The following is a 110,443-nucleotide window of genomic DNA, read 5'->3' as shown; positions in this document are numbered from 1 at the left end:
AGAGCAATTAATCGTTAATCACACTCTTCGATGAGGCGCCAATGTTTACAAAATTGATTTTAATGTTTTTTCTTACATTTTTTATCGAACGTTTTAATTGCATTCGTAATTCATTTTTCGAGAAAGAAAATTTATAAACAAAAATAAAAAACATAGAGAGAAGAGAAAAATATAAAACTTTCAGTGTAATTTACTTTCCTGACGGGGAAAAAGGAGTGAGAGCCATTGTGCGATTAGCTCGTAATCACATAATAACTCGTACAATTCGAGAATTGCACTCATGATTTTTTTGTTTCAAATTTTCCTCGTCCTTTCGAACCGTAATAACTAAAACGTGAAACGTCAGAGAAACGGGTGGAAACGATATGGAAACGGGGGGAATCACCATGGAAACGGGAAGAATCGACAGGGAAACTGGTGGAAACAGGGAGAAACGGGGAGAAACGATTAGAAACGGGTAAACGACCAACAGTGAACAAAGCTTCTGTTGTATCATTAGTCGATGAACAGCGGGTTCGAACAGAAGTATTATTAAACCTTAATAAGCCAGTTTGATTGATTGAAATTTATTGAAACAGTGTTGATTTGAGTGGGTGTACGGATTTCCAAGGAGTTTTAAAGAAATGGGGGAGAGGTTAAACATTTGGTTTTATGGGTTAAGTTAAGTGAGTAGTTAAAAATCACAGGGGAGTAGTTCCGTGACTCCGTTAATGTCAGAAATTTCGTGGTAGGTCACAAAAACTTTTGTCACAAAAAAGGCACAGTGTCCCAATTCTCACTTTAAAACATTGGCCTTGGATACAGCAAATTATTTAATAGAAACTATTTGGTAAACGCCCTTCTTAAGATTCAAAACATAAGAATATATAAACGGCACTCCAAAGGCTAGACGACGCTTTCGTCCGTTTTAAATGCATGGATAGTTAATCGCGGGAAATATATATGCGCGAAGTTTACAGCCGTACTCTAAGGTCCCGAATAGTAGGGGGGTCTGAATAAAAGGGGGGGGTCCGAAGTTTTTGCAAAATATAATAAACGGGGTGTCTGAAAATATTTAGGTAAATAAAGGCTAAAATCAGGCTATTTAGAGCAAAATAAGGGTCCTTCTTTTTGACAGCTGAAAATATTCTTAAAAACTAATAAACGGGGGGGGGCGGGGGGGGGGGGGGTTCCGAAATATTTTCGAAAATTAATAAGCGGGGGGGACGTCTATTCGGGACCTTAGAGTAAGGCTCCAGTAAAGCGCTGTAAGCTTACAGCGTAAGCCCAGGCGGCTCTGTAGGCCTAAAAACCGGTTTTCTGGCAAAACTACTGTTCTCAGCCGGTTCTAAACCCTCTAAATCGCTTCAGCAGCATGAAAACATGCTAATTAGAGCCTTTGGAAGTAGCTCACTCGCTTATAAGGTCGCGTTTTTACGTTTTTTGCTTAAAAAAGCCTTAAAATCGCTTAAATAGAGCTTTTTAAGCGTTTTAAAGCTATTTTAGTGAAAATTCGTCAGTTCTGCCCCCTTCGCTGGACTTCAATGGGTCTAATCCATTGCAAAGGAGTGTCCCACGAGGTTTAGGACCATTGGGAACCAGCTCAGCCCTGTATGGAGCTCAGAATAAGCTTAACTAAGGCTCCAGTAAAGCGCTGTAAGCTTACAGCGTAAGCCCAGGCGGCTCTGTAGGCCTAAAAACCGGTTTTCTGGCAAAACTACTGTTCTCAGCCGGTTCTAAACCCTCTAAATCGCTTCAGCAGCATGAAAACATGCTAATTAGAGCCTTTGGAAGTAGCTCACTCGCTTATAAGGTCGCGTTTTTACGTTTTTTGCTTAAAAAAGCCTTAAAAATCGCTTAAATAGAGCTTTTTAAGCGTTTTAAAGCTATTTTAGTGAAAATTCGTCGGTTCTGCCCCCTTCGCTGGACTTCAATGGGTCTAATCCATTGCAAGGGAGTGTTCCACGAGGTTTAGGACCATTGGGAACCAGCTCAGCTCTGTATGGAGCTCAGAATAAGCTTAATTACTCTAAGGTCCCGAATCGTAGGGGGGTCTGAATAAAAGGGGGGGGGGTCCGAAATTTTTGCAAAATATAATAAACGGGGGGGGTCTGAATAAACGGGGGGGGGGGGTCTGAAAATATTTAGGTAAATAAAGGCTAAAATCAGGCTATTTAGAGCAAAATAAGGGTCTTCTCTTTGACACTGAAAATATTCTTAAAAACTAATAAACGGGGGGGTCCTAATAAGAACGGGGGGGTGGGTCCGAATATTTTCGAAAATTAATAAGCGGGGGGCGTCTATCGGACCTTAGAGTAATTGGTGGTATACACGGAAAAATAGAGGCGGTAGTTTGGGACAAACGCTTATCTGGTACTCGATGTAGAAATTTCTTCCGACACGCTAAAGCTCTGAAGGTCGGGAAAATTTTAACATCTGGAACCTTTGGGTACCATGGTACCATTTTTCATTTTTCTGTAAGGTTTCTCAGACAGCAGAGATTTTCATGCTAAATTCAGTCGGGTGCAACCGATAGTCAAGCAAAAAGTGTAAGGACTGCTAGGCACGACTGTGATGCGGTATATCAAACGATGACTACTATAGGTCTCCGATGGTGATATTGGCCCGCTCCTTCAGAGCTTTAGCGTGGGTGGCCGCCAATACACCATCGAAATATCAGATAAGACAAACGCACGACTGTTAACACCGCCGTCACTGTTTACTCCACCCCCAAAAGTTTTCCACCCCAGACCCTTTACAGAGTGACCTAAGTCTAGACGATCAGCTCGGGAAATTGCATAGATTCGCAATGTTGCGAAATTCCGCAGCGTTACCGATGCATAATTTCGCAGCCCTGGCCTATGAACCAAAACCGGCATCGCAGGGCATGGACCGGGTCACAGAATAATGTGCATTTTGAAGAACAACCCAAAAGAAAACTTTTCACCCTAGCATTTTGATTTCCTACCTAGCGATTTTTCACAATCATTCTTTGAAGAAACACTACTTTGTTCAAATATGCCAGATTTTATGTCATAGTTGGTGTTCATTATCACACACTTCCATTGGGAACGTTGCGAAAAAATCCAGCGCATGCTGAGGGGAAGTGTGTTTTTTGATGCAAAGTCTGATTACGTAGTGATTTGAACCCTGTGATCTTTTAACCATATTTTGTAAAAAAAATAGATTTTGACTCCAGTGATGTAATCTTTTTACCATATATGGTGGAAATCATTACGTATTCAAACTTACGCATAGGAAGAAGGTGCTTTTTTATCTAAAAATTCCTGTCGTTCGTTCGGTTGGCAGGTCTGCTGCCTATATCAATTTTTTTCTGGAAGAGCACATCATATCAAGTACTCTCGGGTACCTAATAATAAGCGTCCCCCGCTAATCAATTTTTCGAAAATTTTCCACCGAGGACATTCTCATTCCACCCCCCCCCGCTTATTTAATCAAAAAAAAAAGTTCCTTATTTGTTCCTTTTTCTTCTGTATTGCTGCTTTTCAAAAATTTTCCACCCAGAACATTTTTATTCCAACCAGTGAAAAACCAGTGAAACTTGGTTCAACTCTTACTGAGTAAGCTGAATTTTATAGAAAGAATTATCCATTGTGAGGTGGGGAGGACCTGGGTAGCAAGAAGAGATCCCAAAGGAAGGGAGATTCAGATAGAGAAGGGAATTTAGCCACAAATGTCTTAGGAACCAAAATTTNGTAAGGCACGACCCTCGACATGGCCCGAGAATTCTCGGGCCAAAACTTTTATTGGAATTCGCGTAAAGCCCGAGTATGGCCCGAGCTATCCCGAGAATTCGGGCTGTGTTCGGGCCACACGCGGGCCACGCACGGGCCACACTCGGGCCAATTTTTGAAAACATGATTTAAACAGGCGTGTAATTTCAGGACTGAATTTTTTTAACATTTTCTTTGAGAAAAACTTGGTTTCTCTTAATTATATTAAATATATGAATGTTGTAAATTCATATAAATATTAAATGTCTTATTTGGTATGAAAACATAGTTATAAATATACTTAGGGTGGAAATATTTGCTAGTAAACTGGTCCTGGTTTTAAACTGAAGCGTGTCCACGGGAAGCTCGTAAAGTTTTTTTGAGCGATAAAAACAAAACAGACAAATCTTATTTTGTACTATTTTGTTTGACTGGACATGCTGAATCAATTTAACATTTAACATGGCCCGAATGACTCGGGTCATGTTCGGGCCAAAAGAATTGATGGGGTCTCTCGGCCCGTACATGGCCTGAAGAGGCCCGAGAATTCTCGGGCCATGTCGAGGGTCGTGGTAAGGCGGTCATCGAAAAAATGCTCTGTTCGCGTCGCAACAGCTGTACTACAGTCTACAGGTGTTAAAAATGCATGATGCGGGCGGACGGGCGGTCAAAAACATTCCCAGGTTTTTTTTAATCACGTCAGTAACTCAGGTGCGGGTTGTAACGCGAGCAAAACAATTTTTCGATGGTCATCAGAGCAATTGAGAAAAAGCTATACTTTAAAAGAACAAATTGCTTTTCCCAGATTTTTTTCCGCATCTCCGCACCGGAAAATCAGCGAAAAATTTGATGCGGGCGGGTGACGCAAATAGAACAATTTTTTGATGACCGCCTAACTTGCATCAATCGTAAAAAGGGATAATACGCACAGGGCACAGGCCAGCAGGGCCAAATTGAAAAGTGGTCAACCAAAACACAAAATCAAAAATCTTACAAATTAAATAAGTAACTGTCAGTTACATCAATATGCCTTCTTACCTGTCTTTAAAAATATAAATAAAAGTAATCACGGAAAAGGACGCGAAAAAAAAAGACATAAGTGTGAGAACAGAGTAATCAAACTTGTTAGAAAAAGTACCATTAGAAGTCATAAAAAATCAACCTGAATAATGCAATCGAAATTCCAGAGAACTTCATAATTCCCCAAACAACATTGCATTACTATGTCAAACTCCCATCACACAAATTTTAAAATTACGTCAGAGTAGACTACGCTCGCCACCGAAGAGGTTTATTTGGAAAGGGTAATTATATTTTATTGTTTGCTTCTTTTTTAAAGATTCGCCGGGTTGGAAAAGTATGAATTTCTTTGTACATATTTTACCTGCCCCAAATATTTAGGAGGCTGAGTTTTAAACGAATGGTCAAGTTGAAACAAACGATAAATGTATCAAGGTCTGTTTTATTTACCCCCTGGTGACTTAACAAAAGAGACTAACTCGATGTTACAATCCAATTATTGAAAGTTTGTCTCGGCCTTTTTATAATGAGCGAGACATACGTGTTCTGATTACACAATTTTCATATTGACATTTTCGAGGCATTTTGATGTAACTGACTGTGATTTTTTTTAAAAATAACCCTTAAATTTTCCAATTTCAACTTTTAAATCAACCGAGTCGCACTTTTAGACTCTGTAATCAGGTGATTATATCGAAACACAACTAGTGAAGTTTGTCACGGAAGGACAAGTGTTAAAATATAATGGACCTTCTTTTGAAAAATAATGATTAATCAAAAATAAAATGTTGTTTTAAAACAAGTATATACCCTAGTTAGTTTAATAGGTTTATTCATTTTGAAATAAGTCAAACAACAAAAAAGTACTGCAAGCAGAAACTTTTTTCAAATATCGAATTCCTTCCGTGACAATTTCAAGACAAAAAGTTTTTTCACCAGTTTTGTGCAAGTACACTATTCTTGATATTATTGCAAGTTCTAACTATTGGTACCCCCTAACAAAAAATGAAATTACATTCCAAAGCAACCTCCTTCATATTCACTTACAAGGTCTGAAATTATTGTCCTTCCGTGACACTTTCACCGTGTCCTTCCGTGACGGATTCAAAATATCTTGTTATTTTTAGAAATCTTGGGCTTCAATGGGTCTAATCCATTGCAGGAGAGTGTCCTACGAGGTTTAGAACCATTGGGAACCAGCTCAACCCTGTATGGAGCTCAGAATAAGCTTAACTAAGGCTAAAGTACAGCGCTGTAAGCTTACAGCGTAAGCCCAGGCGGCTCTGGAGGCCTAAAAACCGGTTTTCTGGCAAAACTACTGTTCCCAGTCGGTTCTTAACCCTCTAAATCACTTCAGCACCATGGAAATATGCTAATTAGAGCATTTGGAAGTAGCTCACTCGCTTGCAAGATCGCGTTTTTACGTTTTTTGCTTAAAAAATATAATCTTTCCTGTAAAATTTCCTACCATTATGGTTGAACAATAAAAATACAGTTCCAAGGTTTTGAAATTAACTGAATAGTAAAAATGGCTATGATTCATGATATGATGTGTCACTCCACTAGTTTCAGTCAATATTTCTTACGCTATTGCTGATTTTGAAAAATAGGAATTTTTTCCTTCCGTGAAGGTGTCCTTCCGTGACACTGACCTTTCTCAGTTGCAAAGGCCTGTAGCCATTGAAATTAATTTTTTTGACTTAGTTCTTTTTTCAATGACAAGCAGGTAGACATAAGTTTCTTCTGGTGGTATTTTGGTTTTAAAATTCTCTTTGAATTCACAGGAATCTGAATCAGTATACTTTTGTCTTTTTTAATGTCTTTGCTGCGTTCCTTCCGTGACAGAACCTTCAAAGTTCAATTATTCAACGAGGGAAAACTTTTATGAAATTTATTTTGGTTTGGAAGTAGTAGTACTATAAAGGCTTTAATTCAGGACTAATACTATTTTCATTAAGTTTACCATTTTTCAAAAATAGACCAAAAAAGGCTCTGATTTCCTTCCGTGACAGAAACGGGACTTTTCAATTTGGCCCAGCAGTAGCAGCAGTAGCGAGTAGGTTGGCAAAATCATCCACCAGGATGCATCCTCTCTTATCTTCCCCCCCATTTCCTACTTTCCTATCTTCAATCCTGATTTTCTGACTTTCTCAAGTGTTTCTAACTGTTTTCTAAGTATTTTTCTGCAATTTGCCTGTACCGGTGAAATAAGTCTCCGACCCCGCACAAGTGTTACGCGTAAGCCAAATCGCGTATTATGAACAACCTCTAAATTGCCATGTACAGGAGAAAAAAAATCAAAATTCAAAATGGCGGCCAAGCCCACGCTGATAACTATCACCAGACGGTGTCAATCAAACAACTTCGAACAAAAATCGCAATCGAACCAATCAAACGTAATCGAACACGATCGAATAATTGCGATTCGATTGTCGAACGTAATTGAATCTCAATCGAACGGCCGATTCCTGGCACTGCTGTTCCCCTCAGGCAAAATCGTCGATTCTAGAGGTCACGAAATTGCTGAGTACAGACGTCAAAAAGAAAAAATTCAAAATGGCTGCCGAGCGAGCACTGACAAAAACAAAAAATTAGGAGTTTTCAATTGCCTACTACAGCAGAATAAGACAGAGAAATGCAGTAAAATAAAAAGTAAACAAACCTTGAACCTTTTGTTTGTCAAAATAAGGAAAATATTCTAGCTGCAGTAATGTTTACATTCAGAAATAAATCCATTTTCCACCAGACCTACAACAAGGTTTCAAACCACGCTGCGGCATTACTGGCAATGAATTCTGACTTAAAAAATGTTGGTCCAGTTCCCTAGAAAGGGTATGATTACACTTCCAAATGACTTTTTTTAACAATAACATTTGTCTTCTCACAAATCCAAAAATAAAGGTTATAAAACCAACACGGGGGTCAACATTCTTTACAACAAACCGTCAGATCAAACTTTATAAAGATCAACCACGTAAATGTCACTTGTTTTCCTGATATCTGAATAATATTAAAACCTTTCTGTATATATTTGGTTCTTCAAAACCATTTCCCTTTCCCGCAGCAGGCTTTAAAGTTCATGTTGACCCCCGGTTTTATTTGTGCGGTAATCTAGAAAGGCCTTTAGTGCGGTATAAACAAATGATTTCATTGGTTTAAAAAAGTCAAAACATCAAGCTATATCACGTGATCAGAATCATGATCGGACTAAACGGAAGCCGTGGTCATATGTCATATGATATTTTCGCGCTTTTTAATTCGGCAAAGTTTAGTAAACTCGACCACGTATCAATGTTTTGATTTTTCAAGCGGGGATTTCTGCAGAATGATAAAATATGGCTTGGCTGGAATTGACACCATAACAGCAGTGCTGGGTAATATTCGATTGTGTTCGATTGAGTTTGAGTAAGGTTAGATTGGTTCGATTGATAGTTGACTATGTTCGATTGACATTGGATTAATCTTTGATTTCGTTCGATTACGATTATGTTCGATGAGTTTGATTGCGATTAGATTAAATTGGATCACTCTGTTAGAGCTTTTTAGCGTGGACGGCCGAGCGCTTGATTACCATACCAAAGCGAATAAAATCTAATACCATTGAATCAATCGAACGTAATCGAATGCAATGGAACGTTATCGGAGCAATCGAACGTAATCGAAGCAATCGAACAGCAAATCCTGGGTAATATTCGATTGCGATTCGATTGCTTTCGACAATCGAATTGCAATTATTCGATTGCGTTCAATTGCGTTCGATTGATTCGGCGTTCGATTGACACCGTCTGGCTATCAAAAATCTTCGTTTTTCAATCAGCTATTGCAGCTCAATAAACCAATGAAATAATTTGAAATAAAAAGTAAACAAACCTTGAACCTTTCATGAATCCAAAAAAATAAAGGTATTCATCTAAAGTGAAGATAACACTTCAAAATAAAACGATTTCCAAACCAACCTAAAGTCAGTGTCTGCCAACTAAAAATTTCTCTGCGGGGTCACTGGCAAGGAGTTACGACTTCAGACTTTAGATTCCAATTCTTGTATAGGCTGCAACTACACTGCCAGATGATCTGTATTACAAAAACTTCCAAATGGGTCCATAAGTTAAGAAAATGAGATTACCATATAGCACGGGGGTTTTGTTTTTAAAACAAACTTCAAAATGAAATTGTTAATGAACTTCTTACTTAAAATATCACTTACTTACATAATTTATTTATGATATAACACCCCTTTCTTAAATAAATGGGCTCTTAAACTCTTTTATGTTTCCCGCAAGAAGGGAGAAACATTTAATTTGACCCCCGGTTTTTTCTCTCTTTTTCTAACTAATTTCCGCCTGTTAGTGTAGACACAACTTTAATCCGGGGAAATGAAGCGTTTTCATCGGTCTAAAATCACGGATGGTCACGTGACCAGAATTTTTATCCAGGGAAATGCCGTGGCCGCAATGTTTTGCTTTAGTGAGATTGACCATTTTGTTGTTTAGATTTGAGCGGGCGAAATTTCTGTACAAACCAAAATATGGCTTCGTTGGAATACTGGTTGAAACACTTGTGCCCAGGCTCGAACCACCAAACGCAAGCAACCTTGGTTTTCAAACCCAACGCCTAACCGTTTGCGCCAACGGGGTTTTTGCTTGAAACGTTGCATTTAAGCCAATTTTAGCACATATTTCAATTCCATAATGGTGGATATACCCATATCCTAAACCCAAAGGATTTTGATTTCCCTGGAGTTTTTCCAGAAGGCTATCACTGCAAAAATATTTTAGGTTCATGTTTATTGCCATTCTTAAGATTTTTTCAGTCAAAAATGGGATTTTTGCTTGAAATATTGCGTTTTAGCAGGGATTTCAATTCCAAAATGGGGGATATACCCAAATGCCAAACCCAGATGACTTTGATTTTCCTGCATTATTTCCAGAATACTATCACTGCAAGAAAATTCGGGCCCATGTCTATTGTCATTTTAGAGATTTTTTCCGTCCAAATTTGGGTTTTTGCCTGAAAAATGGCTCTTAGCAGGGATTTTATTTCCAAAATGGCGGACATAGACGCATCCCAGACCCAAATGATTTTGATTTTCCTGGTGTATCTCCAGAATACTATCAATGCAAAAAAAATGTCAGTCAGCATTTAAACTCAGTTTGTCGAAGCTTGCCTTAAAAAATGCTATTTTTTGATAAAAATAATTTGTTTTTGCTAAAAAACGATTTTTGAAAACGCCATTATGAATTTTTGAAAAAAGTTAAAAACTTGAAATTCATTTTGCTTAAAGATTATATTGAAGACTTCCATCTCTGAAAATTTCAGACATGTGAATTAATCAGTTTAAAGTTAATGTACTTGCAAAATTGGCCTTAAAAAGCATTTTGCTACCCAAAATTGGCTTAAAACGGCTCGTTTAGGGTTTCAATGGGCGCAATTTTCAACCCAATATGATTATTTTGTTGTTTCTTCATAAAATTTAGTACAACAAATGAAAAAAATAATATTTGAAATAGTTTTGACAAATTTACAGGCCTGAAAAGGCCAGAAAATGCCATTTTTTCCAATTTTTGCCGGTAGTGCGAATCAGTACCCCCAGGGGGGTTCGGCCAATTTTGGACTTCTGACCTTAAAAATTGCGCAGAATGCCTCACAATAGGTTAAATTTTCATAAAAAACACTACATCTTGAATTTTCTGACTTTGACATTTGACGCCCCACCCTAACACGGCAGAAAATTGTCATTCACAAATACTTATAGCGTGTAATTTACAGACCTTAATTAAGAAAGCTCCCAACCCTACCAGTGCCCCTACAAGGATCCCTACGGGATCCTAAGTTAAGTCTCAGGGTACGAATGCCTCTAAGAAGGCCTTTGGCCTTATATTGTGACTCTCGAGCTCCAACCCTAACCCTAACTGATAATAACCAAACCCCCGTCTAGGTCCACAGATTGAAAAATTTCACTTGCATCCTGGTGGATGATATCGTCTGCCAACCAGGCCAGTATGGATTCCACGAAATCTCGCGCCAAAGATATTTTTCTGTACAGCAAGCCTCACGCCAAGCAAAATTTATTTTGTACCAACATTCAATTTTTCAATAAGGGTGCAAGATGGGAAAAGAGGCGCATGCGCCAACATGATTAATAAAGCAAATTGAGCCAAATGAAAGCTAAAAATCAATGGATTATGGAGTCATTCACGCCGTGCTGGAATTATTACTTTACGGCAACCGAAAATCAAACAATCTTTGTAAGTACCCTTACGCCAATGCGACAAAAACGTTTCAGTTGTACGCCAAAGATCTTTGGCGTTAGTTACACGAAATCCATACTGGCGCACATAGACAGGCAGCTGACGACATCTAAAATCTGGACGGCTTTGGGACAAACGTCGAGTTGATTTTTCTTGTTCCCACATATCTACTGATCCTAAAAATTTTACTCACCGTCCGAAAATTTATTTAACGGACATGTCCGGTAGTAATTTGTCAAATGATGACGTCACCACCAAAAGTGAAAATTTGATTTCAGCATATAATAATGATATATATACCATTCGACGCATTTTTCTATCTAGATTCTAAATCACATCAGTCTCAATAGGTAAAAATTTAGATTTCAAAAGTTATGACTTAAATTTGACATGTGATTTTGGTCAATCGTGACCCTCTCACCCCCTAAAAATGTCAAATTTCAACGTCATCAAATCGAAAAACAATTTACACCATTCAAAAGCCCATCAAAAACTATGTAGAAGACAATTAAACGGGTATATTCGATTTCTCAGTCTAACTCGAGAAAATTGAGATTGTAATTCCTTATAAAATGAGGCATTTTTTCAAAAATGACGTCATAGAAGAGCTACGGACCTCAATAACTTTTCATATTTAAATTTTTACTTATTAAGATTGATGTGATTAGAAATCTACATCGAAAAACGCTTAGAATGGTATATAAAACTTTGAAATTTTGCAACATCAATTTTTCACTTTTGCTTGTGACGTCATCAATTAATAAATTATTCTCAGACACGTCCGGTAAAGATTTTTAAACACGCGGAGTAAATTTTTCTGACTCTCTAAACTATAAAGATTTCAAAATAAGTACTCAATATTTGTCCCTCGAATTTTCACTTATTCACTTTTTTTGATGTCATCAGCTGCCTGTCTAACAATGATAGCGACTACTCCAGAATAAAAGTCACGCAACTTTTGTTGACGTCAAACCAAACCAAATGTTTCATTTTTCCGTGAACTTTGAACCCATCTAACTTTTTTTCTAACAATTTCAGGTCTCTAGCTACATTAGAAAAAGAGATATGCTAAATTAAAGAAGCATGACTGGAAAAAAAATTATATTTCTTTTTTGACACATTTTTCCTGATTTTTCAAATTTTCCTAACCTTTTTTTTGGACATTTTTAGTCCACTAAAATTTGAATATCTTTACAACCATTTATCCTCTGGAGGCCTATGACCCCTCATTTTCTTTCTTTTTCAAAGCTCTACTACAACAATAGGATAGGTTTTGAAAAAACAATTAAAATCTTCTGGAGTTTCTAGCACAAAGAACGAGTCTCGTGTTATGTAGACGCCATAAGCCTAGCCACGAATTGCAGGACACTCCCGGCGCTCCGGAAACGTCCGGAGCAAAAAGTGCCGTTTTTTTGTGCTCCGGAACACTGGCAGTGTAGACCTAACTCTTCACACAAAAATTACGGAAAACGCATGTTTGGACTTTGTACCCTATCGGCCTAAGGCGGGACAAAAATCAGTTTTTTGAAGTTTGCAAAAAAACGCCACATAGAATAGAAGATCTTTCAAATTCAGTATGTGAATAGAGAAGTAAAAAATACAACTTTTCTATTTTTCCTTTTTTTTGCAAAAGGTTTAGGAATGAAAATAAAGGGATAATGATAATTGAATACTATCCATTGATGACCTGCGGCACTATCGTAAAGCTAGAATTGCTTCGCGTACTCTTCGCTTGAGAAAATGATTGGCAGATTGAAGTTTTTCACCCGCGCAGGAATTCACAGAGCATTCTCGGCTCAATCCTCGGACCACGCTAAAAATTGTAGACTGAGCTGTGATAGATCATTTTGATGGAAGTTGTTGGAATCTTCACAAGGCTCTTGACAGAAAATCGTTTGTTTTATTGTCAATGATGACAGTGCGGTTATTAATTTTGTTAGATCTTACAAATTGATGTTTGTAAGTGCACTTTATAGTTTTGATTCCCATCGAAGAATCATATTCTGGTTTTCATGTTATTAGATTCTGTTTTAGAGCTTTAGGTCTACACTGACTGGAAGATTCCGGAGCACTTCCAGTGTTCCGGAGCACGATTTTCGGTGATTGGTCTGCACGGGAACTCATGAACTTTCTGGAGCAAGATATCTGTACAGTGAGTATCACAGATCGAATAAATTTTTGAAACCTTGGCCTCTGATACTCAGGGTAAGATATCTGCGATGCAATTACGATAGCGCGGACTCATGGGACTCAGTGAAACCTCACGTCTTTTTTTATTATTTCAAAATTTCAACTATACTTTCGAATATAATGTGACAAATTCAATTTCATTAATGGGTGAACCATCATCCTTAAAGACTGTAAGTATATATGTTATTAAGAACATCTGCATATTTCTTTTAACCATGTTTAAACGGTTTTTTAGAACTTGTTAAAAATCACTTGCTCCGAAAGAGCTCCGGAACTTTCCGAAGAGAAAAATAGTGTTTTTTTAGCTGCTCCGAAAAACTGCGGAAGATTCAGGAGCACCGGGAGGGTCCTCCAATTGCGTTAGGATAGGTCAAGCAGGGTTTTCAGTCAAATTTAGGAAGGTAGGATACTGAAGGTCAGAGGTCGGCTACTATTTTAGTGATGCAGCTATGTGAGAGTCACCTGAGGGCCTACCGTGGTTGGGCCCCAAGGGCAAGAAAATTTTGAAAAATCAGGCAGTTTTAAGGGTACACGATGGTCAATTGACTATCTGAACAAAATTTGTTATAGATCGTTATGCCTTACTTTTTGGTTAAAACGATTTGTATAGTTCAAAAGTGCATAAAAATGGCTACTGAATGGTGTAAAAAATTTTTCAAAATGGCGGCTTACTCAACGGCTATGACGTAATTTTCAAAAAGTACAATAAAACTTCAATGAGTTAACATGCCAAATTGAATAACTTTCACGTAACAAAAAATAGAGCTCCTTAAAGCCCTCCCCCGTAGGTACAAAACCGTGCTTCATTTGGTTGATTTATCGTTTCGTTGAGTAATTATGCCTATTTACATTTTTTTTGTTTCTAAAAAAACTAATTTTTATCTTTAATTCAATATTTCTCTTCAACAAAGACCTAAAACAATAAACTGGAGCATGGTTTTGTTGTTCAAAATCTCCTTTTTCCAATGAAGTTATTTTCATTGAAATCAGCCTGATAGATTTGGCATGTTAGCAGTTTGAAGTATGCATGCTTACTATAAAATTTGAAAAAATCAGTTTTCAAGAAATCCAAGTTTAAAGTTCTCTACTATCTACTTTGATCTTTGCCGAAAAGTTAATCTGTTTATTGAATTGGAATTAAAGAAGAATGTTCTCTTCACTGAACATAAAAGGAAAATCTAATCAATGGGGGTTTTTAAACAGAAATCTTTTGTAAAAGCTTTCAATGAAAAAATAATAAAACTCTTTCAATGCAGTATGTTTTGCGATTTTTTACGACTATTCAAACAATTTTCCATTTAATAATATACTTCTTTGAAAAGAGCGTAACATTTTGAATCAGATACATTCAAAAAAAATTTTTCAGATTTTTTTTGCTTTAATTTTTGAAATTGACCATTGTGTACCCTTAAGTACTGAAAAAGCGTTTTTTAGCAATAAAACTATAGAAAGATCTAAGCAAAAAATAATACTTTTAGGTAAAAGTGTAATATTAAAATATACACCTAATATGTGATTAGATTATACCTAAATATACTGTACCTAAATAAATGTACCTAAACTGCAAAAAAATCATCAGATTATGAGGAAAGAAATGAAAAAGTTTCCTCCTGCTTAGAATTAAATGGCACTCTTTTTTCATAAGCACATTCTTGTTTGAGTTTTTATTAAACACGGCGATCTTTGATTGGATTAATCGGATTCAAATTTCCTTGTTTTAGCCAAATTTTAGGAAATTAACTGAGAAGAAATGCTTTCTTTCTTTTATCCTTTAGAGGACAAATATAAGTACATTATGTGAAAACTTCAAGTCTCCATTACTTTCCTATCCGGAAATATCTTGATTCCGATTTAGAGGGATTTCAACCGGGATGAGGACGGGATAGAGGGATCTCTCGAAAACAAAAGTGCCAAATAACTGGTGAACAGTTTGATGTATCAAAAAACTTTTTTTTCTACTTTTACATTGCTATAAGGAAACTTTATATACCAAATTTCATCTCCTTATGAGCACTACTTTAGGAGAGGCAAGGCATATTAGCCAAAATAATCCCAATTTTACAAAAGTTCCAATGAAAGATCACTGTGAAAAGTACATCATTGCAAAAAACTCCTTATTATCAAGTTAAGTGCTTATAAAATGAATATGCTAGCAGACGTTAGGCATGTTTAAAAGTGAACAAAGAGAGTGAATGAGAAAATATTACACTACTGTAAAAAATAGCAATATACTTCAAGTGATGTTTTAAGCTTCTGCACTTCAAAGTTTGTTATAATCATGATTCTTTTAAATATAAGAAGCCTGTGATTTTACTTGAAGAAACACTCAAGATATGATCACAAAAACTAAATTTTCAGAAACAAAAATCATACATCTAGGATATCTAGAAAAGACTTTATGGCCGGCAACTTTGAGCTCATATTGGGCTTTGAGGTCGGCAAAAATCGCCGGTCGCCGGCCTCAAATAAACCCCCTGGTCATGGCTATCTATCCGCTGCTCAAAAGAATGTTGTACTTTTTTTTCAAAAATCCCAAATCCCAAATCCCAAACGAATTCCGAAAATCTAAGTTTCCATAAATCTAAAAATTACAATTCAAAACGGATCAAAAATCAAAATACTGCAAATCTTTATGTTGGCGTCATTATTTTGGCCCTAAATTTAATCTCACCAAAGTTACAGTAATCAGATTAAAGTAAATCATCCCATCTTAACTTATTCCCCATAAAATTCTTGAATTAATGAGGGGTCAAGCAACACACAACAACCTCCAAGCTCTTCTTAAAACTTGAGATATTGCATTTTACAGTTTTTGCCAAACCCCTGACGTCAATGGGTCCCTTTACCACCCCTAATTATGTTATCAACGGTCAATTCGCGAATTTTGGAATTTTTGCGGTCAACAGGTACCTTATGCCCCAAGGGTCCCAAAAAACAAAAAACATAAATTTTTTCCAAGGGAAGGTGGGTTTTTAAATTTGCAAAAGATTGACACTGTCACGACTTCTTCTTAAAAACGCTAATTATCATTTTCAATGTTGAAATATTCCAGAGGCTAGACAAGGTGGAATAGCGGCTAAAAAAAAACAGAATTTAATTTTTAGGGCCCACATATTTTAAATTTCATGCGCGTGTGTTTGCCAAAAGAGTCGCACTCCGCTCGCTTTGCTTGCTCTGTGCTCTGTAATCAGTGGAGGGAAACTTGCATAGCCCTCAAATGAATGACCTGGCTGTTCATTAAAGCACAAAGTTAAATCAAAACAAACAGAGATAAAAAAGACTTCAAGTTAGAATACACCCACCTTGTTTTTCAAGCTTTTTCTACCATTAAATCAATTTTTATTAATGTTAAATTACTTATTGATTCTTGTACTTTCTAGTCTTTCTATACCTTTTTAATAAAGCATAAAATTAGTTTTTAGAACTTTGTTGAAAATGAATACCGTACAATAATGAGTTGTGAGTTTCTTTGGGCTTTCAATTCTCACATCTGGCAACCCACCAAAAGGCAAGTCCTTCTAGCACTCTCCTCCTTGTGTCAAGAGGAAGTTGACCGAATAAATCAATTTCGGTTCAAAGATGATTTTAAATTATGTCTTGCTGGACGATTAATGATTCGTAAATGCATACAACTAGCTACTAATATCAAATGGAATGAAATCAATTTGGCTCGCTCAACAAAAGGAAAGCCTATTCTTCAGAATGAACTATGTGGTAGAAAGAAATTTTTCTTCAATATATCTCATCAGGGCGATTATACTGTGTTAGCAGCAAGCACAAAAATAAACATCGGAATAGACGTTATGAAATTTGTGCAACCCAATAATACTGATATTCAATCATTTTTCAAACTTATGAAAAGACAATTTGTTGATTCAGAATGGTCTTACATTTTATCACATGAAAATGAATGGAAAAATATGGAAGCTTTTTATCGCATGTGGTGTTTAAAAGAGAGTTACGTAAAAGCTACAGGGACTGGTATCGGAACAAACACAGCTTCATATATGTCATTCGATGTCTCTGATGATGACTGGATAGAACAAAACAACATGAATGTTTGTAAATCATCAAAATTATTTATCGGTGATAAACCGCAGCCTTGGAAATTTCAAGAATATCAATTAGATAATAAACATATATTGGCAGTAGCCTTAGACACGTTAAATGATACAGAATTTGATATACCTTTTCATTTTGTAACAATTGAAGAACTTTTAACTGATGCTGTTGAATGCCACCCACAGCAAGATATGTGGTGGCAGAATTTCCAAGCCAAACATATTAAGAGATGAGATGATATTGTTCTATATTTTAGTAAGAAATAAGTTTTATATATACTTAAATGACTGAATATGTTTTGTATCATACTCTTTTCAATTTTGTTTTAGAAATATTGAATCAAAGATATTTAATTTTAAGCTTCAAATTCTTTGTTTATGCATTTTTTTTAGTTTCTTCTCTCTACTTTTGTTTTCTCTTCTTTTCTAGTATCCAACCATAATGAAATAAAAGTATAATTTAAAAAAATTGAAGAATGATCCAAAACATTGACAATGGATGATTACGATGAAGACCTCCAGTTAAACCCATTTTTCAAAGCTTTGACTACAAAAGGGAAACAAATTTATCAAAAAGCTACAGAAGAGCGCAGAACTGTAAGTTTTTTTAATGTTTTGAAAATCTTCAATTGATTGAATTTGAGTGTATCCTCAATTCAGAGTTTTCATTCTCAATTAAAGTGAGTATTTTTTCATCAATCAACCCCAATGTCATGGCAGATAGAGATGGAAGTGTGTTTATACTGTATTTTCTTGAATAAGCGGATCAGAAAGTTTTTTTGGTGCCTTTGCTTATTGGAGGGTGATGCTCTTTTTAAATAGTTAAGAAATACCTCTCTCAAAAGAACTCCTGGCTCAAGCAAAGAAGACAGATTTTACTACCATAGTTTCTTTTAAAATAATGTTTTTTAATACTTAAAAGTGCTACAAGCTCTGTTTCAATAGCTATACAGTAAACTTTGTAAAGAGTTTGTAAAGATAGGATGTCTACCTTAGTCGCAGTTAACTCTCACAATTTTAAACTTGAAGGGGAAGAAACTTGAAGTCTGATTTATTTGCATTTTAGAGAAATTTTAATTAAAGAAAATTTTAATGAGGGTTTTTCTCTTAATTGGAACTGAGAATTAGTTTGAATTAGCAAGAGTTTACATTACACCTAGTATGCAGTAAGATTATGAAATTCTAACACCGCTCCTTGGAGTACGTCACTCTTTGAAAGAGGGACACTTATTAGAGGGTGCCGCTAATTTTGGAGGGCTGAATTCTTTTCAAACTTTTGATTTTAGGTATTAGGCTCTGTGTAGATGGTAGCGTTAAATAGGGAAACTAGAGTAGCTCTATTTCTTTCACTAGAAATTAGATACTAGTCACATAGACTGTTTATAATGAAGTGGGCTTTTTCAGTTAGTATGGTTTTCCCCTTATTCATGCTTTGCTCAACCTCCTTTACACCTCTCTATGCACTTTCAATTTCACATAATACTTTTGTTCCCAATAATTGATTTAACTTTACTTCTTTCTAGATTTGTATTCCAAGAAAGGGGACAACTTCACGATCACATCATAATAAACAGAATTTTGAGACTTATGTACTGAGACAAGAGCAGGAAGACAGTGATGTGTATATAACAAATAATGGCAAGGTATGTGATGAAGTTTATCTTAACCCTGAGAAACCCAATGATAAGTAGCTATAAAATTATTCTAAATGCTACAATGGCTACAATGCAAGAATTTTGGAGTTTTTCATGTAATCAAAATGATATATTTCTCAGGAGATTTTTTCTTACAGCATGATGTTTCATTCTGGCTACCAATTTAGTGCAAAAGCATTCTTTTGGTCAATTTACAGCGTACACTCTCTATCACTAAACCAAATTACACATAGTTTTGCATTGTCGGGTTGCCGATAAATGTGTTATTATTATAAAAAGAACTGTTTGTCAAACTTTTAAGAAAAATTCTGTTCCTGTTTTTTATAGGAGGTGAAGATTAATGGAAAATTTATAGTCACAATTAAAGGTTTCAATGAAGTCAAATCGGTAAGGCTTAAAATTTTTTTTGATACTTTCGTGTATGGATTTTGTATTATTCAAATATTTTGTATGAATGTGTAAGGAAGCAGAACTAAGTTGATATTATGATTTGGTATTATGATTGTTATATGTTATAGGATAATATATATTATATGTTACATGGATAATATGTTTGTATAATATATATTATAACTGGGTCTACCATCTTGCCCTGACAGTAGAGATCATTGTTTGAACATGTGACTAGTCTAGATCTCTACTGGCCCCCAGTGCATTTCTCCTTTGAGTTCCTTGCTGGGAGATTGGGCCGAGTGAGCTCTCCTCCTTGTGCCATGTGGTTTTATTAGAGTCCATTCTCTCCAGCAAGGACAGTTGAAGCCTGACCATCGCCAAGACAACAATGAATCTTCATATTCATTTAGCTAGTATATTGGCATAATCCAGATCAGCTAAGACAAAGTTTGGGATTATTTGGACTATTTGGACAGCATGTCTTCATTGTCAAATAAATATCTAGTCTTTGTACAACATCATGTCTTCACCTATCATTCGATCTTATCCAACCCACACAACCGAAATCCGCCTTTCTCACAAATGCATAGCTTGTGCTCCCTAAAAAATTTATTTAAAAAGGGATTAGTTTTGTTTTGTGCTCATATGCAGTCTATGCATATGGTCATCAATGCAATGAAGAGTGATTTTGAATGAAATAAAGTTGATTTTACATTGAACACTTTATAAAAAACATATGGCTCAATAATAATTTCTTTTTCATAACAGATTCAAATCTTATTTGAAGAAACGTTTTACAACAAGGATGATAAAAGCTACCATGTTTTGTGTATCAATCAGCCACTTGTTGGAACAGGTAGGTTATAATTAGTATGGTTTTATAATCATGGTCGAAATATATTGACATTTTAGTGTATTTTAACGTTTTTCAAAATTTAAAGCTCGGTTGAGAATTGCAATTTTAGCACTTCAACTTTCTTTCATTTCATATTTCGCTTTTTGGAGGGGTTGCGTGGCTTCTAGGCTATATTCCTAGCCTTATTGGAGCAAATTCGATATTTTAAATCCTGAGATCCAAATTCTATTATTTTTCCATTTGCATTTCCAAACTTCTTGTTAAAAGTGGCAATTGATGTGATTTCTGAATTTCAGTACTTTTTTCAATATAATTTGTTAGTTAGACTTTTGATCATGGTACAAAAGGTTCTGAAACATCAAGAAAAAATTGAATGAAATTTTATTCCTAGAATGGGCTAGGTAAATTCTACTATCGAATCATTTAACCTATAAGTAGGTTGTCAAAATTAAATTTTTCTTCTGGGTATAATTATATGGCTGATTAAATTTAGCTTAAAATTGTAAGGGAGGAGTGGGGTGATTAATTTGTAATAACCCTGCTGTAACCACTCCTCAAAAAGAGAAAAAGTAAATTGTGGGAGAAAAGCCTTACGACTTCAAGAAAAACTAATCGATTTCACAATTGTGTGATTAGAATATTTTGATTGGTTAGTTGTCATTCGAACTTACTATTATAAAGTGACAAAAATAAAAAGGAAAATTGAAAAAAGTAAATGAACAAAGTAAATAAAAAGGAGGAGTGACTGAATTTTAATTCAACCATAATACTTAACGAGGAATAACATGGTTGTTCGGATGATTTTGGAAATAGTAGCCCCTTGTTTCTCACTACGTTTGGGCTATTTTGAAATATTTTCAATGAACCTCGGGACTACTATTCCCAAATCACCCTCCAAACCATGTTATTACTAGTACAAATAAACTTGTGTGAAATAGTTAGAGTTGTTAAGAGGTGCATTCTTGCTCTCTGAAAAGAAAGGTGAAAAAAAGCTGATATGCGGGGTGATAAAATCGAATTTTCAGCTTTTTTAGCCTCGTTTCCATTCAGACTTTCGTCGTCGTGTGCAACTGTCTTAAGTCCCAATATACAGAATTGTCGCCTGCATCCGACTGTCTGTTGGAAGCATTACGTAATGGATTTTTTTCAAATCTCTTTGTAAATCGAGCTCCGGCGCTATAAACGGTAGGGTCTTTTTTTACGAGGATGACGACGTCATTTCTTCGAGAAACGTAGCGGGAAAATATAAGTATCCCTCTCGATCGGGAAACGTCGCCTGGTTCGGAAGCATATTGTTGATCGGACCATACTGCTTTCTAACAGTCAAAACAAAGATGGCGGCGAAAATAAACAACTGGTTGCTAACTGCTCTTTCGCTATTCACAGCTTTGTTTTAAATAATAGAAAATCTCAAAAACTGTAGTAATGATAACTCCATTGCAAATTTACTATCAGCTTTTATTAAATATTTAATCTAAAATAAATAGAACAAAATTAAAAAAACTTAGTAAAAAAAGTGACGGGTTAAGTTACTTTAACACCTTGCCTAGTTTATTCGCTTACACAATTATAATTTGACACTGGTAAAAAGAACCAATGCCAAAATTTACTAACTTTTTTGCTTTGTTTTTACTTGTTTTAATAGCATCTACATCATCATTGCAGCCAGTCATAGCAAACTTGGAAACTCTCGATAATTGCATCAATTTCTTGTGGACCGGTCATGGTAAGGCTTTGATTTCGTTTTTATTTATCTTAGATATTGTGTAATTTCGTTTGAAAGCATAAGAACCTAATCAAAGGTCAGAAGGAAATTACTTTTGTAGTTTTCCTTTCTTTCTGATAGTGCTATGTATTGAAATTTGTTTATTTATAATTGATTTGCAATATTTGATTTTAGGTCGAAAAACAAGACAACAGATTAATGAGCTGATTCATTTGTTCAATTCCACTTATACTCGACTTGCCAACGAGTCTATCCGACACACCATGGTATAAAAACTTTCTTCTTTTTTTATGATAGAGCTTTTTTCATAGATATATTTTAGAAATTATTAGACTTTTTTGGCCAGTTTTATATGCTGTTGATATCAAGTGGTGTTTTAGTTTTTCAACGATTTTGGAATCAAAAAGCTTCAAAAAGTTCAATGTTTGTTTTTATAGGATGCTACGAATACTGTGTTTTCGAAGGCAATGCAATTATGTCTGAAGGAATCACATTTGGTAAGTTCAATCAATTATCATTATATCACAAAGCCTATTCATTTCATCAGGTCATTCATTTGAGGTTGTGTAGGTTACTTTCACATTTTCTCTAAATATTCTTATTTATTTTTTTTCATCCACAGGTGCATATTAAGCAGGCCCAATCTTTGTCAATTTTTTGATTCTTTGGTATTTTTGCACCCCTTCCCTTATAAAACATCCTATGTTTTCTCTAAACAGCCTTATTTTATTCTTTATCTACCATTTTTCCTATAGTTAAAATCTCTTTCCTCCAACAATTAGCCCCTGTGCTTATTGAAATACTTTACCCCATCCCCCGTTTATCTGACAACTAGAGTAGCTTTATATCATTGTTACTTTTGAATATAATTACATTGTATAATTTCTTTTTTTTAGAGAAAACCTGCAATGGCAAACAAAATGTTTATGGATAATTTGAAAGTAGCTGTGGAGGTAATTTTGTTTATCTTTCATACAGGGCAGACTTCACTTCAAACATTTTTAAGGCGTAATGATATAGGTTGGAACTCTACTTCAATTATCAAATAATATTATGGTTAAATCTTCCTGTAAACATAGTTTAGACAACTCAGCCAACTTTCTGGTTTGGTTATTGTGCTTGACTTCTGACCAGGAAGCCCGAGTTCGATACCCACCATGGCACTGTAATTCACTTGGCAAGTGAATGCACCTTCGCCCGGGTCAACCCATGCCATATGAGGGGAATTGGGTACCATAACTCTTGATACAAGAGTATGGGTAGATATTCCAGACATTGTGGTGTGCTATAGGAGGTTCTACACCTGCAAGGACATCCATTCTCCCATTTAGTTCGAGTGTCGTGGTTTACGCCATGGCTCGGCAGCTCGCATCTGCAGGGTTGCAAGGTCTGCTTGCGCTGTGATTCCTACTTCATTGTGGGTAGAACGCATTCCGATGCATCGGAGGGCATATCTAATATAATCAAAATGTTAATTTCATTAAAATGAATCATAGTTTTCTTCTTTTTGTTTTAGACCTATGTGATGGATGGTGTATACGAGAAAGTATTCAAAGGAATCAGTTCTTTTTTGGTTGAAGAGGTTTGAATTGATTTAATTATGTTATAACACAAGTACAACTCTAGTTTGCAATATCTATCAGTATTGCAGACACTCAGAAATTTAGCATTTCCTGTGAATACCTTATAACATGAATATAAGTATGGAATAAGTATATAACGGCCTTGAATTTAAGACGACTTCAAATTAACTCGAATGAACAGGTGTAAAATTGCATATAATTTCAACTTACCTTTTTTTTATAATGGCAGGATGCTTCTCTGAACAAAACGACCAGAAATCTTGCTGATCTTCAACTCAAAGACTTAGGTGTCAACGTCGCAATGAGGTATTCGATTTTAGTACAAAAATTATTCCTGGTCTGATAAAGATTCGAATTGGTCTTTTAAATTTCAAGAAATGAATATTAACGTTCATGATTTTTAAATTCTTTTTAGTAAAAACATACCCAAAGCCAAGAAAATCCTTGCAAAAATCAACGTGGTAATATAAATTATGGTTTATTTTACATTGTTATGGCTTAATATCTACTACTCTTAAAAATTATAATAACTATCATAACCCCCTCTTGTTTGGAACCTACCATTAAAAGGAAGAAGCTTTTAAAAGAGACTAAATTTTGAAATAACCCTATTAAAGCAATATCAGAAGTTCACTTAACCTAACTTTTACAGAAACAGTTTTATAAAAATTATTTTATTCCTGTACACAAGAGGTCGTTTTTGAATCTTTTTTTTCATTCCTGTCACAATTTTAGAGGTTGCTTGTTGCATTTTCGTGTACATTTTTAAAGAGTCTCTCACGTAGATGGATCTGGATTTTTCACGAATTTTCACTGACCTCACATTCTTTTGTGAAATAGTCTAGAGAATGTGCTTCATTATTCTTTATGAATTATTTTACTTTTTTTTAGTTTCATACGCCGTTGGAGAAGTTTTATATCTTGAAATTTACAATTACTGCTCTTTCTGAAGCTAATAAATATTCAAAAGGTAAAATCCGTTCACTGATTAACTTACACTAAAACTTTCACTCACACTGGTGGTCAAGGCTTAGTCAATTAAAGCTTAAATTAAAGAAAGCCAAACTTCGTTCTTCGTTGCCCTTTTACTCTTCTCAAAATCCTCATTCAAAGGACGGAATTTAGTTTTTTGAGATATGGTTTTACAATCTGCTAAATAACTTCCCTTCAAATTCTTCTTTAGATGAAGAGTCAATTCCGATTACTGCAGATGATTTACTACCAGCTCTTGTCTTTCTCATTGTCAAAACAGATATTCCAAATTGGTAGGTCGTCTTGCTTTTCAATCTCTTAACTTGAAAATTTCGATCATGATAAGTAATTTGAGAGCGCCACATTTGCTCCCTTTCCACTTATCCTTGATCCATCTTTTTGTGGTAATAGATCTATCTATTTCCTTGAAAATTTGATCATGATAAGTAAGTGGAGGACGCTCCATTGGCACCCTTTTCATTTATCTTCTTATAGATAGAAGGTAGGGGAGGGCCACCACTTCTTTCCCTGAAATTCTCCACTTATCCTTGATCCTTCTTTTTAAAAACTGACTAAGAAGAAAAGCATCAAGTACCTAATTGTGGTCCTTTGTACGTCACCAAATTTTAAGTTTACGCCAATAAGGGCCGCAAATAACGCCAAAGCCTGCAAATATCATTAATAGGTTTAAAGTAATATTCACTTGAATTGGCATTGAATTTGTTACTTATGTTGGTGAAATATTGATAACTTTTTGGAAAATCAATACTTTTCGTAGATTTTGAATGTAGAAATTTCTAAGTGAGGATTAGATTAAATCCTTTTAGATGGACTACAATCAGCTACAATAGAACAAAATGAAATGAGACAATGAAACAGAACAACAAAAGAAATTAATAACCTTTAGTACTTTTCAACAGTATTAAATTCGAAGAGCTCTGCGATCGATGATTTCACCAAACTCCGCAAAAAGCCACAACCCTCATAATAGTGGACGGACTGTACTTCCTAAAACTGATTTCATTCTAACGTCAATTATAACTTATAAATCATGAATTATGTGAAAAATATCTGCTTACTATAAACCTAAATCTATTTTCATCATTCCATCTAGGCTGGCCAATTTGGCGTACTTGACTAATTTTCATTTTTCAAGATCAAAGAGTGACGAATTTCAGTAAGATTTGATTTTACTTTTTTTTAATATAATGTTTAAAAAGTCACAAAAGTCGGAAACCATTTCCTTTTCAAGCAACACTACCTTTCTAGTTGGGAAATAATTCCGACCGTGAGGGAAGGTCTTGCTATTGATATTGTGTTTGCCACTAGCAGCTCCATAGAACAAGAACTAGCTATTATCCACATCTTTGATTTATCCTTTGCTAATAATTGCTTTCAACTGCTTTCAAGGTTTTATCTATCATCTACTGAAGCGGCGATAGAACACGTTCGCAATGGAAGATTGGACAGCCTGATATCAATGACGCATAATCAGGTATTTTGTCGTTGTTTTTACCCCGTTCACTGCCGGCTGGGAGTATATCTATATAGACCGGTTGAAGATCTGATATTTGACCTTTCGACGAAATTTTACCGGCTTAATTTTTTATTCCTGAAATCGGCAGTGTTAGCAAGTGCGAATTATTTATGAATTATCAAATTCTGAATAAAAAATGAGTGCCATTTTAAACTTTCAAAATGAAAATGAAAATGAAAATTTAAAAAGGCTTCATGTGATACGGGCTACTAGATTTTGATCTAGAAAGATTCTATTTCGGAAATGTTAACAAATTTAATTTCTGCATACTTTTAAGACAATCCCTAAGGTTTGTTTGATGTCTCTTGAAGATCTAGAACTTGGCGAGTTAGAAATCTTAATGTTGCTATTGTTTTTGTCTCATAGCGTTTGAAAATGGCGAGCAGTTTGTTCCAACGATTCGATTCATCAACGGAAAAACAAACAGGACCTTCTCCAGTCGAAATCTTCTTCGAGGTTTGTGTAATGTAATGATGTGATTTTTTAATATAAACAGACTTATGAAGACTTATGATGGCTCAATATCGGACTGTGCTTGATTGTAAGGTTTTCGGTGTTCCTCCCAGTGTAATAGCCATCCCCCTCTTGCTTCTTCAAAACAGCCCTACAAAAAATGAAGAATAACGAGATTTAAGCAATGTATGTTTTACATTATAAGAAGAAAAGAGTCTTGAATCTTTTAATTGTGAGGGTCTCACAAATATCATCAAAAATGTACTGTGTAAAGTAAAACCTGCAACGTAGAATGCCTTAATTATTTTCATCCGCATATTATAATGGGTTTGCGAGATTTTGGCCCCTTTGGGAACTTTGTTTTAGTTTTTAACGTAACTTTCTTCCTTTTTCAGAAAATCCGCTCAAACGAAACAGAAGAAGTGATGAAAATGTTACAGAAAAGTGCGCGCAAAATGAAAGATATCAGCGAATCTTTATGTCACCCGCTATGCTCTTGTGATAAATGTGAAAAACTCATGACGAGGTAAGACATAATCCTAGCTGTCTATCAGAAGTTTTTTTTTCTCCAACTACCCCTGATCAATCTCTGCATCTGCCGAGCATTAAACAGAAAGGCATATGGAGTACTGTCTTGTGAACCTTAAAGTATGACCCGGATAGGGTATGTACCACAACCATACGCAGTGTATCCGAATACTCTATCTTTATTCTACGATCGCTTGTTAAATATACAGTGAAGTCTCCATAACACGAAAGCCCATGGGGAACGCAAATTAGCTCGAGTTATGGAAATTTCGGGTTATAGAGACTGGTTTACAATTCATTGTTAACTAGAAGGGACCTAGCTAACTTGTTCGAGTTAAGGTGACATTCGAGTAATCGAGGTTTAAGTTAAAGAGACTCTACAGTATTTTACTCTCATATTTCCCAGTAAATGTTCAGATCCATCAGCAGTGACAGTGTTCTCCAGAGATGAACTTGGTTGCACTTGTCTACATCAAGCGGCGGAATTCGGTATGATGTTTTTTTTTTCTATAAATGAGGTGTATCTCTTCAAGAGAGGTGGGCCAAATTGAAAAGTGGTCAACCAAAACACAAAATCAAAAATCTTACAAACAAAATAAGTAGCTGTGATTTTTTTTTTAAATAACCCTTAAATTTTCCAATTTCAACTTTTAAATCAACTGAGTCGCACTTTTAGTCTCTGTAATCAGGTGATTATATCGAAACACAACTAGTGAGATTTGTCACGGAAGGACAAGTGTCAAAATATAATGGACCTTATTTTGAAAAATAAATGATTTATAATCAAAAATGAAATGTTGTTTTAAAACAAGTACATACCCTAGTTAGTTTAATAGGTTTGTTCATTTTGAAATAAGTCAAACAACAAAAAAGTACTGCAAGCAGAAACTTTTTTCAAATATCGAATTCCTTCCGTGATAATTTCAAGACAAAAAGTTTTGTTTTTCACCAGTTTTGTGCAAGTACACTATTCTTGATATTATTGCAAGTTCTAACTATTGGTACCCCCTAACAAAAAATGAAATTACATTCCAAAGCAACCTCCTTCATATTCACTTACAAGGTCTGAAATTATTGTCCTTCCGTGACACTTTCACCTTGTCCTTCCGTGACGGATTAAAAATATCTTGTTATTTTTAGAAATCTTGGACTTCAATGGGTCTAATTTATTGCAGGAGAGTGTCCTACGAGGTTTAGAACCATTGGGAACCAGCTCAACCCTGTATGGAGCTCAGAATAAGCTTAACTAAGGCTCCAGTACAGCGCTGTAAGCTTACAGCGTAAGCCCAGGCGGCTCTGGAGGCCTAAAAACCGGTTTTCTGGCAAAACTACTGTTCCCAGCAGGTTCTAAACGCTCAAAATTGCTTCAGCACTATGGAAATATGCTAATTAGAGCCTTTGGAAGTAGCTCACTTGCTTGCAAGGTTGCGTTTTTACGTTTTTTACTCAAAAAAGCCTTAAAAACGCTTAACGAGCACGAGTCTGCTAATGTCACCCATTTTCGGTTTTGTCAAATTGTCAACTTTAAGGCTCCAGTGAAAAATCTAGGTGCATGCAATAATGATACAAGCTGATGTATTTTATCAGTCTTGATACTGGCAAGCTTAAACAGTCATTTTTTTCACTTTAGAAAGTACACAATTTTTTCAGGACAGCTTTTTACATCAAAATGTGAACGGAAAATGAGGTTTTTAGCAAATTGTCTAAGTTCATTATTTGATAATCTAGGCCAATCATCTCTGATCATACTTAATTTTTGTTTTTATTACAGCCAATAAATATGAAAAACAGAATCTACAAAAAGATTTTTTGAAATTAAGTTTTTCCCAGAATAAATGCAAAAGTTGCGGACATAACTTTTTCCGTTCACAAAGTTATGTCCGCACACAATTGATTTGCTAGAGAAGTGAAAGTGTTAATATCTACAGTTATTTGATTTTTAACCCTTCCCATCCATTAGAGAACCAAACCAAGTAGCACTAAAATACCAGTTGTCCTTCATTGAAAAATATTCAATTTTGAAGTGAACAGGGTATGATTTCCGTTCACAATTTTGAGTTATGTCCGCATATTATTTTATCCTTTAAATTTTCAAAGGAGTTATCCTTACTCAGCTGAATCATTTTTCTACATCAAGGGTCATATTTGGGGTCATTTTATACAAATTTGAAGTCTCAAAGTCTACTTGTTGGGAGACGGTGAAACAAAACAGTTTCCCCAAAAATTAGTTATGTCCGCAACAAATCATGAAGTTTTCTCAGCCCCCAAACACCATTTTTAGGTTTCTTTGACAAATTATTACATTTGAGGTCATTTTAAGTTGGTTACAACCAGAAAAAAGTCTGATAATTTTCCATTGGCAAGATTTCAGTTTTTTCACCTCATATCATGTATTTCATGTTCAGACATAACTATTTCATCTAAAATGTTGCTGATAAAACGTATTTGCAAGCTGGCATGATGTTTTATTATATGGAAGTAATGCTTAGGCTATTAGAAATATAAAACAAATACTCTGATGCCAAGTTGAGGTCCAAAATGAGAATTTTAACAGAAAAATAACTTTTTTTATTTCTTTGAAAATGACGGTTCTGAGCCTGCGAGCTTGAATAAAGGATAAATTATGCATTAATTTGCATATTAAATTCATTGTGTAGTGTTCACACAACATAATCTACTACACATTCACTTACAGACTGGTTAGATTTGCTCCAATAGTTCAAAATAGAGTCATATTTTGTAGCAAATTGTATGTTGCGGACATAACTATTTAAGGTATTTATCAGATTTTTAACCCTTTTAAGCACTTATGCTAACACTTTGACAATACTAAATAGTTACATTTGTAAAAAACCTTGCATTTCTGCTTTTTTTTTTCAATTATGTGTCCCTAGGTCGTTCGTCTATTAGAAATATGAGAAAGTTTTAATATCATTGAGAAGTCTTCATTTGTTCTTTTCAAAGAAAAACTGTAATAGCTGAATTCAAACAAACCAAATCTTTTGGTTTTATATTGATTTAGTCTTTATAATATTCCTCAAATTTTGGCAACAGAAAAAGACACTCCAAAATTTTAAATAAATGATGTATAATGTTCTATGGTTCTACCCTGGAAGAAAAAAAGTTATGTCCGCAACACATCATTATTATACATTTAACCCTTTCTATTGAAAAAGTTGAGTGACTTTAACGGAAAAATGATATTTACTCATTATGAAGATGTACAGCAGTGTTGATGTCAAGCTCAAATCATAACTTTTAAAATTAGATTTTAACAAAAAATATATGTGGTTGGATTCTCTTTTACAAATAAATCTTCAATTTTCAGGAAATCATAGTTATAAAGACCTTTCAAGACAACAAATTTCAATGATTAAGTTTTGGTTCAAGTACAGCAAAGTTTTAAAAGCCAAAAAATAAATAAATTTAATGTCTATTGCTGATTTTGAATCAAATTTAACAAAAAGTTATGTCCGCAACCAACAAGGTTTCGTTTTCTAATTTTTTATTGACTAACTGAAATATAGCAAACTTTTGGTTTTTGGAGGCTTATGATGAGTCCTTCAAATCTAGAATGAAATTACCTGACCATAGCCAGTTTTCTTTTCATGAAGTCAAACTTTTTGGGAATATTTTTTAATATTTTAGATTTTCTTTCGGAAAAAGTGTCAGAATTTGAAAAATATGACATACTGGACGGTAAAAATTGCTTTTCAATGCAGCTTAACATATTAGCCATGATCTGAAATCTAAGACAAGTATTAGATTATGCATATTTTATCTCAAATGAAGTGTAAACTACAAAGATTTTTTTGCCAAATTTGTTTGATTATAATTACTCTAGGTCAAATTTCTTGACCAAGCCAGTTTGATTAAGCCCTGATACTTATGTTTTCTGAAAATTGAAGTCATTAATAAAAAAATTATCCAGGAATAAAAGTGAAAGTCAAAACTTTATTTTTTCCAAATTTTTTCATCTATTTGGGTGACATTACCAGATTCATGCTCTTACATAGAGCTTTTTAAGCGTTTTTAAGCTATTTTAGTGAAAATTTGTCGGTTCTGCCCCCTCCGCTGGACTTCAATGGGTCTAGTCCATTGCAGGGGAGTGTCCTTCAAGGTTTATGACCATTGGGAACCAGCTCAGCCCTGTATGGAGCTCAGAATAAGCTTAAAACTAAGGCTCCAGTACAGCGCTGTAAGCTTACAGCGTAAAGCCCAGGCGGCTCTGGAGGCCTAAAAACCGGTTTTCTGGCAAAACTACTGTTCCTAGCTGGTTCTAAATCCTCTAAATCGCTTCAGCACCATGGAAATATGCTAATTAGAGCCTTTAGAAGTAGCTCACTGGCTTGCAAGGTTGCGTTTTTACGTTTTTTTGCTTAAAAAATATAATCTTTCCTGTAAAATTTCCTAATTATTATCACCATTATAATTGAACAATAAAAATACAGTTCCAAGGTTTTGAAATGAGCTGAATAGTAAAATTGGCTATGATTCATGATATGATGTGTCACTTCACTAATTTCGGTCAACATTTCTTACGCTATTGCTGATTTTGAAAAATAGGAATTTTTTCCTTCCGTGACGGTGTCCTTCCGTGACACTGACCTTTCTCAGTTGCAAAGGCCTGTAGCCATTGAAATTAATTTTTTTTACTCAGTTCTTTTTTCAATGACAAGCAGATAGACATAAGTTTCTTCTGGTGGTATTTTGGTTTTAAAATTCTCTTTAAATTCACAGGAATCTGAATCAGCATACTTTTGTCTTTTTTAATGTCTTTGCTGCGTTCCTTCCGTGACAGAACCTTCAAAGTTCAATTATGCAACGAGGAAAAACTTTTATGAAATTTATTTTGGTTTGGAAGTAGTAGTACTATCAGGTACTATGAAGGCTTTAATTCAGGACTAATACTAATTTCATTAAGTTTACCATTTTTCAAAAATAGACCAAAAAAGGCTCTGATTTCCTTCCGTGACAGAAACGGGACTTTTCAATTTGGCCCAGGTGATCAAACGGCGTTTGTTGAAATGAACTGTGTTCCAGAGAAATATTTTACATCCTATGTTGAGGAGGTTATTTTTGAACCTCGACATCCCTCTGGATTTTGGACAATTTCTTGAGACACCCGCTTTTGAGGATTTTCTTCTAAAATATAGAGTCCTCCCCCTAAAATTCCCGAATTTTAAAGAACCCTACCCTAAATTGGGCTGTTCCATAAAATTTCCATACAGGGGGTAGACGAACCTTTTCAAGGCTAAGAAAGTTTTTTAGAAATGTGTGAGTACCCCCTGGAAAATGTCAAAATTTTCAAAAGAACCCTCGTAGACATTCTTTTCATATCTTAATGCCGTGGTTACACTACATTAATATCTTTAAAATCTTTGAAATTTTTTCATCAAAAATACATTAAAGAAATTAACTATTTTCTTTAAAGTCTTTTTGAAATTTTTGTATGTTACAATAGTTTTTTCTCAACTCATTTTCTCACTCGACAAACGACATGAGTGGAAGGAGGAAGGCACCCGGGGGGGGGGGGTACAAATTTAAAAGTTAGTCTCTGAAAGGCTCCCAAAATTACGAAAATAAAAAATTTCTCTCTCAAAGGGTCCCGATTTCCAAAAATTTTGACCAAATTTGGTGAAAATCAAACCAAAATTTTGGAAAAAATGGACCAAAATTTAGGAAAAGTCTCTCAAAGGGTCCCAAAATCAACAAAATTTTGTCTCTCAAAGGGTCGATTTTCTATTTTCCGCTCGGACATACCCGTCACCTCGCAAACCAAGTACCCCCCCCCCGGGGGAAGGCAGCAGCACGTAATGTGCTAATTCTTTTTAAACGGAAATTGGAGAGGAAATATTCGAAAAAGAAAAGTCGAGCTAAAAGGTCTTGCTGGGTACGCCTAGTGGTTAAAGTTGAGGAACGAAAAAAGTGCCTACAACAACATATTTGCTGAACTTCTCGTCTACGTGACCAAGAAGAAATTAGATTTTATTTAGAACTTATACTATCTTTCACCCCTATCTCATATTACGTTTTAAAAATTCCAAACGCTTGAAAATCCATTCATCGAAAAAAATGTACAGAACTATCATGTCGGTGGCTTTGATCTCGAGAGAAGCGAAGAAAAAAACTTTAAACTCTTTACCAAAAAAATGGTAAAGAATCGCAAGAAATAATTTCTTTTTCAAGAATTTATACTCTTTATTTTCTTTAAAAGAGGGCTGTTACACTTGTAAATTTTTTAATCATGAAGACTTGATTAAAAAATTTCAAAAATTTTGAAATAAATTAATGTAATGTAACCACGCCTTTTGAGGGTGAACGAACTAAAATCAGTGTTTTTTTCCCCCTGGAAATTTTGATATGGCCTTTTACCCCCTGGAAAAATAAAAAAATACTTTTCATACCCCCTGGAAATTCTTTTCTGATTACCAACTGGAATTGTTCGTCCACCCCGGATATAAAATGGAATGGCCCATTTGCCACTTCACAACTGGACGGAAAACATAACCATTGGGCCACTACTACTCTTTTCTGGAATACCTTACTCTTGTCTCCCGAATAGACGTCCCCCCGCTAATTGTTAAAAGAAAAAAAATCCATCCCCGCTCTTATTAAGACCCCCCCCCGCTAATTAAATTCGAATAATTTGATATTTTATTACAGTGTAGATAGCCCTTAAGCTTGTTAAAATGTTCCTTTTTGTTAGTGTTGGTTCTTGTTTTACGTGTTCATTTGTTAAAGTTTCTTTTTTGTTGTTGAAATTGATTTTAGTTAAAAAAAGTTCTGTCGTCAAATTACCCCCCCCCCATCTTATTCCATCCCCCCGCTTGTTAGAATTTAGAAAATTTTCCTACCCCCCTGCTCATTCGGACCCCCCTGCTCATTCGGACCCCCCTGCTCATTCGGACCCCCCTGTCTATTCGGGAGACAAGACTAAGGGGCAAAATTTTGGCAGAATTGGCCAAATCCCGGCAAATTAAGGTACCGCGAAATTTAAATTTTTGTATTCAATCCCCAAATGTATCCTATTTCAGGCCATAAAACAGGTTTTTTTCTTATTAGCAACCTTTTTGACGAAAAATATCCTTTTCTACCAAGTTAAATATCCACCAAATTTAATTTTTTCAGCCAAATTAAATTCTCTCTGAAAAAAGTTTTCGGCCATCCGCCAAATTAAATTCACGCCAAGATTTCTTCCCTTAAAGTAACCCAATAAAGATTTTAGAAAACAACACCTGCGAATTTAAAGTCTTCCTCAGCTTTGATTACAACAAAAAATGTTTTGGTTTCTCATTTATGTGATATTATGTGACTATCAGATAAATGACTTGGTTAATTTGACTGTTAATAATCTTTCATAATTTCCATCTTTTAGGAGCAGAGAATCTGATTTATGACTTGATAAAGAAAGGAGCGGTAGTGAACGCGACTAATTACTTGGGAAGTACCCCATTGCATTACGCATGCCAAAGAGGTCATCAAAAAGTGGCTGTGAGTATTTTGTGTTTTGAGATCAAATCAAATTAATTTGTTTAAATTTTAAGAATTAGTATCCACGAAATACCCTTGATTGTTCATTGGTGTTCGTAAAAGTATTTTTAAGTCATAACAAAGACTTGTAAAATGGTACTTGATCCCTCTTGCTTCATATTAAACAAATAATGAAAGAAAAGGGTCAACGGCTAGTTGAGAAGTCCAGGAAAAGGAGTTGTTCCCTTCTCTACATTTTGTGCAGATAGCTAAAGAAAAGGGAGCCTCCAGGTCGCCCTCGACTGCCGTTGCAAATTTACTGCTAATTCTATATACTTTGATGTCTTTTCAGGTTTTGTTGACACATTATGACGCTGATCCAAACATTGTAGACAACGCCGGTAACTCTCCTCTTCACTTGGCCATTGAAAATTGCCATGAAATTGTAAGTTTAGTCTCATGGTTAAAGGGAAACTTTGGTCCCCCGATTTTGTGGCGCGTCAACTTTAGATTGGAAAAGATTTAAAAAGGGATAGTGAAAACCTTTTAGTCTTATGGAAGGAAATATTTGTACAACCAAATATTGAAAAATTGACGTTACGGCAGATTCTTTTCATAATTGTAACAAGCTAAATTCACTAAGGCAATGCAAAATCAAGAAATCCTTAAGTAGACACCTAGAAAAGGATTCCCTTAAAGCCTTCTCTTCAAGCCTTTGACGGACTTTCTCTGGCTGGTCGGTTTTTGTATAAAAACAAACAGCTTTGTGGTAAGGTACTGCTACTACCTTTAGTTAAGTAGTAGTATGTTTTATTTTACGCGTCGCATTTTAAATTTTCTACCTTGAAGTTACAATTGTATTTCATATCATGGGCCCCCAGCGGTTTGCGTGAATGCGTGAATGGGCGTTTTCGGTTGCGTGAATGCATGAAAATTGGAAAAGAAATGCGTGAATGAGTGAATTGATAAAAATTGCGTTAACTAGAAAAGCCACTTTTTGATTGCGTGAATGCGTGAATCTGGGCTATTTTGTTCGTGAATACGTGAATTTTCCCTTATTTTCAACCGATTATGTGCAGTTTTCCAATGACTTTTTGAAAAATCGGGTTATTGACTGAAACTCGAGGAAAATTTGCGTGAATGCGTGAATTTCGAAAAAAAATTGCGTGATTGCGTGAATTGAGGGTGCGCTGGGGGGCCTCTATCATACTCCTACTCTCAGAAAAAAAAATTTAAGCCTGTGGATGAGTTATTAAGCGAAAACCTTTCAAAACATATATACACGCACAAAAAAATAAGAAAAATGCTAAGAATATCACCATCATGGAATTTTGCTGCTGAAGCTAAGAATGCCATTTTTAGAGCATTTTCAATTATAAATTGTCAATTACCCCCAATTAATAGGCTCACTCCTTTTACAAGAATGTCATTTTATGCTTGAGACGTATGTACTAAATATTAAATCTAGTCTGAACTTTTACAAGAATGTCATTTTATGCTTGAGACGTATGTACTAAATATTAAATCTAGTCTGAATTAGGATCCTAACCTAAGAATGCTGCAATAATATTTTAGGGTGATTTTCCCAAAAAAGTTAAGAATATCCATGATGAAATGAAATTGCACCATTCTTATAAAAAAGCGTGTATTTGAAAGAAGACGGGACGAGATAAAAAATGATCAAAATATTTTTTCAATGAATTATTAGTTCTTTCCTTTTATTTAAGGTGGCAGACTTTTTATGTTCAGAAGATTGTGAGAAAAGCTGTAAGAAAAAGTTGGAGATTGACGTCCAAAACGAGCATGGCGACTCGCCCTTACATATTGCAAGTAGATGGGGATTCCGTAAGTCTTCTATCTTTATTTCAGCTACGGGTAGATAAGGGGTTTCATAATCCCCCCTTCTTATTTACTTTATGTTGAACGGTGAAAAAGAATGCGGCTATTCTATTTTGATTTTTCCCGACATTTTTCGGACTCGGTCCGTTCTCAAGGGTTTCTCCTTCCTTACTTTAGCTACAAGTTTATGAATGCTTTGTTTTTCTGCATCAGCGATGGTTATTTTTTGTCTGTCTATACCCTGACTGACTGAAAACAATGGTAAATTAGCGTTTTCACCGTCCTTGTAGGTTGTTTCCTAATCGTTTCAGTCACTCCACCGTCCTCATTCGGTAGATACTTAAAATCGCTAATATAAGCATAGAAGTAAAGCTTCCAGTCGGGAGCTTTAAGTTTAATAATACACCTTTTCAACCTTAGCCGACAATTGACACGCGGACATTTTTTTTGTCCGTTTTACCACCCTAAAACCGTCCCAGTCTTTTTTTCACACCTATAGACAATAGAAAAAGGTGTAAAAAAGGATTGTATCCAGTTTAGAGTGGTCAAACGGACAAAAAATGCCCGCGCGGCAATTGGCGGCTACGATTAAAAAGGTGTATCGATTGACATATGACAACGGAGAGACAAAAAAAAATTGTGAAGCGGATAGTTTGAAAAGGAAAAGATGAAAATTTTCGCATTTGTATCTTTTCTTAGTATTGAGTGCCAAAGGAATTAAAAGTTCTTCTTAGAAAAAAAAGATTAGTAAGTATGCCATGAAAGTTGATATAAAAATGAGGATATGGGTAGCTTTTTACTATTCGAGTGCAACTTTACCGCATACAGTATAGGCTGTGTGCGGACAACTTTGTTTTTCAATTACTATAAACCAAAAAAAACAAAAAACAATTCGAAATATTTAGGATTGATGACATATCTGTTTAAAAGACCAGTGTCAAAACACAGGTGTTCCCTGTTTGGATCCTCACCCCCCCCCTTCTATATGTCCCGTTCACTTCATAGCTACCGTCGTTTTGTATAAGATTCCCATTTCTGCAGTAAGATTCCTTTGCCACGTTTCTAGCAGAAAAATACCAGGACTTCGGGTAGTTGAAAAAATAAGCTTCAGAAAGCTAGGCAGTTTCGTGAGATTTTCAAGATTCTCCGTACCTTTAGAAGCAAACCTTTTTCAATTTCATACCGGCTCTCCCGGAAGAAAAAGCGGAAAGATTCCAGAAAAGTGACAAGAATCTTAGTGCGGAAATGGGAATCTTATACAAAACAACAGTTAGAGAAGATATTTGGAAATGACACGAAAATAAATCATTTGATTAAATAATACAGTCCAATAGGTTTTATATAACTTATAATACTTATACACTTCACGGCGAAAGTCAAATTACAAACTGTATGTTATTAAGAAAAAAATAGCTCAAGGTAAAAGTGACAACGTTTTTGATGAAGTGATAAGATTTTTCCCGACACTTTTTTCTCTGAAAAAGGAATTAGATATGAAAAGAAAAATAACCTGATGAATATGACAGAGCCCGATTTTCGATATAATGTTTTCTCCGGATAAAAATACTCGAAATATCGCTAATTGGGCTTTTAATTGTCAACAAAACCTTTGAAAAATCGCAGGAATAGCATAGATAATCGGCGATATAATTGTTTTCCTTGATTTTATCAAGTTGTAAAAAAGTTTTTCAAAATTTTTCAAATTTTTTTATTCTTCCTTGTTCCTAGTCTTCCATTAACTACCTTCATAATGGTAATTTTCACAAAAACTAAATTATGTTTTCGGAACTTTCTAAAAATCACCGGAACAGAGAAATATAAAGTTACATAGCAAACTCAGTTCAAAATAAGCTCATACATAATAGGTGCATATAAAATGTGCTTGTAAAGTGAACATTAATCTAAAATTTTTAATTTAAGTCCTTTCTGATCTTTTAAAAGTGTTTTTTTCTTGGAGCAGTCAAATAATAATTATTAAAGCTGTTGGTTTTGTTACACCATTATCAATTTGATTAATACGAAACAAAGTAGTGTAATTACAAGGGAAGGTGTAGCGATTATCGGTCGAGCACCTTTCGATTTGACAAAGAATCGCAATGACTCCAAACTCCCACCACAAGATAACATCGCTTTCGTATACTTCCGTCTCCCGGCCATCATTTTCATGCATACTCCAACACTTCTCGTTACACTCGTAGCGATTGTTCCGTTTGTCGTAGTAGCGGAATGACACGCATGTTTCATCACCGTAGAATTGCGCTAATACGGGATAATCATTGACAAGTAAAGTGAACATTAATCTAAAATTTTTAATTTAAGTCCTTTCTGATCTTTTAAAAGTGTTTTTTTCTTGGAGCAGTCAAATAATAATTATTAAAGCTGTTGGTTTTGTTACACCATTATCAATTTGATTAATACGAAACAAAGTAGTGTAATTACAAGGGAAGGTGTAGCGATTATCGGTCGAGCACCTTTCGATTTGACAAAGAATCGCAATGACTCCAAACTCCCACCACAAGAGATTGTACTACAGATAACATCGCTTTCGTATACTTCCGTCTCCCGGCCATCATTTTCATGCATACTCCAACACTTCTCGTTACACTCGTAGCGATTGTTCCGTTTGTCGTAGTAGCGGAATGACACGCATGTTTCATCACCGTAGAATTGCGCCAATACGGGATAATCATTGACGTCATAACCCAAATCAATCGGCCCGTCTCCTTTCCTTAAAAGAATATTTTCCTTCCGTGGCTTACCACCGCAAGCATTAGATCCCCTTGTCGAACGAATACAATCCCAAACTTCAATACGTACCCGGTCAACGTTCCCCGATTTCCCGGTTTTTGTTATCGGGCATGATTTGGAGAAACCGTTACCACCACCGGTGGCGCTCTTCATGGTGATGATAACCTTCAAAGATTTGTATAAAGACGTAGACCCAATACTTTCGCCAATGTACGTCTCTGAACTATAACTTAATGAAGAAGAGCTGGCCGTACATGTTTCTTTGCATTTGTAAGAAACGCTCGGTTCCGTCCAGTAACTACTTGATTTACTTTTCTGATTCCATGCAAAACAAACATTTTCCCCAGTGAATATAGCTTTAATGTATTGCCCGTTTTTGTAAATGATGTTAACCGTTTTCCCTCTGGCTATCTCGATCTCCTTCTCCACAGCTCCGCAACCGCCGTTCATAGTACTAGATGTGCAATCATGGATACGCGCGATTGCGCTGGTCTCGTGCCCGTCCACGTTATACCGTGATAGTGTACATTCAGCATTAATTGAGTCGTACATCGACATGATGAAAATGGCAAATATGATTTGCTTCATTTTGTCACTCTTTTGTGATCTAAAAAATGAGTTTTACAAGATATTTCATGAGAGTACTTAGACAACTTGCGCAGTTTTACATAGTCTAGCAAGCTAGACAAGTTGATTTTGTTTTGACAGTTTGTTATTGCTGGATAAAATTGTTTTCTCGCTACGCAAGTTTCTGTGTAGCTAGCCGGGGATTCTATAAAGCTGGAACACCGGATTCTTCCAGTGTCGTTTATACAAACTAAATTCCGTAACAATAATCGTATTATCATATAACGCCTATACTACTGTATTACACACATTATAAACGACTCCAGTCTAAGTTTTACAGTAAAATTGCACCATGAGCTGAAACGGAAAATTTAGTCTCCGTTGCAGATCATCATATATAGATGATGCAACTTTCATAACACTTCATGACTATGGTTGGTTTTCGGGTGCAATATTCAACAAAAAATATTCATTCAACAAAAAATATCTATATTCAACAGTCTCATTTTTATATGCAAGAGATTAAAAAATTGGTTCAACAAATATGCAAGAATGAAAATTATATGTGCAAATAAAAATATACATGTTCAGAAAAAATAAGTGCAAATGATTTTAAGTGGCTTCATATAGTTTAACCATACATGACACTTCGATGCTGCTTAAAGGTTTTTACTTAAGTGTTCTCATTTCCTGTCAGAACAGTGTCTGCCTATTGTTTTATTATGCTGATATAAGCAAATAAATGTTTTCTTTTCCTCTTAATGACCAATCTTGCTCCACATCCGTATCAATCCAATATGAAAAAGCTTGTGAATTCAAATTGATGAGGAAGCAAACGATATCACTCTTATTTAAAAAAAAAACCTTTAAAAATCCAATCTATCCAAGCTCTTTTCACGATCTCCTGAAATCCGCATTTTATTATAAAACACTTACTTATTACACTTTTTTTTTTATGAGGAACCTTAACTTTGCTGTGAGCCTTGAGTTCCTTATTTTTACAGAGAATTTCAGCCTCAAAGTTCCTTATCGAGTTCCTTATTTAAATAGCTGCTAAGTTTGGATTCCCAAAATATTTAACTTCTACCTTTTCTCTTGGCACTTACCTTCTTTATACATAAAAATACCAAAAAATGCAACTGTGTTCGTCAAAAGTCGTTACCGAATTTAAGAATATGGTAAAACAAGCTATTCCCATGTGGAAAAATATTTTTGGTAAAGCTGAAAATCTTTTTTGGAACTCTCCAGGAGAGGTGTGGTGTGCTACGTGAGAAAATTTTTGAAAAAATAAATCACCATTCCTCAACTAGTTGCTCAAAGAACTTGTGTCTGCAGAGTTTGCTGGTGTTGGAAATATCCATGACGTGTAAATAAGATGGACAAACCGTTGGCAAAATATAAGATAGGAGAAAAAATAGATAAAACTTTTTTTTTTACATGCTTAGCACCTTGTTGCTTCATACTAATTCTTCTTTTTAAACATAAAATTCTTTAATCCTCAGTAAGCTGAATGCAGAAACCAACTTGTTAATAACAATATCCACGATGGGAAAAGGTGGTCTAACAGATTACAACGCCCCCCAAAACAACATCACAACTGCTGAAAAACAAAACCTTTAAAAAAAGCTTACAAAATGTAAAATACCAGTCAGTGGAAAAATCTCATTTACATCGAGCTTTATTCAAAAAACAGCTCAAATGGTTAACAATCTAGAATGAACGCTGAACAAAAGAAATTCAAGTAAAACAGTTTGCAGTAGCTTATGGTATTGTGAGGTTGATGATGATGAATAGTAAACGATAATGAATAATGCAAAGGAGGTTGGGACTGAGCCAACACGATGTTAATGAACTGAAAAATGAATAGACATCAATAGAGTGGGGCTCAGGCCCTCGAGCTCAGACCTCTGAATAGGGCGAGAGATTATGAGTGAGAAAAGGAAAGAAATCAGGGACTTGAAAAGGAGAACTTGAAGGAGAAGGACTTGAAAGAGAACTATCGTTAATTACATGCCAGAGTTACTAAGTTATTTGATGTTATTTATGTTACGCTTATTTGATATTTATTGCTTAATTGGAGAAACAGAATTGATGTTGATTGAAATCTATTAGCGTACCTTTACTACGTGTCCATAGACTTATTCCCAATAAGGGATACCCTGATCGAAGGAACAGATAAGTGATCTGAGAGGTCCCCTCAATAACTAAAGGGTGACCCCAATCGCCTAACTTCCCTTCGTCACACTGAAGGTGAACCAGAAGAACTCGCTTCGCAAGAATCAAAGGTCCAAAAGGAGAGAGCTACATTACACCAAGAAACGAGAACAGTAAGAGATTGTAGTAGAGTACTACTTAATTACACCACAGAAACTGAACTATTGTTGATTGGTAGTTTGGTTGATTTCACGATTAATAAGGACACGTTATTTTGAAAAAGGACACAAGAAATTTTACATCAGGGAATATCAAAAACTATCAAAACGAGAATTTTACACAAAATCAAATATTTAGAATTGATCGAGGAGAGAAATATAAACATTGAATCCTCGCTTGGCATCAATTATTCAAGGACCTGAAGGAAAGTTGGAAAGAACTGTTAATCAAGCATCTTTGATTACATTTGATTCAAGTCAAACAAGATACGAACACTTGCATAATTAAAAGATTTACGGCGGTTGAAGAAGAAACAAACTTTTCATTGAAGTGCCATCAAACAGAAGTTGAATGCATAAATAGAAATCAGGAAAGTACAACAACTGCAGGTAATACTTTTATTACTTATAAATTATTCAACCGATAAATCTGAAGAACGAGAAGAGAAGCGGTGAAAGAAAAGCAAGATGGCGAACGTGAGGAGAAGACTCAATAACACGCCGGTGCCAATCGACAGAACAACGCCAAGACTGCCAGCTCCGCTGCGTCGAGCACATCGAGACATCCTCGACACCTCTTCTTCGAGTGACGAACACATTTACGAAGAGCCATACGCAACCAGCTCGAACGACAGCGTTGCCCCAAGTGGAAATGGAAGAGCAGTAACCCACGTTTTCAAGATGAATGGCCTCCAAGTGACCTTGGACAAAATACCTCAATTCAACGGGACGAGCAACGAGAACATCAAGACGTACCTACAAAAGTTCGAGAACATTGCGACCCTTGGCAAATGGAACTACCAAGAACGCCTAGATGCACTAACGGGTTACGGTTTGCAAGGTCACGCCAAGCACTTTTACAGTGCACTGTCAGACGACGTGAAAACATCGTACCAACGGATAAAGGATGCGATGCTGAACTATTTCTCGTCGCCTGACACGAGAATGTCAAAGAAAGCGAAATTGGCCAACTTGAAGCAAGAAGGATGCTCGACTCTAGACGCATATATAGACCGTGTTAAAGATCTAACGTATCAACTGGATTACAACGGAGAGCAGAAGCTGGATGCCCTCATCGCCGGACTGAAGGACGACTTACGAACGTCAGTAACACTACAAAGATTTAAGACCTTCAGCGATGCAGTGGCCTACGTTAGACTGGAAAACGCAATCAAACCAAAGGATAAAGGCGATTCTGCCAAGCTAATCAAAGAATTGACTGAGAAAATCGACAAATTAACAGCAGGCGCAGCTGACAAAGTATGCACCGTCCAATCTGCCAATGCACCACGAAAACGAGTATCGTTTGATGACTACCCCGATGACGGAAGAAACTTGGACGATAAAATCTCCGAACTGCTCGAACAGAAGCTACAAATGGTGGTACCTCAGCCAATCAACACATTTGGCCATCCAAACTTTGCATCAACAACAGACGCAATGAGGGAGATCGAACGAATGAAGAATGAAATCAAGGACCTCAAGCGACGACGAAACAGACCCCCTCAAGATAGGAGAATTGGCTTCAAAACCAAATATGAGAGAACGGTGGATGGGCAGCCAATTTGCAACCAGTGTAGGAGAGTTGGTCACATAAGCAAATATTGCCAAGAAATTCAAGGAGGAGGACCAAGACAGTATGATCGAAGGTACGATTATCAACAGTATACCGACTATCGAGGCGGACGATATGGCAACCATAATTATACCGGGAACAACAACAACAACAACAACAATAATAATAATAACAACAGCAAAGCCCTTATGTACAGACAGGATAGTGAAGGTCGAGACCCAAGAATCCCGATCACTGACGGGCGCCGTTACATGGCAACCCGAACGCCAGCAATAACAGGTCCAACACCTCAGCAACAGCACCATCAGCAGCGCCAACAAGTCCAATACCTGAGAAATGAGGCAAATGGTAAGAGTATCACATACCCTAGGAAGAGAGATTCATTCAACTTGATGGGCAGCTGCAAGCAGTCGATCGAGATCACCAGATGGATGCGCCGCCACCAATGAATTTCAACCAAGCAGCCATTCCCGATCTAAATGCACCTATCTCTCCTGAGGACGCAATTAACTATGGTAGTGAGGAAATCCCTATGTTTAGTGACGAGGAGCCCAGCGTAGACATGCTGAAAGAATTCCAAACTCTTCGGGAAGTCGACGTATTACCAAACCTCGACGTTAATGAAATTGCTGTCTGCATAGAGAAAACCCATATGACCCCAGGAAATAATAATGATTCCCTTCCCGGTCTAACTTCTGATAGCGATGACTCCCTTCCTAACCTTAGTGGTCCCCACATTACATCCCAACTCGTTGAGTACCTACCCCCTGAAACAGCTCTAATGGACATTGGTACACCTCCAAACCTTAGTGGTCCCCACGAACCTTCCAGAAGTTATGAAAGAGACACAATCCCTGGGCTCTGCTCCAACTCCTGTTCCACTGAGGGATCCCTGCATAACTCATTTGCGGAGATATTAATAAACGACGACAATGGAATGAAACGAATCATGACTCCATGAAAAGAGGTACCGTTAGACGAACCTTTCATCCCAAAAGACATGTCGAAGAGGAGGAACGAAGAAGATATTAGTACACCACAGTCGGTCCTCAACGTAGTTCGGGGAACAGAAAGGACAAATTCATTCCAGACAGGAGGTCCTGCTCAACCAGAAGAGAAGAATTCAAACAAAAAGAAAGACGGTTGTCGAGAAGAGCCACCATGCGGTGAAAAGACATCAAAGTCACAGGTGACAGTTACGTTTGCAAGTGGCACAGCGACGTCAGTCCGCATTTGGGGAAAGCTCTTGGGACGATCATGCCAATTCTTAATTGACAGTGGTGCAGCGATCAGCGCTATGAGCAACGACCTATGGAAAGATATCAAACAGTATGTACCGATGAAACTTTCATCGCAGGATCTTCCGAATCTGGTCACAGCCAACCAAGGAACACTAGAAATACTCGGAAGCATCTCAGAGACGGAGATTGCGTTCCTTGGCCATATCGTAACTCATGATGGGGTGAGACCAAATGAAGAAAATACCAAGAAGGTGAAAGAATTCCCTCGACCGAAGAATGCGAAGCAGATGAAAAGCTTTTTAGGCCTATGTAGTTACTATCGCCGCTTTGTGCCGAAATTCGCAGACTTATCGGCACCACTGTTTCATCTCACCAAACTAGAAGTCAAGTATGAATGGACACACGAATGCGAGAAAGCCTTCCAACACTTAAAAGACATCCTAACGTCCGATCCGGTTGTCGCTATGCCAGATTTTACAAAAAGGTTTTATCTTCAAACAGATGCATCCAACACTGGAATCGGATGGACTCTTAGTCAGAAGCATGATGGAATGAATAGAGCTGTGCACTACGGAGGAAGAGCGTTAAAGCCAGCGAAAAAGAATTATCCAGTAATCGAGAAAGAAGGTCTAGCCATAGTAGCAGCGGTGAAAAACTTGCATAATTACCTGGCAAACGATCAATTTACTATCCTGACCGATCACCAGCCCTTAGAATACATGCTGAAGACACGGGACCGATTCAATAAGATGATTCGATGGGTTCTTTACCTACAAGCCTATGATTTCGTTATTGAATACCGCCCCGGAAAGGCAAACGGAAATGCAGACGCTCTATCAAGAATCCCATGGGAACAACTTCAAGCTGAAGCAGCAAAAGATCCTATTCAAGAAAAGAAGTCTACCAAAAATAGGAAAAAAACAGAACAACCAGAATCAAAAATAGAAAAGGAAGAGGTATTTTTCACCCCAAATACAACGGTGGAAGGAGAAGATGAATCAAACGTCATGAAATATGAATCAGAAGCATTCAAGGAGAGAAGCAAACTCGAGCTCGACGAGAGAAATTTGAATAATTCATCTCCGTGCATTATAGATGAGCAGAAAGGAGAGAAACAAAAGTTCTCAGCGATCACAGAGAGCCCCTTTGATAAGGAATCGATAATCAGGCATCAAAAGGCCGACCCACAGCTACTAGGAAAAATGGAATACCTCGCAGACAAAGTTCTACCCGAGGACTCAAAAGAAAAGAAGGAAATTCTTCGCGATATCGATAACTACCTCATTGATAATGGCGTGTTATATCACGTATTTAGTCCAAGAATTGCAACAACAGAAGGGACATGGAAACAACTGGTTATCCCAAAGAAGTATCGTGCACAAATTCTGCAACTCAACCATGATGAACCGGCCTCTGCCCATTTTGGATTTGCAAAGACAGCAGATAAAATCCGCAGACGATATTACTGGCCCAATATGCTGACAGATATCCAGACTTGGGTGAACACATGTATTATTTGCCAACAAGACAAAGGAACAACCAAAAAGAATGCACCTTTGTATCCAATCGCGACAGGAGAAGTTTTTGAAGCCCTTCATTGCGACGTTGTCGAACCATTTCCAAGAACGGATGCCGGTAACAGGTACGTAGTCGTATTTATCGAGCGCTTGACAGCCTGGCCCGAAGCATTTGCAGTGGCATCAACCGAGGCAAACGTAATAGCAGAGCTGCTGCTTCACCACATCATATTTAGATTCGGAGTACCGAGGCATTTCGTGACAGATCAAGGAAAGAATTTTCTTTCGAACCTGATGGCAGAAGTCTGTAATATGCTGAACATTAAACAAATAAAGACCACTCCTTACCACCCCCAATCCAATGGTATCGTAGAGCGCCTCAATGGAACGTTGGTAAAAGGAATCTCACACTTTGTAGCCTCCAGACAAAACGACTGGAATCAATATCTGCCATCAGTGCTTTTCGCTTACCGAACGAGCGTCAATGAATCGAGAAAGAAGTCCCCATACTACCTGATGTTTGGGAGAGAAGCAACCTTACCATCTGACTTACAGTTCAATCCGGGTAAGAAGCTATCACCTCAAGTGGAGGATCATCGAGCTCGAATAGTCGGTCAAGTGCAGATGGCGCAAATGATAGCCAACGAAAATCTGAAGAAAGCTCAACGCAAGAACAAGCATTACTACGACCAGAACGTGAAAGGTAAAGAGTTCAAAGTAGGAGACGAAGTATGGTTACACAACAAGGCCAGACAGAAGGGACTGAGTCCAAAATTGATGGCGAAATGGATTGGACCATTCAGAATCACAAAGAAGTTGTCGGAGGTAAACTACGAATTATCTGATCCGCTCAACAAAAGAAAGCCAACAGCAGTTCACGTGAATAGATTGAAATCATTCAAAGATCCTAACTTCCGAGTGATGGAAGATGAAGATAAAAGCAGTGACGAATCCGAGGATATTGAAGGCTCAGAAGACATAGGAGGGGAACCAGAAGAGGAGAAAGACGACTCAAATGAAAACAGTTCCAATCAAGAGAACCAAAACGGTGAAACCGAAGAACGCGAACAAGGAAACAGTAGTCAAAATCCGGACCAAGATGGTGCAAACGAAAGAATTAGCCAATCTCTCGATCCAAACGATGACGAGAAAGGAGAACAAGAGGAAGAAAAGATGTATATGGTCGAGAGAATACTGAAAATGAAGATGAAAAGAAGCAAGAGATACTTCTTAATCAAATGGCAGGATTTTCCCGAAGAGGAGAATACATGGGAACCAGAAGAGCTCAGACCTCTGAATAGGGCGAGAGATTATGAGTGAGAAAAGGAAAGAAATCAGGGACTTGAAAAGGAGAACTTGAAGGAGAAGGACTTGAAAGAGAACTATCGTTAATTACATGCCAGAGTTACTAAGTTATTTGATGTTATTTATGTTACGCTTATTTGATATTTATTGCTTAATTGGAGAAACAGAATTGATGTTGATTGAAATCTATTAGCGTACCTTTACTACGTGTCCATAGACTTATCCCCAATAAGGGATACCCTGATCGAAGGAACAGATAAGTGATCTGAGAGGTCCCCTCAATAACTAAAGGGTGACCCCAATCGCCTAACTTCCCTTCGTCACAGTATTTTAATTCGCTGCTAAAAATGACAGTTGTATTAAATAAAAAGATTTTATATTCATTTTACTGAGAAAAATTTGATGATTACTTGGTAGTATAATAACCACAAAAGAGTTATGTTATGTTATACACTTTTTTTTATAAGAACCAGTAAATTTTTGCTGAGGCTCGGCTGTTCTTATTTATTCTAAGGTAAAAACAAGTTTTGGCTATTTTACTTTACTATTTAGAGAATTTTAAAAACCAGTGATTCTTTTTGCTATAACTCTCTAACTTCAGCCTCTCCACTGTTCTTAAATTGTTCTTATTTTTTGGCATTTTTGAGCCTCATTGTTTTATAAAATTGTTCTTATAAAAAAATGTTCATGTTTGTACTCTGTACCGGAGTGTTAACAAGGAACTTACGCAGTTTTACAGTAAAATTGCACCATGATAGTGAGAGCCACTATGTTCTGAAAACATCCTTCCTGTGCACAGAATTGTTAGAAGCAAACTATAACTGTTTTGAATGATAAATTAGGTCCATAAAATGAAGTGGTGAGAAAATTCTTGACCATTTTGCTGGTCCCCATGTGACGCCATCACTTTTGCTGGCGCTTGAAAATCGAAGTGAAAATAAACCAGCCGAGGCTGGAAGGTCAGCCAATAGAGCTTAGCTAGATAGCTTTAATAAGTGGGTTAACAGATGTAAGAGATGTACTGAAACAGAGTAGACTAAAAATGTTGAATAATGTACAAAATGTGAAACATTTGATAACTTGATTTAAAATTATTTAAAACAAGCCTGAGAGCTCCTCCAACCCCCCACGAGAAGCCCAAAGTATACTTCTCTTTAGCATTGTAGCACTGTTTCTATGACATCAAACAATTAAGCTATAGTTCATTACTATAAAATAAAAGAGAAACATAGTGTAATTAAACTTTTTGTTAATTTCATTCCAGTCAGTTATGATACATTTTTTCTGTTGGATGTAGACAATATCCATATCTGACCAAAGTGTTATCTAGAAATAAATAAGAAAATTGCCAAAACGTCAGAACCAAAATAAAGATATCCATCAAATATACATAGAAACTGTACTTTTTGTTTTACTTGATAAAACCATAAAACTCCAATAACACTTTAAACTAACAAGCTATAAACTTTAAGTCAAAAAGCGCAAACTCCAGAAAAACACAATTTGCATCAAAAACTTTGCAAAACCTAGTTCAAATTTATGACTATTTCAACAAAGTCAGTCAAAGCCAAAATTTGGCAAGGTCAGAAAAACATAACTTTTGCATCCAGTCTGCGTAAATAAATTTTGTAGTTTAGTACCGTCAAGCTACACAACATGCACACAACCATCTTGAAGACTTTGCTGGCCGCAAATGATAATCGAAAGCAAAACTTAAAATTCATAACTATGCAGGGAAGCTCATTTTTCCCCCGTTTTGCTTTAAACTCCCTTGTGATTGGTCTATGAATTTGGGCGATCGCTTTACCGCCTTGGCGGAATAAACACACAACTATAATAAATAAATTCAACAGGGCAGCGGAGTAGCAATTAATTTCAACGGGGAGTCCTCTCTTCTGTGCCAAGCACTGGCAGTGTTTTTTAAATATTTTCCGTTTTCCAAAAGGGAAATATTTATTAAAACGAGCTTTCTTCTCCATTTTCAGATGTCAAAACGTCTTCAGTACGCCCTGACTGACGCCCGTTTTAGCGCCTAAAGAAAGTCTACTTTATGAGAATCAAATCAATATCTTTTGATTGAAGGCAATATGCCTTTCGGTAATTAGTTCTATCAAAGTAAACAAAGTATGGCGAAAAAGATGAGCATATTTATTTTTATTATAAGCATCTACTTTTTAAGAATCAAATCAATAACTCTTGATTGAAGGCAATATATCTTTCGGTAATTAGTTATTAGAAAGTAAACAAAGGATGGCGAAAAAGACGAGCATATTTATTTTCATTATAAAGCATCTACTTTATAAGAATCAAATCAATAACTCTTGATTGAAGGCAATATATCTTTCGGAAATTAGTTATTAGAAAGTAAACAAAGAATGGCGAAAAAGATGAGCATATTTATTTTTATTATAAGCATCTACTTTATAAGAATCAAATCAATATCTCTTGATTGAAGGCAATATATCTTTCGGTAATTAGTTCTTACAAAGTAAGTAAAGTATGGCGAAAAAGATGAGCATATCTATTTTTATTATAAGTGTCTACTTTATAAGAATCAAATCAATTTCAGAATTTTTGGTGTTTTCACTGTGATAACATGTGAGCGATAACTTCTCTTTTTGAGATGTGAGCGACCGTCTATCCCATGTCATCTCAAAAGTAAATTTTATCGATAAAACGAATTTAAAATCTACACATGCGTAATTTTGCTTACTTAGGGATATTTTGATAGGAAGCTCTGCGGGGCATTCTTAGCGACAGCTACTTGCTAGTATATGTCAATAATGACCTTCATTTTTAAGGAAATATTTAGTCGCAATTTTGCGATTCTTGTTAAACTTTAAAACAATGTTAAATGAAGACCAGATGAATCTGTTTGTTATGACTGTGCAATTTGTGACGAGAGTGTGCATGTTGTGTAACTTGACGGTATAATTCATTAAATTCTAGAAACCATTTTTTCATAACTGTCTGCAGTCCACTTTCTGCAAGTCTGATAAGAGATATGTATAAACTGTTGTCGCCATTCATTCCATTCCATCGTTCAGTCAAAACGTGCACCAAGGTTAGAAAATGTTAGAAAAACACAATCTGCGTCCGGAACTGCGTGAAAAATAGTTTGATCAATTTCAACAAGAACTGTATATATTAATATTAATACAAAGACCATTTGTTATAATTTTGCAAGTCCAATAATAGGAGATGTGATGTCATCATTTGGTTCCCGTCATCTGACCGACCCTGATTTAAGGTCAACAGGTAGAGTTGGAGAGTCGGAAAGCTTTTCCGCTGCTTTGCTGGATTTCCACTGTCAACCTCTGCACGCTCTGTGTTTACAAGTTTTCAAATCGAAGTAGCGAGCCGCATGCTAATGGAGAGTAAACCGAAAACCAGTTTATCCACGGTTTCTCAAATTTTTTAATTCGGATCAGTTCACACGGATTCCCTTTCAAAAAGATGTAGCTGCTTCTTAACAGAAAAATATTTTCGACCGACCGACTGAACGACTCTTTTTAGAGTAGAAATGACGGGAACCAAACAATTTTTTGCTATTCGCCTTATCAAACACGTCCAAGTCCAAAAAAGCACAATTGCATCCAGTCTTTATCAAATTTAGACAGTAGCTGTGCTTTTGTAAACTTTATCAAATTCCAATAACATTATAACACCATCAATCCCCCCTAGAGACAAACAAGAAAAATATGTTTTTATTGCAAAAACTAATAAAAAGCAGCAATAAAAAGTATCAGAAAATTCATCATAAAGAAAAACTTGAGCAAACGGCTTTAAAGCTTCAAAAGATGTAGAAAAAGAATCCCCTTGATGAAAATCATGTGTTTGATTTGCCGAGTTAGAAAAATAAATAACAGAAATTGAAACTTGCAACAGATTTACACTGGAAATACTTTGGTACAACAACACTGACTTATCACATCTGACTTATTGCTTGAGCCGCCATCTTGAAACACCACATTATGATCTGTAAAAACAACGCACGCTAAAAGTACCCAAAGAGTCAACCCGATCGGAAGAAAGTTTAGAAATCAAAGTGAGATCGGGAAATCGGAATAAAAAAACCAAACTTTTAAGTTGCGGCGGCGGCTGGAAAAAAGGGATTTGAAGGGTCATCGGGGCTGACCAATAAGAAGCTCAAATATGGAATATGGCTCAAAATGAAAGATATTTATCCAAGGATTCCAAAATATATCACAACATATCTGAAAATCAATATTTGAGAAGCTATAAAGGAAAATAGCTCAAAAATAACGTCATCGATGACGGCATCGGCAATCAAAAAAACATCAAAAACGAAAATTTTTTGTTTCATTTGATAGAGGACGGGCTAGGGAACAATATTTTCAATTTGTTTCAAAATTGGACGTTTTACGAGAATGGTATTAGTATAATAATATAATATCTTTTTAATGAGACATCATCTGAACTGAAGTTAGTCTACAGTATACATTTTTGGTAAGCTAATTGAATCTATTTTCTTGTTATGCTAAAGATTTTCTTCAAAAACCTCATCAAATTTCCCAATTTTTCCATACCAAAACTTGTTTTTTATATAGTTTGGTTTCAAATAAGACAAAATCAGTCAAATGGTATGATTACTTTTGAAAATTATTGCATCTTTACATTCATGCGAAAAATCTAAATTTTGACCCTTTTTCTAAAGGTTGAAAAATTAGGGTTTTAGTTGGTGCTTTTTAGCTACTAAAACTTCTATCCAGCCAAAAATTGTACTCAATATTATCAGACAAATTATCAAAGGGACATTGGAATCAGTTTTAGTCAGAGAAACCTACCCAAGTTCAAGGTTATAAACCAAAAGTGCCAAGTATAGGTTGTTACCGGGGAGAGGTGGTCGAGGTACTAAAACGTAAAAATTCAAGTGAAAATATTAAATCAAAAGGTAAAAACTTACAGGGTAGTTAAAAGATAACTTTGTTGTCATAAAATATCAAAACACTTAACATATCTTTAAAACACTTAAAGCTTTTTTAGTTTTCAGACGTTTGTTTTGTAATTTCGTTATATCCAAACCTTATGACCCCGATACTTTTCGGAAAGGACTTTTTATTCTCTTTCCGAAAATAATAACATGATCCTTTCAGTATTAAAACATAGCTTGGAATCTGAGCTCAAAGAAGACTCTCTCTCAGGACACGTATACGCGTCCCTCGTGGGCTAAGGATTAAAACTCAAAATTACGAAAGGTCCAGCTAGGCTGGCAATATAGCCTGGAAGTCATATACCAATTCCAAAATTCGAAATATCGGATCAGGTAAAGTAGCAATACTGAAAATATTATTCTTGCTCTAATTTTGAATTTAGTAAATTGCTAAAATAACCAATATCAACATATTCTGACCATGTAAGCTTTACCTGAGCATTTAGGATTTTACTTTTACATGAAATATTTGCCTTTTTTTCTGGATACACTGACACAGATAAAGTTTCGATTCTATCCATTACTTGCCCTTTTACCAAACTCGGCGCACAGTCCAATTATTATATTCCATAACTATCAAATATCGAAGTTCAAATATACTCTTTTTTTATTAAAACCAGTAAACTTTTTTCGAGGATCTGCTTTAACTTGTTCGGCACATTAACCCTGAAATTGTTCTTCTCCGTTTTTATTTTGAAGGTAAAGTCAAAGTATTTTAAACCCTTTTATTTGCTAATTGACCCTCAACTGAAAATTCAGGTTTTTTTTTTTATGACTGATCTAAAATTATTTAGGAGCTTCATTGTTCTAATAAGATTGTTCTAATATATAAAAAGAGTATATTGGAAGTTCAATTGCCCGTTTTTTAGGTCTAACTCTCCTACCTGAAAATACTAAACCTCAAACATCTTGCGAACCCATCTAGACATCTCCAAAATTGATTTTGATATAGGGGACGCGTATCGTGTATAAGATCCCCTATATCAAAACATATCAGAGGTGATGCGTGCAGTGTAGGCCCCATCAGAGTCATACTACCACAAGATAGAGTACATTCTCAAAATGATTCATAGACTTGGTTTACATTATCATACTATTTGATTATAATATCACCATCTATTCAATCGATTCCTTTTTTAAACCCCATCTATTTTCCCATGTTTTTTTTCTTTCCATGCCTACATGGTAATCAAAATACCTCTATAATCAAAATAGCTCTTATTTTTATGGATAGTTTTCTTGATTATAACTAGTAATCTTTAATCGGATTTTCTTGTTAATAGAATGATTATTCTAAAGATAAATAGCGCTTAAGCTAATATCAAGCTGTGCGGATGTATAAAACTAAAAGTAATTAGGAGATTGTATTTTTAAATCAATTGTTGTGGTCAATTTTTATAGATTCTATTGCATTGCCCACAGTAGGTATTTCCATTGATTACAAAGCCCCGAAAGGGGCTTGATCTAAAATTCTTGGATGAGAAATGAAGCCCATCAAAACCAAAACGAGTGACACGCGTGGTTTTCACACAAACGCCAGATTGAAAGTAGAGAAAGTAAAATCCATCGCCTGATTCTGAAAAACATATCGTGCGAAAACAAAGGAAAAACTAGATTCGATTTAGCATTTTAAACGCGGGGCAAACTTAAGGCTTCACTTTTTCTTGCTTGAGAAAGGTTGAAGATTCCTCTTCAGCCCCTTGGGGCTCTAAACAACCCATTAGGCTTAAAGCCCCAAGGGGCTGGAGAGGAATCTTCAACCTGGGTCGAATTTTATAATTCATTCAAGCAAGCTCTGTACTACAGCTATTCGACGGCGTTAACTGGGTTGGTTGATTGGACTCATGATTTCAAACAATGCGGTCAATGTACACTTAATACGGTGAACTCTCTCTTATTCGAACTTAATATTATTCGAATCATCGAATCTTTCTATAATTCGAACTTATGTTCGGTCCCCAGAACCACTCCTAAAATGCTTTCTATAATTTGAATCTCTCTGTAATTCAAGCGAATTAGATTTCCCGTTCCAGTTCAATTTAGCGAATGTCAACTGTATCGCCTTCTCAAAAATTGTGGTTGTATTTTTGCAAGTGATGAAGATCTCTAATTCGAACTTTTTATCAATTCGAACTTTTTAATAACTTGGCAAAAGTTTTTCCCTTTCTGTGGAAACTCAAAAGCAATTATTTCTGTTGCCGAGGGTAACTAAGGACCTATGAATTTTGCCTCTCTCCCAGTCAAAAGTTTCTACTAAATTTACTATAATATTATTTATTAGTGTGAAAAATTTAGAAATATCCCATAGCACTCTAAAAAAGAGATGGGTTGAAGGCTGGAGGGTAAAGAAAGAATTCGGCAGTATTTGATGGTTGATGTAAAAGTATTGACCCAGTGCCAGAGGGGTAGAGACCCCTAAAGGCACTATCCCTTTGCTTTGCTTTGTTTGAGCCTATGAGTTTTGCCTTTCTTTCAGTCAAAAGTTTCTACTATAAGTATTGACCCAGAGGGTTTGATACCCCTAAAGGCACTATCACTTTGCTTTGCTTTGTTTGAGCCTATGAGTTTTGCCTTTCTTTCAGTCAAAAGTTTCTACTAAGTATTGACCCAGAGGGTTTGATACCCCTAAAGGCGCTATCACTTTGCTTTGCTTTGTTTGAGCCTATGAGTTTTGCCTTTCTTTCAGTCAAAAGTTTCTACTATAAGTATTGACCCAGAGGGTTTGATACCCCTAAAGGCACTATCACTTTGCTTTGCTTTGTTTGAGCCTATGAGTTTTGCCTTTCTTTCAGTCAAAAGTTTCTACTAAGTATTGACCCAGAGGGTTTGATACCCCTAAAGGCACTATCACTTTGCTTTGCTTTGTTTGAGCCTATGAGTTTTGCCTTTCTTTCAGTCAAAAGTTTCTACTAAGTATTGACCCAGAGGGTTTGATACCCCTAAAGGCACTATCACTTTGCTTTGCTTTGTTTGAGCCTATGAGTTTTGCCTTTCTTTCAGTCAAAAGTTTCTACTAAGTATTGACCCAGAGGGTTTGATACCCCTAAAGGCACTATCACTTTGCTTTGCTTTGTTGAGCCTATGAGTTTTGCCTTTCTTTCAGTCAAAAGTTTCTACTATAAGTATTGACCCAGAGGGTTTGATACCCCTAAAGGCACTATCACTTTGCTTTGCTTTGTTTGAGCCTATGAGTTTTGCCTTTCTTTCAGTCAAAAGTTTCTACTAAGTATTGACCCAGAGGGTTTGATACCCCTAAAGGCACTATCACTTTGCTTTGCTTTGTTTGAGCCTATGAGTTTTGCCTTTCTTTCAGTCAAAAGTTTCTACTATAAGTATTGACCCAGAGGGTTTGATACCCCTAAAGGCACTATCACTTTGCTTTGCTTTGTTTGAGCCTATGAGTTTTGCCTTTCTTTCAGTCAAAAGTTTCTACTAAGTATTGACCCAGAGGGTTTGATACCCCTAAAGGCACTATCACTTTGCTTTGCTTTGTTTGAGCCTATGAGTTTTGCCTTTCTTTCAGTCAAAAGTTTCTACTAAGTATTGACCCAGAGGGTTTGATACCCCTAAAGGCACTATCACTTTGCTTTGCTTTGTTTGAGCCTATGAGTTTTGCCTTTCTTTCAGTCAAAAGTTTCTACTAAGTATTGACTCAGAGGGTTTGATACCCCTAAAGGCGCTATCACTTTGCTTTGACCACCATAACTGACCTTCTTTTCCCTTACTCCATAGGTCGTTTGGTGTATCTATTACTGAAATGTGGTGCCTCAAAAGACTTAAAGAACAAGAAGCATGAAAACCCAATGGAATGCGCCATGAACAATAAGGTTTGTTTGTTGACTCGTAGAAGCATTCATTTTTTTTGAATCTAGATTTGGTTATGGTTATAGCGAAAGCTAAAGCTCAAGATTATTAAAATCCTGCGTTGACTTTTTTTGATTTTTCAGTTTGTTTTGATGATAGTTGACTTGATTTTTTAAAGTATTTTTCCTGCTCATTACATTATACCAGTGGAAATTTTTTAGAATTCATGTAGGTCGAGGGACTTTTGAAAATTTTTTGTTTAATCATTACGTGAGACTTCGAGGGTTCATTTAAACATACCGACTTAAAAAAATTTAAGAAACTCAAGTCAGTACACATACCCGGTACCAATTTTGTTTATCCCTTTCTCTATCGAAAGTTTTCTGTAACAGAACAATTTATTTTCAGGTTCGTGAGATCTTCTTGCGGGACACGAACGATGAATCAAAAGAGGACGGCTATGTTTATTTGCCACCATCGCCTGATTCAGAGGTTCGTGACAAAAGTAATCTAGCCTACCTGAACGACCGGGTGTCGATCTGTTTTTATTAGAGAGCACCTGTCTTAACCTTTCAGTGAAAGGCAAATTAAAGGTTTTGTTTTTAAATAAGGTGATATCGTTTGCTTACTCGTCAATTTTAATTTACAAGCATTTTCACATTGGATTGACATTGAGTGGAATTTTCGATCTTTCCCAAAGCGTAAGTAAGCAAGCTTTGTGGTAACGTTTTGTGCTGCATTTAGAATGACGGATTAAATTTAGCGCTTTTTTATTTTTTCACTTGTCATATTTACCTGTATTTACGAAATCTGTCAATGAATTTTCCTTTCAATTCCGCGTTTTTAGATGTAAATAAGTGGGTTTATTTTATCATATCTAGTTTTTATCATTGATCTGATTTTTTATATGGTGCTGAGCAAATTATCCAAATCTTTTGACTTAACCTTAAGCAAAAATCGATATACTCAACTTTATTATAGTACAAGTATTCAGTTTTTAGCAAGATAACTCCAACTTTAAAAAGCCATATAACAGCCTTACTTTCAAACTTTTTATTTTTACATAAGTGTTCCCGTTTCATATCAGAAACGTATTTCATATCAGGACAGTGTCTGTCTATTGTTATTATGCTGATATAAACAAAAAATGTTTTTCTACTGACTAATCTTGGTCCACATCCGTGTCAATTCAATGTGAACTAGCTTGTGAATTAAAATTGATGAGTAAGCAAACGATATCACTCTTATTTAAAAACAAAGCCTCTAAGTTTTTTTATATTTCAAAAAAGGAATTGACTTTAGCATTTGCATGTATGAAATCAAAGGAATACGAGCCATTTAAGAACTAGGCTACGTCTATCTTCCTTCGTTTCGAGCGTAAAACTCCTAATCTTAATATGGTGTAAGGTCTAAAAGTATGGAGCTGTCTATTGTGTAGACTATTAAAGAACCAAAATGTGTTTTAATTGTTCGTTGATAATTTTGTTTCCTTTCTTTTGTTTCAGAGAAGGATAGCAGAAGAGAGTTCATTGAAGACTGGTGTCATTCCTCCCGATTCACCAAGTACTAGTCGAAAACGAAAAGAGGTAAAATGGTGGTTCACTCTCTCTAATTCGATCTCAACCAACGGTCTTGGAGTTGAGCGCTTACATGTGATAGGGACGGTCATAAGTAAGGAAAGTCACTTTCAATAAAATACCTTTTTAATCTTGGAGCTGACAACTTACAATCACCTTTATCACCTTTAAGATTCGCTTTTTTCTCCCCTGTCTCTTCCCATGCTCTGTTATTCAAGATTGGATAAGGAACCATTACATAGCGTTTTTTGTTGACACGCTAACAAAAGAGATCTAAAGAGAATCGAGAATATGCTAGGAGGGCTCTTGCGAAAAAAAAGCTTGGTTTTTGTCTTTGGTTAGTTACACCGTCTTCATCGTTCCTGTTGAAAATCATGCTACAATTTTTGTCCCCACTGAAAATAATCAAATAAACTCATCGTCACTGCAAAATGTTATGCTATTTTTCCCACAAAAAGAATTTGAATCCCTGGTCATAAAAGATATGGGAATACCAATCCCCATCGAGTTTCAGTCCGTTATATTTACCACCCACTGGCTGAGAAAGTCCTAAAGGGTCTGCGAGACATCCCCTGTGTTTAGTTCCGGGGATATTTCCCCGCAGGTAAAATTTTCGGGGAAGATTTTCTGATTTGTTCCACTTAGCTTGTATATTTTCTATATTCTCTGTTTTTTTAGGTCACAACCCTTTTGAAAGCAGCAGCCAATGGTGATGAAGCTACGGTAAACTTTTTTCCTTCTTTTTCTTCTAAATCTTCTTTTTCGTTAATTTTCGTTAACTCAAGCGACCGTATTGCAGTGGAAGAGCATCCGGCTACGATACGCAAGGTTGTGGGTTCAACCCCCATCCGGGTCATACCAAAGATTTCCAACAAAATGGTACTTGATGCCTCTCTGCTTGATGCTCAGCAATTAAAGAGAAGAATCGAGGGTAAGTGGAGCAATCCAGGGAGAAAGAGTGGCGCCCTCCCCTACCTTCGGGTAGATAGCTATCGAAAGAGAAGCCTTCGGGTCGCTTCTGACTGCGGTCACAGGCTACTTTAAACTCGTAAAAACAAAGCCACGGTGATTCTCTAAAGGGTGAGTTAGCACGATTTGAAACAAATTTCACCGAAGCTCAAGCAACGAGATTAATTCATAAAAATAAATGATATATTTTGCAATCACGTGCGGAATCGGGCTATTCGGAAGTTATTTAAAAACTGCAGTTTCAAAGAGTAAGAAAAAATTGGAATAATAAACAGATAATGGCTGCTTTTATTGAAAAGGGAAAAGGTTAAAAAGTTAAAAGTTTTTTGTTGGCGCTATCTTCAGGCAATGCAGTGTATTGTAAATTCTCGATTTTTTTTTTCGAATTTTCTTTTGCACTCTGTGGTTCTGTTTATCTCACCATGATTCTAATGTAAATTGTAAGTTATCATCATTTTTATCTTTTTCTCTTTCATTTGAAAAGGTCCGAACAAAGTTGGGACTTCCACAAAAGAGCACACAACCAATAGAAAGTAGTGGCGCTATCACATCAGGAGAAACAGTTTACGAGGATCTAAACAATGTTGACATCTCTGCGCAGTTGTGTCATCCACTTTGTCAGTGTGAACGATGTTGTCTCTTGCAACAGGTATTTATACGCAGTGAAAGTTCTTTTGTTAATTTTTAGTTTTTTGCTGACCTTTTTCAACCAGGCTATCAAATATCTATACACCCTTTTGACCGTAGTCGCGCGGTCAGGCACGTGCCGATTTATTATTCAATTATCCCCCTAAGCTCGATCCAATCCTTTTTTAAATCCTTTTTCTATTGTCTATAGGTGTGAAAAAAAGACTGGGACGGTTTTAGGGTGGTAAAACGGACAAAAAAATGCCCACGCGGCAATTGGCGGCTACGGTCGAAAAGGTGTATTGATTTCAAAAATATTATCCTGTCTTCTGTAATAGTTAAAAGGTATCTTGGATCTATCAAATGCATTGTTTCTTCGGATGGCTTTAGTCCTGTAAAAAATCACTCCGATCTCGGCCCTTCACTGTAAAAGAAAGTAATTGTTTCGCAGTTCGAAATATCTCGTTTGCCAGTCGAGTGATAATTAAGGCCGGCCAACTTGCTAATAATTCGCCGGCCTAGAATCCAGAATTTGCAAGTGGTAGGTACTTTGATATTCACCGGTCTTAGCTAAAACAACGCAAAACTGTGTCACTAATGTAACAGTCAAACGCACTCATAGATTATGATATCTCACGTTTATCGCTTTGTACGGCAATGAATTTTGAATATTTTTTCTCTTTCTTTCAAGAAATTCGTAAATGAAACGGTCACACTTTCCGCCAACATGTGTAACAGCGACGGCGTCAGCGCCCTCCACGTGGCCAGTCTCCATGGCAACGAGAACATTGTCAAGCTGTTGGTCGGTAAAGCCAGTGCCGACCCCAATGTCAAAACAAAGACGAACTGTCGGACACCGTTACATTTAGCATGCCAGTATAATAACATTGAGGTAAAACATTTATTGTGTGCTACTATACTGTACTAAATCCCTGGACTAAACTAGATCTGTCATTTTTGGATAGAAGAGGTTTTTGAAAAGGTTCCACCCTAGTGGTAGCACTAGGTAACATCTAGACTAGAGTCTACTTTTGGCTGAACTTTGCTTTTTGATAATTTTTTATATGACGCCGAGTCCAGTGAAGTACACTTAATCGCGCCATCCAGTCTATAAAGCTTTAAGTGGACTCCGGGCTAGGTGACATCGAGCAGTTTGTGTTTTGATGAAATAAGTCAAAATCAACAAATCTGTTTCTTTGTTTATCTCTTTTCAGTGTGTCAACATTCTTTTAAAAAACGGATCAAGAACGAATTTGAAAGATAATACAGGAAATACTGCACTTCATTTCACCTGTTCCAACGGACATGTCGGGCCTGCCATTCTATTATTACAGGTATTTCTTTGAAATCTACTAATAACTGAATTATGGCAACGGACGAAACAAAAGAGATAACCGATGTCGAATAACAGGCTGACCAAAGGAACCCCTTTTATACCACGCCCAATACACTCTTCTCGAGATGCATAAATTTATTGTTGTCCTCGTTTTCAAACAGATTTCATTGCTATAAAATTACATATTCACAATGATACTTGTGTTGTTTACAACTCTTGAGACATTTTGAATTTGAAGTACTTTTGTTTTAGAGTTAATGTTTGCCTTTTGGGAATTTATATTGGTTTAAATGTATAATTTCATAGCAATGAAATCTGTTTGAAAACGAGGACAACAATAAATTTATGCATCTCGAGAAGAGTGTATTCTATTTATCAATTTGAACAAAAACAATTTCGAATATCAACCACAAGTCTCTCTCCACTCTCTCAAATAATCGATGCTTTTGCAGGGAAAGACTTCCCGACGCATTCTAACATCGTTCATATCACTTTTTGGACCTACCGGGAGGTCCTTTAATTTGACCGTTGTCCGTTCGTCTGTTACAAGCTTTTCTCGGGATTGGCTCATTAGTTTTTTCTAATTTTTTGCACAATGATACAAAATGGCAATGCCTGAAAAGTGACGGAGCCCGATTTTTGAAAAAAAAATTTGGGGGGCAAATTTGGGCCAAAAACTACCTAAAAATAGGGTTTTTTGGACTTTGTGCAAAATTGCTTCATTAGTTTTTCCTGATTTTTGGCAGAAAGATAGAGTGCAAGGTACCCTAAAATGTGGCTGAAGTAATTTTTCTCGGAAAATTTTTTTTCGTCGTCAAATACGGATTTTCGCAAATTTGGGCCAAAAACTACCTAAAAATAAGGTTTTTTGGACTTAGTGCAAAATTGCTTCATTAGTTTTTCCTGATTTTTGGCAGAAAGATAGAGTGCAAGGTACCCTAAAATGTGGCTGAAGTAATTTTTCTCGGAAAATTTTTTTCGTCGTAAAATACGGATTTTCGTTTTTTCGGGGAAATTCCCTCTTACCATTTTCCTGTTAGCAGCTTTTCTTGGGATTGGCTCATTAGTTTTTTTTAATTTTTTGCGCAATGATACAAAATAGCAATGCCTAAAAAGTGACGAAGCCTGATTTTTGAGAAAAAAAATTTGGGGGCAAATTTGGGCCAAAAACTACCTAATAAAAAGGTTTTTTTGACTTTGTGCAAAATTGCTTCATTAGTTTTTCCTGATTTTTGGCAGAAAGATAGAGTGCAAGGCACCCTAAAATGTGGCTGAAGTAATTTTTCTAGGAAAATTTTTTTTCGTCGTCAAATACGGATTTTCGCAAATTTGGGCCAAAAACTACCTAAAAATAAGGTTTTTTTGACTTGGTGCAAAATTGCTTCATTACTTTTTCCTGATTTTTGGCAGAAAGATGGAGTGCAAGGCACCCTAAAATGTGGCTGAACTAATTTTTCTCGGAAAATTTTTTTTCGCCGTAAAATACGAATTTTCTTTTTTGGGGGAAATTCTGTTTTACCATTTTCCTGTTAGCAGCTTTTCTCGGGATCGGCTCATTATTTTTTTTTCATTTTTTGCACAATGATACAAAATAGCAATGCCTAAAATGTGACGGAGCCCGATTTTGAAAAAAAAATTGGGGGTAAATTTGGGCCAAAAACTACCTAAAAATAAGGTTTTTTGGACTTGGTGCAAAATTGCTTCATTAGTTTTTCATGATTTTTGTCAGAAAGATAGAGTGCAAGGTACCTTAAATGTGGCTGAAGTAATTTTTCTTGGAAAATTTTTTTTCGTCATAAAGTTTTCAAAAAAAGACGACCAAGTTACACAATGATAAAAGAAAATAAATCAGACGTTTTTGAATTGTTCTAAAACTTATTGTGTTTGCTCAATACCAATAGTAAAATATAGAACACCTACTTTTATCTGATTTTGATAAACAGGTAGGTCCATTCAGCATGTTGCTTGTTTCGCTTAGAGTGGAGCCGATGTAAACTGCACCAATCAACGTGGAAATACACCCTTACACGATGCTGCAAGGTATTATTAGTATTCTAGATCTTTTTACGATTTGATCTTAAATAGAAACGAAATCCCTTTTGTATATTTTCAATAAATTGGCGGTTTGCTTAGAACGTAAGTCTTTCGCTTTACCCTGAAAGTTTAGTCACACCCTGTTGGCTAAAACTTTAGTGACCGCTACTGAAATCTACGCGTCCTTCTTGCCATTGTTAAAAGTGCTTTTGTCTCAGACAAATTTCCGTTCTACCAATAAAGCTCAAAAAGAGGCTTTTTCGTTTTAAAACTCAGCAAACTCCAGTAAAGCATTTAAAAATCCATGTTTACTTGTCGTGTAGAGTTTATTTTTGATCTGAAAATAAAACCTTCCGTTTGACCACTTTTCTTGCAAATTTGAGTAAGCTAAATTCTTAGTGGGAATTAAAATTTCCACGCAAGCTGGGTAAAAAATTCGTAGTCCCTTAGAGGCGTTTTGTAAATGAGGGTCAATAAAAACGGGAGAAGATCTTTATTTCAAATCTACAAAAACTAAGAGTGTGTAATACATAGTTTATGCGTAAAATTTTCCGTGATTTTAAGTACAAGAGCCCCAAGAAGTTGGCGTGATGCGTGATTGGGCAAAAAAATGTTTTATTTCTTTTGCTATAATGACGTGATGAACCAATTTTTGCATTTTGTTTAATGTTTTTTTTTGGGGTGGAAGGCTGCTTGTTTTCAGAGTATTTTAGATCATTTTTCTTTTTTCGACATTGTCCAAGTGATAAATAAACTATTCTATAAAGAACCTCGAAGGTAACAAAACGTAAAACGTAATATCATAAACTGAATGATACAATGATATTATGTAATGATTATATGTTATGAATCGGTAATTCTTTTCGACATTTTCAAGAGTTTTTAATTTATATTCCATACGTCCCCTCTAAATGTTCTTCAGAAGTCTAATCGGTTAGAAGTGAATCAAGTCTTTCGCGTTATTTCTACTTTCAATTTCAACAATTCTGTTCCAACATTTTTGACGTCACTGTTACCGTAGCTAGAGTGGCGGCGTTGGTTGGGAACGCTCGCAGAAGCGTTGCGTTCAGACCACGGAACAAGACACGATAGCCTTCCTCGTGTATGCTTTTCAAGGTACAGTCAATAACGCCTTTGTATTTGGTACGTCCCATGCCGTCCATCTGTTGCCGTGTCTTGATCACATCTGTCGGGTAGGCAATCAGCCAACAAATACTACCGGCCGTGCCTCCACAGAGCAGGAGTTTCCAGACGTTGACACATTCTTCCGTAACAGCACCCGTCTTTTTACATAAGAAGTCATAAGATGCGAAATAAATTCCGAACGAGTTTAAGCAACGTACTAAGGTTAAACTCATGCCACGGAAAAGTCCTTTAGCACCACCCTCGTGTTTATAAATCTTCTTAAGACAGTCTGTAGGAGAGTCGTAGAAATATTTTTGGTTGGCTGCCGTTAGTTTGTTGTTGTTAAGTACTCCTTCGCCTTGCATCTGGAAACGAATTTTAACGAGCTCCATTGGGGATGCTATAACGCTTTGCACTCCGCCTGCTACAGCACCAGCAAAAAATTGTGATTTAATGTCTCGATTACCAAGGGCTTTTAATACGTTGCCATGGATACCAAATACAATAGCGTTGATGCCGATTTGTCCGTATAAAGGAGATACCATGCCTTTGTACAAGCCAAACATCTGCAATAAATGAAAAGAAGTATATCCGACTCATCTGACGTTTTTGTCAACTGGGATACCTTATTACACGAATATAAGTATGGAAGTATTTAACGGCCTTAAAATTAACATGAATTTTATTGCTTTTTCAAGGACACCACGGCTGGTTTTAATTCAAGGGGTTTTAATTAAAGGGATAATCAGATGGTCTGAGATATTTTGCCTGCAGATAGCTTCTAGGATTTTAGGAAAAACCTCTAAATTTTTCGGTGTACTTATTTTCATAACTCAAGTTATGCCACTTTGAAATTTTGAAAAATGGGACTTTTCAGGGACTTTTCACACTTTTTTCTATTGTTTTCAAGCAAAGGTTCAAAATTTCAAAGTGGCATAACTTGAGTTAGGAAAATTAGTACACCAAAAAATTTAGAGGTTTTTCCTAAAATCCTAGAAGCTATCTGCAGGCAAAATATCTCAGACCATCTGATTATCCCTTTAACACGAAACTTTTCAATTCAGTACTATTCGTGTAATAAGGTATTAATCAGATCTGCTCATCAATGAAAGTATCTGATTTTTAGAAAAGAAAGTGATAGTAGACACAAGGTCTTATTATGTAAATACTGTAGCAGATATATACAGTAACAGTAAATAAAAAATCTTGGCCAGCTAAGGTTGGTTTCTTGGGCGCTGCCAAAATTCTTTTTCTGGTCAAAAATAAGACTATTGAATCAAATTAAAATTAATACTGGCTTTGAGGAATCTTTTCGTTTGTATCAAATGATGAGATACTTACAGATTCCTTCTTGATGATTTGTGAGAAACAATTCCATGTTCCTTTGTATTTGATGTTATTCTTATCTTGGCTCTGCAGTCGAACCTGAAGTTAAAAAACGAAAGTGAAAGTAGGCGAATTGGATGCTGCACCTTTGTTATTTTTTTGAAATTAACGCATAAGGGCGAAGGCACTAAATGTTACTGACAGTGGATTTATTTCTTCAAGAAAATGTTTTCGTGTTGCTTGATTTGTTTGACAAAAATCTTTTTGTAGACTCAAGTTTGCTTAGACGGTCAAAAATATCTAGCAATTATGTTTCTAAGATCAGTTTTGAAAAAATTGGAAATACTTCTCAAATAAATTTGTTTGAAATATTGTAAGGGGTATTAGCTGAAATGGAAGGGTTTTATTAGATGGAGGCACACTATATGAGTGCTTGTTTTGAAACTAACTGTTGATGATAGTTGAATTGAGACAGTAGTGAGGATTGGAGCAAAGCGTCGTCTCGAGTGTTGATTGTCTCTGTAATGGAAAGTCATCGTTAGAAAAAGGATTCATACAGGTTGAATGAGATCCACTATTCAAAACTTACCACAACTCAATCTAACTATCGCTCTTTGCTATCTAACTTTAACATTTTACAGCAACACGAGTCTTCATACTGTTATTTGAATAAAGTAACATTTAAGTCTAAAGTTTTCAAAAACTAAAGAGCTGTCGAGGCTGAGTCGAATCTAATAAAATATATTGCTATAGTAAAGGTTTTGTTTTTGAATAAGAGTGATATCGTTTGCTTACTCGTCAATTCTAATTTACAAGCTTTTTCACATTGTATTGACACATATGTGGAGATGATAAGAAAGAGGGTAAGAAAAACATTTTTTGTTTATATCAGCATAATATAACAATAGGCAGACACTGCCCTGATATGAAACATGTGTCTTATATGAAATGGGAACACTTATGTAAAAATAAAACCTTCAGCAAGTCCGGGCTTATTCTTTTCACTCCATCTTGCTGATAGGTTGACAACTCTTGGTATGCGTTAGCCCAGATTACATCATTTTTCCTATCGTCAGCACCCAAAAACACCGAAATTTGACCCCTGAGCGTTATTAGCAACACAGGGGTCAAATTCCGGTCTTTCCGGTGTTTCCGATAGGAAAAATGATGTAATCTTGACTTAAGCATATCGAGAATATGGGAAAGGTTTTATACCTTCCTTTGTTTCATACCTTTGATCTTGTTTTTCGTTATAACTGGCTATGGTAAATAAATTAAATATGAAGAATGAAAAAAAAAAAAAAAATATACAGTGAATTGTAAAATATCATAAAAATCGGTAATTAAGTAATTAATGGATATAAATACCTTGACTGTATCAAATGGATGGCCAACTAAGGTTCCTGCGAAACCTACAATGATAAATAATGGGATAAATAATGATGAAGAAATAAGTCGTCTCCAGTCTTCTTTTAATTACCGAGTTTATGTATCGGAGGATATCGAGGGCGACGGTAAGTGAAATGATACAAAACAGAGTCGATAGTTAATATACGGCTCTATATCGCCTTTGCTCACCTAAACAGACGACGGTATTTTGGTGTTTTTACCGTCGTCGAGCAAAAGTGGACGGTGATTTTGGAGACATGTCAACTCTGCTTTATACCGCCCCCCCTCGACTTATCTCGAATACATAAACTCGCTATTACCTAAAGACTGAGAGGTTCTTTAATAGCGCCAAAGAGTTTCGGGTACTCCAAAATTTCTAACCAGTCGCTACACAATTTAGTTTCATCCTGAAAAATAGCAAGAAATGACTAAAAGTAGACGAAAATTGAAAATATTTTCCAACTTCCATCCTGAAAAAAAAAGCTTAATAAAAGGAACCCTGGCCAGGGGCAAGTCCCTTTGCCCAATTTTGACTAGGTGCCCCGACGGTCCAGCCTGCATGATAAAGACCTTTAGACGGACGTTGCTTTAACATCATTTTGTGCCTACTGGAAAAACGTTTTCACGTGATAAACAAGCAGCCAAATAGCTTACCTCCGAGACATCCTAGACCAAAATCCAAAGCCATCGAAAAAACACCTTTTTTATAATGATTTTCAATCGCAAGGAGTCTAACCCAACCGAACCAAATGGAAGCTACAAAACAAATGTACAAAATTGTTAAAGTTATTTCTGTTGTGTTAAGCTCGTCTATTTTTGAATCAGCTTAACTTAGGTTTTAACTCTGGAAGGTTGGGAGACTTTCAACTCCAAATGACGTATTACTCTTGTTCAATAAATGCCAAAGCATGATTTCTTTTTCAATTTGTTATTTTGAAGACCAAACTTGATTGGAGTGAAGTCAAAAAGAACATGATAAAAGGCAGACTGCTATCTATATTAATGGACAGACATAAAGTTAACAAATTTTTTAAACGGCTCCGAAAAATATCACTCGAAACGAAAACAAAATTTACAGATATATCCTTCTTTCCTGTGAGGAGAAAGATTTTTACTTTGATTAAAGTCATGTAATCTCAGCCCTAATAATTTCTGATTAAAGCATGATTCCTTTGTTGTAAAGAATTACAATGTATAAAAATGTATAAATAAAAGTTTTATCATTTCGCAAGGATGTAAAAAATACACTGAAATATGATAATAAAATGGTCAAAGTTCAAGTTAAAAATAAGAAGGAAATCTCATGGCACAGTGAACTTTAGACTTTCTAAGGCTTAAGTTTTCTATAGTAGTTTTTTTAGAAATCACGTTTTGGAAGCATGATTCGTAAGCATGACCCCATCTGAACTTGGATTTTGCGCGGTACGTCAAAGCTATGTCTAAAAAGCCAATCCTTTACAGACAGTTAAAACAGTTGTCAAAGTTGGGGAATTTATAATCTCTGGGCAGGTTCTAACACTCCGCGCATGACACTAATTCACTCTAAAGGCCATGGCTCCATAAGAGAATCTGCTCTGGTTGGCGTACCTCTTTGATCTTTTTCATGCAGATTTAGGATGAATGTTAAAGCTTTGAGCGTGGGGATCGGCTTAAGCAAAACAATCGCAACAAAATTTAATGCCAAACATAAACATAACATTGAAATCCATTCAGGTGTTTTCGTTTTTGTTTTTGTTTTTGTTTTCAAGCCATAGGTAACGCAGTTTAGAATGTTTTGGTTGAACAACCAGGTCAGATCGTCACATTTACCAACCCTTTAGAGAAGAACGTGGTATTCGCAGAATGGACGATCTGTTTTGAGATTTGGGAATTCAGCACAAGTCTGATGCCAGCGAGAAATTTTGGCAACATTTCATATGTAGACTATAAAAACTGATTTTTGTAAGGCAAAAAAGGAAAAAATCCACTAAAGTTAGTTTTAAGGCACCATTTGGAAACCACTTTCATTTCGGCTGTGGAGGCTCAAAACCTGAATTCTTTTAGGAGAAAAATTTCATTTACAAATTTCTAAAATTTCATTTACATTCCTATGTTTTACATCAATCTGTAGAGAAGCTCGAAGCCTTTGAATCTCTAAAGGGATAAGGAAAGATATTCTTTACATTAATTAATTTCAGATAAAACAAGTCTTTAGGGGATTCAGGGTTTTAGAAGGTCCTGGTTCTGTCATTCCGCCAATTCCACCCCCAATTTCTGTCAAACCGTCTAAAAAAAGACAAAAGTTCCGCCACCGAAATTCCGAGAAAATCCTCGTAGAATTCCACCACACCCAACTTGCTAAACAATTTTATGAGCTGATCCAAATTTCGGGTCAGGGCTGAGTATGCTTAGCATTCTAGCTCTTTTTTTGAGATGTTTACTTTGGCCAACCCTGATAATGTACCATATATTAATGCTTATTGGGTCAAGGGCTATCGTTTACCATGTTTAGATTATCTAAAAATCTTTTACCTTACAAGATAATAAGCTACTTTTAGGGCTGGAGCTTTAGCAACTTAATAATAATAATAAAAGTTTACAATCTAAAACCTACAAGGATTGGATTGGCCATAGAGCTTCAAAGAATACTTGACAACTTGCTTGTCTGTATTATTAGAAGCCCTATAGGGGCCCCTATAGCAATCTCACACATTCTCTGAAATAGATTTTTTACAAAACTGATCAATAGTTAAATTTCTATCTGATATGACTTGCTCCAAGAGCGTTTTCATCGGACGATCACGTTTTCTCGAAGTGGCATCGTTAAACATAAGCTGTTTTAATGAGCGTTCATTAGACATTCGAATGACGTGTGCACTGTTGTTGGATTGTTGATATCTGATGAAAGTACTGACATCACGAGTCCCACACAATTTATGTAGGTTTTCGCTATTAATGACTATAATCGAAAGTCATTATTGTCAGTGTCCACTTGTTTGAAGCCATTTCGAACCATGCGTCTCAAAAAAGTTCTGTACGTGATGTCTAGCCTGTTCAATTGATTTGTGCTTAGACACCAATTCTGACATGAATATATCAGGCGACTTCGTACAAAACAATCCAGGAAAGAAACACAAGTTCGTAAGTTTACGTGAAAATTTTGCAGGAGATTTGATAATTCAGCAAATTTTACACAAGTTAATTGAATACGTTGATTTACTTCACTATCTCCTGTGCTGGGTTCTTTACAGTTTACATAGGCCCCGAGGTATCGAAAGATGGTGACATATTTCAAGTTAAAACCTTTGAGGTTGACAATAGACGGTGGTATGTCATCAGCGTTGAGGATCATCGTTTCAGTTTTTGTATTATTTATTAAGACCAAAATTTGAGAAGATTTTATCAAGAATTTCTATGCTCTTCTGAAGACCGTCTATTGACAAAAGATACAACACTAGGTCATCAGCATATCCTGGCCATGGAATCTCAGTGGTACCCCAAGGAAGGTCTATTGTCTATTTTCATTTCTCATTTAATTTCGTTGTTTCCGTGAGATAGCATTGATATTCAATCGATATTTATGATGGAAGAACTCAATTTCTTTGATCTATTGACACTTTTCAAGAAAAACTCTCATAACAAAAGTCAATGTAAAGATTAAAAAGATTTGGGCTTTCCGTTCCTCCTTGTCGAACACCGGTCGTTGTATCAAATGTGTTTTCTTCAAACGTCAAGGAAGTTTTTTCGTAAAGTTTTTCAAGAATGTCAATTAAGATAGGATTTTGGGTATCCTTAAATCGAAGTCTGATTGAGTCGAACATCCATTTTCGTAGGATGTGGTCGAATGCAGCTGATAGGTCCACGAATACCAGATAAAGGGGTTGCATTTTACGGTTAGAGATCTGTTGAATACGCTCGATATTGTAGATCCCATCTGTCGTTCCTCGATTCTGTCGAAATCCGTTTTGTTCATCGGTCAGTTGTGCCTCGTACCAAGGTTGGAGTCTCCTCAGGATAATGTTCACAATTAGTTTGCTTATTGTTGAGCCGATACTCAAGCCTCTGTACTTAGTAGGATCCTTCTTAGAACCTTTGCTTTTCCATAAAGTTTTCAATCTAGAGTTTCCCCATGCAGAGGGAATGTCGAGATTTTCCCATACATTTAGTTTCATTTTGCGAATAGCGTCAAGAAGAGCTGGGCACTCACATTTCTTTAGAAGCTCAGAGTCAATATCATTGTTTGCTTTCTTGTTTTTGAGTTTTTGTAAATGCTTTGTGATCTCATCGATGGTAGGAGGTTCAATATTGGGTGCAAATTGGGTGAAACTTGGGTGCTTAAAAAGAAAAAAAAACACAGTACTCTGCCAACTTAGAAACCCCTCCGATGGCGTTGGTCATCCAAATCTGAGAAACAGTCACTTTCTTTCTTAGATGGAACTTCGTGGACATTTGTGGATTGTTATTACATTACGGTGCACCATTAGATGTTAACAATAAGCTGGGAATGTCTCCATTGCAATATACTTCGGTAAGGTCCTATTAAATTGGGCGTTTTTTTACCATTTCTTGCCTGCTCTGTGCTTTTTTGTGACCACTGACCTCCCATCTAAATACGACTGAGTTTCTCGAAATTTAGTACCCTGACGTTAGCTCTACTTGATATGGGGCCATTCCAATGCAACTGTTTCAATTCGGACTTGGTTGCCGAAATTCAGATTTGAAAACTGTCCCAATCAAATATACACGACGTCATCAATGATGTTTGAGTCACGTGACGTTTTACTTATTGTTATTCATCTTTTTTTTCTACTTCAGAATGAAGAAGCTAGAGATCTTCTTCAAAAAGCTGTCAACGATTTACATGAAAAGGAGGCTGAAGAAAAGAATCATTCTTCTACAAAGAAACAAGGTACTATTTGAATAACTTACCACCAGTGACTGTTCCTTCCAAGAATTGTTGATCTATCTCACGTCCAATTTTTCAGCTGGGCGATTAAACAATGTTTTTATAAACCTTTATCGAGCGTAACTCTTATATGTTTAACCGAGTTTAATCAATATTCCCAGCCACAGCTCGATTACCTTTTGATCACGAAGAAAAACAAAGGAATATAATACTCTCAGTTGAGTTAAGTCCAGGGATTTGACCATGCCCTGCCTTTGGGTAGATGTATCGAAAAATATATACAAACTTTATATAAACACTGGAGACTTCGAGACGATGAGCTTTTTGAATTTGACACCTTTATTGTACCGCCCCTCAAGGTTGTTCAACCGTTTTTATAACAGTTATTCAATCGGACATATCACGGTCGAAAAACATGATGGGTAATCAAGACAACCGCGCTATGATATCGAACTTTCTGTTGATCTAAAACTGTAGATGTTTTGCCTCTAATCAACGGGAAGCTGTCATGAAAGTGCAATCAGTCCTTGATTCATTTCGATCGTGAAATGGCATATTAAAAAACGACACCTGATAAAGCTTAGTATAGTTAAGGGTTTAAAAAAGAGTTGCCTTTAGAGTAGCTTTTCTTACTCGTTTTCTTATCATGTTTATAGGTGCAAAAGTTGACTTCACGGATGAGCAAGACCCTTCATTGTTCAAAGACCAATCTCTCGTCGCAACATCTAGCCCCAATCCTCATACAACACCGACTAGCCGTGATCAGGCAGCGGTAACTAGCCAGAATCCTGTCATGGCGATAAGCGGTAATGCTTCAACCGGAAGACCGAAGCTGGATAAGAAGGAAATGTTTGCTCGTAAAAACACGGTCAATGATTTATTTGCAGCGCTGGAGCATCATGATATAGTTATGCTGAGACAGGTGGCTGATGGAATAAAATCATTTGATAGGTCAGTTTGTTATCTTCTTTCGACGGTACCCACAAGGTTTACCCATACTTAATGGTTGGGTGGATACCATTAGAGATGGAAATATTTCCTAGGTTCTTGGTCTTGAGAATTGTGAATTCTATTATTTCTAGCTTTATTCATCCATTTGTTTTCTCTCATTCAGCACCTTGAAGGTTTTATTTTTACATAAGTGTTCCCGTTTCATATCAGACACATATTTCATATCAGTACAGTGTCTTTCTATTGTTATATTGTGCTGTTTCTTTTTCTCTTTCTGACCAATCTTGCTCCACATCCGTGTCAATCCAATGTTAAAAAGCTTGTAAATTAAATCGATGAGTAAGCAAACGACATCACTCTTATTAAAAAACAAAGCCTTTAATCTCTTTCAGTGCTTTAATCAGTCTTAAAGCACCCAGAGACATTGATTGATAGACAGTGATATTGCTAAAGGTTGTATGCGAATCTCCTAGGTAGGACAATTTATTTCGTAGGAGACCCACGTGTGTTTCATACAAGTATACAATCAGCGCCGAAATATATTTGCAATTTTGGGTATTGTAAAGTTTCTCGGATTTTTCAATTTGGGAGGGGTTAATTGGCTTTCATGTTATATTTTCAGCCATATTGGAACATTTTTGAGCTTTTAGATCCTGGGATTCTTGAAGGTCTAATGTTAAAACTCAGAGTTAAAACTCTACTTTCCTACTGTACTTTCAAGCACTTAAAAATCACTTGAGGTTTTAAAGTTTTGGAGGGGGATCCTCCTTTTGTGCCAAATATTATGGTGGTGATTTTAGATTGAAAGAAACATTTACCACCAGATTTCGTCCAACGTGAAAACGGAGAAAACTCTAGATTCAATCTTTCGTCCGAAGGCGCGAATTCGACACTTTAGGAATTGAAGATTCGCTTCTAACCTTTGACTGTAACTCGTTGAATGAAACCTCAAAAAAAAAATCTGGTTTACTTTTTCGCATATCAACTGCAAGACCAGATCAATTACTTTACTTATTTCACTCTGTCCAGTTTTTTTGACAATTATCTATTCTTTGATGCGGGAAACATGGTTTATCATTTTACATTTTAGGAGGAAGAGTTTACGAAGAGCTTCAACGTTGGACAAAAGTTCTTTGTGGTTAACTTCGCACAAAACCATGGTAATTTTATTAATGTTATCTTTAAGTACACACGCATCAAATATAATAGCCATACTTTTTAAAATCTGATTATTCCTTTTCGATTCTTCAATATTCAATAATCAAATCATCCACCCAACGTACCGACGGAAGTTTTCCCTTTATAACCAATAGCAGAAACAGATTAGGCTCTTCCAGATATCCGTACATGGGGGTGGAGGATATAGTGTCCGGGGGTAGTGAAAAATCTACAAAGTTTACCTGTCCGGGGGGTAAGCTTGCTCTGTTTTGGGGTAATTTTGCTCGGTTTGAGGATTATTTTGAATGTCCAGGGGGGTAAGCTGATGGTTGTCCGGGGGGTCAGACCTGCTGTCCGGGGGTCAAAATTCACGATGTCCGGGGGGGGGGGGTAAATTTCTAAAAAATGTTATATTCTCCGCCCTACTAATTCAAATTCTTTCTGGAAAATCCCATCGCTGTTTTGTTAGTATAGCCTAAGCATACTCAAGCCCCCTGACTCTTATTCAAAATATGTACTTTGGCAATTCTTGCAATATAATTCCATTTAATCTTGACCATTTAGATGTCCATACAAAGTTTCGATCAAACCAATTTGCGAACACCATTCTCAGAGCGCCAAAAATCCACTTCCTTTTCATCTGACGTCACAACAAACTCTGATCACTCTTCCTCCATTTTTGACGAAAACGAAAGTGAAAATACAAGTTGTCATGATGATTCAAAAGATTTGTCTCTACTATCTAAAATAGCAGACAATTTGTCTCGAGTGCCCAAAGAAATGAACGATTTGTCTCGCTTACCCGATCAAACCGATGGTTTATCTCGTTCACCTACGAAAATAGGAGATTTGCCTCGGTTACCTAAACCAACAGGTAACGTTCAGTTGCTCAGCGCTGGCGAAGACTATAAAGAAAACAATATTACCCAAGATCCTTCGGGAGATGAATCACGTGACGGATTCGATGATTGGTTTGAGAAAGATTTGCATTCGGAAAGCGCTGATGAAGAATTTGAAGAGAATTTAGTGATAATCGATGTTGAGAATGAGCCATGTGATCAAGCAGACGGTTGCTATGGGATACAACAAAATCATCCCGATTCTGACTTAATACCTGAATTGCTTAGCGAGGCAATACAGGATGTTGGTGATGACGTCAGGCCATCGAGACCGAGATTGGTTTCGAGGAATAGCATTGAAGAGACTCTGAAAAAAGATAATCATTTCTTTGAAGGCGAACCTGCCCCTTCTTCGCCTCAACAGGATTTTGAATAAATTTAAAAAAAGTTTATTTAGTGATCTCTTTTTCGGTCGCATTGCAAAGGATCAATTGTTCTTTTCGATTAATTTCTAAGGGACTTTTTTATTTATTTCCAACACTGTTCCATAATTATTTGACGGGGTCGGGTTTCTCAAATTAAAAGGAAGCGTGTCCAGATTTGAGCTGACTATTCCACCATCTTGTTTTCAATTTTGGACGTCAACACCGCGATTTAAATGTTTTGAAATTCGAAAGTTCTAAAATCGGAGGTAGAATGGAAAATAACAAGGTGAACTAGTCAACCATAAAACTGGACACAGTTTCACGGGAAAAGTGTAAGCAGTTAGCCTGTCTTATCTAGTGTGTAAAGGAATGTATCGGTAATTTCCAATGATAATTGGCGATCACAATTTTATCATGGATTACTGTTCGGTTTCGTTTTAGAAATTGTAAAATTTACATCAAAAATCTCATTTACTGAAAGAATGAAAAGAATTTTCCTTAATTATTAATTTTAACCAGGTTTTCACTGATAAAACTAAAAATATTTTTATATATCACTTAAAATTTCAAACTATAACCTTTTTTTATTGTTTATATTTTGTAAAAATTAATTTACAATTTTATCTATTCATAATTGCTTTCAAAATCGGTATTGGTCTGTTATAATCTGAAATTTTGTTGTGGGAGAAATAAGCCCAATTTGTACCCTTCTCAAAAATTAACTGAAATGAAACTTGCCCATTTTTTTTTCTTTTGTTGCATGTTACAGTTTATTGGTCAGCCTAAGCTGAGCATTCAAATAGGTAAAATTTTCTTCTACTACTACTTCCATCATAAGACGGCAAAAAAAAAATCCGATTTTCCGATCTCACTTTGATTTCTAAACTTTCTTCCGATCGGGTTAACTTTTTGGGTACTTTTAGCGTACGTTGTTTTTACAGATCATAATGTGCTCACTTTGATTTCTCAACTTTCTTCCGATCGGGTTAACTTTTTGGGTACTTTTAGCGTACGTTGTTTTAACAGATCATAATGTGGTGTTTCAAGATGGCGGCTCAAGCGATAGTCAGATGTGATAAAAGTCAGTGTTGTACCAAAGTATTTCCAGTATAAATCTGTTGCAAGCTTCAATTTCTGTCATTTATTTTTTAACTCGGCAAATCAAACACATGATTTTCATCAAGGGGACTCTTTTTCTATATCTTTTGAAGCTTTAAAGCCGTTTGCTCAAGTTTTTGTTTATGTTGAATTTTCTGATACTTTTTATTGCTGCTTTTATTAGTTTTTGCAATAAAAACATATTTTTCTTGTTTGCCTCTAGGTGGGATTGATGGTGTTATAATGTTATTGGAATTTGATAAAGTTTACAAAAGTACAGCTACTGTCTAAATTTGATAAAGACTGGATGCAATTGTGCTTTTTTAGACTAAAAAGGCGAATCGCAAAAAAATTGTTTGGTTCCCGTCATTTCTACTTTAAAAAGTGGGGGTCGTTCGGTCATTCGGTTGAAAATATTTTTCTTTTAAGAAGCAGCTACATCTTGTTGAAAGGGAATCTGTCGTGTGGACTGATCCGAATTAAGAAATTGAGAAACCGTGGATAAACTGGTTTTCGGTTTACTCTCCATTAGCATGTGGCTCGCTACTTCGATTTGAAAACTTGTAAACACAGAGCGTGCAGAGGTCGACAGTGGAAATCCAGCAAAGCAGCGGAAAAGCTTTCCGACTCTCCAACTCTACCTGCTGACTGTAAATCAGGGTCGGTCAGATGACGGGAACCAAATGATGACATCACATCTCCTATTATTGGACTTGCAAAATTATGACAAATGGTCTTTGGAATTTGATCAATTATATTAATATTGATATATACAGTTCTTGTTGAAATTGATCAAACTATTTTTCATGCAGTTACGGACGCAGATTGTGTTTTTCTAACCTTTCCTAACTTTGGCGCACGTTTTGACCAATAATGGAATGGAATGAATGGCGATAACAGTTTATACATATCTCTTATCAGACTTGCAGAAAGCGGACTGCAGAAAGTTATGAAAAATGGTTTCTAGAATTTAATGAATTATATCGCCAAGTTACACAACAACAGATCCATCTGGTCTTCATTTAACATTGTTTTAAAGTTTAAAAAACACTGCCAGTGCTTGGCACAGAAGAGAGGACTACTTCGCTGCCTTGTTGAATTTATTTATTATGGTTGTGTGTTTATTCCGCTAAGGCGGTAAGGCGATCGCCCAATTCATAGACCAATCAAAGGGAGTTTTAAAGCAAAACGGGGGAAAAATGAGCTTACCCGCATAGTTATGAATTTTAAGTTTTGCTTTCGATTATCATTTGCGACTAAACTACAAAATTTATTTACGCAGACTGGATGCAAATTATGTTTTTCTGACCTTGCCAAATTTGGCTTTGACTGAATAGCAGTCAGTTTTTACGTACCTCATTGCCCTTGCAGACAACTGATAAATGGTTTCTGTAATTTGACCAAGTCTACCAAAATACAGTTCCTGTTGAAATGTTATAAATATGAACTACGTTTTGTAAAGTTTTTGATGCAAATTGTGTTTTTCTGGAGTTTGCGCTTTGTGACTTAAAGTTTGTAGCTTGTTAGTTTAAAGTGAAATTGGAGTTTTATCAAGTAAAACAAAAAGTACAGTTTCTGACGTTTTGGCAATTTTCTTATTTATTTCTAGTATAACACTTTGGTCAGATATGGATATTGTCTACATCGAACAGAAAAAATGTATCATAACTGACTGGAATGAAATTAACAAAAAGTTTAATTACACTATGTTTCTCTTTTATTTTATAGTAATGAACTATAGCTTAATTGTTTGATGTCATAAAAACAGTGCTACAATGCTAAAGAGAAGTATACTTTGAATTTCTCGTGGGGGGGGGGAGGTGTGAAGGAGCTCTCAGGCTTGTTATCAAATGTTTCACATTTTGTACATTACAGTATTCAACATTTTTAGTCTACTCTGTTTCAGTACATCTCTTACATCTGTTAACCCACTTATTAAAGCTATCTAGCTAAGCTCTATTGGCTGACCTTCCAGCCTCGGCTGGTTTATTGTATTTATTTTTAGAATTTTTAGAAGAATTACATGATTTCTTACTAAATTAATATGAATCGAATTGAATACATTAATTCTCACCATTGATTGCTTAATTCTTTTACGGGTCATTCTGTCGGTCGACAAAAATATAATTTTGAATGAAATCTACACCCCCTTCTCACAGACCCACTGAAAAAATTGGCCAAAATATCGTCCCCGCTGGAAAATTATGCTATAATTGCTGGAAAATTATGCTATAATTTTTGTCCCCGCTGAAAATAATCGGATAAGAAAATCCTCACGGCAAAATACTGGGCTATTTCTTCATCGCCACTGAACTTTCTGGTTTGAAAACAATAAAATACAAAACCCCAGCCATGAAAAAACATTGGAATATCAATCCCCATCGGGTTTCGGTCCGTTATTTTACTTAGCCCTAATGGCTGAAGAAATCCCACCGGGTCTGTGAGAAGGGCGTGTAAATCTGGAAACATTCAGCCCCGCAAATTTGTACATACCCTTTTTGTGCGAAACTGTAAATTCTGGCTCAGGCTAGGCTGCTCTTAAATTTTTTTGAAATTTTCAGGCTTAAATGTTCTTATTGTAATATTGACTTTATAATATTTCATTCATTTCGAGCCTTAATCTCATGGTTGATTGAAATTCGATTGACGTTTCTGCTTACGTTAATTTGTAATTTCCCGCGAACTTGTAATTTCCCTCCTAGCTTTTGTAATTTCCCTCCTAGATTTTGTAATTTCCCGTAAAAGTGAAATTTTCATCGTTTGGAAATTCATCACCTTTTTCGACTTTCTTACTAACTTCAAAGGCTTAAGTAAATGGAATACTATCCAATTAAAACTCGATTCGCGTTTCTATGACTTTTTTGAGACCTCTTTTTAAATTTTCAGATTGATTTCCAGTGTTAAATTGACGTCTTTCAAAATTGTTAGAATTTCAATCCAAACCATGAGATTAACCAGGAATCCCATGCTTGTTTTCGTGAAATTCTGGATAAATTACCCTCGGTCAAATTTCGAAATGTTTTAAATTTCCCTCGTTGCACTCGGGAAATTTCAAAAAATTTCAAAATTGACCTCGGGAAATTTATCCCGAATTTCCCTTATAACCATGAGATTACTAGTACTAATTTAGCCTTTTTGTTGACAGATTCGACACAATTGTAATTTAAGGAATGATATACAATTTGAAGTTATTTTGGCAGGTTTTGTTTAAAATTCCTTTATTGATATTGATCCATGATTTCTACCTTAGCGGTCTTTTACACCTATGCCCTTTTTGGCATTATTCAATGGCTTTTGACTAGATAAGAGGCAATGTAAAATGGTAGATAAAACTCAAAATCAATTCACATTTTAGGAAATAGATTTTGGCCAGAACTAAATTTGGATAATGACAGCGTAAATTGAACGTCTTTGAGAAAAATTGTAAATTATGTAAAAATAGATTTATTTTGGCGAGATCTTATTTTGCTGGGTTAGCACTTTCTTTTTAATTTTTGAGGGGACTAATATTTTAGCCGGATAATTTGATTCTTTTTTGCTTAAAATTGGTTGTTTTGAGGGAGAGGAAAAGAATTTTGTAGACCATCCAATTTCAAAAGAGGAAAATTAAAATACTCGAACAAACACGGGATAATGTTTACAAGACACACTAAAGGCTCGGGTAAATTAATGCGTGTCCAAATTTTCGTCAATTTCTCGGAGGCAATTCCACCCCTCCTAGCATAATAAATTATACCTTTAAAAAAGTGCATTACGATGTAGAACATGGAAATCGGTGTTACTTAAATTTAGATTTTGCCAATTTTGCGAAAAATCGCAAAAACCAAAAAATGCTGACGTCAGCAAAATTTGTTTTTTAAATAACTCCAGTTTGGCTAATGGTATAAACATGAAATTTGGACCAAAGTTGCATATCATTAATAAAAACACTTTTGCATAATCCTTTTTTTCAAATTTTGCTGATGTCAGCATTTTTTGGTTTTTGCGATTTTTCGCAAAATTGGCAAAATCTAAATTTAAGTAACACCGACTTTCATGTTCTACATCTCTTTAAAGGTATAATTTATTATGCTAGGAGGGGTGGAATTGCCTTCGAAAAATTGACGAAAATTTGGACACGCATTAATTTACCCGAGGACCATAAAAATTGTTCGAGTTAAGGAGACATTACATTTATAGTGGTTTGAGTTAAAGAGACTCTACTGTATTTGCTTGCTTTCACTTTCTCTCATCCTAAATTAAGAGGCCCTGAATTCCCGAGTTATTTTTTCCGAGTTAAAAAAACCGAGTTAAAAAAAACCGAGTTATCCCGAGTTATGACGTCATTTTTGGAATTTAGTGACGACATTTTTCATTTCATAACTCGGTTTATTTTGCTTCCTTTAACTTTCCGAGTTATTTTCCATTTTTTAACTCGGGAATTTTTGCTTCCTTTAACATTCCGAGTTATTTTCCATTTTTTATTTAACTCGGGAATTTTTGCTTCCTTTAATAACTTTCCGAGTTATTTTTCATTTTTTAACTCGGGAATTTTTTCTTCCTTTAGCTTTCCGAGTTATTTTTGAATTTTTAACTCGGGAATTTTTACTTCCTTTAGCTTTCCGAGTTATTTTCCATTTTTTTTGGCTTGTAAAAACAGCCAAAAGTTCCAATAAGGGTCACAAAATCCCGAAAAAATCAGTTTTTTCCTCGATTTTTGCGACACATACCCGTCAGCTCGCAACCCTAGTATCCCCGGGGCTTCTAGCCAAACGGGTCTTACACGATCCCTCCATTGTTTTTCAATAACACAGGGATGTGCCAAGCCAAGGGCGACTTTTCTGCTTCTAAAAATGTTCTCACATGCACGTAAAATTTTACTTAAGACCTTTGAGACCTCTTGAGAAAATTTGGTGTTCATTCATTCGCTTACGTTACGTTTATTCTTTGTACGTGTGACAACGAGTGACAAAAAACTCGACTAGCAGTTTCCTCGTTGCTTAAGTAAAATTTTCCAGTATCTTTCACTTCACATTGCGCAGAATGGGGTTTGATGTTCGAATTATTTCTATAAAAAGACGGGGGTAAACATTCGAATAACAATATACCTTCAGGTCAACATTTAAAGACTTTCCACTTTGAAAAAGTAGCGTATTTGACCCCCGGAATGTTTTTTACCCGCAAGTCTAATTAGAGCCTTATGCTTATGCCCACCTTATGACACAAAAAGATTCGAATTCATAATTCGAATGTTTCGCAAAGGTCACACGCGCGCGGGAAACTTTCAAATGTTTTTCTGTAAGTTGATTTGGTGAGTGTATGCACTCTGGACAGTTTTATTTATTAATTTTTAACATCTCTCATAAAAATCTACGAACAGTCTGTGAAATGATTGATTCAAGAAACGTTGGTGATTCATTCAAAATTTTTACAGCGAAGTGGGAAGGACTCAGTGAATTTTTCTGAGAATCTTGTCATGTCACTTACAGTATTCTTTAATAAAATAGGGAGGAAATATAAATTTTGAAATAGCTTTATCTCATCACTTACCTGCTGTATTTTTTGAGATTTTATTTATGCTGTAATATTTTTGAAGGGCTTACACTTTGTTTATCTAGCAGGTTTTAACTTCAGTTCTTGCTTTTCAATTATTCACTTGTTTGTTGATTATTCATTTTATTAAGCAGGTTAAGGCTTTTCTAGTTGGTAATGGATGGTTATGTCTTTGATTTAGGTTGGTATGGGATCAATAGATTAAAGCTGGTGTTTTTTATGAAGAAAAATAACTCGGAAAGCTAAAGGAAGCAAAAATTCCCGAGTTAAAAATTCAAAAATGACTCGGAAAGCTAAAGGAAGCAAAAATTCTCGAGTTAAAAAATGAAAAATAACTCGGAAAGTTAAAGGAAGTAAAAATTCCCGAGTTAAAAAATGGAAAATAACTCGGAAAGTTAAAGGAAGCAAAAATTCCCGAGTTAAAAAATGGAAAATAACTCGGAAAGTTAAAGGAAGCAAAATAAACCGAGTTATGAAATGAAAAATGACGTCACTAAATTCCAAAAATGACGTCATAACTCGGGATAACTCGGTTTTTTTTAACTCGTTTTTTTTACCTCGGAAAAAATAACTCGGGAATTCCGGGCCTCCTAAATTAAAGGCAAATAACATTTTAAAGACCATTAGTAGATTTTGGTATCAATATTTTTGTCTGTAGTCAATCCATAGTCCATTTAAAAAACCCTCGTCTGGAAGCCTATTATTTTGTTAGCTTTTTCCTTTTTCAATAACAAGATTAAAATAGATTTGCTCAATTTTTTGTTCAGATTACTCCTCTTGGGATTGGTTCGAAATTTAATCACATGATCAGAAAAAAGCAAAACAAACTAATTATATATACCGGATACATCAGTGAATAGACCCCAAATAACAGTACTTTAGGCGTACAAACTTTCGCAAGCAAAAAAATTCGCGAGGACGTGAAATCGCGAAATTCATGACATTTACTTTCATAAATTTAATGGGAAATTCGCGAATCAAGACATAAAATTGAGAATTTTCACATGAAAAAATGGCCAAGAGGAACAAATACTTCTTGAATTGGCTTGAAACATTTGTCCTTTGACTTATTGGTCCAGCGCGCAGCAGAATGGACCTTTAAAAAGCAACTGATCGAAAAGATTTTGTCTTTGTGGAGCCTGTGCGCGCAATAAATTAACAAGTCCAGACTAAACCAACCGCCGATCTAGAATTTTTGCCTCGCCTACCCGTGCGATGTTTGACCTATGTTTTGGATTGAATTGGTAGTAGAGTGAAATTTCCCGGTTAGATTAAAGGGTTGTTTCAGGTAGGGTCAGGTAGGGTTAGGGCTAGGGTTGGGGAAGGGACTTAACCCCTGGTTAGGGTTTTAGCCCCCGGGTAGAGTTTGGAGTAAATACCATGTTTATAAGGAACTTTGAACTCCGTATTGCAGTTGTGACTCGATGGCCGAGTGGTTAAGGCGCTGGCGTTCTAATTATAGGGGCTTTGTATATAGTAGGTTCGAATCCCCTAAGCGGCAAAAGTTTCGAAATTTCGGGAAATGGAAGGAAATTTTTTTGCGTCACTTAAGGAACCCGGTACGAACGACATTCGGTTATTGCCACGTCAGCTGGACCTTCACGGCGCCCCGGCTTCTTGTTAGTCTTTTAGCAGGTCAAAACGTGCCATAAAAGGTAGTTTGTAATTTTCCTAAAGTTAGAGTAGAACATTATTTGTTTTTTTTAATTTAACAATTTTTTTGTGATAAATACATGATAAAAATTTGTCTTTCTATTTGCTTTAAGAAATAAATAAGGTCCTACAAAATTTGTTATGAATTCTACGATAATTTCTAAAATACCTAAAAGTTTTATAAAAAAACATTAAAATTTGAAATCTGATTGTTTTGATGACTGTGATATGCATACAATCCCTTAAATTTTTAATTTAAAACAATTATTCTATTCATATGAAAATGCGTTAAATTAAGTTCAAGCCAGTTCAATGGTAATAGGTTCATGTTTGGTAGATTCAATAAATTTTTTAAAATCCGATGACGTCATTCCGAGAGTCGCCGTATTTTCCATTGGATGGGAATAAACCATTCGATTCTCAGCTAACAAATCAGAATCCACGATCAATCGAACGTCATTATTCGAATCATTAAAAATAGCCAATGGGGTTGCACAACCTTGAGCTACGCCCAATTTTTCAATCATGATTGCTTCGTCAGCAAATCTTAAGCCCCCTGGAGCACCAACTGTCTTAGCTACTTCAGCTAATTTGACTTCTTTCGAATGAACAGCTGTCAACAGCCATAATTTCTTTTTCTTGTCTTTCAAGAACAGATTCTTGGTGACTAGTCCATCTTCGATACCGGTTAAATGTTTCATCATCTCGTCAACCGTAAAAACAGCCGGGTGTTCAATCACTTTATGTTGTATGTTGTTGTTGGTTAGAATTTCCATTAATGCATTGCGTCCTCGTCCAGCAGCCATTTTATTTTTCTATTTAAAATTTTATTTCTTATTATTTTCACTGTAGAATAAACAAAAGCAATAATAAGTAATTACATGAAAGAAAGGCTTTGGTCAAAGCAAATTTTCGTCAATCGATCCCAAATTAAATTTAATTTGTATATAATAATATCAGAATGTTGTTATAATTGAACTTGAAGAATTCGAAGTGGCTTGCCACATCCACGATGAGGTAGACAATTTCAGAGAAATTTAACTTTTTTTATAGGTTGTGGCTAACTGGTCAAAATAAACAAAATAATGTTTGTGTTATTAACTGTCTGTTGATACAAAATCAAAAAAATTAAATCTCTATAATACAGAAAAAATTGAAAATTAAAACATTTTAATGGAGCTAATTTTTTCCATCAGCCCAGTCCATCATTTCTTTATACCATTCTTCTTCCATGGGTAGCATTTCTAAAGCCTGGAAATATACAGAAAAATCCATTCATCCACTACATTTCATATGTGATGTAAGAGAGGTTGGTTTGATCGATTTTTAGTCTGAATGGTAGAATTCAGTAAATGGTTGGACAGAAATTCAGAATTTTAAGGTCAAGTAAAGTCATTTCGATCAAGAAAATTGCAATTAGCAGATAATTTGTTGAAACTTAAAAAATGACATATTAAAATAATCAAATTTTCTAAAACTCTTCATCGAAAGTTGGAACTTCAAAGAATATTTGGATGTAAAATTTTGGCGACTGAATTGGTTTAGCAGTTAGGAATTTGTAGAAATAAAATAAAAATCTTACGTTTGGTGGAGGTGGAACATTCCTTTCGTATTTTGAGCCTCCTGGTGCTTTTGGATCTGAAACAAAAACATAAAAATTATCAAAGATAATCAACACATCATTTCGATAGCTCTAATTTCAAATAAAGAATAATTCGGCTCTTTTGTCCATCGATTTCCAACGTTACAACAAAATTTGTCAGGAGTAAAAATAAGACAAAACAACTGGAGTAGACGTTAATCAAAATGGTAGTGCCTTCCCCTAAGCTAAAAAAGGACTATTAAAAATGGTTCTGTTCATCATATTTTCCACCGATTTTCCAATGCAGAGAAGCGGGAAAAAATCTGAAAAAATTGTTCTTTTAACAACTTTTCTCTATGGCTCTTCTCTGCAGAACAATGAACACATAAACAAAACAAATAACAAATAACAATTATAAATTATGTAACAAAAGGTCTATTGGATGATTAGATGATTCTATTTTATTCCAGTCTGGAAATTGCGGCATGTGCGCCGGAGATATCCGGCGCAGACTTGAGATTGGTCTTGGCGCATTGACGCAGAGGAGCTGGCGCAGAGTAGCTGGTGCCAGATTTACTCTTACTAATGTACACTTTAAAACAAAGAATACCCCATGCTATTGAAATTGTTTATTTCACACAGGTTATATCAAATTGTTAAGCATAAAAAGTCACTTTCAAAGCCAGTCACAAGCCCCCTCAAAAATTTTAGCGGCTGCAACGAGCTTGGGCTGCCTTTGGCGGCAGTTCCCTATTACCTTTTGGTGCAGCTTTTAGCTACGGCAAAAACGCCTCCCATGCAACACTTTCCACCTTTCCAGACTGGATTTTATTGCATCAAATTAGATTTTAATATATTCCCTGTTCAAACAAGAATTCAACGTTTAATAGACCTTTTCGCCTTTCCATCCGCCATATTGAATTGTATGCAAAAATTATGGTGGCCGAATTACCGTGGTGAAATTACCTTAGAAAGTATGCAAAACATATGCAAAAAGAAAGTATTAATATAAAACTTACATGCATAATTGGCATTATATTTTAAAGTGTAATCTTGTAGAAGAAAGATTAGATTTGCTTCTTTTGAAAACTAGAAATAATCAAATTCGCTCATCTCTTAGAACAAGCACTTCAAAAAACCATAACATTAGACATAAACTCAAGCTGAAAAATCACCCGCGAAGGACAAAAATATTCCTTATTCGGCTGACGATAAATTATTCTCCTGGAAATAGAACCGTCAGACGATCAAATCAAAACATTGATTTGAACCCGCTGAATGTGTGACGTCATAATTACTGATTTCAATTTGCGTGTTTCGAAAGTTTGATGTGTGTACTCCGTCTTGGTGGAATTCTTTAATGGCATGAAAACAGAATATGCAATGTCTTTAAGAACAAATTTCTAAAAGGCTTTTGTTGTTCTGTAAATATTTCTTTTTGGATTAAGAAACTCCATCTTTTATTGTTCTAATGATTATAATATTTTTGTATAAGATGCTTTTTTGAATTTTTAATCTTTGTGTAAACTTGCATATGTTTACATATTTTCCAACTAAATCCAACCACAGCTTTTTCGTTCCTCTATTTTTGCATACAACATAGTGTCCTCCCCCCCCTGGATTCAGGGGGGGGATGGGTTTTGAGGTCAAAAGGACGTATAGGGGGGAAAGAATTTTTTTTGAAGCCAGGGTGGGGAAAAACGAGGGGGGGGGATGGAAAATTTTTATTCTAGGCATGGGGGGGAACTCACCAAAATCAATTCAAAATTGAAAAACATCTGGTTTTATGAGATGATATAGCATAATGCTTAGTTTTATTAATATTATGGTTTAAAAACAACCATCCTTTCCATTTCTTCTTGAATTAGAACTATCTTAGGGAAAACAATAAGCGTTAAGTTAATCAAATTACAGCTTTTTAATTTTTTGCTTGAGGGGGGGGGGACAGAGAAATTTTTTGAGGCAGGGTGGGGAAAAATGAGGGGGGGGGGAGTGGAAAATTTTCATTCTAGGCATGGGGGGAAGAGACCCTGAAGGACACTATGTACAATTCAAGATGGCGGATGGAAAGGCGAAAAGGTCTATTGTTTTGATCAAATAACATGTTCCAAACAAAGAAAAAGAAAAAAATTTGTAATTTTTAATTGCTCTTGGGAATAACGTAGCTTGGTGTTGTAACAAACCAAAACAAGTGGCTCAAGCAATCTCAACCGTGGGAGAATTTTAAGAATGCAACTGCACCAATTGTAAATTTTAACTGTGCATTGCACGCTTACGGCCTCGGAAATTAAGCGCACAATTAAGAGGATTTCCCCCAGCCAGATAGACTGACCCTGGGAGTTGGCAAACAATATCATACTCCAGGATGCAAGTGAAATTTTTCAATCCGCAGACCTAGACTGGGGTTCGGTTATTATCAGTTAGGCAGTTACATCAATATGCCAAAAACATTTTGTTCAACCACCTTCACTTCAAAATAGGCCACCATAGAATGAACTTCCTTTTATAGGATGAACCATATTCATGTGGCTTTCAGCCTTGCACTCCATCACAGAGCCTATTTGAGATATTTTACTAACTAGCCCAGAGAAAAATTTTAAACCTTTATTATTTGAATGGGCTCTTCCAGAAAAAATCCGTTCATGTGGGGTGGAGGATATATTATTTTTTTCATGAATTACCCCTGGACATTTTGATTTTTAACCCCATGGACACGGGTTATACCCCTGGACAAACATCAAATCACCCCCTTGGACACAAAAAATTACCCCTGGACATTGGAATTTACCCCCTGGACAATGCAATTTTTTGGTATTTTTTCAATACCCCTGGACAATTCATCCTCCACCCCCCATGAACGGATTTTTTCTGGAAGAGCCCAATGCATGCCTTTTTAATACTCAAATCTAAAAAAATTAAATTTTTTTAACTTGGTCATTAGTCAAAAAAGTCATTAAAATTGATTAGCCTCTGTGATGGAGTGCAAGGCTGAAAGCCACATGAATACAGTTATGGTTCATCCTATAAAAGGAAGTTCATTCTATGGTGGCCTATCTTGAAGTGAAGGTGGTTGAACAAAATGTTTTTGGCATATTGATGTAACTGTTAGGGTTAGGGTTGGAGCTCAAGAGTCACAATATAAGGCTGAAGGCCTTCTTAGAGGCATTCGTACCCAGAGACTTAACTTTGGATCCCGTAGGGATCCTTGTAGGGGCACCGGTAGGGTTGGGAGCTTTCTTATTTAAGGTCTGTAAATTACACGCTATAAATATTTGTGAATGACAGCTTTCTGTCATGTCTTGTTTGCGCAAGCGGTTAGGCATTGGGTTTGTAAACCAAGGTTGCTTGTTCGAGCCGGGTCGGTACAGGCAAATTTCAGAAATATACTAAGAAAACAGTTAGAAACACTGGAGAAAGACAGAAAATCAGGATAGAATATAGGAAAGTAGAAAATAGGGGGAAAATAAGAGACAATGCATCCTGGAGTATGGTATCGTTTGCCAACCCGCAACCGCTGACCCTGGCGTAGCAACTTCAGAAGATTTTTCAAATTTTAATTTTTTTTTCAAAACCCATCCTATCTTGTAGAGCTTTGAAAAAGAAAGAAAATGAGGGGTCATAGGGGGTTGGTCTAAAAAGCAGGGTAGCCAATTGGGGTAGCCAATTGGGCTAGGTTGTGGGGTACCTAAATATTTTACAGACCAGAATAGAAATACCGAAAATGAATGCATAGAACCACATTTTACTGACCAGGGAGCATGAATCTGATTGATACTTAGATTGATCATGTATGATTCCAAAGATAAACAAAGATATAGATTACCACGTGTTAATGCACGAGGAGTAAGAAATAGAGCTTCATTATAATAGAGCTATTTCAAAAGACCTTTTGTACCTATTATAAGCTGCCATATTTAAAAATTTTGAAAGGAATTAATTGTTTGAAACATCTAAACATGATTTAAATTAAACAATAGATTCAATAACAAAGGATTGTTAAGATATGACAAGATTAGAGATCATATGGCCTAAAGGCGATTCCAAAGCTATTATCATCAAATTACAGCTTCACGGAAATAACAATTAAAAACACAAATAAAGTCTAAATCTAAAATATTAAAAACTGTTTTGTATATATTTTTTATTCGGGTCTGTAAATTTTCAATCGAAGCCAAGAAGGAAGACAAAATGGCGCCAGGTCTCTTGAGAAGTAACAAAGTTCAGTACATTTGGAAAAAAGGCTATTGTGGCTGAAGTTCGAAAGGAATCTTAAATTTTATTACATGCAATCATTAACAAGATGTTGTAATAGTTATTTCCACATTAAACAGGTTTCAGATTTCAAAAGTTTAGGCAAAAAGAGGTACCCCATAACCTAGCCCAATTGGCTACCCCATTGGCTACCCTGCTTTTTAGACCAACCCGGTCATAGGCCTCCAGAGGATAAGTGGTTGTAAAGATATTCAAATTTTAGTGTCAAAACTTTGACTAAAAATGTCAAAAAAAAGGTTAGAACATAGTGGTCTAAAGAAACGGCTATTCTTTTTTAGAAACAACCTTACAATCTAGTTTTTATATTTATAAAAACTAGATTGCTGACGTGTGGAAAGGAATGTCGGCGTGACTGATCCTTTTGTTTCGATAATAACATCAAAGCGGGAACTAATTTTCTTCTTGTTTCTTTCTTTCCTTTTTCTTTCTCATAACTTCAAGCTTTCCCTCAGACTCTCCCAAGCGTGTTTAGCTCAAGTGGTTAGAGCCTCTGTTTCAAAGCATGGGTTTCCCAGTTCGATCCCTCTGGGTGTCAAATTTTCCAATTCTTGATTTTGTTTTCGTGCTCATCACTTTAATTTTGAATCACATTTCATGGGAGTGAAGAGATATCGACGGGTTATGTAATGTTAATTGCTATTAGTAATTACGCGTTCAATTCAAATCTATGATCTGTTCCCTCTTAGTGAGGAGTTTGATACCCTTATAACAACCGTATTTTATAAGCATTAAATACTGAAATTCAAATGACAATCACGCAAGAAAGATAAGCAAACGATTGGATCAAGTGTCAAACATTTTGACCCGGAAATCAATTATCATGCTCGCTCATTCGCTGGCTGAAAGTGAAAGTGAAAGTAGTGAAACTGAAACTGAAACTGTCAGTCACCAAACGCAGACGCAAAGGCCTATACCCGTTCTTCTATATCTCAGCCTTGAATAATCGCTTGTGGTTAAAAAAAGATGGAAGAAAAAAACAACTTAAAAAAGTTCTTATTAAGTGATGCTATCATAGCTTATCTAAACCTTACACAGAGAGCGGAGGTAATATATGCTAGTTACTTGTTTGATTGACCTTCATTTTAATAGAAAGAGAATTAAAATAAGAAATTTGAAGAATTGAAAAATTTGACACCCAGAGGGATCGAACTCGGAAACCCATGCTTCTGAGACAGATGCCCTAACCACTTGAGCTACCTTATTGGTATATATTTTCGCGTGTTACCAATCGAAAAAACGTGTTTCGCGTGTATTAAATTTTGCGATTGCCGACTTCTGGAAAATTTTCGCGTGTATTAAATTTTGCGATTCACTAAACTAGGTATTTTCAGAAAGTGGGAATATAAAGCAAGAAAAAGACTGATTTTGCTTGAAACACAACGTTTTTGATGTAAAAATACTAACAAAATACTAAGAAAAATGTTTTTGCGTGTATTTAATTTCGCGATTTTGTAATTTTGAAAAATTTAAACAGTATTAAATTTCGCGAAAATTGACCAAAAAACTCGTGAAATTAAGTACCCGCAAAAATTTGTAACACGCGAAAATATATACCAATAAGGTAACCACGCTTGGGAGAGTCTGAGGGAAAGCTTGAAGTTATGAGAAAGAAAAAGGAAAGAAAGAAACAAGAAAAAAATGAGTTCCCGCTTTGATGTTATTATCGAAACAAAAGGATCATTCACGCCGACATTCCTTTCCACACGTCAGCAATCTAGTTTTTATAAATATAAAAACTAGATTGTAAGGTTGATTCTAAAAAAGAATAGCCGTTTCTTTAGACCACTACGTTTTAGGAAAATAGCTTGGAAAAATTTGAAAAATGTGTCACAAAAGAAAAAAAAGAAAATTTCCAGTCATGCTTCTTCAATTTTGCATATCTCTTTTTCTAGTGTAGCTAGAGACCTGAAATTTGGAGGGAGAATTTTTTGATGGTGTTAGAATATTATTATATAAAAATATTTGTAAAATATTTAGTATATTTATCAAAATAAAGAAAGATATATCTTTTTTTGAAAAAAGAAGACATTGCATTGTTTTATTTTTGTTTTTGAAGAAAATTAGCTTGGAAAAGGTTGAAATGCAGTCAGGAACATTTGGCAAGTTCCTGTACGCGCCCACAATAAAAAAAATCACATAACCGCACTCATAAAAAAAATACGTTTGCATCTTTTTTTACCATTTTTTGCCTAGACGATATAGCAAACATAATTATAAGCAGACTGTGCCTTTAATTGGCTGTAAAAAATCTTTGAGCGGGTAGAAAATTCCCCAACTTTCAACAATGATAGAACACATCCATTTAAACAAAATTAACCAGCGCATTTCTTATCTTTCTACTTTTTCATCTTCAATGTAGCTCTCAAAGTCAAATAGAATTAAGCACATAAGATATTCTTATAATTGAGAAATGTTGTTTGTGCTTTCGCTACGGTGGAGTGCATGACGTAACTCGCGCAGCAACAAACTCGCCTTCTGTTGGCTGATCATATTGGGCGTTTTGGCGTTACCACCCTCGAAGCGGCGGGCGACACCTTTATCATTCCGCAACTCTGTCCACCATTTTAAATGAGTTAACAATAAATTCAAAAGGGCGCCCTCATCAAGGAAGATCATTTGCTCTGGTCTCCGGCTTTGGGAAGTAGTAATGTTTTCGATTGTTTTTGATGGAAAATGGTAAGAAACTTAAGTTTACAAGTGTCACTTAATTTTGCTGGCTTATAGAATGGCAGGATCCTGGATGGTTTCCCTAACTGAAATGAGTCAAAAAATGTGGTAGGACCCATTTTCAAGGGGTCGTTGTAAAACATGGAGTAGCTCCATGGAGTACTCCAATGGAGTACCTATTGGAGTACTCTAAAAATATTGCAGACCAGATTTTAGATCGCCGCGAGAGGAAAATAAAGACCTGTATAATTTTGTATTTGCTCTAAAACCACTCTGTAGCAAGAATGTTGCTTTCATGTTGTTCTCTTTTTATATCCTTTCATGTCATCTGCATCACATTGAGTATGAAATTCTCATATCAAAGAAATAAGTTGGCGGACTTCATTTATTGTGATTGTCTTATTATTTTGTTAATTGAAGTGTATTTTGTCAATAAAATGACAATGAATAATTTAATGCTCTAAAACCCCTCTGTAACCTCTCTCACAGACTGTCCCCAACTGCCATTTCATATCCAGCCATACTACCTGCATCATATTGAGTATGATAAAAATTCATTTTGGAAATGTGTTGATAAGCTATGTACTCTATGATTGTCACAATATTTTCTTTAAAAAAGTCAATCTGTTGACAAAAGGACAAAAGAAAAATATTGCTTAAGAAAGCTCTAGTGCCCTACTGGTGTTACATATATATAAAGTTAGATTACAGTCTTCGACGGGTTATAGTTCGTCATTTTTCAGAATTTTCAAGATTTCAACTCTCTCAAGATTCACTCGTTCGCCAGCTCTTGCGGTGAGCGGTCATGGTGTACGGGGCTTCGAACCGGGTTATAGTCCGACTTTTTTAAATTCTCATTCTTTTCCCACTCTTTCCATCTTCTTCTTTGAACTGTAAAATGTGTGTGAGAGCCACAGGGTTGGATAGTGGCGATCCAATCCCAGTTCCTTCCCATCTAGTATGCTTTCTACAACGTTGTGGCAGAAACGTGTCAAAGGTGTGGCAACTTTGTCTAGTAGAAAGTACACTTCTTTTTTCATTGTTATTTTAGTTTCTTTGGCTGGTTCCGAGTTTAAGTTTTAGTTTATTTAATATTTGCGCGCGTTTCATACTTTCACTAAACACATCTTTTTACATCTTTTTATCTGTGGTGGTGTCTAGATAACACTGCTTGGCCTACCTACACAACCCTATTTCCATCATATAGGAGGATATTTTCACAAATGGCCGAAATCCTGTGTAGGTCGAAAACTGAGGAACAGATAATGTGTTTTTTTGAAATATTTCTTGACTCATATTGAGTTACTTCTTTCCATCTTAACTCATATTGAGTTACTTTCTTCCTTAAAGTCATTTTAGATCACTAGTTTTACATTGACGGATTTCTATGTCATCATATTTTCCTTTTCTTCTCCAACCTGATTGATTTTCTGTGAATGTTCATTCTAGATTTTTGTTGTATTTGTATTGTCTTTTTGTTTTGTGGGTTTTTGTCTTTATTGTTTCCATTTTGAGTAGTTGAAGGTTTTATACTTCTAGACTATATATATAACACATAATATTATATACAATTACACTGATATTATATGTATTATTATAAAGTGTTTGATATATCAGAGCTATTCTGCAAGCTAAATCTGGTCTTCTAATTGTAGAATCAACAAAGATTTTTTAGCAGAGAGCGTGCGCTATACGAGCTTTACTGCCAGAAATGATGGTAGCCATTTTTTCACAAACAAATACTTGGGAAATTCTTTTGATTGCTATAAATTGGCAGTTTACAGCTGGTGGAAAAGGTTCATTATCAAATTTATGTTATTCATCGCTCTGACAGGTATTTTTGGGGGTACTCCATTAGGTACTCCATTGGAGTACTCCATGGAGCCAATCCATGTTTTACAACGAACCTCTGGAAATGGAGGAACAAAAACTTATGAATAAAGAATAAGTTTTTCTGAAAGAAGAAACCCAAAATGAAAAGAAAATCCATTTTGGCAGAAATAAAAACTTTTTTTTGGGACATTCCCATGCAAAAGAAGCAAAAAAGTGAAAAAAACTACATGAAAATGAAAGAACTAAAATTAGCGAATGTGATTTTTGAATTCCTCACCCTTTTTCTGATAATCATACAAAGTTTCAGCCTTCAAATACATTTTCCTCCGTTTCCAGAAACATTTGTCATAGTGTCCTCCTGGGTTGGTTCCCCCCGCTAAAAATTAAATTTTTTCTCCATTCCCCCCTCTTTTATTTCCCCCACCATATTTCAAAATTTTTCGGTTCCCCCCTCTTTTTTGAATTCCCCCAGCTATTTGAAGATTTTGCGGTTCCCCCATATGGTTAACATAAAAATGCCTTAAATCAAGTTTGAAATTTTGGAAAGCTTGAAAAAATAGCCTTGAAAGTGCTGGAAAAATGAAATTGTATTGAAAAGTGGGTTTATCCCAAAAGATTTGCTGATTTTATTGCTTAAACAGGTTTTGCAACAAGATCACCTTGAGATCAGTGAAGTTCCCCCAGTCAAAATCTCCTAAATCTATGGTTTTCCCCCCTCTTTATTTTCCCCCAGCAAATTTCAAATTTTTCATTTTCCCCCACACTTTGAAAAAAGGGCCAAAATCAGAATCCCCCCCCTTTATAAAGGGGGGGGAGGACACTATGTTTGTTCATCGATAGTTGCACATTTTTTTTCTCCCATCGGCAAACAATTTCCAAAATGTTGCAAAACGTTTGGCATTTTACCAATTTGCGGTCTAGCCCATGTCCACAGTGTTATATATTGCTGGAAAGCTAAGATCAGGCGGCCATCGAAAAATTGTTCTAATTGCATCACCCGCCCTAGCCTGGGAATCCAAGCTAATAATTTTAGAAACAACAAAAAATACCTCACCTCACAAAGTTCTAAAATTATAGAGCTTGGTGCAGGTAGATTAGTCTGACACAGAATGTTATAAACAGTCTGTGTGTGAACCCTTGTTGACAGACTTTCTGAACTTTGGAAACCCATGTAAACACACATAATCAACTTACCATAAAAACTCTTTCACAAGTTCTAAGGACTTTCAAAACTACTAAAAACCACATCAAAGCATCAGCCACATGTATTTAGACATCCAGCCAACAGCCATTTTGTTTCTAAATGAATCTATGTTTTCATTTTCATTTGTTTTCCTTTTTCTGCAGAGTCAGCTTTTTTCCATAAATTATGCGCGCGCATCGAAATTATCAAAATGCGCGCGAAAGAACTGCTAAGTAATACGCCGAAAGCTGGCCAATCAGGCCGAACCTGCATTGCAGGGAAAAATGTCCCTGCAGGCGAGTTACCTGCACCAAGCGTTAAACCAACAGCAAAAATATCATAAACTAGACTGTGAACAAAAAGTTTAACGCTTGGATTCCCAGGCTACACCCGCCCGCATCATATTTTCCACTTTTTTTCCGGTGCGGAGACGCGGAAAAAAAATCTGGGAAAAGCATATAATATCTATTCTTTTATAGCTTTTTTCTCAATCGCTCTGACGGCCATCAAAAAATTGTTTTGTTCACGTCGTCACCACCCGTCTCCAAATTACTGAAGCGATTTTCAAAAACCCTGGAATTTTTCTGACCGCCCGTCCGCCTGCATGCATTTTTAACACCTGTTGCAACGCGAACAGAGCATTTTTTCGATGGCCGCCTCACGGGCTTTCATCTAGTAAAAACCGGAACGCTTTAGCATACATAGAAAAAAAGTTCGAAGGGTTCAAAGTTCACGGAAAAATGAAACATTTGGTTTGACGTCAACGAAAGTTGCATGACTTCTGGTTCTGGAGTCGCTACCCTGGGGGGGGGGGGGCTAGATCCTGATCTTCTATAAACGACTAGTTTGAAGTATTTAGTTATTAGATGCTAGGTCTAAATAATTGAAAACTGTATCAAAACAAATCTTACGGATGTATGGAGCTGGGTGACGCCACAATTCAAATTGGGCTTCTGCATCCTTGACAACTTTTTCAATCTGGAACTTGTCTGTTAATGATTTATTTTCATCAAACTTTTCGCGTAAAAGGACTGCCTGCTCTCTCCAAGCTTCTCTGTTCATTGTCCACGATAGTAAATGTTTCAATGACTTTCTATAGAGTCTAGTAACCCTTTGATGATGGGTTAACTGTCTGCTCAAAGCAAGTGGATTGACCGCCATCTTGATTCTTGTCCACTGAGGTGTTCCCGGAAAGAGTTACATCGGATCACCCAAAGTACCCTCATGTTTTTTTTTTATTTTCTTATCTCTGATCCTGTCTCTCTCTTTTCTGACTGTCTGAGTTTCTGAGACTTAGTTTCTCATTTCTGACTGAGTTTTCATACCTGTCAATCATTTGTCCATCAATTTCGACCAACCTAATTTTCGCACCGAGTGGGATTCGAACCACCACCAAAGAAAGACCTTCAGATTCGGAAGCCAGGGCTCTATCCACTGAGCCATCGCAGCACAGCAAATCCACGCAATTCATAACATGTTATACCAAACTAGCAAAAGACGGGGGTAATGTTATTATAATATGGGTAAAAGTACCCCTTTTTTAAACCTGACTGAAATTCGAGCCGTTACTAGCAACCCTGCGGGGCCCAAGGCGCCGAGTATGCACCCGGCACAGTGACAAGCCGTTACTAGCAACCCTGACCCTACCTAACTGTTAGTTAATCAATTCCAAACAACAAAACCCCCGGAAAGGTGACTATCAGCGATCCGTGGATAAAAAAATAAAAAAATGAAAAATAAAAAAATGAAGGTAACTTTGGGTGATCCGATATAACTCTCTCCGTTCCAGTCAGAGAAAGGTCCCATTCCGAAGAGTTAAAAAATGATGTAATGGTTCCTAAAGAAGACATGTGATTGGTCAATACTTGTGACAAAGCGATGCGAGCGTATGATATCGCGGACTAGAAAAAAGGAGGGAAAGCGATACGAGAAAATGGCTGAGAAATTTTTACTTTGTCATGTTTGTCAGTTGTTTTACATATCAAGAGAAAATAATATTAGGTGGTTAATTTCATGTACATGGTTGGGGAATTCACTCTGTTCGTCTTTCAAGGAAGTAACTGTAACTTGGTCTAATGTCGACACCCCTCCTCTCTAATTCCGACACCCTTTTTATCGGCTGAAATTGATAGATAGAGAGGTTAAAACTGTTTTTCTTTGCTTAGTGGTCAGAGAGGAATAATGCTTTTTTAATCAGTGATTCAAGCTTTCATATTATTCCTGTCTCTAAAGAAGGGCGGCGGAATTAGACGAGGGATGTCGATTATAGGGTATCTTCTTCTTATCTGGACAAGTATATACCGTGAGACTGGGTAACTTGCATCAGTGGAGGCTAACATCCAGAAGATCTCAATCGAATGGAATCAACGATCGAACTGGGCGAACCAAATCAAACGCAATCGACCGATTGAAATTGTCGATCGCAATCGAATCTCAATTGTCAATCGAACGTCAAAAATTCTGGGTAATATTCGATTGGTTCGATTGTTATTCGACTGGTCGATCGTCGATTCCGTTCGATTGAGATCGTCTGGCTTTATTCTTGCAGCTTCCCAACAACCAAGCTCTCAAACATCACAAGCCAAATGAAATTACTTTCGATTTCCCGTAGAAATTATGCGATGAACAATCCGGGGGTCAATGAATCGACGATCGAACGCAATCAAACGCAATCGAACGCAATCAAACATCAATCGAACGCAATCAAACATCAATCGAACGCAATCGAATATCAATCAAATCTGAAAATTGCGGTAATATTCAATTGAGATTCGATTGCGTTCGACAATCGAATTTCAATCGGTCGATTGCATTCGATTTGGTTCGACTGGTTCGATCGCCGATTCCGTTCGATTGAGATCGTCTGGTAACATGCATAGCCCTCAAATGAATGACCTGTCTGGTCTTTAAAATACAAAGTTAAATCAAAACAAAAATGGTAGAATAGAGCTGCAAGCAAAGCTGCATAGTTCATTTGTTTTGAAATTTTGCTGCTTTGATTGGTCAGTCATTTGAGGGCTATGCATGTTAGCCTCCACTGATGCAAGCTACCGTCAACTGCTCTACTAACTTGGGATGGTTGGTTGGGGACTGGTTGATATCTGGTCTATATTTTCACTTACTGTACTGACTGTTAAATCTCTTTGACAACAAATTTTTTTTCGTGTATTTTTTAATACGCCGTTCATTAAGCCAGACGTCCGCGCTCGATAGGATCGATCATCGGAACAGCCCGATGACGGATTGATATGTGATTGATGGATTACTTAACGATCTGGATAGGAGATTGATGGAAGATTCAGCCATTAAAAAGTCTTGAGTATCGATCCTTCGTTGATCCATTATTGAGCTAGTATTCCAATCGATCATTAATCGAGTATGATTCGATAGGGTCGATAAGAGCGATAAAAGATCGATGATACCGGGTGCGCCACAAAAAAGTTTCTCTCTTTGAAACTGATTTTTTCGAAATCTAAAAATTTTTAAAAGAACCATTCCTATTCCATTAGAAAGAAGAAAGATAAACTTAAATTTTGATGGGTCATTTATTAAATTCGATTCATTAGATCAAAAGTTATGCTCAATTGAATAAAAAAGTTACTTTCAAAAGGTGGTTTAAATCTTCATCAAAATCATTCAATTTACTTTTACCGAATTTCATCAGATTTTATTCAACTGGATAAAGTCTATGTAAGGTGGGATGTATTCAAAAACCCATATTTGATGTATTTTCATGAATTTTACCAGATTTTTTGGCTTTTTTCGACGAATTTTCTTCCTTTTATTGAGATTCAACCTTCCTTTATATAACAAAAGGTCATTTAAACAGCTAATCATAATTTTTAATGACTGAACAACGAAAATACAGATGCATCATGTAATTATGCTTCTGTTTAATTTGATAGGTCGATTTTTAACGTTTTTGAGCACTTTCTGAAAGTAACTTTTTTATTCAATAGAGCATAACTTTTGATCTAATGAATCGAATTTGATAAATGTGACCCATCAAAATTTAAGTTTATCATTCTTCTTTTCAATGGAATAGGAATGGTTCTTTAAAAACTTTTAGATTTCGAGAAAATCAGTTTTAAAGAGGGAAACTTTTTTATGGCGCACCCGGTAGATCGATAAATAATCGATAACTAATCATAAGCTTAAAGAAATCTTGAGTATCGATCCTCTATCGATCTCCTATCCCGATCGTTAAGTAATCCATCAATCACATATCGATCCGTCATCTAGCCGTTCCAATGATCGATCCTATTGAGCGCGGACGTCTGGATTAAGTCAAATCAAATGACTTTGGAGGTTCGGTGAAATGGTGACCAAATTGCCGTCCCATGTTTTGTCAGACATCAGATAGTCTCCAGTTAGAGCAGTTGACGGTACCCGATCTCAGGGTAGGTGGTTTGACTGGACTATATTATAATGGGAAAGATCCAATCAATTTTCGGATAGGTCTGGCAGATTAACCAGGATTTGGGAAGGGTGGGATAATTGATCTGAAAATTCCATTGTGGAATCACAATATTCCATTGTGTTTGATTGCGTTCAATTGATTCTTTGGATCAGCTGGGTATTGACACAGGGTCTAGAGGTGATTCTGTAGGTGATATCAAATGGTCCATGGGTTAGGGTGCTCACAATCCTAGGTCCCCATTGTAGTACACAGTCCAAAAAGAGTGTGATATAATGTACCCCTTCCTCTATAATGCGCTGTATAATTAAACAAAAAAAGCACATTTCTTACAAAATACGTTACCTCACAATCCCATACAACCATTCTAGGAAAACTTTAATTACAATCAGAGATTGTCTGTGCCCAATTCAACTGCCTCTTAGGTCTGCTTAGGTTGCTATTACATGGTCTATGGGTTGTGGGGCTCCTTAGGTCCCAACCCAAAAAAGTTGTGAGGTAATGTACTCTTTCCTTTGGAATGGGCCTAAGCAGGGTCTGGATGGGTTATAGCAGAGTCTGGATGGGTTATAGCAGGATCTGGATGGATTATAGCAGGGTCTGGATGAATCCACAGAGCCTGGATAAACCTGAGTTTAATGATCAACAGGGCCTGGTTTGTATAATTCCAAAGGGTTGTTGCATTGGTAGGGTCTGAAAAGATCTCCATTATTATTGTTATTAATATTATTAAAATTTATTTAGTAAAGAAGATCAGTCTACACACAATCTATTACAAATATATACAAATCATACATATAATGCAGTGCCTGGCACTAATGTGTACCTACTCTGACCTACTGTGTAAAAAACAACTAAAAAGTAAAAATGCTCCAAATGAATAAGATTTGAGGTTTTAGAGACTGAAAGATGCTAAGATTAGATTGATTGAATAGTTGAGCTAAGGTTAATTCAAAGAGCTAACAATGTGAATCGCAAAAAAAATATATTATAAATCTAATTTTGAATTTAAAAACTATGATAAAAAAGTGGGATATAATAATTATATAAATAGGGTCAAAGTATAAGACTAAAAACCATCAGGGTCACAATCAATAAAATCAACTTGGTTTAAAAATAGATTGACAGGATCTGGATAAATTGACAGAGATATATTGGGTTATGGATCCCGACAGGATGATATAGACAGGACTGAATCACGTTTGGCAAGGTCTCGATGAATCAGCATGTTTGGACAGATCACTAGGGTCTGGATGGATCTAAGTTAGGATCTGGGTTAGATCAGTAGGATATAGACAGATTATTGGGCAAATGGGTAGGATTTAGACAGGTCTGGATAAGATTTGACACTGTCTGGACAGATCAGCAGATTTGGATTGATTAGCAGGTTTTGTACAATCAGATGGGTTTAAATAGATCAGCAGGACCTGGATGGATTGACAGGGTCTGAATAGATGGTTAGGGCTTGTACAGATGGGTAGGATCTTGAATTTGATCTGCAGGATCTGTTGGACGAATTTGCAGGGTCTGTACAGATAGGGTATATTTTCAAAAAATAAAAGTGGTGACAACTGATGGTTCAGGTCCTAGGGACTGTTAAAATTTGTCAATTTGAATCAAATAAGCTTTCAAATACTTCTTAAAATGATGGCTAACTAAGGTGTAAAATTTCAATCATGTAGCATTTATTGTTTTGGCTAGAGCCTATCACATATGGAACACTTTATCCATTTGTTGCATTGTTGTCAGTCAGATTAGTTATCTCAATTGAGAAGATTCAACAAAATATAAGTAAGTATTTTTGACGTGTACTGGTTTTTTTATACCAACTAAATTTTGAGTTTGGGCACCACCTGAGTAAATACTCAAATCGCAACCTTTGCAACAAAAATGGGAGGGTGGTCAAATAATTTTTTTTTTATTAAGAGCTGAAGGAAAACCTGTAAGTATCAATTTGTCAATCTTTTTGTATAATAAAGAAACTATCCTGGTAAAGGATTTTTAAAACAATAATTTAAAATTTATTTGAAATATCTAACATTAAATCTGGATCATAAGTAGCTCATTGATTCTTCAGTGCGTGATTGTCCCATACGTGACAGGTGTGTTTCCAGAGACTCAGGAAAAATATAAAAGCCTTTGATGATTCAATTTTATACCAAAGTATTCCAGGAGGTGCCTAATAAACGTTCTTTCCCTATTTTTTAATTTGTTTAGGACTTTATTAGGAATCCTCCGATAAATAAATTTTTCTGAAAAGTACCAAAGTATAAAAGATGAGGCCATGAAAATTGAACCTTATTCGTGTGGATATTTTGGATTTTGAGATATTTGAACACATTTTTTTCAAATCTGTCACCACGCTTGTTTGTAAATATGACATTTACTTTTGCGAAAAAGGCCAATTTTTGAAAATCGCGAAAGTTTCTGCTCGCGAAAGTTTGTATAATTAAAGCTGATTAAAGTAAAACCTTTGGTTGCTTTTCTCGAACATAAATGATAGATAGCATAAATAGGTCTCACTCTATTTTGATTTGCTTGATGTGATTAATGCCAATGATGTATCCTTTTCCTACCGATATTTTAAAAAACATACGTGTACGTACAAAAAAAGTTTCAAAATGATACATGTTAGATTTAGATTTAATATTTAAACCATATCAATACTACAAGTTTGGTGTTATGTGTCGACACATAACATCAATGATGTAAAACAAAGTACTTATTTTTTTCTAAAATGCAGGCCTCCCTGTTATGTGATGTTATTAGACCCTGTTATTAGACCCTCCCCAACAATTAGCCACTAAAAGAGTGTCAAACGTGCTCTCTTTTCCGTTGTTTCAAGGAAGCTGACTTTTGTAATCTTTATTTTTTCATTCGACAGATCTGGATATCACACGAGTTCGAAGAGTCATACTACCGGAATTATGATAAAGAGTTTTATATACACAAACATTTTATATCTTTACGAAAAAGAAACAATTTCTGAAATAACACGCTGTTAGTCTCTTTAAAACTTTTGATCATGGTGTAATTTATTTTCATAATTGTGTACATCACGTCGATCCATTTTGGGGGCTATTTTGCGGTTTTTCGTATATTTTTATGGATTCTTTTTCTATTGTTTTTGTAAGAGATTTCTTGAGATTTATTTGGATGGTTTACACCATGTTCAATAGTATCTGATTGTTTTCCTTTAGCCTCCGAAATTAATCGGTTAAATTTTTATCCAAAGCTGTACAGTAGACTCCCATTTGTTCGAACCTGCACTTATTCAAAATTTTCGGTTATTCGTAGTCAGGTCTCTTTCCCCTTGGATTTCCTTACTCGACTCAGGCAAAAACTCTCTGAGGTATTCGAAATTTGGTTATTTGAATTTTCAATTCTTCAAAGTGGTTTCTAGTCCCCGTTGGACCAGATCTAGGCTAAATTCCCCTCAGTTATTCGAAGAAATCGTCTACAAAAAAACATATTTGCACGTCTCCGTGCAAAAGCACATTTGATTTAAACTTTCGTGATTTCAGTCCTCCTCCGAAATTTGATAACTGGCGTGCTATTATTCTCCCCTAGACGCAAGACTATAATTAGCCAGTTGGGGTAAATCAATCCGCATTTTCTCGAAATGACTTATACCCCTATCGGGCAAATGTTATTTAAGGCTGTAGTTAGCCAGTTGGGGTAAATCAATCCGCATTTTTTTCGAAATGACTTATACCCCTATCGGCCAAATGTTATTTAAGGCTGTAGTTAGCCAGTTGGGGTAAATCAATCCGCATTTTTTTTGAGTTTTCATTTTTTCGAAATAGTTCATACCCCTATGGGCCAAATGTTATCTAAAGCTGTAGTAAGCCAGTTGGGGAGAATCAAGCCGCATTATTTTGAGTTTTCGTTTTCTCGAAATGACTTAAACCCCTATGGGCCAAAGTTATCTAAAGCTGTAGTAATCCAGTTGGGGTAAATCAATCCGCATTTTTTTTGAGTTTTCATTTTTTCGAAATAGTTTATACCCCTATGGGCCAAATGTTATCTAAAGCTGTAGTAAGCCAGTTGGGGAGAATCAAGCCGCATTATTTTGAGTTTTCGTTTTCTCGAAATGACTTATACCCCTATGGGCCAAATGTTATCTAAGGCTGTAGTTAGCCAGTTGGGGTAAATCAATCCGCATTTTTTTTGAGTTTTCATTTTTTCGAAATGGCTCATACCCCTATCGGCCAAATGTTATCTAAGGCTGTAGTTAGCCAGTTGGGGAGAATCAAGCCGCATTATTTTGAGTTTTCGTTTTTTCGAAACGACTTAAACCCCTATGGGCCAAAGTTATCTAAGGCTGTAGTAATCCAGTTGGGGTAAATCAATCCGCATTTTTTTTTGAGGTTTCATTTTTTCGAAATAGTTCATACCCCTATGGGCCAAATGTTATCTAAAGCTGTAGTAAGCCAGTTGGGGAGAATCAAGCCGCATTATTTTGAGTTTTCGTTTTCTCGAAATGACTTAAACCCCTATGGGCCAAAGTTATCTAAGGCTGTAGTTAGCCAGTTGGGGAGAATCAATCCGCATTTTTTTTGAGTTTTCATTTTTTCAAAATGACTTATACCCCTATCGGCCAAATGTTGACTAAGGCTGTAGTAAGCCAGTTGGGGAGAATCAAGCCGCATTATTTTGAGTTTTCGTTTTCTCGAAATGACTTATACCCCTATCGGCCAAATGTTGTCTAAGGCTGTAGTTAGCCAGTTGGGGAGAATCAAGCCGCATTATTTTGAGTTTTCGTTTTCTCGAAATGACTTATACCCCTATCGGCCAAATGTTATCTAAAGCTGTAGTAAGCCAGTTGGGGAGAATCAAGCCGCATTATTTTGAGTTTTCGTTTTCTCGAAATGACTTATACCCCTATCGGCCAAATGTTATCTAAGGCTGTAGTTAGCCAGTTGGGGAGAATCAAGCCGCATTATTTTGAGTTTTCGTTTTCTCGAAATGACTTATACCCCTATCGGCCAAATGTTGTCTAAGGCTGTAGTTAGCCAGTTGGGGAGAATCAAGCCGCATTATTTTGAGTTTTCGTTTTCTCGAAATGACTTATACCCCTATCGGCCAAATGTTGTCTAAGGCTGTAGTTAGCCAGTTGGGGAGAATCAAGCCGCATTATTTTGAGTTTTCGTTTTCTCGAAATGACTTATACCCCTATCGGCCAAATGTTGTCGAAGGCTGTAGTTAGCCAGTTGGGGAGAATCAAGCCGCATTTTTTTGAGTTTTCGTTTTCTCGAAATAGTTCATACCCCTATGGGCCAAATGTTATCTAAAGCTGTAGTAAGCCAGTTGGGGAGAATCAAGCCGCATTATTTTGAGTTTTCGTTTTCTCGAAATGACTTCCCTATGGGCCTGTTATCTAAGGCTGTAGTAATCCAGTTGGGGTAAATCAATCCGCATTTTTTTTTGAGTTTTCGTTTTCTCGAAATGACTTATATCCCTATCGGCCAAATGTTATCACATTTAAGTTTATTATATATAAGCGGATTTGAGCCGATCGTGTTTTCATGCTTGTGTTATATGTCAAATATTTTTCCAATTAAAATCCTAAAATCCATAATCTAGTAGCAGTACTGCCTTGCGCATCACTAGGTCAAATTTAATCACAAATTTACCCTCGATATCCCTGGACACGAGTCTACCAGTGTTAAACAAAGTCACTTCAATTAAAGACAACTAATTATTTTTCTTTATTTACATGTTCAGGCTAAAAGAGTAAAATATAGAGTAACTGTCATTACTTCGACAGTTTACCTAATGACTCGGTTAGCCTGAAAATGGTAATCTTTACAAGGATCTTCATGTTCCCGACACAACATAGACAAAATATTAATTTTGACAATTATAGATAAGATAAAAATATCATCATGAAAATTTAGGAGCTGCGAAATAAACTAATTTGATATATTGATGTCTATGACGAAATAATAAATGTACAGAGAAGAAAATGACGCATAGGATAAACTATAAGAACGAAACCAAACATCTCGGGTGCAACGAAATGACAAAAAAACGCAAGACGCGAAAATAAACAATACTCCACAAAGAAGAAAACAGAAAACGCTCTAAGCGTTAAAATAACGATTTCAAAATAGAACTTCGGATAAGTAAGTATATAAGTAAATATTAAATACAACGGTTGATAAATAGCCTGCATTCCCTCCCTTCACGATTCAGCCAAAGTTTTACATGAAAGTACTTTACAAAACTGAATTTCTGAATATCGCAATAAGCACCTTTTTGTAAAGCCTCAACACAGAAGAAAACAAAGATTTAAGCGAAGGAGAGAATAGAGGGAATAGCTCAAGCATTCGTTTAAACAATTACAAAATATCAAAATAAACTACTTTGAACCAGCCAGGGCAACACGTAATTTGTTCTTAAAACTTGTTTCTTTTTTGGTGTTCCAAATGTCTATGAAAAATTTAACGTAAAATACGAAGTGTTCCTGCGACATGTGCTTGCACGAGGCTTTCACGCATTGCAGGAAACTATTAAATTGTTCGCATATACTTGTGTTGTACGTCATGCCAATCAAAGATTTGGTGCTGTACATAGGCGAACAATTATGACCATATCTGTGGAATAGATCGTGAAAAAATCTTGTGTTTGAGAAGTAGCCCGATTCACGATTCAGTGAGTACTCCTCAAAACCACAAGCAAAATCATAGAATAAACCTTCAGGAGCTGTCTCCAAAAACTGAAATAGGGAGCAGGCCGCATCCTTTCTGCCTTCACTGCCGTTCACAATATGCCCTCCGTAACAAAAACCATGTGCTGGGCAAAACCACAGAAAAAGAAAGGAGGTGCCTCGTGGAGCAACGATGGGATATCTTTTGCTGCAGCTTGACGTTGTCGGCTCGTCGTCGTGGATTTTGCCTTTTCCAATTTCGAAATTACGGTTTTTTCTAATCTGTGCTCCATCCTTTCTGAAGTAATAAAAGCGTCCTGATTTTGAGGGATCGTTCGGTATGACTTCACAGGGTGGAATATCGGGTTCTGGAACCGAACGAACTCTTTCCAAAAGGTATTCGATAAGGGACAAAACGTCAGAGTCGAGGAATCTATCATTGAAGGCAGCGAGAAGATTGCTTAGAGCAATGTTGAACTTTTGACACTCCCGCCCGCAACAAACCAGTTCGAGCATGCTTCTCCATTACCATAGTTTCCATAATGGGAACCAGTTGCTTCGGTAAAAAGGCTCTCACAGGTGCATCGAAACTCAACAAATGCATTACTCGTTTCGCAGCCTTGAGTTGAACAATACTCATCTGTTGGTTGATGTACCTCGAAAAGAATGGTTTTACTTTTTGCGGTAAAACACTCAACAGCTGCTTACGGCAATCAAGGTGCTCGAGGGGGGTTAATTTGTCCTCGGTTGAATTCGATGTCCAGGTTTTTAAATAGTTTCTCGAGTCCCGTATTGTTCTTAATCTATTTTTGTACTGCTCGTCCGATTCGTCTTTTGATTTCGGGGAAAAGGCTAGAAAACACCTATTGTTTCGCCTCGTTTCTGTTGGAAGGACTTGTCTGGACTCACATGCCTCGATTGGGTTGATGTCGATGTTTTGAGACAAGATACCGATTTTCGTGGCATCACATGCAAGAACTTGTGGAGACTCTCCACACCAATTGCACTGCCTGTTCAAGTCTCGTGGTTGATGACTTGCCCATGAAAAAAATAATTTTAAGAATGTTTTCGCTGACATGAAATATTTCGGCGACCGGTGGCGCTTGTAATTGTTGTCTATGCATTGGCGAAAACTAGCAAACGTAGTCTTGGAGGTGCACACCATGTCTATGTACTCCCAGCACAGTTCCTCGACCCTCGACAATACAGATTTGTTGGGAGATTCGGAAAATATTCTCGAACAATCCATCCCATCGTAGGCAGCATTTCCCAGTTGAACAGACCAATTTGAATAAATCGCAGTCGATAGTACGATCTCTGGTGTACAATGTTGTTTTTCCGTCTGGCACGTACACAAGCTGTCCTTCCGAATTTCTCATCCAAGGAACCTGTCAAAATATAAATGAATCTTTAGTGAAATAGGAAAACCCATTTGCTAGAGTGAAAGGGGGATGGTAGAATCGAGCATAAGTACACTTTATAAGCATGGGATATAACTCTATATCATCTCGGTCAGCGTGTCTTGTCGTGTGATTAACGAGTTAGTTAAAATAAAGTAAGACTCTCAGTTATAAAAACAGTCTAGTTTTGAAGCAGAATCATATTATTATGATTACTTTTCTTCTTGAAGTATGATTACCTCGCAAGCACATTGATCTGAGTCGCATCTCGGATGGAATTCTACAGGTTGATTGTTTAAAGCCATTAAGAAAAATTCTGTACGTTTGATTGTACTGGTAATCAAGTTTTCGTCAAAAGGGTCAGCATTTACGATTCGACCAAACTTCGAGTGAAATTTCCAAGTAAGTGTTTCTGGATCGAATCCGTCGATTACCTTTAAAAAGATTTTAAATTCAAACAGTTAACTTAAATAAAAACTTTTTTTGCATTTATGATAGAGTAAAAAACTGAATATAGATTTAAAACATACAGTAGAAAACGAAAAATTTTGAATAATGAATATGAAACTTAATCTTACTTTATTTTCTGAATTATCTGTTACATCGCCAGGAGTGTCGTCAAGGTGAAGAACAGCAAGAGCAGCATCAAAATCAGGATCAGTTACGTCATCTAACTGTTGTTCGTCATCAGTATCAGTATCAGTATCTAGTTGCGTCCGGAGAAGACGAAGAAGGCGGTGTTTATCCCAATTCTCATCGATGTAACTCTTAAACACTAACAGATGTGGGCACAACTTGTCAACTTCTTCCATGGTCCTGAGCTTGATCTTCTTGCTGTTCGCCAACGAGCACAAACCAGACATACACTTTACGTATACACGTTTGGAACGATTATCTGTGTATACGTGGATAAACTGATGTCCGACTGGCGATCTAACGGAGAATTTCTCAATGTCCATAACACTGTGCAAAGGAATTACGTCTTGGATCACAGATTTTAATCCATTGCTGATCTTTACTGATGCAACACTTTCGGTGTTAGAATTAGGCATCAGTTGAGGGGCACCATACCCGTGTTCGTTTTGTTGGACATAATCAATCGAAAACTATGAAGAAAATGACACTGACTATTTAGTCAAATATTATGTTATTCAATACGATATACCTTCCACTAGAAGTGATCATGATCAGATTGCGCGAGAAAACAAACTAAAATAATCCAATCAAAATTGAAATTTCATCATATAGTTCATTACCTCCTCAATGATATCAGCAAAGACGCGAGCATGACAACACTTAATACCATCCCAGTCGCTGAAATTCACTGCCGAAGCTAAGGCTGCATGGGTTCCGCAAGTACATTCGAAATTGATGATTCCACCAGGACGGACAGTACGCGTAACGGCAACAAAATCATTAAACTGAAAATGGAATTGTATAAATCAATGTTTAAGGAGATATTCTTACCTGATTTTTCTCTTTAGAATAATAAACAAAAATTTAGGAATGACACGAACTAGACCAGCGGGTAAAACTTTTACCTCAAAAGAACCAGTATCAGAATCATAGTTATTCATAACTACCACTTGGCATTTGGCATTATGTTCACGCCACAAAATGATACCGTCGTTATAAAGATTCCTTTTGAACTCTTGATAAAGGGAACATTTGATCGTCATGGGCAGCTCGAAAGATTCCTCTGTTGCTCCTAATTGGTCCAGAATAGTCTCCCTGTTGACCCTTTTTCGTTGATAGGATGCCTGTAAATTGTAAACGTAGTAGTATTAATATTACATTATATACTTGTATAGTATACCCCTTTTCTATAAATAACGGACATTTACGAGCCTTTTTCCAAAACATTACCACCATGGGAGTAAACCACGGAAGTACGTGTTAGTAATTCTGCCATGAGAGACCGTGATAGCTGGCAGGCTAAAGTTGAATCTATTGCCTCGACCGCGGGGATGAATGGTGATGTCGCCGTCATATTGCGAACTTTGAGTCCTTTATAAAAAATTTATTTTAATATATTTAATACAATTCGAGGTGAGGATTATTTTTTAAAAAGAAACTTGTCGCGAAAGAAAACATACTTTTTTGTTTGTTTTTTTGAAAGACAATGGTTGAAGAAGTTTGTACTTCTCAGCCAATACCATTGTAACAATGCTTTTGATATTGATTAAGCCGTCTTCGACGTTTTCGTTTTCCATTTCTCCCAGTATCAAATTTCTTGGAGATCGACCATTTGGAACGAAGTACTGGTACTGGTACAGTTTGACACCTCCAGAATCTGGTCGTACTACCCATTTGTGTAGGTTGGGACAAGAAGACAGGATTTCAAATTGATCTTTTAAGCTTAACTCATCCAAATCCCCAAATTTCTGTACCAAATCTTGGAGCTCACAGTAAGGTTTAAATGGACGGTTCAGCCTATAATCAGTGATTGCGGTGGACCATTGATTTATATTACCAAGACCATCCAGTTTGAAATATCTGAAGTAAAAGACAAAAGTTAAATCGTAGACTTTTATACCTGTTTTTATACAATAAAACAGCTGAAACAAACTGGAAATAGAACAAAGCTTTCTTTTTAGATTTTCTTTTTAGCTTTAAAAAGATCGAAAAACGAGCGATATTATGACACAGTATTAATCAATTTACCGTCAAATTTTGAATCGATGAAATATTCAATTTAATGGGCTTACTGATGATTTTCATTGATATTGTCAAGCTCACCAGACTCATCAATCTTCCTTTTTCGTTTTTTTGGTGTGTCGAGCCATTCGCTCACACAAAAGACAACATAGCCTGGAGAAAAGCCTTGAAACGTATTTTTCAGAGATTGGTACGCACGATCAAAAGAATGCCGAATTGATCCTTTGTTTGAATTCACCAACTTCTCAAACATTTTGGCATTTTTGTCTGGTCCATGTCCTAAAGTAAAATATACAGGGGTTCCGAAATAAATATTTCGTTCAAGTCAATCCTAGCCTCCCTGACTGACTGTTGAATCAATCTTTTTAAATATATGAACTAACCAGGTTTTAGTATGTTTGTGCTAAACTAAGTCTTCTGCCTTACCTTTGCTCGATTCAGATCTATGATGATTGAAAGCAAGAACATCCCAATCATTGTATATCCTCATGATATGCACTTTTGTGATATTGTGCGTTGAAATG

The 110,443-nt window shown here is 36.1% G+C and overlaps 7 protein-coding genes across 8 annotated transcripts; 2 read left to right on the top strand and 5 right to left on the bottom strand.

The window, feature by feature from the left end:
* Positions 1-16,543: 16,543 nt before the first annotated feature.
* Positions 16,544-17,600, top strand: LOC136810936 (L-aminoadipate-semialdehyde dehydrogenase-phosphopantetheinyl transferase-like). The gene has a single exon (XM_067067523.1). It carries the CDS (start codon positions 16,624-16,626, stop codon positions 17,464-17,466), a length of 843 nt encoding a protein of 280 aa, XP_066923624.1. The 5' UTR covers positions 16,544-16,623; the 3' UTR covers positions 17,467-17,600.
* Positions 17,601-17,660: 60 nt separating this feature from the next.
* On the top strand, positions 17,661-75,055 carry LOC136810934 (ankyrin repeat domain-containing protein 27-like). Its single transcript, XM_067067519.1, has 34 exons — positions 17,661-17,829; positions 18,756-18,875; positions 19,215-19,274; positions 20,049-20,136; positions 21,782-21,862; positions 22,037-22,128; positions 22,300-22,359; positions 22,759-22,815; positions 23,379-23,444; positions 23,675-23,751; positions 23,861-23,906; positions 24,337-24,415; positions 24,629-24,710; positions 25,532-25,594; positions 25,828-25,912; positions 26,321-26,410; positions 26,803-26,933; positions 27,342-27,424; positions 34,314-34,429; positions 34,761-34,853; positions 36,136-36,253; positions 56,260-56,354; positions 56,740-56,823; positions 57,837-57,917; positions 58,587-58,631; positions 59,362-59,526; positions 60,196-60,396; positions 60,719-60,838; positions 62,819-62,880; positions 71,125-71,221; positions 71,509-71,602; positions 72,256-72,550; positions 73,641-73,710; positions 74,273-75,055. The coding sequence occupies exons 1-34, from the start codon at positions 17,728-17,730 to the stop codon at positions 74,981-74,983; spliced, it is 3,909 nt and encodes a 1,302-aa protein (XP_066923620.1). The 5' UTR covers positions 17,661-17,727; the 3' UTR covers positions 74,984-75,055.
* LOC136810933 (uncharacterized) lies at positions 37,948-39,639 on the bottom strand. The gene has a single exon (XM_067067518.1). The coding sequence runs from the start codon at positions 39,581-39,583 to the stop codon at positions 38,639-38,641; it is 945 nt and encodes a 314-aa protein (XP_066923619.1). The 5' UTR covers positions 39,584-39,639; the 3' UTR covers positions 37,948-38,638.
* On the bottom strand, positions 63,580-67,660 carry LOC136810935 (mitochondrial basic amino acids transporter-like). Of its 2 annotated transcripts, XM_067067522.1 has the most exons (5): positions 67,369-67,470; positions 66,694-66,737; positions 65,775-65,844; positions 65,341-65,424; positions 63,580-64,565 (listed from the first exon to the last, which is right to left on the bottom strand). In XM_067067522.1, the coding sequence occupies exon 5, from the start codon at positions 64,563-64,565 to the stop codon at positions 63,852-63,854; it is 714 nt and encodes a 237-aa protein (XP_066923623.1). In that variant the 5' UTR covers positions 65,341-65,424; positions 65,775-65,844; positions 66,694-66,737; positions 67,369-67,470; the 3' UTR covers positions 63,580-63,851. The 2 variants fall into 2 exon arrangements, with proteins under 2 accessions (XP_066923623.1, XP_066923622.1); XM_067067521.1 differs by lacking the exon at positions 65,775-65,844 and having other exon boundaries at positions 67,369-67,660.
* Positions 75,056-83,279: 8,224 nt separating the features above from the next.
* LOC136810930 (prolyl-tRNA synthetase associated domain-containing protein 1-like) lies at positions 83,280-84,131 on the bottom strand. The gene has a single exon (XM_067067516.1). The coding sequence runs from the start codon at positions 84,059-84,061 to the stop codon at positions 83,555-83,557; it is 507 nt and encodes a 168-aa protein (XP_066923617.1). The 5' UTR covers positions 84,062-84,131; the 3' UTR covers positions 83,280-83,554.
* A 212-nt stretch (positions 84,132-84,343) lies between these two features.
* Positions 84,344-95,994, bottom strand: LOC136810932 (uncharacterized). The gene is made up of 3 exons (XM_067067517.1): positions 95,704-95,994; positions 84,838-84,893; positions 84,344-84,506 (listed from the first exon to the last, which is right to left on the bottom strand). Exons 1-3 carry the CDS (start codon positions 95,951-95,953, stop codon positions 84,435-84,437), a joined length of 378 nt encoding a protein of 125 aa, XP_066923618.1. The 5' UTR covers positions 95,954-95,994; the 3' UTR covers positions 84,344-84,434.
* An 8,902-nt stretch (positions 95,995-104,896) lies between these two features.
* Positions 104,897-109,523, bottom strand: LOC136810928 (uncharacterized). The gene is made up of 6 exons (XM_067067515.1): positions 109,358-109,523; positions 108,803-109,021; positions 108,518-108,682; positions 107,840-108,367; positions 107,501-107,695; positions 104,897-107,249 (listed from the first exon to the last, which is right to left on the bottom strand). Exons 1-6 carry the CDS (start codon positions 109,472-109,474, stop codon positions 106,995-106,997), a joined length of 1,479 nt encoding a protein of 492 aa, XP_066923616.1. The 5' UTR covers positions 109,475-109,523; the 3' UTR covers positions 104,897-106,994.
* Positions 109,524-110,443: the final 920 nt, after the last annotated feature.

This window comes from Clytia hemisphaerica, unplaced genomic scaffold (genome assembly GCF_902728285.1).
Source record: "Clytia hemisphaerica strain Z4C2 unplaced genomic scaffold, Clytia hemisphaerica genome assembly, whole genome shotgun sequence".
NCBI classification, from domain to species: Eukaryota; Metazoa; Cnidaria; class Hydrozoa; order Leptothecata; family Clytiidae; genus Clytia; species Clytia hemisphaerica.
This window is presented reverse-complemented; position numbering and strand designations above follow the sequence as displayed.

What these genes read in the sequence shown, in the direction of transcription:
- LOC136810936 (XM_067067523.1), top strand. Translation starts at nt 16,624, where the DNA reads ATGAGTTGTGAGTTTCTTTGGGCTTTCAATTCTCACATCTGGCAACCC.
- LOC136810934 (XM_067067519.1), top strand. Translation starts at nt 17,728, where the DNA reads ATGGATGATTACGATGAAGACCTCCAGTTAAACCCATTTTTCAAAGCT. An exon ending in AGTCTATCCGACACACCATG is followed by an intron (nt 22,129 to 22,299) that starts GTATAAAAACTT and finishes TTGTTTTTATAG; the next exon opens with GATGCTACGAATACTGTGTT. An exon ending in CTCCATTGCAATATACTTCG is followed by an intron (nt 71,222 to 71,508) that starts GTAAGGTCCTAT and finishes TTTCTACTTCAG; the next exon opens with AATGAAGAAGCTAGAGATCT.
- LOC136810933 (XM_067067518.1), bottom strand. Translation starts at nt 39,583, where the DNA reads ATGAAGCAAATCATATTTGCCATTTTCATCATGTCGATGTACGACTCA.
- LOC136810935 (XM_067067521.1), bottom strand. Translation starts at nt 67,402, where the DNA reads ATGGCTTTGGATTTTGGTCTAGGATGTCTCGGAG. An exon ending in TGGTCTAGGATGTCTCGGAG is followed by an intron (nt 66,738 to 67,368) that starts GTAAGCTATTTG and finishes TTATCATTGTAG; the next exon opens with GTTTCGCAGGAACCTTAGTT. An exon ending in AAATCATCAAGAAGGAATCT is followed by an intron (nt 64,566 to 65,340) that starts GTAAGTATCTCA and finishes CATTTATTGCAG; the next exon opens with ATGTTTGGCTTGTACAAAGG.
- LOC136810930 (XM_067067516.1), bottom strand. Translation starts at nt 84,061, where the DNA reads ATGGCTGCTGGACGAGGACGCAATGCATTAATGGAAATTCTAACCAAC.
- LOC136810932 (XM_067067517.1), bottom strand. Translation starts at nt 95,953, where the DNA reads ATGGCGGTCAATCCACTTGCTTTGAGCAGACAGTTAACCCATCATCAA. An exon ending in TCACCCAGCTCCATACATCC is followed by an intron (nt 84,894 to 95,703) that starts GTAAGATTTGTT and finishes TTTTTGTTTCAG; the next exon opens with ATCCAAAAGCACCAGGAGGC. An exon ending in ATGTTCCACCTCCACCAAAC is followed by an intron (nt 84,507 to 84,837) that starts GTAAGATTTTTA and finishes GTATATTTCCAG; the next exon opens with GCTTTAGAAATGCTACCCAT.
- LOC136810928 (XM_067067515.1), bottom strand. Translation starts at nt 109,474, where the DNA reads ATGGAAAACGAAAACGTCGAAGACGGCTTAATCAATATCAAAAGCATT. An exon ending in TCAAAAAAACAAACAAAAAA is followed by an intron (nt 109,022 to 109,357) that starts GTATGTTTTCTT and finishes TACAATTTACAG; the next exon opens with GCATCCTATCAACGAAAAAG. An exon ending in CAGATAATTCAGAAAATAAA is followed by an intron (nt 107,696 to 107,839) that starts GTAAGATTAAGT and finishes ATCTTTTTAAAG; the next exon opens with GTAATCGACGGATTCGATCC.